The sequence below is a fragment of the Antechinus flavipes genome, chromosome 4, assembly GCF_016432865.1.
Source record: "Antechinus flavipes isolate AdamAnt ecotype Samford, QLD, Australia chromosome 4, AdamAnt_v2, whole genome shotgun sequence".
NCBI lineage: Eukaryota > Metazoa > Chordata > Mammalia > Dasyuromorphia > Dasyuridae > Antechinus > Antechinus flavipes.
Genome location: NC_067401.1, coordinates 59,167,777 through 59,311,955, shown reverse-complemented (window position 1 = coordinate 59,311,955; position 144,179 = coordinate 59,167,777). Strand labels below are relative to the sequence as shown.

General features: G+C 32.7%; 1 pseudogene; it reads left to right on the top strand.

Moving 5' to 3' along the window:
• Positions 1–99,716: 99,716 nt before the first annotated feature.
• Positions 99,717–103,178, top strand: LOC127561253 (heterogeneous nuclear ribonucleoprotein H-like; annotated as a pseudogene).
• Positions 103,179–144,179: the final 41,001 nt, after the last annotated feature.

Here is a 144,179-nt window from a genome sequence, read left to right as displayed (position 1 = left end):
CAGTCCCTATATTTTTGCCTGCTTGCATTTTGGATTTCCTTCACAGGCTAATTGTACTATATTTCAGAGTCCGATTCTTTCTGTACAGCAAGATAATGGTTTGGTCATGTGTACTTATTGTGTGTCTAATTTATACTTTAATATATTTAGCATCTACTGGTCATCCTGCCATCTGGGGGGGGGGTGAGGGGAAGGAGGGGAAAAATTGGAACAAAAGGTTTGGCAATTGTCAATTTTATAAAATTACCCATACATCTAACTTGTAAATAAATAGCTATTAAAATTTTTTAAAAAAATTAAAAATCTTTCATTATTTTAATAAGAAATAATTTCTCTGTTGAATATTTCTATGACCTTAGACAAGTAATTTTGCCCCATCTGCACCCCAGTTTTTATCATATATAAATTGATATTTACTGAATTAGATAGTCTACCTAGTCTTTTACAGGTCTAAATCTTCTGAGGATTCAATGATCAAGTGAAGGAAATGGAAGCATTTTAAACTCCCTTTTAGTATTCTTTTTGCTATTGTGAAGAATCAATGGATGATTAAGTTTGCATAGCTCTAAAATTTAGGAGAGGTATTAAATTTCATAACACTTACAATCAGAAAAGAATGTGAGCTATATTTTTATTACTGAAAAGTCACTTTTTAATATTGAGGTTAATTCAATTTGCTGTTCCAAGTCATTAAGTATAATATCAATAATATGCTTAGAACCATATCTCTTGGATACTGAAATCTTTATTTTGAAAACAATCTTCTTTTGGAAAAGTACAAATATAAACATGTGTGTATATACTGTATATACTCTTGTTGAACTTCTGCTCCTAAGGACTCCATAATAATAATAATAATAATAATTCTCAAAGTTTCTTTTCCCAAAGCAAGAAAATGCCAAATGTTATTAAAATATGTTCCATTGTAATGATCATTACTCTGAAGAAGGGAGAGAAATGTATTGCATATTCTTCTTTTCATAGGGGATGCAGTACAAAAGTGGAATGAATTGTGGGCTTAATATTGTAAAACCTGGCTCTAAGATCCCTGAATAATCCTGAATAGCATTGTGGTCTCAGATAAATCAATTCTTCTAGTTCTGTCTCATTTTCATCATGTTTTAAATGAGGAATGTGGACAAGATGATCTCTAAAGTTTCTTCCTGCTGTTATTATATTGATAGATAGATATGTACAAGAGAGAGAAAGAGAGAGACAGAGACAGAGAAAGTAAACAGGAGACAGAAGAAGACAAAGACAGAGACAGACAGAAATTATATCTTGTCTATCAATATTAATTTTTATCTGTATGGGCATGTAATTTTTCCCTAAAGAATTCTTCAAGCTTGCCAAAATTACATACTAAAAGAAATATTAAGTGGATTTAGGCTGGATTGAATCAATGGCACTTAATAATAAGGCAAGTATCTAGAACTTTCAGTGAATATCTGGCCAACTATTTTTATACTATTCAATTCAGTCATAACAATAAAGTAACATTGGTTTTTGAAACCTGTACCTCCATTAACTGTAACGGTCTAAGGATAAGGTTCAATCAAGTAATAAAAAACAATTAAGTGAACTATCATTATTTCTGTTGAAGCCACCGTCATCCTTTCATCATCTAGGTGTGCAACTTCAGAGTCATTCTCAACTCTCCTCATTTCCTTACTGAACATATCTGATAAATCATGTGTTGAAAGTTCAACATTCAATATATTTCTCACATATACTTTTCTATCCACTAACATATTAATCATCCTTTTTCTAATTGCTTATCCCTTCTTATTTTGATTATTGAGTCTGACTGTTTTAAATTTCTTCCCCGACCAATCCATCCTCTATTCAGCCACTAAAGTGATTTCTTTTTCCTATAGCACAGGTAGAACCATGCTATATTCACCTTTTAAATAACATCCAGTAGTTTTCTATTACCCCCAAAAGCAAATACAAAGTCTTTTTTTTTCTGCCTTTGCATACCTTACTTTCAAACATGTCTTTCAATCTAGTGATGCTGACTTCCTCATCATTTCACAAACAAGACACTCCATATCTTAGTTCTGAATGTCATTTCTGGTTTCCCCTCATATCTGGAATATTCTCCTACCTCCATTCAAACTATTGAAATCCCTGTTTTCTTTTAGATCCTAACTAAATTGCCAATTTCTATTAGAAACTTTCCCCAAAACTTCTTAATTCATTGTAAGTTCTGGGCTAGCTGCCTGAAGACCTCAGGATCAGCCAGAGTTGGTCTTTAGGGGGAGAAATGAAGGAGATGGACAAAACTTCCATAAGATCTCCACTAACCTTCTTTCTCCTGGTCCTCCTACAAAGTGAGTCTGGCTTGTCTCACACCACCCTCTAATCCCTGCTATGATTATCTGTATACACCAAAACATTGAGCCAGCACAGAAGAGCCATTTTTCCAAACATATGCTAATAGTTGTTGTCCAATAGATAATTAGCCTCTAGTCCTTGCTTGTCTGATTGAAGCACACCTTTTAAGAGTTTCAGCCCTTTACAATTAATGACTTTCCTCTATTCATTATTTCCTATGTATCCTGCATATATCTTTCTTAGTTCTGTATTTGTTTCCTTCCTTGTTGACTTTCTTATTAGATTGTAAGCTCTTTAAGGACAATATAGTCTTCTGACTCTTTTTTTGATCCCTGGGGCTTAAAACATATTTATAAATAACATAGAAACATGACTACCTATTTATGGAATCTAAAAAACTGCCCTTAAAGTTAGAGGCAAAGAAACAAATTTGATGGAAGAATAAAATCTCCATAATTAAAAATAGAATATATAGAAAAGATGTAAGCTGCCTATGAGTCTCTCGGGGTTTATAAGACTTCCACCCATTTTGAGAAATTGTGGAGGAGGAGGAAGAAGACTAGCTTCTGTGGTTATTTTACATTAAAGAGTCACTTCATAGTTTTAATTTTGCCATTAACAAAAGATGAATTAATTGTGATCAAATATCCAACTGAGAATATCAATTTTGCAGAAACTAAAACACACACACAATTTTGTTGATGCTGAAGAAATACATTATTCCTACGTGCTGAGAAATCCAAATGTTCATAAAAGTGAATAATACAGTGTTAATCAATTTGACTGAGTAAATTACCTTTGTATCTCAAAAATAAGAGAATAAGCACAAAATTCATTTTCTATTCTTTCAGCACTGAAATAAGTTTTAAAATTTCTGTGAGCTGGCAAATTTTTGGAATGAATTTACCTTGTGATTTAACTGTAATTGTTTCTTCATTCTTCAATATTCAATTATCTAGCACTTTTGCAACAAACAAACACAAAAATAAGCCTATATTTTGATCTATTGGTTGGAGGCTCCTCTACATATAGAAAGCTCCCCTTGATTGAAACTATGCATCTATACTCCATAAAGTAGATTTATTTTTCATGAGATCTAAGTTCTCCTGAAAGAGTGAGGAGTTACATATAGAAGTGTGTTTAATTCCTACTCTCTGTGTGTCCATTGTTTAGAAAGTTGTCCAAATTCTGAAAGAATTAGCTACATTTCTACACCAGAGAAGCTTATAGATCCAGGAATCTTTTCACAATTTGACCTCAACTAATGTAAAATTTAAGAAGTAACACTCCATAAACCAAATACAGAAATTGTAACTGCAAACCTGAATGCTGTATTTAATTAGTACATAGTGCTAAAATTATACATTGATTTTGGAGTAATTTCTAGCTCAAAACCAAATACACCAAACACCAAATATTTATATGACTGAGATATTTTATATGTAATACAAAAGTTCTTACAAATATATATATCAAAATCTCAGAAAGAAGAAAATGAATTCTTTTTAGACTTCTACTGAACCTTTCATAAAATGCTTGAGCCTAAACACTCAGTCCCTCAGTTCATCCAGAGACTATAGTGCAGAAGTTGCCAAAGAAGACTTTGAAATCAAAGTAGGTAAAGTTATAGAGCAACTCAACTTTTAAAGTTATGATTTTTTTTCCTAAAAAATTATGCATGTTAGCAAAAAAACTCAACCCTTTTTGTATAGCAAATGCTTATTAATTCCTACTGTTAAAGAGTATTTTCTTAATTCTTTCTGGAGAATCCAGAATGAGGAAGGTGTATTACATATTTTCAGAACTGGGAAAATTATTTTTTATTTTTTAAATTTGGATCTAAATTCATATTCATCATCCTCTTCCTTTTAAATGTTCAGCTTCTTCCAGAAGATCTGAAAACTGAAGGAGTATAGAATGAGTTTGTATTCCTCTGTGAATTTCTGTGCTGTCTAGGCATAACCTTCACATTTGAAAAGAGAGATATATTCTGTGAATTAGAGAAATCTTGACTCACTTTTTCAAACAGAAAGTCATTTCTCTGAGTCAAACTTCCATAGAAAACTCTTTTGACATTTTCCTTTCGTTTCTATCTAATTATATGCATGTAGTAATTTGTTGTTTATTCAATTGCTTCAGTTGTATCTGATTGTTTGTGACACCATTTGAAGATATTTTGCAAAGATGTTATAGTGGTTTGCCATTTCTTCTAAAGTTCATTTTGCATATGAGAAAATTAAGGCAAACGGGGTTAAATAACTTGTACAGGGTCACATTGAAAGTGTCTGAAGTCAATTTGATCTCAGGAAGAGGAGGCCTCCTGACTTCAGGCCCAGCAATCTATTCACTACAGCATCTAGCTGCTCCTATATAATACAGCATATAGTAGTAAAGGGCAATTATATGATAGTTGTGAAATGATCCAATCATTCTAGAGAACAATCTGGAATTATACCTAAAGGGCTATCAAACTTGTGCATATTCTTTGACCCAGCATTGACATTACTGAGTCTATATCCCAAGGAAATCTTAAAGGAAGGAAAAGGCCCCACATGTACAAAAATGTTTGTAGCAGTTCTTTTGTGGTAGCAAAGAATTGGAAAAAGACAGTATTCCCATCAATTGGGGAATGGCTGAACAAGTTGTGATATATAAAGGTAATGGATTATTATTGTTCTATAAAAATGATAAACAAGCTGATTTTAGAAAGGACTGAGAAATTTAGATTAACTGATGTTGAGCAAAACAAGTAGAACCAGGAATAAATTGTACACAATAACAACAAGAATGTGCAATGATCAACTATAAAATATTTCGTTCTTCTCAGTGGTTCAGTGATTCAAAGCAATCTCAATAGACTGGACTGAAAATGCCATCTGCATCCAGGAAAAGAACTAAGTAAATTGAATATACAAGCTATGTTCACTTCTTTTTGTTTGTTTGTTTTTTAATCTCTCCCATTGTTTTTCCCTTTTGCTCTGATTTTTTTCCTGCCAATATGATTCATAAAGCAATGTGTTAAAACAAACAAATAAAAAATGCAATTTCATGGAATGGTGGATGGAGTGCTGCCTGAAATCATGGAAATCCCTCTTCCTTAGTTAAAATGTAGCCTCAGACACTTAACTATCTCTGTGATCCTGAGCAAGTCACTAAACCTTGTTTGCTTCAGTTTCCTTATCTGTGAAATGAGTTGAAAGGAAAATGGAAAAATACTCCAATGTCTTCACAAAGAAAATACCCCCAAAGATCACAGAGACTCATAAATGACTGAATAATGGCTAAATAATAACCACAAAATCCTGGTAAACCTTTACCCTACAGCAATACAGCAGACACTAACAAAAAGGCTACTAATACCTCAAGTACTTGAAAACTTTAATGTACCTGAGTTTTCTTATCTGTGAAATGATCACACACATAAAATTTAATTACCTATATGAAGAAAATTCTCTAAAGAAGACCTCAGGATTAATTGTTAATGTTCACAAGGTTGTTTAATTAAATGGCATAATGTAAATTTTGATTGAAATAATGATATACATGTGTAGATAGATGGACAGAGAGAAAGATAGATGGTAGATATTCATTTTGTTGTTTTTTTTTCAGTTACTTTCATCATCTCTGACTCTTCAATGTATGTACATTACATATTGCTGTTGTCATTATAGGAAATTTCATCTTTTCAATACATCTCAGAAAATCTTGAGATTCTGTGAATTATTTTCTTCAAAATAAGTTCTTTGTAAATCTTAAGTAATAGTTGCCATTAACAACTTTATACACAGCTAGAATATTTGAGAAGATAAATGCAATTGATTATCTACTTATGATAAATCATTTCTTAATAGAGGGAATTTTAAAACTTGAGAAAAGAACAATAGCTTGATTCTAGTTGTACTACCAGGATCAGACAGGATCTGAGACCAACTTATGTTAGAATCCTAGTGTTAACCCAATGGAATTGATACAATGCTTATTGGTTCACACATTAGAGCAAATCCTTACAAAGTGTTAAGTCACTAATATTGATAGAAACTATGCTTAAGTTAACACCTTTGAGAGTTCACACATTAGTTCACACGTTTGGAAGATTTCAGGGTTCAGTATGAGATATCCAAAATCACACCTCCCATAATGCCACTCTCAGAGGAGGAGTCAACCTTTGAATTTACACCTCTAAAAGAGCATAAAAACAGCTGAGCTCAGTCAGGAGAGTTCAGTTGAAAAGATTGAGAGGGGAGCGTCAGATGGACATTGAGAAGCCATGAGTCAGAGTTGAGCTAGAGGCAGAAGTTGGAAGAGCTAAAAGACAAGCTGCACGAACTTTTGGACCCACGGAGGAAGATAGGCCTCTAAGAAAGCTACCCAGGCCCAAGGAAAGAGACAAGACTTGGAAGGAGAAAATAAATGTTTGGATTTTAACAGCTGGCTGCATTTGAAGTGATTATTATTTTGAAGTGAAACTAAGGCTGCCTCCAGAAACCTCCCTAAGAGACATGCTCACAGAGAACCATCATATATTATACAAAAAAAGAGAACACTACAAACTTGAAAGGCTTAGGTCATTTAAAGGAAGGGAGGGATTTGTTTCAATAGAAAGGGGAAGAACTTTTTTTCAGAAGGAAGGTGTCAGGAGTAAGGGAAGGGATGAATGCAGGGGGGGGAAAAGGAGCAAAATTGATTTGGAATTGAAGTAAATTGCAGGTGACTCAATTAGATCACAGCATGTTAGTAAAGGTCAAGCTAATATATAGAGAGTTTTAAGAAATATATATGGGAGATTTTAATAAGGCTGCTTTGTTGGAAGCAGCATCTAAGAAAACATTATTAGTTATGTTTAAACATTATAAAGTCCATTCTAGAAATTACGATGGAATTTAAAAAGTTATTTAAATATTAGAATCCTTTTCTCCTGAATTCTAACTGCATATTACTATATTTTAAACTTAAAACATAAATCTTCAATTGGCAAGGCATTTTTCAATTGTTGAAAGATACCTTTAGTTATTTCATAGCAGAGACTTCTCTAGATGTATAATTAAAAGAGTCTGTTTACTTTGGACTTAATTCTATGAGAAACCATGAAAGGGGTACAAAGAATATATTTTAACTTATTATTATTTTAGCATGTTATTAATATTATAGGACAAATAATAATATAATTTTGGGGGGGAGGAGAAGGGCTTTGCAAGTCAAAACCAAGTGAAGGACTAGATTGTAAAGTGCATACTTGCTATGAAAGGCAGAAAAATAAAATCAAAACATAAAATGAAGAAATAAACAAAATCTTTAGATTTATTATTGATTGATTATTCTGTCACTGGAAAGAAATATGCACATGTGTAAAGATATTGAAAAATTGATACAAAATGTTTTTAACTATAGAACACTAGGAAACATAGGCATCAGGAAAGGCTTTATATAAAATGCGGTGTTTAAACTTAGTTTTGAAAAAATATTTGGAATTCTAAAAAGCAAAGGTAAAAGTGGGATAAATTCTAGGCGTGGCAAAAAAAAAAAGCCAAGGCAAAGGCATAAAGATATGTGATATAATGTAATGTCTGAGGAGTAGGTATAGTTTCACTGGACTCTAGAGCATGAGGAGAGGTATAATATGCATGGAGGCTAAATTGGGGTCTGATTCTGAATGTCTTTTTATATAAAGGCTTAAAGGAAGAGTCTATATTTGTTTCTCTTAGCAGCAATAAAAGCCTGGAATTTACCGAGTTATTTAGTAATATGGTCTTATGGTCTGATCAACTTTAAAACTCTCTTACCCTCTTACTTTCTTCTTTTTCCTCCTTCTCACTCTCCCTCCACCACTCTCTTTCAGCTATGTGAAGGATGTATTAGAACATGGAAGAATGGGAAATAAAACTCTTGCATTAGGCCAAGTTAGAAGCAGTGAGGTCACACACACACACACACACACACACACACACACACACACATATGTAGGATGTTCCAAAAGTCTTGGTTTTAACCCTTTGAATACTAAATGTTAAACACATATTAAATAAACACACTCATGCAGACAGATTTGTGTGATATGTATATGAATTTATTCATATTGTTAAAAAAATGTATATAATATTTTAGAAATATTAGTCTATTTGTATAAAATGCAATATTTCATTTTATGTTGGGATTATATGTTGTGCTGTGTAGCAAATACTTTGTATTATGGAATATCATTTCATGTGATGTCATAGTAGTCCTGTACTATACCATGTTTATTATATTATGACATGTTATATTAATCATACAATAATAATAATATGTTATACTATATTAGACTGATATGTAATATATTTATAAGTGTGTTAAATACATACACACATGTTTATATATACACATATTGCATGGGATATATCGTGCATGTGGAAATGTATCAACACATATAAATGTGTATTTATATTCATGTGAGTCGTGTATAAACACATGCCTCTATCTATCTATCGATCTATCTATCTATCTATCTCTCTATCTGTCTGTCTATATCCTCTAGTACATTCTGCTGAATATATGAGGTCTTGATGTAAGAGAATGTGTTAGCTCCATTTTGGCCATTCCTGAATCAGAAGATATTCTGTTTCTTTAGAGGACCATGATATAGTTGTCACTTTCATATATTCAGTTCTGTTAACCCTTTATTTCTTTTTTTTTCATGAAGACTTCCCAATGTAAAAAAAACACTATCCATTCTGATTTTGAAGTTTAGATACCTCAAATTAGAGGGGAAAAATAGAGAAATAGATAGCAGATTCAAAGAGGGAAAGTGATCTATGAAGTAAGAAAAAACTCCCTAAGAATCTGTATTACCATAGTGTCTAATGCACCTTCTTCAAAGAAAGTGAACTCCCTTCACTCCAGATAAGTATTCTTCCAAAGCTGGCTAACTACTTAGTTTCTCTGTTGCAGAGGTGATTCTGGTTCCAGTATAATTAGACTCCTGATCTATGGCCAGTTCTGAACTTCTTTGATTCACTGGTGTAATATTCTTTACTTTTCTATTCTAAACCTTCCAATTGAATTTACTACAGAACAAACAAAATCTGACAAGCTGGACTCTTCCATAAAGGACACAATGTGACATTCATTGCCCTTTCCAGAGTATGCAAAAAGCCACTTTATGACCTCCTGGTCTCTCTGCCATTATCTAGTAAAGGACAAAACAGAGTAACTAACAATGATAAGTGGCAATAGTGGCTTCATATGTCAATCCCAAATAAATGAGAGAAATCTAAATGACTATATCTGAGTGAATCCAAGTGAACAACTTAAAACTAGGTGGAGCTCTATTTTTCATTTTCAATTCTCCAGTTTGCTTTCTTAACCTATACACTCAATATGTGAAATTTATTTGTTTATATCCATTGGTCTATTGGCCTAGGGAAGATGAAAACCCCCTATGTTCTCAGAGTTAAAATCAAGTTTATATTTGTATGGATGGTATTTCATATATTCATCTCTCCCATTGAAACATATCAGACAGTTCATCCTAATAGATTACTAAAAACAAAAATATTATGTCCATCATCAATGGAAAAAGACTAAACACGCTTAAGAACTTCTTCTTACCCTCCCACTCAGCAATAAATGGGGAGGGGGTCATCATGATCTTTATGGAAGCTAAAGTCAGTCTTCTCTCTGTGTTTCTGTCATCAAAAAGCAACAGATTCTGTGTTTTTCTGATTCTTTGATTTTGTAGAATTAATTACATAAGACATAATAAAGAAAATATGGGGAGGGGAAAGGAAGCATCCTCTCATGTAAAGAAAGATGCACTAGGATTCAGAAAGGGAATTCTATTTCAAATATCAGCATCCAATGTGAAATTAGTAAAAGTTTCTCAATTGGAATTGACACATTCCAAAGAAGAACCAAACCAAAAGTATTTCATGAGCCTTATTCATCTCAGCTGTTATATAGGGACCTCAAACCATAGAAATCCAGTTGTATGAAAACCGGCAACTCAAGAAAAATCTTCACAAGTAATAGAGAATCAGGTGCCAATATTTGAAGTTGTTTTGAAGTTCAAATAAATTATGTTTATTATATACACACACAAACACAAAACCATTCCACTTTTTTTTAGAATTCAAGAAATACAATCTAGTACTACCATGCCTTTTCAGGCTAATCTCCTTTTTATTTTTCCTTATTTCTTCTATTTTATTTTTCTTCTGTTAATTGGACCAATATTACCTAAAATTGAAATAATACCTTTTGATTTGCAAAGTGCTTTTTATAGATTATTAATTTGATTCTTAAATGATGCCATGAAGTAGTCACTAACATTATTCTCTGTTTACAGATAAAAAAAAATTGAGTTTGAAAAAAGATAAGTGACTTAGGCAAAGTGCTATTAAGTATTTGAGGTAGGATTGAAATTCAATTTTTCTTGATTCTAAACTTAGCAACATCTATGTTATTACTCTATAAACTGTCACTTATCTCATCCCAGAAAATTTTTATTTTTCTTTCCACCTTCTTTCCATCTCTCAAACCAACTTCTACAGTGTTTCACTATTCTCTTATCTCTTGAATTCTCACCCATCTCTGAAAGCTTATCCCTACTCATACTTCATATCTCATATCATCTGTCACTTTCTCCTGGAAGTATCAGATTTTACTCATTAATCACACTTGCCCCTTTCATATCACTTTAATCCTTGCTAATATGTCTATCATGCAATACAATTTGCAGTTTAGTTACCTGTGTTAATAGTTTAGTGCACTATTTGACAGTTTCAACCTACTATTATACATAAGAACAAAATTATACTCACTGCCATCCCTACAATGACCAAAATTTAAGAAACATGCCATCCCAAATCATTTTTCACCCATAAAACCAAGTTTGGGAATAATCAGTTATTATAGGTAAACTATATAGTTATATATAGATTCTAAACTTTATAGATTCAATCCTCCTATAGTGGGAATATCTTTGCCATTCTTAACATTTCTGATAACATTCAATTAAAGATATGGGTGACTATTTTCACCTAGAATGATATTGCAAGAGGTCAGCTCCCTGCATGGTAAAGAATCATAAGCTCCCACTGATGAGTTTACTTTTTTCTCAGGTTAACCAGAAGAACCAATTTCAAAGCAAAGGATTTTAATAATTTGATATATAAAGAAATTGCAATACAATTCCTGTTCCATCATCCCTCTAACCTAAGATGTACTATAACATAAATTTTTGTACCATTATTCAGCATAGTGAGTATGGAAATGCTTTACAAATGATGGACCCATACACAGTGAATATTTATATACTTATTTGATATCATGAATGGAAAATTCAAATGAAATACATCAGCTGAAGAAAGAGAAAGCTTGAACAATTTTATTGCTAGTCACAAGAGGAAGGGAATAAGGATAGTCTTGGTGTGTGTCCTCAGTGTCCATAGTGAGCACCACATGGTGTATAGGGAAGTGAAAATCCATACACCAGTTTAAATCCCCAAGCTCATTAGGAGTCAGACTTAGATATGATTTGAGCCAAAAACTCTGTATAATACAGCAGGAGAGTACAATGTTACATGTAAGATCAGTGAAGGGAGTTCTAAATTTCCTAATAAGTGAGGAAATAGGAGAAGGAAAGTAGAGTATCCTAACTATTCCTATATAATTAAAGTATTGCTGGGAAAAGAAATAGAAGGAAATAACATTTTGTCTCTGGAATTATTAGCCTTGGTTTATTTGCTTCATGAGGGTGTGAGGTTGTATTAGGCAAACCAATTTTCACTGGCGGACAGTTAATACATTGTTTCTACCTTTAAAATATAATCTGTTAAGAGCATAGAGATTATTTTGTGTGTTTGGTTTCCCTTTCTTTGAATCGTCACTGCTTAAAGAGATACTTAGAACATAATTACTTGTTAATAAGTATCTATTGCTCAACTGACTGGGTAAGAATAACTAATGTTTTCAGCATTGTGGCAAGTTATCAATCCACTATTCTTCTTAAGTTTGTTTCTCACTGGAGTTGGTGTCCAAATGATGTACAGTATTTCTCTGTGCTCTGTCTCTGCTTATGATGATAATTATTCTCATACTGAGTGCTCTGAGCTCAGTATATCTTAGCCCATTGCATTGTTTCTATCAGTATTTTTATTGGATTCATCATCCTGCCAATCCTGGTTGATTTTAGATTTCTGAACTATTGTTTAGCCGCCTGAACAGGCATAGTCCCTGAAGACTGACCCTCCCTGCTATTTTTATTATGCTTTGATATGCTTAAGATCAGTCATTGCATTTCTTTTATATGGTGTCTAGAACCATATAATATGGTTATGAGAAGTTTCAAAGTTCTTTAGTCATATATAACATAATCAATTAAGAAAACTCAGGCAGAATGCACTCAAAATAAAAAAAAAAAAAAGATTTTTTTTACCCTCCCTTCTGTCATGTCAGAGGCCAAACTTCTTGATACATGTGACTAACATGGTTAAAAACTCTATAGAATGTCCCAGGTATTATTTGCTTTATATGCAAATGATTTTTTGGTAGAATAAAAAACAGAGGCAAGATAAATATTCTCCTCCCACCTAGCCTACATTCATGCCTGCATTGTGAATATTTATCACCAGAATAACTTGATTGCTTTGATTGGTGGTATATTTAGTCTGCTGAACAAATTCAGGTTTTCTACATTAAGAAAAAAAGCACAAGTATGTGTAGTCCATCAGGGTACAATCTGTCAAAATGCACTAAATTTATCATTTCAAGAAAATCTGAATATGTAAAAATGGGCATACTACAATGAAAAGAACCATGGATTTATAATCAGGAAAACTTTATTTGGTCAATTACCTCATGCTGTTATGTAGCTTAGTACTGGTCAGAAAATTGTACTTGAAGTAAAGAAGATGAGAATTCTAGTCCTGGCTCATTAATTTCTAGTTGTATGATCTAGACTAACTCTGAGCAAATCATAAAACCTCTTTCATTCTGTTTTTTTTTATTTATAAAATGAGTATTTATTATAAAATAATACCTATTTTATAAGGATAAAATGAGATAGCATATGTAAAGTACTTAGAAAACCTTAAAACACTATATAAATATTAATTATCATATCCTATCTTTATAACTTTAAGAAAAACTTTATACTTCTGGACATCAGTTTCTTCATTGACAAAGTGAAGCAATTTGATATATTATGATCTCTTATTCAAGTTGGATTTTCATTGATTTCAGATCAGGTTTATGGTGGAATGAGCTTTCAGAAAGCAGCGTTAACATTTCTCTAAATTGTACCCTTCAAGATGAGAATGTCTAAGACCTTTCCAGTTCTGAATCATGTGCTTGCATTGTGTCTGTTGTGTGTATATATATTTCAATCATTTTTGTAACCATATTTCAATACTTCATGACCTCATATGGGGTTTTCTAAACAAAGATAGCTGGTTTAGTTTGCCATTTTCTTCTCCAGCTCATTTTACAGATGGGGAAATGGATGTAGATGGGATTAAGTGACTTGCTCAGGGTTACACAGCCAGCAAGTATCTGAGGCCAGATATACACTCAGGAAGAAATCTTTCTGTCCAGGCCCAGAAATCTATTTCTCTATTCACTGCACTCTCTCACACACATGCGCATGTACATATACATTTGTATTTGTGTGTATTTTCTGTAAATGACAGAAACATAAGAGTTATAGTATTCATGTTTTTATATAGTTAACATATACACATGCATGTATATATGCATTTATTAATAGATGTTAATATTGATACAAATACAGCATTTGATGGACAAATAGAACAACATATTACAAAGAGAAATAGTGTCATTGTGTCTTCCTCCTTGGTGTTCATCACCACTGTAAGAAAACTTTTTGCATTCTGTTAAATGGCCAAAGCAGAGATGAGTTTATTGACTTCATGTCAAAAATGTAAAATAAAAAAAATCACTTTTGAATGTCAAATTGTCTTTCATTTCACCACCTTGAGATTCCTGTCTCTATTCTTTTTCTATATTTCATGTCTGCTTGTTCTTTCAACCCCCTTGGAGTACAGCCAGGCTCTGCAGCGTATAGTGTGAATATGCCTGCTATATTCCTGTTTGATCTCCTTCCCTTGATGTGTCAGTTTCTTTGTGGCCTACCTACTTGTCAAACCATTTTTACTCTTCAAAACTTTGTATGAATTTTTAAATAGGCCATACAGCTCTCAGGACATTTGATGAGTTTTTTTTTTTTTTATATAAGTTAATCATACACAAACATGGCTGTTTATGTATTCAACATCAAAAGGATAAACATATATTTATAGATATCTTCCATTAATCTCCTCAACTGGAACCCAATTACATACAAATGCTATTAAATAGAGATGTAAAAGTACTTGTTATTTCTTCCTTTTGGATCAGCCAACAACTTGATGAAAGATCAAAATAGAAATTTTAACTGTAAAAAAAAAAAATCTGTCATCTATATATACATTATCCAAATATATAATTCAGTGATACATGAGATACATGAAATTAAAAAGTCAATATATTTTCTTTTAATGATATTAATTGCTAGAAATAATATAGTATTGACATTTTGCTAAGAGCTTTAATGTGATATGTCATTTGATAACATTCTATTCTTTATGAGGTAATATTATTTTTGAAAAGGCTTTAAGGTATCCAGTAATAGTTTTGATGGTCAAAGGCCATGGATAGATCCTTTTACTTGGTCTTGCCAGGCCCTCACTTTGGAGCTTTGCCTCTGATACTCATTAGCTATATGATGCTAAAAAATAATGTCATTTAGTCACTTAGACACTTAGGAGTAGTCGCCTTACTCCATTCATTTCTAAAATGTTGATAATTTCATGTTGAGGATTTCTGTGAGAATTGTAGAAATCTAAATAAGGATAAAATATGCATTTATGATTCCATTAGTATAGGATATTTCATACAAGAAAACTCCTACCTGTGCCATTTTCTCCATGGTTGCCTGGAGTAGCAAGAGCCTGACTTGTTTGGTGTCACAGAGACATGACTCAAACTAAAATTGTCCTATCTCCTAGGCCAATTTTCCAATATACTATGCCATGTTCCCTTTAATGTACATAAACTTTTTGAATTTCAGTTCATCATATAAATTTTAACTATTAATATTACTAGCTACCTTAACAAAAATATTGTTCCATGATTAAATTAATAAATTTATTTTATTACAAATCAGATTTAATTATTACCTTTGTGTCTCCTAATGTTACTAACAACATAATAAAATATACTTTACAAGAAAAAGAAAAACAAAAACACTATGGGTCTCTTGTAAGGAAAAATATTTGTCCTTCAGCTTTGTGCTGCATACAACCCGAGGCACACAGTGATTGTCAAGAAATACAATGCTCGTTGTGTCTTAGAATTTAAATCATTCATCTCAAATGTCTTAGTAAGTTATAATGAGAATATACTAATCTCTTGGAAAGAACCCATTTAAAATAGTGCATTCAGCAGATTATAAATAATGTTGCACTTGAGAAACTACATAGAGTAACAAGGCCATCATGGAGAAAAAATATCATCTACAAGGTGAACCAAAAAAAAAATTTATCTTACCCAGACATAGGAAAGGTCAGATAAAAGAGAATTTAAGTGAAGTGTACATTTTATAAGCCATGGGTAAGGTCAACTAAAGTTAATATTTTGAGTTCTATAGTCGTGATAGAAGAAAGGGCAGAAATGAACAGGGTGAAAAACTGATTTTTCTTTGTTTTTATTTATTTTTGTATCAAGTGTAAGAAAATAATTTTTCATGTTTATATGATTTTTATCAGTGACAATTTCTCATTCAAGGTCATTGTAACAGAAAGGAATGATAGAATGATAGATTACTTAAAATTATTCATATGCATATATATGTATGGACATAGTCTATATTTATATAGCAATAAGTTATATAGGTAGATAGATAGATAGATGATTGATAGATAGATAGAAGTATGAAGTAGTCCTCTTATACTTGCTCAAAAAAGCTTACTGTTAAGTTTTCAAGGTAAACATTTATAACTTTTAAAATGGCAAATGCTACAAATCAGGGTTTACTTTATTCATTTATCTTTGAGTGTCTAAACTTTAGAAAGCAGTTGAGAGGCAAAGACAAAATAGCAGAGAAAAAGTACAGAGTAGCCTGAACTTTCCCAAATTCTCCTCCAACTATCTTTAAAATAATGCTTCTGAACAAATTTCAAAGTGGTAGAACTTACAGAAGGATGGCGCAAAACAATTTTCCAGCCCCAAACAACCTAAAGTTGGCAGGAAAGGCCTATGGCACTTATGGAAAAGAGGAGCCCAGTTCAATGCAATCTGTCTTCTGAATGGTAGTAGAGGGAATTAGGGACAAATGCATCAGTGGCACTATCTTTCCAAGTGTCTTAGCCTACAGAAGGAAAGAGGGCAGAGCAACTGATCAGAAGGAAAATATAGACAAATTTTTGCTGGGAGTGGGCCAGCTATTGTGCTTCCCATATGTGGATCCTGGTCACAGTTTCAGGAGGAGGAGCATCACCACAGCAGTTTGCAGCTACAGAAGAGCAGGGTCCTGACCACAGTTTCAGAGAGAAAAAGGATATTTGTGACTGCTCAAAAAACAGAGCACTGGCCAGGAAAGTGGTAAAAACACTTCTTCTTCAATCATACCACTTTGAAAGAAGAAAAAACATGTAGACCTTCAGAACTAGTTTTGAAAACAGTTACACAAAATCCTGAAGTATGGAATAGTGGCCTCTTCAAACTGGACAAACAGCTGAACTTTTATGTTAAGTTAAAAGCCAATAAAGAGATTGAAGATTAGAAAACAGTAAAAAGGGAATCTTACCACGGAAAGTTAGTATCAAGACAGGGAAGATTAAAAACACAAATTTAAAAGAAAACAACAAAGACAAAACTTCTACATGCAAAATCACAAAGATATATGTGAATTAATCTCAGGCCTGAAAGAATTCCTGGAGCTTAATTAAAAAAAAAACAGTAGAGATAGGAGAAAATGTTGAGAAAGAACTAGAACTGATTTTAAAAATTCATAAAAAACTTATAATCTGATAAAGGAGGTTTAACAAATTACTGATAAAAATAACACTTTAAAAGTAGATGATCAAAAGATATGAACAGATGGTATTCAGATGAAAAAAAATAAAGTTAATTAAATGTTTTAAATCAGTGTTGCCTAGATAAATGCAAATTAAAGTAACCATGAGGTGGCACTTCACATCTCTCAGATTGACTAAAATGAAAGAAAATGAAAATTCTCTTGTGTCACTTTCATTTCTCTTCTCAAATTTTCCTCTACTTCTCTTACTTGATTTTCAAAATCCCTTTTGAGCTCTTCCATAGCTTGAGACAAATTCATATTTTTTAAAGGCTTTGAAAGTAGAAGATTTGATTTCATTATCTTTTGTTATGTGTTTTGATCTTCCTTGTCACCATAGTCATTTTCCATGGTCATAATCTTTTGTTTTCTTTAGTTTTTTCATCATTTTGTCAGACTATTACTTGACTTTTAACTCTTTGCTAAAGTAGAGCTCTGCTTCCAGAATACTGTCCCAAACTTCAGGGATTTTATGGACCTGTTTTCTGAGTTCCTTCTACCAACCTATAATTTTTTAGTTCTTTTAAGGTGTTATGATATAAGGAGAGATATGTTTAGTCCTCTTCTGATTCTTGCTCTGGTTTGTGAGCAACCAAAAACACTCTTTTCTCAGTCTTTATCCCACTGTAACTATATGCTCTGATGTACTAGTGCTTCTTCTCACCTGAGACTACCATTCAGTTATGTGACGTGGTTCTGAGTATAGACAAACCAACACAGCTCTACCTGAGTGCTTGCAAAAAAGACTCCTTTTGACTTTTTGTCAAATTTCTTTACCATTAAGGGGTTAAGAGTTTCAGAAGCTGCCTTTTTCTGCTATTTCTGTGGCTTCCATGGTCTGCCCCTTGTTTGCCTGAGCTGGGACTCTACTGATTTGGCTTATTTTAGATTGCACTTTACTCTCACCTAGATGCTACAAAACTTTCCTGCTGACTTTCTATATTGTCTTTGGCATCTGTTGGCTGAGAGTAGTGGAAACTCACCGTTTCCACTGTTTTGCAGCACCTGGTTTACAAAAGCTGAAGTTAGGATGGTGCAGCCTATTCTGTACTGTGCTCCACTCTCACTCTGATGCAACAGACATTTCCTGTCAATCTTTAAAGCTGCCTTGGGATGAAAAATTGCTTCACTTGGTCTTCTTGTGGGTTCTACTATTCTAAAAAAATTTTAGAGTAATTTTTAATAGTATTTTGAAGGGTATAGGGGAGAGTTCAGGCAAGTCCCTGATCTTACTTCACTCTCTAGGCCTTGTTTTCTAGAAAAGAAAAATAATAAATGTTGGAGAAAATATGGGAAAATTGGAACATTATTGCATTATTGGTGAAGTTGTGCGCTAATCCAATGATTTTGTGGAACATTTTGGAATTATGCCCAAAGGGCAATGAAACTGTGTACATGGTACCTTGGTACTCGTTATTTGGTTAATTGGAAAAAATAACAAATGCGAAATGTATTTGTCTCATAAGGAGTACATCTCCAGTCTTCAGTTTAATCATCCCTCCCCACCCTGTTTTCCAAAGAGGCAAATGGGGCTTTCAGATATGGAGAAACAAACCAGCCCAGCCAGACTCCTCCTATATTGATTTTACTTTTTGAGAAGAACTGCAGAATTCCTTCATATTCTCCTTTAACCCCAAAACATCCAAACTTCCATGGGGATATGAGATGGCACTTAGATGTGGAGGCAGAAACTATGGGCTAGATCCCTCTACTGCCCATGCATAAGAGCTCAGTGCTGCCAGAATTCCTTGGTTGTGTTCTTCTGCCTGGGCTTCCACTGCTGCTGCTGCTCCCACTTCTTTTGCTTCTCCTTAGCTGAGCTTGCTGGACACTATGTGCACCTTTCAGTACTATTCTGTATCCAGGAGACTATACATTGCAGCCACATTGTCCTGAACTGTCCTATGATCTGCTAATTGACAAGCTCAGCATTCTGAGCTCCAACCTGACAGTCCTGGGCACTGCACTTTTCCCTGAGGAAGAGTTGTCCATGGCTGAGGGAAGTAACAATGGCTGTCAGAGCATGACATTATAAGTTATTGGATTACCTGAAAACCATGATCAAATAAAAAAGTGTAGACATCATATTACAAAAAATTATCAAGGAAAACTATTCTAGGACCAGAAAATAAAATTAAAATTAATATATTCCACCAATCATCTCTTGAAAGAATTCCCAAAATGAAAACTCCCAGGAATATTATAGCTGAATTTCAGCATTCCCAGATCAAGGGAAAATAGTACAAGTAGTCAGAAGAGAAACAAATCAAATATCATGAAGCCACTGTGAAGATAACAAAAGATTTAGCAACTTTTACATTAATGGACCAGGAAGCCTGGGATGTGTTATTCTGAAAGGGAAAAAAAAGTAGGATTGCAGTCAAGAATCAATTATCCAGAAAAATTCAGTATATTCCTTCATGGGGAAATGTTTATTAAATAAAGTAAAGGCCTTTTAAATATTCCTGAAGAAAAAATAAAGCTGAATAGAAAATTTTATTTTCAGGGGGCAATTACATGGTGCAGAGGATAAAGCACTGGCCCTGAAGTCAGGAGGACCTCAGTTTAAATGTGGCCTTAGACACTTAATACTTCTTAGCTGAGCAAGTCACCTAACCCCAATTGCCTAAGTAAAACAAACAGATAAAAATTCAAATACAAGACTCAAGAGGAATGAGAAATCATGAGATTTAGTTAGGTTAAATTGTTTACATTTTTGCATAAGAATATAATTCTTGTAATTCCTAAGAATTTTTTTTTTAAGAACAGTTATAAGGAGTATACATAGAAAGGGGAGTGCATATGAACTGAAAGTGATAGGACAATATAAAAATAATTAAAAAGCGAGGAAAAGGAATGCACTGGTTGATGGGGAAAGGGAGAGGTAGAATGGTATAAATATATCTCATAAAAAAGGCACAAAATAACTTTTACCCTGGTGGAGAAGATGGAGGAAGCACTTGACTTTTAAGAATTGGATCAAGAGAGACTAGCATATCCACTCAGTTGGGTTATTAATTATAATATATATATATATATATATACATATATATATAATATTAATTAATTATAATGCACCTATGAAAAAATTTGTTATCTGCATCCAGAAAAAGAACTGATAAACAAATATATAGAATAATTTTGCATATATATGTGTGTGTACATGTCTGCAATTACCTTCTTTATTGTAGTGTTTTGGAAATGCTTGTTTTATTCCATCAATTAAAAAATAAAAAGGTAGAAGAAGAAAAGAAATATGTCTTACTCTACAAGAAAGTAGGAGAAAAAGATAAAAAGAGGGGGGAAATTCTAAGGGAGGGTGAATTGTCAAAGATGGTAGTCAGAAAGAAAACACTTTTGACTATGAATAGGGTAAAAGGAGAAAATAAAATACACAGAAAAATAGAATAGATAGAAATAAATTGTTGCTAATCATATTTGTGAAAAAGCTATCATATGTCTCTGATAAAGACTCCATTCCTCAAATATATAAAGTATTAAGTCAAGATTATAAAATTATAAGTCATTTTCCAATTAATAAGTGGTTGAGTGACATGACCAGCTTTCAAATGAAGTGATCAAATATATCTATCATCATATGAAAAGTTCTCTAAATCACTATTGATTAGGTAAATGTAAAATAAAATAACTCTGCCACCTTATACCTATCAGATTTGCTATTATGATAGAAAAGGAAACTGACAAATATTGAAAATGATGTGTGAAAATTGAGACACTCACAAACTTTTTTAGGTTTGTGAACTGATTCAACCATTCTGTAAAGGAATATGAACTAGTGTCTAAGGGCTATAAAGCTGTGCGTTCCCTTTGATCAAGCAATACTAATGCTAGTTCTGGATCCCAAAGAGATTAAAAGGAGGTGGGGATGGAATGAAAAGGACCTATATAGAGAGAAGTATTTACAGCTGCTCTTTTTGTGATGGCAAAGAGTTATAAATTGAGGGAATATCATTCAGTTGGGAAATGGCTAAAGAAGTTGTGGTGTATTGATGGCGATGGAATAATATTATTCTATAAGAAATGTTAAACAGATTATGCTCCAAAATACCCAAAAAGACTTACATGAACTGATGCAAAATAAAATGAGAACCAAGAGAAAAGTGTGCATCAGTAATATTGTACAATGATCAATTATAAATGACAGCTATTCTCAGAAACTCAATGGCCCAAGGAAATTAAAGGACTTCTGATGACAAATACTATCCACCTGCAGTGACAGTATCAAATGCAGACAGAAACATACTTTTTTTAGACTTTAAATTTTTGGTGTGGATTGTTTTCTTTCACAATATGACTAATATAGAAATGTTAACTGAATATGGATAACCTATATCAAATTGATTGCTTTCTCAAGGTGAGAAGAGAATTTGGAACTCACATTTTTAAAAGATTAAAATTAAAATTATTTTTACATGTTAAGGGGGAAAATAAATCATTAAATATCCTTAAAGTGATGGAGAAAATATTTTTAAAAATTTAAATTCTAAAGTATGTCACATTTGTATATCTACACATGTTGGTATACAAACATACATGTATGTATGTGTATACACATATACATATATACATATATACATATATGAATGTATACCCATGTACATTCATATTTTTCCAGGGCTGTTAAATATTTACTAGCACCCTCTGTAAATAAATATATTGAAAAAGGATTTTGATATAGATTTCTTATTTCCTATTGCAAAGATTTATTTTAATATATAGATATGAAATTAATTTAAAAAATATTTTATTCTTCCCCAATTACATTCAAAAAACTCATTTTTTACATTTGTTGAATTGTTTTCAGTTATGAATTATAAATTGCATCCCTCCTTTTCTTCTTTTCCTCCACTCTTCCCTGAGAAAGCAAGCAATTCAAGAGACATACACAGAGAGAGAAAGAGGCAGACGGACAGACATAAAACTCTTCTTGCAAATATAGTCTGAGAAAATTCTCTGAGTCACTGAGAAGCAAAATAGCTGGTTTGTAATGGAACAAAGACTTGAATTCAATTCTTCCTATATATAAGGTCAATCTGCTATGTTATTCATTCTTTCTCCTGACATTTTCTTCCTTAATCTCATCTGTGTCTCTCTCTGCCTTTGTCTTTTCTTCTCTATTTCTATTCTTTTTTCACTTGACATTTTTTGTCCATAAAGAATGAATGAATGAGTGAATGAACAAATGTATTAATTATTGAATTTTAAGTGTTTTTGATTTGCTAGTCTCTATGCAAAGCATTATGAATATAAACATGAAAGCAAGAAAATCCTGATCTTATATTATATGGAAAACATGCTCTGACTGTCCTAGAGAAAGATTATAAAACGCATAAACTAAATTTGTTGTGTTTGAACTCCAAACAATTGCCCTGTCTTGATTTCTCTTCAAAAATGGTATTAGACAGTGTTCCTTCTACTTTAGTATGCTAAGACATGTTTTGCAAGAAATTCCATTTCAGTGACATAGCTTCCTTAACACATGAAATACAAAGATATAATATCAATGTACATAATATTTTTTTTGCTTTAACTCTAATTTTTTTATCTATTCCAATGTATCCTAATATAGACAGCACTCAACATTCCATAGAGATCTGAATGAATTTACTTTGTCAAATAATCATCATTACCATTAACAGGTTATAATGTGGATAAAATATTGGGTGGTCAGGGAAATTTAAGTTCAAACATGGCATCCGTAATTAGCTGCTGACCTTGGAATTTTAAATAGATGACTCATCAACTTAGTCACACTCATTCTTCTACCTACTTTCCTGCATCTTCATTTGCCCACTGACATCTCCATTTGTCTTATAAGAAGTTAACACTCACTTTTATTAAAATGGAACTACTCAATTTTCCTCTCTGAACCTTTTTTACTATTAAAACCCTATAATTCTATTGAAGATAAGATTTTCATTTCAGCACCTAATCTTGAATTCATATTTCACTCATTCATTGATCTCATACATTACATTGAATCAATTGCCACAAATACTCTGAATAAATGATGATTAGAGACATACAAATGTATATAAACTTTGAGAATTAACTTTATGCCTATAATCTTGGCAAAGGTGGCAAAAAAGCAAAGTGACAGTTGTTGGTGTGCCTATAAGAAAACAGGTACTATTGATAAAGCAGAAGGTTGGTCCAGTTATCCTATAAAGTGATTTAGGACTATATCCAGAAGTCACCAAAATGTACTATACTTTGACCCAATTATACCAGTTATATATCTCAACAAAATCCAAGAAAAGAAAATAACTGAATATATAAATATTTATCAAATCTCTTTTTTGGTTGTGAAAAAAATGGAAATTTATCAGTTGTTCCCCTATTAAGGAATGGCTAAACAAATTTTTGTATACAAACATAAGTGAATATTATTATGCCATAAGATACAATGAAATGAACAATGTCAGAAAAAAATGGGAAAACTTTTATGAGTTGATGCAGAGTAAAATGTAAAGGACAGAAGAACAAACTCTACAGGGATAATATGATAGCAATGATACTTTGAAAGAGGTTAAAAATCTGATCAAGAGTTTAAAACTAATAATCAATTATGAGTCCAATTAACACAGGTGAAACATGCTGTTCACTTTCTAGCTAAGGGGTGATAAGATTACAATGGAGAAAAGGATTTACATTTTGACCTGTAACTAATGTGGAAATCTACTTGAGCTTGACTATTTAAATATGTAATTAGGAGTGAACTTTTCAATGGTTATTTTTGGGGAGGGTTTTTTTTTCTTTCCACTCAGTTGTGGAGTATGGTAGATAGAGGGACAGATTAACTGAAGGAAAAAAAAATACTACCTGAAAAGTATGAATAATAAACTTCTATAAAAAGAGCAATTTAACTCAGAAGAGTTTTCATGTACAAGGCTATTATATCATTTCTAATTATTTCATTTTGTAGAAGAGGAAAAACATTTTTTGAGTATTCACATGGGCATGAAAGATTATTAAACAGCTTGCTGTGCTAGTATAGACCTTGAAAACACTCAAAATAAAATAATACCAATAACAAAAACTGTTTTTTTTTTTTTTAGGGCAGATGAAAATACAAATACACACTTATGTGTGATGTGTGTGTATATTCATATAAAGTTATCATTCTCTTCTTGTGCTTTCCCCTCTCCAGACTAAACATTTAATTTTTTTAAAATTGATTCAGATAGATAGACAGACAGACAGACAGATATAATAGAACAATACCAGTTTAGTAATAATGAAAGAAAAAAGGGAGGAATTTGTATAGTCATAAAGGAGGCAAAAACTTGCTAAATATTTTGCAGTGGTCTTTTTGTAGAATATTAATTATTTAATTGAAATTACTTATGAAATAATTTTACCAGATTTTTAAAAAATTTGATCATATATAAAAATTATACAAACATATGTGTGTGTCTGTGTATGTGTGTATACATATATGTTATTTCTATTTTATTGTTATGGCTTACTCATTAAAATGAATATTTCTTAAATAGTTTAGGTTCATTTTTGTGGAGAGTATTGTGTGGTTCTATTCATATTTTTGCATGTGTTGTGATAGGAAGAATGCTTAATTTTGTATTTGTATTATATTTATCTTGGAGAAGAAGATCCTGCTGATACCACCATTGTACCTACATACTCAAGAATTAAAAGCCCATTTAAGAAAATATTTTCTGTTCCTTTGGATTTCCCTGATTCCTCCCTAGGAATATATAAGATATATATTATATATACATATGTATGTATGTATATATGTATGTTACGATATAAGAATATATATAAGAAAATAAGATAATTTACTGGTTGAATATTCATATTTTTGTGGTAACTTGAAATTCTCATAAAATACAGAGAAAACAAATGAGTTAACTAGAATAAAAGAAAAATAGAAAGTTAGATGAAGTTAATCTTTACATAAATGTTCTAATTTTTCCTAGTTTGAGGATCAGAATTATTGTGATTGAAATGATAATGGCTTATCTAAAACAAACTCCTTAAACCTGTCCATACAGTTTTAATTAGTTAAATATTTTAACAAGATATAAAACATCACTTTCACAGAAGCTAGGAGATCCTAAAAGACAACCTCACCCAAAGAGATAAGAACCATAGAGGAAAGGAGATCCTGAATTCCCTCTGTTGAAAAGGAGAGGAGAGGATGGTGTGGGAAACTTGAAGAGGGAAGGAAGGAAGCATAAAAGTTTATTTCAAGGGAAAAATTACTATTCCCTTGCATTGGCTCTAACAGTAAGTAGGGAAGTCCTGTCAGTTCATTGATGTCTAAAAAATAACTCAGATGATCAGAACCAATAATTTATATGAATACTTATTATTCTTAGAGGAGTCTGTGTAATTTGATAAATTAATCAACTTCATTTTCTTCCTTCTCTCTATTATTGTCTCAGGTAACAGCAATCTCTTACCTTATTGGAGTATCATCCTCTTAAAATCTTATTTATTTGCTGTTTATATTTTTATCATAGATTTTTGTCTTCAGATAAAGATAATTTGAGTTTTATTGCATTTTGAGCAGGTCATTGTTTTAGAAGAGTAAGTAAGAAGGAAAAATGAAGTTGGTAAATAATTTTTTCAAGTATACTACAGAGAAGAAGAGCTAATCTCTGCTCTTTATTTAGGGGAAGCAAAAAATATTACTTCCCTAAACCAAAGGCTTTGAATAATGGTGTAGGTACAAATAACTCACCAAAATACCAAGAAAGAAGGAAATTAGTATGAACTGAGGAAGCTACTTATCCTTGACTTTAAATAGAAAAATGTGAGCTTATATTAAATCACAAAATGGGACTTCATTTTTAAAAAAGTATTTACAAAATAAATAAAAAAATATCTATAATTAGCCTTAGAAAGAAAAATATTAATTGAGGAAAATCTTTGAAACAAGTTTTATTTTTCCTCTGATAAATCTCTGAAGACCTGATTAAATATATTGTAATTATTTATTATTAAAATATTTATTGGAACTAATTAAATATATTAGAAAAAGTCCTTATCCATCCATTAAATAGTCAAAGTTTTTAACTCAGACCCAGGTTTGAATACGAGATTTTCTATGTGTGATTTGGGTGATCAAGTCTTTTTGAGAAAAGGAAGGAGTGTGGAGATCGAGAACTCTGAAGAGGCAAAATTGAATCAAGGACAGCATGATGCTTTTGGTTGAGTACCTACTCAGTGTGAGACAATGGTTCTCTATGGTGATGTAATGGTTGCATGTGTTCAGTGTGTTGTAGTGATGTAATCATACTGAGGTTTTTAAGGGAGTCTCAGACACAGAAGATTTTCTCAGCCACAGTGCTGAACCACAGATACAGAGAAGACTCAAGACTCTAGATTCCAGATTCTGGACTCCATCTTTGACTAGCCTCGTGGTGGCTGTCCTGCCTTCATCACTTCTCCATCTAAAGATCAAGGCCCATCCAGAGAAAGCTAGCCTGGACATAATAAAAGAGAGAGAGACAGAAAGAGAGAGAGAGAGAGAGAGAGAGAGAGAGAGAGAGAGAGAGAGAGAGAGGAGAAAGAAGGAGACAGACAGAGACAGAGAAAGAACCAGAGAGAAAAAGACAGACAGAGACTGGCATAGAGACAGAAACAGAACCATGAATAGATTATAGCTTTGATCTGTTGACTATAGATATCTGATAAAAGAATATTATAATTGCTGTTGTGATTGTAGTTCCACATTTTACTAAAGTATTATTGTCCCAAATAAAGAAGAAAAAGGTGAAAAATGTAGTAGATTCATGCTTAAAAATATAGAAGTGATGAAAAGGAAGTTCAGAAGCAAAGAGATCATCAACAGAACTTTGAAAATGTATTTAATTTATTATATACTAAAATTAAGATATATTAATATGAATTTAGTGTTTCTTGTGTTTATAAAATGACTTAAATTGCATGTCAAACTACTAGTGTTACTCATCTATTGACAGGAAAAAATGATGATAAATTTTGGAAGAGGTGTGGCCAAACTGGGACACTAATGCATGATTGGAGCAGTTGTGAAATGAACAATTCAAGAGTTTAAAGGAGTAATTTGGAACTATGCCCAAAGGGCTATAAAACTGTGCATACTCATTGACGCAACAGTGCCACTACTGGGTCTCTATCCCAAGAAAATCATAAAGGAGGGAAAAGGATACACATGTACAAAAACATTTTTAATGGCTCTTTTTGTGGTAGCAAAGAATTGGAAAATTAGTAAAAATTAGGAATGGCTGAATAAGTTATGGTATATGAAGATACTAAAATTTTGTCATTCTACTAAAAAAAAATTGATGAACAAGTTTATTTTAGAAAGTCCTGGAAGGATTTACATGAACTGATGTTGAGTGAAACATTCAGGAACAGAAGTACATTGTACACAGTAAAAGCAAAATTGTGTGATGATCAACTATAAAAGACTTGGGTCCTCTTAGTGGTTTAGTGTTCCAAGGCAGTCACAATAAACTTTGGATAGAAAATGCCATCTGTTATCTGGAAAAATAAATATGGAGATTGAATATGGGTTAACACATGCTATGATTACTTCTTTTTTCTTTTTTTTTCCTTTATTCTCTCTTATTTTTCCTTTTTGTTCTGATTTTCCTCTCAACATGATTCATAAAGAAATGTATATTTAAAAACGTAATATACATGTATAACCAGAAAAAAATAAAACAATAATTTTTTTCATCTATTTAATTCAGATTGAAATGAGGGAGTTGGATTAGATGGAATTTGATGTTCTTTCTTATTTTAGAATTTTTGATCCTAAAAACAGCTGTAGTTTTTACTCAACTGAGTTCTTCTTGTTTTCACTACACTTCAACTCAGTGTAACCTGACATCTTATTTTTAGTGTCCATCACAGAGCAACAAAAAATTGTCCAATCTTTCCCAATGATAACTTATCTTTGTACCTCCCATTTTCTCCAGCAACTTTTCTTATTTATCATCTTTTCTTTTCCTAATATTTAATCTCTCATCATGTACTCAATCCTTTTCTGCTATATCTAATTACATTCATCCCAAAACAAAACAGCATAAAACAAAAATCATTACTTGAGCTTTAAGATATGACCCAATTTTTCTTTTTCTCTTTGAAAATCCCACTCCTAAGGAAAAATGCATGTGTTGGCATCCTTACAAACTGCTAACTAATTAGAGTTGATCTAATCTTACAAGAAGATGTTTTGGGCAGAACCTGAAACAAGGTACTAAGTAGAACTAATTAGTACAATGCTTGTGTTTGCACCTTTACTCATAGGAGTTCACAAATATGCCAGTTTCACAAAGTAAACTTTGTAACTTTGAGTTCACACCTCCCTTGAAGCTCTTTGGGCCAGAGAGCATTATGGGAGAAAACCCATAATCCCTCTCTCTCGTATCCCACAATTCATCCCTCTTGTATAAAAGAAACAACAGAGGCTGTTGGTCAGATTTCAGTGGAATTACGCCAGAAGCCCTCTCTCCGAGGCAAGGCAAGAGAGATTATATTCCACTTGGCTGGTCGCAGAAGAGAGTTCAGCTGCATTGGAGAGGAGCACTCTGGTGCAGACACAGAGCACATTGGGAAATTTCACCGGAATGACATGAAGAGTGGTGCTGGCTCTGGAGGCTGAAGAAAGCAGAGGTAGAAGCAAAGGACAAAGCAGCAAGAGCTCTTGGAACCAAGCAGAGAGATAGGCCTCTAAGCTAACCGGACTATATTGGAGATAATAAAAGATCTGAACTTTTATCACCTGGCTGTGTTTTGAGAAGAAAAAGCTCACCACATTTTGGCGCCCGAACAGGGACCGACAAAATCCTGATTCCAGGGAAGGCACCCAGAGAGAACTTTTATGATATTTTAAAGAAGAACAAGAACCTAACATTTGAACTCACAACATGCATGTATAAATATTTATATAAAATTTATATTGTATGTATAAATGTCATGAACATATAATATATACATATCAGTACACATTTCTTGTACTTTTTCAATTCCTACTCATGTCAATTCCATCTCATCTAGCATCTATGTCCAACATTTGATATATACCAATTTTTTCCAAGATGACTATTGATTTCTTTATTGCTAAATACAAAGATATTTTATAAGTTTTCATGTTGTTGACTTCTTTATAACATTTAGCATGGTTAGCCTGTGGTCTGTTTGGGAATGCTTTCCTCCTTGGGTTTGTATAATATTCTCTTATTTGTTGAGCTTTCTCAGAATTTTGTAAGATCATAATTATCCTGTTTGTGTATACTCACAGAATTCACAAATCACTGAATTTGTGAGCTAAAATATGCCTCAATAGATATCTAGAACAACATATATAGGAAAAGTCATTCTCCAGTATTTGCTTAATATCCTATAATAGAGGTCTGGGGATAAGGCAACATATACCTATACCAGCATCCCATTTCACTTTTTGGAAGCTATAATTTGGAAATTTTCCTGATCTATAAAATTTGTCTCAGACTATTGCCTCCTTGCCTTGCCTTATTATAATTTGCATCCATTTTCCCCTACATTTGCCCTCTGGAGTCACATAGAGAAAGGAATCTAATCCATGCTTCATATGTCATTCTTCAAATAACTGAAAACATCTCTAATAACTTCCATGAATCTTCTCTTCTGCCATCTACATATGAACATTTCCTTCAGTCAATAACAGGATTCTGTCCTAGGCCATCTACAATGCTCTAAATTCCTTTTGTGTTTGTCTGTAGTTCTCATAAACAATAATCATTTTTGTACAAATCACCATGATATCTACATATCCAGCCTCTCTTTCTCCAGCATCTCTAACGCCTGTTGCCTATCACTTCTTGAATATTCTATAGATGTTTCAAGCTCAAGATTTCAAGAAAGAACTGTTCTTTCTCCTAAAACCTACATTTCTTGTTAACTTCTTTTTTCTCTTATATTTGCCCCATTTCTTTTTCCAGTCATCTTGTTCATGTCCTAGAAGTCATATTCAACTTTATTTTCACTAACCATCATAACCAACAATTTGCAAAATCTCAGTTTAGCTTCCTTTACATTATATTCCTCTATCCAAGCTCTGATTACCTTTACCATGATTTATTGCAAAAGCATATTACTAGATTCACTATAACTAGTCTTTTCTTTGTAATCCATACTTCGTACAGCTGCCTAATTTCATTTCTAAAGTATAGCAGAGATCACTTTTCCCTCAAAAAATTTCAGATTTTAGCTTTGATTGGATTTTCCCTAAAACATAGAAGTTTCAGTTTGATATTTCAGTCTCTTCAAAAATCTTGCCCCAGTCTCTTTTCAGGCTGATTCCACACTCTTTTGAACTGTCTACTTACATGTAGCCTGACTTACTTTCTTTTGCCCATACATAATTTTGCAGTCTGTATCCTAGGCATAGAATGTTCTTCCTCTTCATTCCTGTCTCTGATACTTCAGTTCCTTCAGGTAAAAAGCTCAAGCTTTACTTCCTTCAAGATTCTTCTACCAAACTCTAACACACTCCCAATGATTAACACTAACAATTGCCCATTACTGTGAAGTTGCTCTGCATATTTCTTGCATTTATTCTTCTGTGAACATATTGTTTTTAAAGTACAAAGTTTCCTCATTTTAATGACTGTCACAGTTTTGCATATTATTATCTAGCAAAGCACCATAGAAGTTATTTTATAAATGCTTGATTATTTATTTGACTTGAATCAAGTAAAAAAACAAAACGAAATAAGGGGAGGGGTGATTTTGTGTGTGTGTGTGTGTGTGTGTGTGTGTGTGTGTGTGTATGTGTGTGTGTTTGGGGTTGTTTATAAAAAAGTGTTAAGAATTACAGACTAGAAATACAATTATCTTCAATGTCATTCTGTTTCTGCAAAAATAGGATAAATCATGAAAAGCCATGATAATTTTTTTCTTAAGGGGGAAAAGAAAACCTAAAATCTCAGTAGCACATTGTCCAGGAATATCTATTAAAGAGGAGGCCTAAATATATGTAGCACTGTAAAGGAAAAATAAAGAGAATGCCATGGGACAACCAAGGGAAACATTGCTGAACTCTATGGAGCCTGAAGGGAAGAATCAAGTAGATTAAATGTCATTCCTGGGAAATTATGTCTGTTCTCTTCTCCATTTCAGTGTCAAGGTTAAGTGACATGGTATTGTAACTAGAATTATGATTGTCCTTGTCTCTCAATAGATCACCTTCTGACTTCTATTTCCCTCATCTAATTGGAAGGTTGGGAATACATTTTGAAAGAATAGATTAAAATTCACAAAGACCTTGAAAAATCAGAGAAAAAAATCATTAACAAGAATAATGGATCTTGAAGGGACAAGAGTAAAGTTGTCAACTTTGAAATGAATAATCAACTGATTTAGAATGTGTATTATGAAGCTATGTTTCTACAACTTAGCAAAGAAAAAGGTAAAGAATTTGCAGAAAGTTTATTATCACAAGGGTGCATTTTTGAAGGTTATATGATTTGGGAGGAAGGTAAACATCATCTGAAATGCCCCATTCAGTTTTCAGATAACAAATTGAGAACCAAAAATACGTATCAGAGTCTAAGTTCAAACTCAGGTACTCTGGCATAAAAAAAAAAAAAAATAGCATTCCCTGAGCTATAGAAATGGTTTATATTTTCTTGGTGTCTTAGGATCTCCAAATGTTTTTAGAATCATCATCTCATTTGATAATTACAAAACTAAAAATCTGTTTTTAGAGTTGTGACTATTCCTATTTTACAAATGAGAAAGACACAATTTAATGAATTTAAGAAAAAGTGAAGATAAAAGTACTGAAATTAATAAACTTTAAGAAATGCCACCAAAGGGAGTAATTTAATAACAATCTTTAAGGTCAGTCAAAAGGGGTATATATGTTAGGATACACATAAGGTCTTAGTTTCAGAAGTTCTGATCTTCAAAGAGCTATGCCAATCAAGTGTCTGCATAAAGTTCAATAATAATATTCAAGATTTCATGGTGGATTTAAGGAAAGGACTAAGTAAAAAAAGGAAATGGAGCAGGTCTCATGGAGATCAGTAGTAGGATAAGAATCATGAGTATCTCCTGCATATTTACCCTGAAATAAATGTATTTTTTTTATTATTGAGTCATTTCAGTCATGTATGACTCTTCATGACTCCATTTGGAGTTTTCTTGGCAAAGATACTGGAATGATTTTTTGGTTGCTTTCTCCAGCTCATTTTACAGATGAGGAAACAGGTATGCAGGGATAAGTAACTTGCCCAAGGTCACACAGCTAGCAATTGTCTGGGGGCAGATTTGAATTCAGGAAGTTGATTCATCCCAATTCTCTTCCCAGTGCTGTATTGATAGTGCCCTATCGTTGTCTGGAAGACATAGGGAAACTCAATGAACAAGTGGATAATTGAGATATGATGCATAATATTCAACAAAAAAGAATTATATAAAATGCTGGATTGACAATGCTCATTTTCAGACAGAACAGAAAACAGACAATACAAATCAAAATAAGCAAGTGGATGAAAAAATACATACGCTGGATTGTAAAAACTATAAATGTTTTTTTTGTTGTTGTTGTTGTTTTCTTTCCAATGTTACTGTGAGTAGGATACAGAAGTGTGTGTAGCAGCATGCCTCAGAAAAGATTGGGTAGCTATTCTTCCTGGGAGTCATTAACATTTGGATGGATAACTTTGCTCTGAATGGGAAATGATAATAAGCAATCATAACATAACACACTGTTGTAAAAACTACTTTCATCTTTCCTACTTTGTGATTCTAGTATTCTCCAATATTTCTTGTACAGATAGAATGGCTAACAAGCCAGCCAGATGCCTAGATGTATCTTAAACTTTTGCTGCTATCATATTTACAAGGCACACTTGGAAGTAGTCATGGAAGATTGCTCTTCACTTACAATTGTACAATTCTCTAGCTCAAGTGATGGGATGATGATTACTCTAGGTTAATTTTCCCCAAGTCAAATATTTTTACTCTAACTTTAAACAATGACCCCAGGTCATAATATGAACATGATAGCAAGGAAATGTATGTTTTTTTCCTTCCTTCTTTCCTTCCTTCCTTTCTTCCTTCCTTCCTTCCTCCTTCCCTCCCTCCCTGCCTCATTCTCCCTTCTCTTCTCTCTCTCTCTCTCTTCCTCTCTCTCTCTCTCTCTCTCTTCCTCTCTCTCTCTCTCTCTCTCTCTCTCTCTCTCTCTCTCTCTCTCTCTCCCCCAAGTTAAGGTACATTGTGTTAGAGAACAATGAAAAGAAAATGTAAATACATAACCAAAAGCAAAACTAAATAAACAATAAAAACAAAAATCATCCCCAAACCCTAATTAGATGATTTACAAGTAGAAATTAAAGTTTTTAAAGTCTGATCAGGTAAAGTTGAAAAATCTGAAAAAAAAATCAATCTTAAATGCAATACTATTAAAACAAATGTTTATTTAACATGTATTGGTCAACCTGCCATCTGGGGAAGGGAGTGGGGGGAAGGAGGAGAAAAAATGGAACAAAAGATTTGGCAATTGTCATTGTTGTAAAATTACCCATGCATATAACTTGTAAATAAAAAGCTATAATAAAAAATGAATGTTAATATTAAAACAGAAATAGTGAATTGGATAACAAAAATTATATTGATATCACAAACAATTTGAAGAGATGAGTATTCATTGAATGGAATTCTGAAATATATACATATATATATATATATAGTTTATGACATGAATCCAACTAGTTGACTAAATTTATTACAATAGTAAATTTGTCTCTAGAAACAAAAACATTGAATTCTCCAATAATAATATTTACATAATACCTACTCCATGTCAAGCATTATGCTATATACTCAACAAATATTGCTTTTTTTTCATGTTATCTTCACAGTATCCTGGGAGATAGTTGCTATTATTGACTCCAATTTATAGTTAAAGAAGGTGAAGCAAATGGAGGTTAAATGGCTTGCTCAGGTGACACAGCTAGTAACTATACATGATTGAATTAGAACTCAGGTCACACCAGATACTCTGTCCACTAAACACTTTGAATAATATATTCAAAGAACATTTCAAAGAAGGCATAACTTTTTCATGCACTTTGCACATATGTATGTACTGTGCTAACATAAAACCCATATAAGAAAAGGTGGAATCAGGACAGAAGTAATTTGAGAAAACTGTTAAAAATTTGTGAAAAAGACATTAGCATATTACCTCAGAATCTAGTTGATGCATTCTATGGCTAACTTGACCATCATATTACTGATTATAGGCAATAAAATGATATTATTTGAAATAGAATACAGGAAACAAAACTATATCCTAGATTCTTTTTTTTTTTTACCTCTAATCAACACTTAAAAGCAAAAATCCAGGTGTTAAAGCTTCACAAAGAACAAAATTAATAATTCAATACCTGTTAAAAACTAATCAGTTGAGTAAAAAACCAGGAAAGAATTATGATGTGGAAAATTTATGTTCATAATTATCTATACAGTCAAAAGATGTTCAAAATTACAAAAGGAGAAATTTATTAAACATGAAAAAGAAAGCTTATGCATTATTATAAACTGAAGAACATAATGGTTTTGTCAATGGACCTATTAGACTCTAGCTTATTTACACAAATGAAAAGCATGGTGATAGCTTAACAATTTTACAATAGGAAAGTATTAGTATCAAACCTAACTTCTTCCCCTATGTATGGCTGAATTTATCTTTCTTAAAAGAAGATAACACATATCTAATATCAAAAAATTAGAACACCAGTGGCCTTTCCAATTATAGGAAAATATTATATGTGCTTTATAGTAAATATTTATGGCAAGTGTATATTTAAAAATTAGAGACACAAATAACTTATGGATTAAAAAACAAAAGGTTTACCCAAAAACTGATTGGAAAGAAAATATTTTCATTGATTAGTTAATGGACAAGTGCCATCACAGTTGTATCACCTTTATTGCACAAGCCTTTGACACAATTCTATTCTTACACTTTATTATATTTCAAATTCAAAAATAGATATGATTATTTTGAGAATTCTATAATGTCTGTTATTCACATGGAAAACCACTTTGATTAGGGATGGTGGTATAACATATGTATTGGTATATATTAGAAAAAAGTAAGTGTAGCAACTATTGATATTAGATAAACTTAAACTTGATATTAGATGAACCTAAAACTAAAATATATTTACTTAAAAGAGAAAAATTAGGAAAACCATGCTATTTAGCAGCCATATTAATCAATAATGTTTCACACTATTAAAATAATGGGATAGTTTAAGTTGGAATAGGAAATGTGAGTTGGTAGATTAGGAAAAATATGGGAAACCTGGAACTTATAAAGGAAGATGTTACCCACCCACAGAGAAACAGAGGACAAAGACACTTAGTACAACGCACATATATACATATACATATATACATACACATATATGTATGTGTATGTATATATGTATATGTATATATATGCATGGTTACATCTGCACTTAATTGCATCAAGTAAACAAAAATATCTATAATAATGAACAAGGTTTTAAATCATTATTGATTAGAAAATATAAAGTAAACTAACTCTGAGTTACCACTCCATACCTATCAGATTGACTAATATGACAAAAAAGGACAATGACATATTGGAAGAGATGTGGGAAAATCAAAACACTAATGAATTGTTGAAGTTGTTTACTGATTCAACAATTCTATACAATAAATTGGAATTATACCCAGAGGGACATAAAACCATACCTTTTCACAAAATCACAATATCATTACTAGATAGTATTCTAAAAGGATTCTTTTCATATATTATACACAGATATATAGCAGCACTTTATATGGCATGAAAGAATTGGAAACTGACTGCAAATCAATTATGGAAGGAATGACCACCGACATTATATATGTTTGTGATATAATGCTATTGAGCTATTAGAGATAATGAGAAAATATTCTTAGAAAAGCTTGGAAAATATACATGAACTAATAATGCAAAGTTAAATGAGTAGAACCAGGAGAACATTGTGTACGGTAATATCAATACTATATAATGATAAACTGTGAATGACTTAGCTATTCTCAGAAATAAAGAGATCCAAGATAACTCTGAAGAACTTAGATGAAAAATGTTATCCATCTCCAGAAAAATAAATTTGTGAGCATAAATAAAGATGAAAGCATACTTTTTCCCTTTTTATTTATTTTTTTATTTTTTAATCTGTTTTCTTTTACTACATGACTAACAAGGTTATATGTTTTGCATGATTATACAAAGATTTTATATATTTGTGTGTGTGTGTGTGTGATCTCAAGGAATATTGTAGGGGAGAGAAAGAGAGAATCTGAAACTAATTTTTAAAATGAATATTAACATTTTTTTCATATGATTAGGAAAAATAGAAAAATTAAATTAAAACCTTTTTTCTATTAAAAATGAAACTAAATACCCTTTAGTTGATAGAAATTTGGCTTAGATGACATATACCACAAAAATGCAAGATGGCTAGATGATTTCAATGTTGAACATATCATAAATACCTTAAAAGGGAAACAGATGAAGAATCTTTCACACTTATTATTAGGGATTGAATACTTACTCAAAAAGGAAAGAAGATGATTAATTTTAATTTCAAAAGACAAAGTACATAATTTTCAATGTATGGTTTTCAAAAATTTGAACAAACAAAAATTAACACCTTTGGGAAAGATGGAATGCTGTCCATGTTGGAAAGTATTTAGATCAAATATCTTAGATGAGTGTCTATTATACAAAATATTTAGGAAATAAATACAATCAAATACCTTCCACAATAGATTAGGTTAGAAGGATCTGAACAAGTAGTTATGAAAGGAAATAAAAAGTAACTTTTCAAAATATTGTTTCAAAATCACTAATAAAAATGTATATTAACTCTGAACTTTTGCCTCATATCTAGCAAATTGCCAAAGATGACAACAGATGGATAAAACCAATCTTGAAGAAGTTGTAGCAGGATAGACATACTGCTACAACTGATGTTATCAGTTAGCCTGGTCATTCTAGAAATCAATTTGAAATTATTCAAAGAAAACAATTTAAATGTAAATACTACTTGACAGCTACAATTTACTGTAGGTATATGAGACAAATGCTAAAAAGAGAAAAGTCTCATATATGACAAGTATTTTATAGTATCATGTTTTTGTAGTATTAATGAACTGAGAAAAATAATTATATGCCTATGTCCATCATGCTGTTTCCTATTACATTTGTCCTGAAAATGCTTTGACTGAATCAGAAAAGGCTGAATTGACATTCCAAAATACTTATGCAATTGTATAAAAAGAAAAAAAAAATAAGTATTTATCTCAGCAACAAATACGGTATTGTGTTGAATGTAAAATAATAATAGTAATAAGGTAATTTCATTTATATCTGAACTATTTCAAGAGAAAAAAAGATTGTTAATAACAAACATAATAATAATTCATATTTTTGTTATATATTAAACTTTATAAAGTAGTTTGCTTATAAATTATTTGTTTAGTGCATTCTGTTATTACTATCATAATTTTTTCAAGAAAAAATATTCAACCTGAGAGAATAGCTAGTAAGCACCATATCTAACCCAGAATTCTGTCTAAAATTTCAATATTCATAGTACCATGAAGAGTCATATCCTATTAAAAAACAAGAGAACAAAAGTGTATATATATGTACATATATATATGTATATGATTAATTTGTTATTTTTGAAGTCATACCTGTATTATAAAACTGATAGAGGGAAATAGAAGTGCTAAGTAGAGGTCATGATAGATTTTTTTTTTATTCCAAAGGAAGTAAGAGCAAATGTTTTGAAGTCACTTGGCCTGGGATGGCTTTCTAACCTAAAGATGAGAGTTTTCTGAGCAAGGCGATTCTCATTATATTTTATCTTCAACCTGCAGCAATTGCCTGCAGGATGTTTTGTGGATACATGACTTAGACGAGACAGGGAAGCTAAAAGATTGCAAGCACAGACTAGTATTTCCTTGATTGGACACCATCAGTCATTGTTCATTTTTCATCACATGTAGGTTGCTGGCAAGGTCCTTTAAACAGTCACTGCAGGAATGCTGTCAGGTACCAACAAATGGAGAGTGTTTTTTTAGAGAGATGCCAGTCACTAGAAAAAATGCTGAAGAGCATACTGGTCAAAGAGATCTTTTCTAGGGCTGCCATAGCCCATATAGAAAGATCAGGATGTGGTAACTAGGGCAACACAGAAAACTATTCAGTGGGAAATGTGAAGCAGATAATAACCATATGAAGAATCTTCAGTAAATCTATATACCTAAAGTAATATCAGTCATTATTGCCAAAATCCTTCTGTGAAAACTGAACTCATGATTACATTAAACTTCTTATACAAAAAGTTAATTTTTTTAAGATCTGAAAGTATCAAAAGTAGGAATTGTATATATATACTTATATAATATCCTTATAATACTACATAATATGTGATTATGGTACTTATACTATTTTGGAGATATGGATAGAAACATCTCTTATACATTCATGTATTTACCCAGGACTTGGCCCTGAAATTTTTATCATTCTATTTATTCATATGATATATACTACTGAGTTGAAACTGGTCTCTAAAATTCATAGGAATTTCTGAAACACAGATAAGATTTATGAAGAGAGCACACTCTAGGAAACTCTAGATAAAATCAAAATGGGTTCATGATTTAGACATAAAAAGTGATACAAGCAAATTAGAAGAACAAAGGATAGTTTACCTCTTAGATAAATAAAAAATAGAATGGGCTTAATTTGAACTAGAATATTCATGCTTAAATATAATCTTGAAAAGTCAAAGGGGTATTTAGCTGAAAAGAAAGAAAAAAGGAGAAATTGTATATCTGTCAACCAAGATTTCATAGAGAAAAGCTATAATGCAGCCAAAAGTCTAGGAGCTGAGACATTTAGAGGTAATAAATGTCAAGAGATTATCCAGTAATAAAATTCATGACTTTGTATATCTACACGCAGATGCACAAAATATGAATAAAATATTGATCAAATAGTGAATAAGATGTAAACTATACCTCAGAAATAACCAAATAAAGAGAATATTCTTTGGAGTGGAAAAGACGATATAAAATTGGTAAAAGAGTTAATATGCCTAATTAATTAGCAGACATTTAATATTTTCTTTCAGTTACTACACTAAGGTCTTGGCTATTGATTCTATTTTTTTCACATAATTCTCCTGCATAACTCTCATTTCTTTCTTCAATTTTTCTTCTACTTCTTTTGCTTGATTTTCTAAATCCTTCCAAGAGCACTTTCTGGTCTTGTAACAATTTATATTCCCTTTTAAAGGCTTCACATATAGGCCTTTTTCAATACCATTGGATTTTCCCTAATACATAATAAGATAGTTATTAATATTCATTTTTGTAAAGCTTTGTGTTCCAAATTTTTCTTCCTTACTTCATTACTTATCCCTCCTCAAGACAGCAAGCAATCTGAAAAAAGGTTAAATATGTGCAATTCTTTTAAATTTTTTTTCATATTGTCAATGCAAGAAAAAAAATCAGATAAAAAGGGGGAAATCCTACCCAAATTAATCTACTTATTCATTGCCATACCAATCAAATTCCCATGAAATTACTTCCCAAGAGCTAAAAAAAAAATAATAAAATTTATCTGGAAAAAAAAAGGTCAAGAATTTCAAGGGAATTAAACAAAATGCAAATGAAAGTGGCTTAGCTGTACTATATCTAAAAATATTTGGTACTGGCTAAGAAATAGAGTAGTTGATCAGTGGAATAGGTTAGGTTAATAGGACAAAACAGTCAGTGACTATAGTAATTTATTCTTTGACAAACCCAACTACTCTAGTTTTGGGGATAAGAATTCACCATTTGACAAAAACTGCTGGGAAAATTGAAAATTAGAATGGCAGAAACTGGGTATTGATCTACACCTAACACTCTTTACCAAGATAAGATCAAAATGGGTTCATGATTTAGACATAAAAAGTGATACAAGCAAATTAGAAGAAGAAAGCATAGTTTACTTCTTAGAGCTGTGGGGAAGGAAGGAATTTCTGGCCAAAGAAGAACTAGAGTATATCAATGAATATAAAATGGATAATTTTAGTTATATTAACTTAAAAAGTTTTTGTACAAACAAAATCAATGCAGACAAAATTAGAAAGGAAGCAATAAACTGGAAGAAAAAATTTACATTCAAGGGTTCTAATAGAGGCCTCATTGCTAAAATATATGGAGAATTGACTCAAATTTATAAGAATTCAAGCCATTCTCCAATTGATAAATGATCAAAGGATATAAATAGGCAATTTTCAGATGAAAAAATTAAAACCATTTCTAATCATATGAAAAAAGTGCTCTAAATCATTAATGATCAGAGAATTGCAAATTAAGACAAAGAGAGGACAGTGGGAAATGAATGTCATATGTCACCATGACATAGTATTTTCACTCTTTTTGTTGCTGTTTGTTTGCATTTTCTGTTCTTTATCATCTTTTTTTCCCTTTTGGATCTGATTTTTCTTGGGCAGCATGCTATTTGTGGAAAAAATGTATAGAGGAATTGCACTTATTTAATATATATTGGATCAGTTACTGACTGAGGGAGGGGGAAGAGAGGAGAAAAATTAGACCACAGGGTTCTGTAAGAGTTAATGTTGAAAATTAACAATGCATATATTTTGAAAATAAAAGCTATATTCAAAAAATAAAAACTGTTTTAGGACTTTTGGGGATAGAGCCAAGAAACAGCTCAAGCTTACAGAGTTTCTCTTGAAAAGCACATGAAACCATAACTAGAAACAAAATCTAATGGAATGAAATCACTATTTGGCAATAATTTCTGGAAAAACTGGATAATAACGTATCAGAACCTCAGCATAGACCAACATTTCACATCCCATAGCAAAATAAGGTCCAATTAAGTACATGTTTGGGGCATAAAGGGTGATACCATAAGCAAATTAGGAAAGTATGGGATAATTTACCTATCAGATTTTTGGAGAAGAGAAGAATTTATGACCAAAGGAGAACTAGAGAACATTAGAAAATGTGAAATGGACACTTTTGATTACATTAAATTAAAAAGGTTTTGCACAAACAAAACCAAGAAAAACAAGATTAAAAGTGAAATATAAAACTGGGGAAATTTTAACAGCCAGTTTTTCTGATAAACATTTCTTTCTAAAATATATAAAGAACTATGTCAAAAATACAAGTCATTCCCCAATTAGTAAATGGTCAAAGAATATGAATGGGCAGTTTTCATAGGATGAAATTAAAACCACCTATAACCATATAGAAAATACTTTAAATAACTATTGATTAGAAAAGGAAAATTCAAAGCAACTCTGATGTATTACCTCACACCTCTGAGATTGGCTAAGATGACAAGGAAAAGATAATGATTATTGTTGGAGGAGATGTTGGGAAACTGGGACACTAATTCATTGTTGATGGAGTTATGAAATGATCCAACCATTCTGGAGACTAATTTGGAACTGTTCCCAGAGGGTTATGAGACTATACATGCTCTTTGACCAAGAGTTATCACTAGTATATCTGCATGCCAAAGAGGAAAAGGGACCTACATGTGCAAAATGTTGTAGTAGCTTTTGTTTTTTGTAGCAAAAGATTGAAAAATGAGCAGATGCACATTAATTGTATAATGGCTGATTAAGTTGTGGTACAAGAAAGTAAAAGAATATTATTGTTCTTTAAAAAATAATGAACAAACTGATTTTAGAAGGGCTTGGAAATGTTTATATAAACTGATGCTAAGTGAAACAAGCAGAACCAAAAATACATTCTACACTTTAACAGAAAGAATGTGCGATTATCAACTATGAAAAACTTGGTTCTTCTCAGTAGTTCAGTGAGTCAAAGCAATCCCAACGGAATTTGGATAGAAAATGTCATCTGCTTCCAGAAAAAGAACTATGGAGATCGAATGTAAATCAATACATGCTATGTTCACTGCTTCTTTCTTTTCCTCCCATAGACTTTTTTTTCCCTTTTGTTTTGGAGCTCACAATTTGCCTTCTGAAGTTGCATTGGCAATCCCACAGCTAGTCTTCTAATCCACCAGGTTTCTGAACCAGGACAGAGTAGTCAACACTGCTGTATTTTGGCAAGGGCCTCCTACTTTCCCACAAATACAAGGAAAATAAATGTGACAGTATTATAGTGTATATGCTTATAAAAAAAGAAAAAAAACAATAAAGTATAAGGTCAATGAGGGGGAAATGTTTCAGTCTATATTCAGAGTGCATCAATTCTTTATCTAGATGTGGATAGCATTTTCTTCCATATCTCCTTTGTACTTGTCTTAGATGAGTGTGTTGCTGAGAAATTCAAAACTGTTCATTGTTGATTGTCATACAATGCTGCTAATGCTATGAACAATTGTTTTCTTGATTCTATTCATTTCACTTTACATCAGAACATACAAATCTTTAAAAATAATTTTCACTTGAAATTTTCCTGTTTATCATTTTAATCACATAATAGTATTCTATTATATTCATATAGCTCAATCTAGTTAACATTCTACAATTGATAGGCATCTCCTCAATTTCCAATTCTTTGCCTCCACAAAAAAAAAAAAAAAAAAAAAAGCTGTCTGGAGTATGTTTGCACATGTAATTCCTTTTTCCCCTTTTTATGGTCTTTTTGAGATACTGATATAGTAATGGTGTTGCTGAATCAAAAGGTATGCACAATTTGGTTTCCTCTTTGCTAATAGTTTGTCAGAAAATTTTGGATTATTTCACAGCTCCACCAACAATGCATTAATGTGCCTATTTTCTCACATTTCTTCGAACATCTGTCCCCTTCCTTTTATTATGTTAGCCAATGTTGTAAGATAATATTTGGGTATTGAGTATTATCTTACATCTTTGAATAGTTTTAATTGTTCTTTTCCAATTTCTTAGTAATTTAGAGCATCTTTTTTCATATAAATAGTGATAACTTTGATTCCTTTCTCTGAAAATTGATGTTCATATACTTAGCACAATTATTAATTGGGGAATGGCTCTTATTTTACTAAGTTTGGCTCAGTTCTCTACACATTTGAGAAATTAAAATATTATCAGAAAAACTTGACATAAAAATATGTAATCCGTTTCCTACTTTTCTTCTAATTTTGACTGCAACTAGTATCCAAAAATCCAAAATAAGCTTATCCAAAATATTTTTAAATTATTTATAATAGAAATTATTTATTTTACTTTTAATGAACCTCTCTTTCTCTTGTTTTATCATAAACTCTTCCTTAAGTTATAGATCTGGAAGATTATTTCTTCCATTTTCCTTTATTTTGCCTAATGTATCTTAATGTATCCTTTTTTGTATAAATCATGTACTGATTTTAGTTTATGTTGATAGACAGTGTGAGATGTTTGTCTATGTCCAGTTTTTGTCAGACTACTTTTCAGGTTTTCCACCATTTTTCTCAAATAATGAGCTCTTGCCTCAATACCTGGAATCTGGGTTTATCAAACAGTTAACAAACAGTAGGTAACTCTACATATTTGTTTCTTTAATTTGTCATCTGAATCTATTCACCTGATCAACTATTCTATTCCTTATATAGTACCAAATTGTTTTTATGATTACCAATTTGTAATATAGTTTGATATCTTGAATTGGAAATCCTTCTTCCTTCATTCCCTTAATATTCTTAACCTATGATTCCTCCAAATGATTGCGATTGTCTCTTTTAATTGGGAGTATTTTTGCTTTTGTTTTATTTGTGTTTGTGAGTGATATTCTTGCCTTTTTTGGAAACTTTAACAGTGTTATAATTTCTGTCCCATCTCATTATTTTAGTTCTGCCAGTGTCTTGCTGTTTCAACATTTCCCACTCATGACCCTTTTTCACCCAAGAAATTGTTACATGACTCTAAGTACATAAGTATGGGAAAATAGTTGTAGAAATCAAACATTTTCTGATAATAAATCATAACTTTGTAATCCTCAGATTTAGTTATGCCATTCCATAGAGTGTCAGGATTCATAGTTTTAGAAGTTTTGCTATAAAGAAACTTTTTTGTATTCAATGTAAAATATATTCTGTTATCATCTTAAATTTTATGGGTTTCTCTCATTCCCATTGATAGTTGTGACTGTAATTTGTGTATTTCACTTAACCTTATTTTATTCTATCTATCCTCTTTTTTACCCTGTCCCATTCTCAAAAATCTGTTTTTCTCTTGATCACTGTTTCTTACTCTTTTTACTCCCCTCCTTGCTATCCTTTCTCTTTTACTTCCTTCTTGAATCAGATGAATCTTTATACTCAACTCTGTGTGTCACTATATACTTCTTCCCTTGAGTCAATTATATTAAAAGATTCAAGCATTGCTCTCTTCCCCCCCCCCATTTTTCCATCTATTGTAAAAACTCCTTTGCATGCCTCTTTTGTGGAATGATTTTGCCCCTTTCCTTCCCCCTTATCCTTAGTACACCTTTCTTTTTTAACCACTTTATTCTTATTTCAATATCATCCATATCCAAAGCTTCTAAGTTGGCTGGTTGGTCATTATCTTTAATTCTTCAAGAGGACTAAAATTAGAGTACCCAAGTTTGATGGTGCAATGTATCCAACTGTGGCTGGCTAGATCAATATGATCTTGGAAGTCTCACAAATCAGACATAAATACGCCATGTGAACATTTGGAATGCAAATGGGTTTAAAATTGTGAATCTTACTTTTTTTTTGAGCTGCTGAAATTTTGCTTCATTTATAGAGTAAGAGCACTTTTTTTTTTGACTCAGCCATGTTATATTGGGCTGTCATTGGTAATACTAGAGGAAAGAAAGAATTGGTACATGATATTTTTGTTGTGGTTCACAGACAATAGCACACTCAATGTTGTTGTTGAAGTTGAGATGCAAAAAAGTTTGGCTGAACAACTAATACCAAGAAAATATGGGTTCTCCACCACTTGGCACCACATCATGTAAACATGCAACCATTGGATTGTAGATAATTAAGAAATTGTGAATGCTATCCATGGCAATATATTTTCCAGGGATGGATAAATATTTGATCAGGATTAAAGTTTGTGAGAGAAGAGGTATTAGCCTGCCTACCAAGATGAATTTGTATAGAGCCATTTTGGAGTACAAACTCATTGTTATTTGCCTATGTAATTTGGCAGAATGTACATACAATGCCAGAAAAATGAAAATTTTCCATTTGAATTGTTTTAGGAAGATTCTGAAGATCACCTGAAAAGATAAGATACTGAACATTGAGATTTTTTTTTTGAGCTACACTACCAAGCATCTAAACTCTATGCAGAAAGTATATCTGAAGGATTGACTACATTGTTTAAATGTCAACCCTATGTTTGCTTAAAAGACTACTTCTCAAAGAACTCACTCAAGGATTTCACAGAGAACTCACATAGATGGATGGTCACAAGAAAATACTCTCAAGGTCTCTCTGAAGAATTCTGTCAAAGTAGACTCTTTTTTTATAAAGCTTTTTTATTTTCAAAATATATGCACAGAAAATTTGACATTGACCCTTACATAGCCTTGTGTTTCAGATTTTCTTCTCCTTCCCCCACCTCTTCCCTAGACGACAAGCAATTAAATATATGTTAAACATGTTAAAATATATGTTAAATTCAATATATATATATACATATATATATATAAACATATTTATACACTTCTCTTGCTGTATAAGAGAAATCAGGTAAAAAATAAGAAAATAAATGAGTAATAAAACAAAATGCAAGCAAACAACAACCAAAAGAATGAGAATGTTATGTTGTGATCCACATTCAGTTCCTACAGCCCTCTCTCTGGGTGTCAATGGCTCTCTTCATAACAAGATCATTGGAACTGGCATCAATCATAGCATTGTTGAAAAGAGTCCCTTTCCTTCCTTTAAGATCTCTTTGGAATATAGGCCCAATAGAAATATTTCTGGATCAAAGAGTATGCACAGTTTGATAACTTTTTGAACATATTTCCAAATTGCTCTCCAGAATGGCTGGACCTGTTCACAACTCATTGTGTCTCAGTTTTCCCACATCCCCTCCAACATTCATCCTTATCTTTTCCCGTCATATTAGCCAATCTGAGAGGTATGTAGTGACATTTCAGACATTTCAGAGTTATCTTAATTTGCATTTCACTGATCAATAGTGATTTAGAGCACCTTTATATATGATTAGAAATAGTTTTAATTTCTTCATCTAAAAAATGTCTGTTCATATCCTTTGACCATTTATCAATTGGAGAATGGCTTAGATTCTTATAAATTTGAGTCAATTCTCTCTATATATATTAGAAATGAGGACTTCATCAGAACCCTTAAATGTAAAAATGAATTCCCAATTTATCACTTCCCTTTTGGTTTTGTTTGCATTAGTTTTGCTTGTACAAAAACTTTTTAACAATATCATCAAAATTATCTATCTGGTGTTCAATTATGTTCCACTTCTTCTCTGGACAAAAATTTCTTCCTTCTCCACAAGTCTGAGAGGTAAACTATCCTATATTCCTTTAATTTGCTTATACTATCACTCTTTATGTCTAAATCAGGAACCCATTTAGATCTTATCTTGGTTTGTGGTGTTAGGTGTAGGTCAAGCCCTAATTTCTTCCATACTAGTTTCCAATTTTCCCAGCAGTTTTTGTCAAATAGTGAGTTCTTTTCCTAAAAGCTAGGGTATTTGGGTTTGTCTAACACCATATTGCTATAGTTATTTCCTATTTTTCCTTTGATCCTAATGTATTCCATTTATTGACTACTCTATTTCTTAGCCAGTACCAAATAATTTTGATGACTGAAAGTAAAATGCTTCTATCTTAATGTTCTTAGGAGTTACATGTCTCATCTTCTCATGTAGAGGTATAAAGTTTCACCTTACTAAGTCCCTGATGATTTCTTACTCATATTTACTCTTCTGTGCTTCTCCTGAATCTTGTGTTTGAATGTCAGATTTTCTCTTTGGCTTTTTTCTTTTTATCAGGAGTGCTTGAAAATCCTCTTTCATTAAATTTCCATTTCCCCCCTGAAGGACTGTACTCAATTTTGCTGAGTAGAATATTTTTGGTTGTTATTTTAGCTCTGGTGCTTTCTGGATTATCATATTCCAAGCCCTCTACTTCTTCAAAGTGGGACTTTTAAATTCTGTGTGGCCTTAACTGCAGTTCTATGGTATTTGAATGATTACTTTTTAGTTGCTTACACTATTTTCTAAGTGACATGTGAGATCTAGTTTTAGGATTTGGGGATTTTTAATATGGGCATTTCTTTTAGCCGATCTAAAATGGATTCTTTCAATTTCTATGTTGACTTCTGATTTCAAGACATATGGACAATTTTTCTTTATAATTTCTTGAAAATGCTGAGTTGTTTTTTTAACTTATTACAGTCTTATAGTAGTCCAATAATCCTTAAATTACCTCTTCTTGATGTGTTTTTGAGATCACTTTTCTTTTCTATGAGATATTTCATATTTTCTTCTTTGTTGATTTTATTATTATTTTAATTTTTAAAATAATTTCTTGATATGTCATGGAGCTTTTATCTTTCACCTGACCAATTCTAAAAGAATTTATTTTTTAAAGAGTTATTTTCTTAATGGATTTTTCTACCTCTTTTGTCTTGAGATCAATTATGATTTTTTTTAAGAAATTTGTTTTCTCCAGTACTTTTGGACCTCCTTTGCCAAGCTGTTAGTTATCTTGAAATGATTTTCTTGCAAAGGTATCTTTATCCCCAATTTTTCCTTTTGAATTGATATTTGTTTTTAATTTCTTTTTGGTTCTTTTTTAAACTCTTCATGGACTTTATGTTAGAATTGGAGTTCCCAATTTTGTTCACTTTTATGAGTAATGACTGGTCTGAACTAGTCTTCTACATTATTTTACTATTTTCATAGTAATTTATGAGAGACTGTAGGTTTTTTTATCTTTCCAAAACTGCATGATTCAAAGAAATGTCTCTTTTCTTGCTTTCTGGTCTATACTGTTGTTCTAACCTATCTGGGGACCCTAGTTCCCTCAGGACTGTAATCACTCCTCTTTGGTCTGGAACTATGACCTACAACAAACAATACACAAGGTACCTAACAAATTGCCCCCAACCCTGTCCTCAGTGGTAGTACAGAAATCCTCTTGATTATCTTTCTGATCAGGAGTTTAGTACCCTTACAATTCTCAGGCACTGAACACTTCTGGTGCTGTAGTTGCAGTTTCCATTTTCTCCAAGGCCCATAGCCACTGCTTTCTTCCACCTTCTTGGGCTCCATATTGTCCCTATCCCAATAGCTACAGAACTCTTTTTTATTGTTATTATTTGTTTTCCTAAGCTTCATTAGTTTGGAAGAAATAGAAATCACTAATTTTTATTAACTATTCCTCTCAGAAGTGTTGGGACCAGAATCAGAAAAACCCAAATTAAAATCTCACTTGAGATCTTTACTTATTGTAAGATCTTAGGCAAATTACTAAAATTCTTTTTGCTGCAGTTTCCTCAACTGTAAAATAGTATAGTGTTAATATCTACCTCTCAGTATTATTCAGTGAATCAAATGAATTATTGTTTACAAAACACTTAGTACAATGCCTAGCACTTAGAAGGTATTATGTGAATATGACTTTTTAGCATTTATTTTTTATAACAAAACCAGAATCTGAGTGAATATTGTTCATATGAAACTTGTAAAAATATATTTAAAATAATTTTTATTATCTAAAAAGATGTTTAATCACATTCCTACTATCCATATTTATCAATGCTTACCTTTCTCTTTTTTGTCACAACGTCTGCTGCCAATCTGTCTCCATATATATCCTTAATGGGGGGAATCCTCAAAAAGCAATTTTTTAAAAAAAAATAAAGCAAAAACTTGGATTTGAACATTTTGGTTGCTAGCTGTCTGAATGCCTTCTTTACAGTCTTTTTCATAAATGCATTTTCATTTTGTCATTTAAAACTCCTGCCTTCGTTTATCTTTGTATGTGATCACAACCAATGCAAAAGAAAACTGCAAAGTCAAAATCCTTTTAGTTTTCAATTTTCACCTTTCCTCTCACTTCTTTTACTCTCTCTTCATTTCTTTTTTTCTAGTTTCATGTATTTAGAGTCTATTTGAACTCATTATGTTTCCCCTTTTGCAAACAATCTAAAAAGATAATAATTTCACTAAGAATATTGCTATATTGTTTATTATAGGATGATTTTTAATGGAGGAAGACAACAAATATATAATTAGAATTTTAGCCATCATCAAGTGAGCAAATAAAGTGTTTTGAATATACTTAATTCAATGGTACATCCAAACGTACTATCTTGAATGGTACTTTTCCATAGCCCTGACATTTTTACACATGAATTTAAAAAATTCCAATTCTTCTCTGCCTATTAGTAAGTCTGGCCGTAGGCATGAAATATATTGCATATGTTGGCCAGTAAAATGAATAAAATATACAGGCTCAAAGCATAATTCCTCATACATATTTAGTCTGAAAATTATTTTAACTCTTGAACATGAATCATATGAAGATGTGAAAAATAATGAGTACATTCACAATTTGCCCATTAGCTAAAATTTAAGACATCAGGTCATCTCTTCACAAGTGGATGTGAATTCCATGCTGTTAGACTTAGAAATGAAACACATATATGGGGAAATGTATCTTTGCATCATATTTCTGTTAAAAAAAGGTCTGATATCCATGATATGTAGTTAATTGTTATAAATATGTAAGATAAAGAGCTATTTCCCAATACATAAATATTTAAATTATTTGAGGCAGATTTGCAGAAGTATCAAAAGCCATAGAAAATACAAATCATTAGATAACTAATAATAAGACAAATATACATTAATATATCTATGAGGATTTACCTCAAACCCATCAGACTGGCAAAAAATGGTAAAAGAAGAAAATAGAATGATGCAATTTTGGTGAAATCGGTGAATTGATCCAAAAATTACTCTCTTTGTATATATGTATATACATTCACACATCTACTTCTAGACATGTAGTCCAAGAAATAAAAAGTAAAGATAATATATATGTACCCAATACATATTATTCATCTGTCACATATTTTAATTTGCAGACTTTTTCCCCTAAAAGACTGAGTTTCTTCAAGGCAAGAAATGTCTTATGACTCTTTTTGTACCTTTTTAGAACAGTGGAAGATAATACTAGGCATCTAATAAATCTTTGATTATTGATTCTCTCTTTCTGCTGTCTCTCTCTTCTGTCATATATATTATGTGCACATATAATATATACATATATATGTATGTATCATATACTGTATTGTGATATTCTATATATAGTGCATATATGTGTACAATATATAGGTACAAAAGTTCAAGTGTTAAAAACACCTTCTATATCAATATTTCACGGTTTTAACTTATAATAAGAACATTTAATAGTCAAAAATAATAGTGGGTGACATAACAAAGAACTAGAAACAAACAAAGGATGTGCCCTTCAATTGGGGAATAATAGAAAAACCCTGTGAAATATAAATATAATATAAATTAAAGCTATATATAAATAGTAATCATAAAAAAATTCTAGAAGCATGAAAATTTTTGTACATGCAATGATAATTTTAAAAAAATAGATTTCAGAACAATTGAGAAAAACAACAACAATGGCCCTATTTATAGTCATTTAGTTGTTTTCTATTCATATCTGATTCTTTGTGAGTCCATTTGGAGTTGTCTTGATGGAAATACAAGAGTGCTTTTGCCAATTTCATTTTCTAGCTCATTTTGCAGATGAGAAAATTGAGTCAAACAGGATTAAGTGGCTTACTTGGCTCACATAACTACTAGTCATCTGAGCTCAGATTTGAAGCAATGAAGATGAGTCTTCCTGACTTCAAACCCTGTTCTCTATTCACTGTGCTACCTAGCTTATCAAGGCCCTAGAGACAAGGCAATTAAAAATTCTAAATAATTTCATAGTTGGAGGACTACAGAAATAATTTATTGTATATATACTCAATCACAATCATAGGATTTTTGTTTTGTTTTGCTTGTGTAATTTGAGAAGAAATCATTTGAAGGTATGAATAAAATAATTTTGATACTAAAATTAATAAAAATACTTTTGTTCATATATCAAAAATGATAACAAAAGCCATACATGGAAGACAAAAAAATATAAAGCTTGTATTTAATATGTAATTAGGTGGCAAGGTAACATATATGTGTGTGTGTGTGTGTGTGTGTGTGTGTGTGTGTAACATAGTTTCACATTTGGGTTAACTTTTTAGAAAACAATTAACAATGTCATTGTTAGTGATTGTTAATCTACATGAAGCAAAGTTGTTTGTCACCCTTCCTATTCACCTCTCATACAATATATATTTTTCTTTCATGTATAAAATCTTATTTTTAGGTGACATATGCATCTAAAATGGGGGGGGGCTTCCTAAAAACTCTAATTAATATTCTTTTTTCTTTTATTTTCCCTCTTTTCTGCTACCACTCACTTCAGAGCCCTTGTTCTCACTGTGATCTGGCATGGCAAATCATGTTAGTCTCCTTAAAAAATGAATTCCTTTGACTGCTATGAATAAAAACAAATTTGTCAGCTCCAATATCATTGCAATTGTGGTAACAAATATGAGATTACCAAGATGCTGGAATATTTTCTATTTTGAACAAACATTTGTCAATAGTTTGTCCTTTTTTTTTTTTAATACTGCAACCTAAACAGTGAAATCAAAACATGATGACTTATTAAACTACAACCAGGCAAGTTTTGTTTAAATAATATGTTTCTGAGTCTCTGTCTTATCTTACAATGACAGCATTTATTAAATTCCATACATCTGTTCATTACTTATACCATCCGCCTTAGAAATCAATATGTTAGATATTTTTCCAATTTGAAATTCTATGAAAATAAAAATTATGTCAATTACTTAAGTTTCCCTTTATAATCTCTGTTATGGAAAAGTTCAATATTGCTGTCAAGATCATTCAGGTATGTGTCTTAAATACACAGAGTTTTATTCCAAGTAAGAGAATTCTTATGTGAAGGGAGAAAGATGCTGCCCATGGTAGATTAGAATGGGGAAAAATCAATAGAATTAATAAAACTATTATTAGTTGACTCTCTAGTCAAGTCATATACATATGTATGTTTAATTGTATATAAGTAGCCTTGCTTTTGCAAAGGCCAAGTCAATCAACTTGAAGCTGCAATAGTTCCAGTCAAACTGGAAAATCTTTTTTTTTTAATTATAAAAGAATAAGAAAAAATAAAAACAGAAAAGTAATGCAAAACAAAATAAAATAAGACAAAATAGAACATTCCCATGTGCCCTCCCATCAGGGAGAATTCAAAATATATAAGAACAAATTACCAGTTCAAGAAAGTGTGTGTATGTGTGTGTACATGCATGTGTGTGTGTGCATGTGTGTGTGTGTATACTTATGTTTATATATATTAGAGGAAATTATATTCATGAGTGTCCATCTTTTCTTTATTTCCTTGTAAATTGTTCTTTTGTTCTCTACTGAGTACCTTTTTTACATTATTCATTCCCCATTTCATCCCCCAACCCAACTCAAGCAGGCTATAGTTAAGATATATCTATGTATATCTATGTATATATGTTTATGTATATATGTTTATGTATATATGTATACACAGACACACACACACACTCCACCCCCTCACCTACACATACCTTTTTTATCCCTGCTAACTCTTACCTTTAATTCTGCTCCTTAACTTGACTTGGTCTTATTTAACTTCCTCCCACCCACAGATCTTTGTCTTCTTCCCTCCCTTTGCTTCGCCATCTACCCATCCATTCCCCCTCTTATTTCTTTATAAGTTTTGGAGAACTATATCCTTCATGGTATATATGTAGTGTTGCCTATTTAACTTATTCCTGATGTTAGTAGATTTTCAGAACTCAGAGCCCTCTATCCCTTTCTACTGCCTCTGTATCTATTTGTATAACATAATTATTTTTATCTTAACTTTTTCCTCTTTCTTTTGAGCTACCTTATTGTTGATGTCAACACTAAACATATGATATACATTCACCATGTTAAAAAAAAACATAATTTTTCTATGTTGACTTTCTTGAAATTGAAATTCTTTAATACTGACTCTTATAACTTACATTTTCTATTAAGTTCCGGTTTGGTTGGTAGAAAGTCTTAAAAACCTGCAATTTCATTGAATGTTCATTTTTTTTCTCATACAATATTATGACAATTTTTCTGAATATGATATTTTTGGTCACAGGCCTAGTTCTTTTGATTGTCAGTAAATATGATTCCAGGACTCTTTTATTGTAGCTGGTGATAAGTCCTACACAATTCTAACTGTAGCTCCAACATATTTGAATTGTATTTTTTCTTGTTTATTGCAAAATATTTGTTCTGGGTGTTTCAAAATTTGGCAATATTTTATGTGTTATAATCTCTTTGAGATGTTGATTAGTAATTTTTTTTTCTGTTTCTACTTTCCACTCATGTTCTAGCTCTCTAGGACAATTTTCTTGGATTATTTTTTATATTACTATGTCAAGGTTCTTTTTTCCATCACAACTTTCAGACTGTCCAATTATTCTTTTTTTTTTTTTTTCATCTTAGGCAATTGGGATTAAGTGACTTGCCCAGGTTCACACAGATAGGAAGTGTTAAGTGTTTGAGACCAGAATTGAACTCAGGTTCTCCTGACTTCGGGGTGCTGTATTTACTGTACCACCTAGCTACCCCAGTACAATTATTCTCATAGTTTTTCTTCTTGATCTATTCTCCAAATATGTTGTTTTCCTTTTTTCTTTTTCTTTTCCTGCTGAGGCAACTGGGGTTAAGTGACTTGCCCAGGATCACACAGCTAGGAAGTATCAAGTGTCTAAGGCCAGATTTGAACTCAGGTCCTCCTGACATCAGTGCTGGCACTCTACCCACTGAGCTATCTAGCTGCTCCTATTGTTTTTCTTATAAAATGTTTCACATATTGTTCTATTTTTTCATTCATTATAATCTGTTGTGTTATTTCTTGATCTTTCCTAGTTTGACTGTCTTTCCTTTGTCCAATTCTAATTTGCAAAGAGTTAATTTTCATCTTCGAGACTCTGTACTTTCTTTTCTAATTAGTCACCTTTTTTTTTTCATAATCTTGATGTTTTGCTTGGATGGTTTTAATTTTTTTCTTTAATTTTTCCTCAATGTCTCTCATTTGACTTTTGAATTCTTTTTTTAGGTCTTATATAAATTCCCTTTGCACAAGTTGCCATTTCATGGTACTCTTTGGATAAAAGTTTTTTGTTTGTTTGTTTGCTTTTTAAACAAAGGAGATTGTCCTACTCTGTCCTACTGTGAAGATGAATTCTATTCCCATAGTAAGTTTCTATGGTGGGGTTCTTTTTTCTTTAATGTTTCATATATTTTTCAATATGAGGTTTTAGGGTAAACAACTGTAATCCTGGGGTGAGGGGCAGTGCCTCTAACTTCCCTTCATCTCTCTTTTCTGACTTGGAACCCCAAAACAAAAGCTCCATCATCCAGCAAGTGCCCCCAGCAGAGCCCCTTACCTCTGCACTCACAGATGCACTGATTACTTCTCACCCAAGGCTGCAGCTCTGAAAAACAGATAGGTTTAGTGTTCCTAATCATTCAACTAATCTTCCCAGACTCAGAGCCTGACTGCACAACAATCCAAGAAGTGAAAGTTTCTGTGGTTCCTGCTGAGGCTCCAGCTAGCAGGGTTCCTTACTTGATGTTTCAATGGTGCTAGCCTGAGGGGTTTGTTCTTCACAGGGGTTAATCTCCAGCTATGGATCTTCAGATCTTCTATAGTTGTATCTGGAGAACTTTGATTCTGCCCCAAATCGTTTAGATTTTTCAGTCTATGTTCACCCTGAGGTGCATTTTTTTTTCTATTTTTGGGGGAAATTGAGAGAGTTTGAACTTTACCAACCTATTCTGCCATCTTCCCAGAATCTTCCCTCCAATCTGGCAATTCTAAAAAGATGTTTGAGCTTGGTGTTAGTGATGTCTGTTGACCAAAGTTTAGACTACCAAAGTTTGAATATATGTAGCATCTCGCTGATAGCCATTAGTTTTGTTTTGATTTCAAAAAAAAAAAACTGAACAAAGATTTTTAAGTAAGGGAATGAGAAATCATATTCTACATTACAAAAGGAAGTATCCATATCAGTTAAAATATGAATTTTTAAAAAATGGAACAGCATTGCTGAATCATAGTATCTCTTATTATGAAGATATTAAAATAAGAAAGAATGAATCCATAATGTGCAACAGTGACTATAAAATTATATATTTTCAATGTAGGTTAAAATATCTGTGCATAAATAATTCTATGCTGAAAGAGAAAAAAACCACCTGTAAAGAGGCCAATTTAAGATTGATATAAAGATTTTTTTATTGAAGTTTTTATTTTCAAAACATATGCAAGAATAATTTTTCAGTATTGACCCTTGAAAAACCTTGTGTTTCAATTTCCCTCTTCCCTTTACTCCTTCCCTTAGATAGAAAGCAATAAAATATATGTTAACCATGGTAAAATACATATGTTAAATCCAATATAGGCATACATATTTATACAAGTATCTTGCTGCACAAGAAATATCAGATCAAAAAGGGAAGAGAAATAAGAAAGAAAATATAATTCAAGCAAACCACAACAAAAAGAGTGAATATGCTGTTTTGTGATTCACCCTCAGATCCCACAGTCCTCTCTCTGAGTATAGATGGCTCTCACCATCATGAGGTCATTGGAACTGGTCTGAATCATCTTATTGTTGAAAAGAGCCATGTACATCAGAATTGATCATTGCATAATCTTGTTGTTGCCATGTACAATGATCTCCTTGTTTTATTCATTTCACTTAGCATCAGTTCATGTAAGTCTCTCAGGCCTCTTTGAAATCATCTTGATAATTGTTTCTTATAGAACAATAATATTCCATAACATTCATATATACCACAATTTCTTCATCCATTCTCCAACTGATGCACATCCATTCAGTTTCCAGTTTCTTGCCACTACAAAAAGGGCTGCCATCAATATTTTTGTACATGTGGGTCCCTTTCCCTCCTTTAAAATCTCTTTGGGATATAAGCCCAGTAGAAACACTGCTGGATCAAAGGGTATGCACAATTTGATAACTCTTTGGGCATATTTCCAAATTGCTGTCCAGAATGGTTGGATCAGTTTATAACTCCACCAACAATATATTAAGGTTCCAGTTTTCTTACATCCCCTCCCATATTTGTTATTATCTTTTCCTATAATCTTACCTAATTTGAGAGGTGTGTAGTGTTTCCTCAGAGTTATCTTTATTTGAATTTCTCTGATCAATAGTAATTTAGAGCACCTTTTCATATGACCAGATATGGTTTCATTTTCTTCATCTGAAAATTGCTTGTTCATATCCTTTGACCATTTATCAGTTGGAGAATAGCTTGAATTCTTATAAATTTGAATCAATTTTCTATCTATTTTAGAAATCGGGTGTATAATGATATTTTTAAAGGTTTCTAACAATTAGAACTATGTCAAATTAATTTGGGAATGACATGGTCCCTCTGTAGAAATCTTTATGCAGAAGTTAGAATTAGAAATTCTAGTTCTCCTCTAGAAGGATGTTCATATATCATGTGAAAGTTGGATTAGAATACCATTACTCAAATTCTATAATTTTATCACATGACTCAGAAAATAACTATAAAATTAAAATAGACAAGAAAAGATTTTATTATTGATCAGTTTTGAAGTCCTATATTTCTATGATTAGAATATAATACTTTGAATGAATGTTTTTTTTTTATCTTCCTTCATGAAAACCTCTTTCTTTGAAATCTGTCATAGACAAATTGAATAAACATCTGAAAGAATCATCAACTACCATGCTTATTTCTTTTTGAGTTGGTAAATAAAGCTTTTTATCCCCATTTTACATTTGAATTAGCTAAAGCCCATCAAAATGATAAAAAATTTTAAAGATTAAATAGGTAACAAGTTGTAAAATCAGAACTTGAAATCGGATCTGCTGAGTCAAGTACCTTTTTGTTCACAGTGCATTTTAAGGTAGGAATTTTTTAATAAGTAGAAAGAACACTTGCTAAGAAAAAACAAGTGTAGCCCTCACATTTCCTCCTGGAATGAATTATTTGGCAAAATGGGACCAGAAATATCCAACTTTGTATTCCTTTCAAAACACTATCCTTCTAAGCTTTATTTATTATTATTATTATTAATTAATTTTGGTACAAGATACATACTGTCCTTAATTCTAAAACTCTAGCTATTTTAACATTTTGTATTTTTCTCTTGACAAAGAAATAGATGGAATGGACTGACATATTCTAGCAGAAGATATAAGGTGATGAAAAACATTGCTGATTATCTGAATAAATGATCCACAAGGTAAAGTTCATCCAAAAATATTCTTCTCAATTTTGTATCAGGTAATTACTCAATGAGTGCCTGTTCTTGAAATCATACAGACGTTTGGTGAACCTACATCTGGTGAATTAAAGGTAAAATGATGAGAACACATTGAGTGCTTATTCTTCATTTGGACAATCAGTAAAAAGATACTGCTCTCAACCACTTAGGAGTACCCCCTTCTCCAGAAACTGAAGGCATAACTTAGTGATTTTCTGGGAAACCACATTGCCAATGAGAGTATGGAATCCCAAAAATTTGTATAGGCTATACATCAATACTTTAAAAGATTTTTTTTTAATTTCTCATCATTCTTACTATTGCTGATTCCCTATCCATCTAAGCAGATCAAAACTCCTCTATACTAAATAACTAAGGCATCATCACAAATATTCATCATGATCCATTCAATTCTATGATAGTAACCTCTTTCTAATCTTTTTCAGGTAAATTGTTGAGTGACAGATATACAATCTGTGAACAGATGCAGATTCAAAGTTTTCCCATGTAGTAAGACTTTTGATATGTTGTCAGGAATAATTCCCCTCTATATACTATTAAAAAAGGCATATAAGCTTCTTGAGGACATGATTGTTCTATGATGGACATCATTTCTCCATGTATAGCACCCACTACTCTAGTATATAGTGGAAAATTTTTAATTGCTTATTCTGTTGTGCAGAATAATATTTTAGTGGAGGAAGCAAATGATAAAGCAACTTAATCTATGTTGGTGTGAATAACATTTCGCCTCAATCTCAACCTGTAACTTCAGCCAACTATGTGGAATTGCTATCACTCTTAAACTTGTGTTTTATTTTACTTCCTATCAAAACATTTTCTCCTAAATAAGTAAATAAATGCTTCTTCTATTTATTTCTTATCTGTCCAGGATATTGCTGTTCTTTTCACTGCTTCCTTTAAGTTTTAAAAAAAAAAATTACAAAATATATTTTCTTCCAATTGTTAGTATTTACTTCAGGGAAGGTGAAGAAACAAAAATTTCATTCTAAGAATTAGATCATTCAATGTTGTTTTTAAGAATAATAATGTTTTATTGTTATTAGATGACCTGAAGGAATTGCTTTCCATTACTAATCTCCAAAGCTGCAGACAAAAGCTATTCAATAAACTCACTACTTACTGTAATCTTATAATGAAGAAAATTGCTGTCCAATAAAATGAGCAATCTTTCTCACAAGATCTTTTCTTTGTTTTGATGAACTTTTTAAAAAAAATACATATTTACATATTTATATTTATATCGTCTCTAAAATTATATATTTTTAATTTAGCCTCTAGATGTGTGCACGTTTGTATAATTGATTACCTCTAAGATGCCACCTAACTATAAGATTCATGCCTTCTACTAATTAATAACACTTTTTTATGTTCTTAGGATCACAAGTTTATAAGAGACTTTGGAGGAAATCTAGTATCAGTTACTAATTATTGAAGAAGAGTAAATTAAGGCCCAGAGTAGTAAAGTAACTTGTTACTCAGGTATGAGAAGTTGAGCAGAATTTTGAAATCATGCACCTTATTTTAATTCCATTACACTATTATTTAGCAGTAGAACCAGGGCTAGGTGGAATTCACTTAAGATTTCTGGCCTATTCTGAAAATATTATGCCATATCTCTTGAGTCCAGAATGTCAGTCTAAATAAGGAAAACTCTATCCAAGCCTTTGGAATTCAATTGTTTCCTCTTAAAATGCTGTAAAGTACAAAGATTCCCATATAAAACAGATTGTATAAAATAATGCATTTCCTGAAATTGATTATCCTGTGATTTAGGTTAGGAAATGTAAATATATGACAGGCAGAAATATACTTATATAAGCTATTTCAATTCTTGATTTTCTTGTCAATTGTCAAAAAAAATCCAAACAAATAAACAAACAAAAAAAATGGGTTTTGCTGTCATATGGTGAGATACCCAAACATATGAATTTCAGTCTTTTAATTTTGTGGTTTTTAGAGAAGTCATGTCACAGACAAAAATATTATTTGGGTTGAATGTTAGAAAATATTAAATAAAGTGACACATCCAATTCCCTACATCTGTTAGTAAAACAGTTGTGACTAGAGGAAGGAACTTTAAACTAAGACAGATCTTAGCTGCTTTCAGTACTAAAAGTTTATAAAATTCTTAATCTAATAAAATCTAAGGAAACCAAAAAAAAAGCATTTTCAATATTTTAGGGCTTAATTGACATCAATCAAGATGAATTCAATTATACAAATTTCATTCATCCAATTTCATGTAATGTATATTATTTCTGTATCTTATCAAAACACATTCTTCAAACAGTTCATGACAACCCATACTTTATATCACATAGACTCTGGCACATTTTGAATTCTCTACTATCCCATTAGCAGTTTTAATAGCTAAGACTGTCAACATAGCTTTTTTTTTCTCTCTGAGAATATTTCATTCTTCACTTTGGGTACTAGATGTAAATGCAGAAGGATAGAAGTTTAGGAATAAAGGCAACATAGTTTTGTAATTCAATTACTTAATATTGAAATGTAAATTTGGATAGTTTTGATTCTATGGATAAATTCACAATTTATCTAAATTTCTTCTCAGAATTTTCTTTTATTCATTGTTTACTTGTATTTAGTCATCTCTTATTCTTCAAGATACCATGTGGGGATTTTTGGAAAAGTCACTGGAGTGGTTTCATATTTTCTTCCCCAGATCATTTTATAGATGAGAAAACTGAAGGAAACAGATTTAAGTGACTTCCCCAAGATTACACACAACTATCTTATGAGATACTAACTAAAATATTGTTATCCCCACTTTAAAAATAAGGAAACTGAGATTCACAGAGGATGGGACTTGTCTGTGGTCACGATGATTATAAATAGCAGAGACAGTTATTTGAACCCATACCTTCCTAAGATCATATTTAGAATGAAATATACTATATTAGTTATCTTCAATAATTTTTAGTTGCACATTCTTATCAGTTAAAAAATAGCATGAACTCCAATATGGTGGAAACAGAAGAAATATATCACTAGTATATCATGATATTAATTGTTCAATTTCCATCTACAGATTATATAAAGTTGTTGTGATTGTTGTTGAAATTTGGCCAGTAAACTTCATCTTGAGTTCATCTAGTTATTTTTGTAAGCTAATCTAAATAACATGTAATATAAATTTGTAGTGAACCCAGCAATGCATTTTTTATTTTTTTCACCTTCATTCAAAAATATGTTGTTGGAATCCTTACTAACTACTAACTAATTAGAGTTGATCTAATCTTACAAGAAGATGTTTTGGCCAGAACCTGAAACAAGGACTAAGTAGAACTAATCAAGACAAGGCTTGTGTTCCCACCTTTACTCATTGGAGTCCACAAGTATGCTAGCTTCACAAAGTAGACTTTCTACTTTCAGGGAGTTCACACCTCCCTTAAAACTCATTGGGCCAGAGAGCACTATGGGAGAAAACCCATAATCCCATTCTCTCAGAAGAGGCAGATAAAAGGCCAGCGATGAGGGATCTATGGCAGAATACATTTTTTCCTCTTGGCTGGCTGATCGTGCTGGACTCGAGAGGAACGACTCTGGTGCAGAGAACACTTTGACAGATTTCAGTGGAGCTACGCCAGAAGCCCTCTCTCCGCGGCAAGTTGGTGGCTGGGCTCCCCAGAAGGAGATAAGAGAGACCTTCCATCTCTGTCTTGGTTGGAGGCAGAAGAAAGCAGAGGCAGAGGCTGAAGGACAGAACCTTTGGATTTGGAGACACCCGAAGGGCTCCAAGCCTCTAAACCGGCTGTGCTTTGAGAAGAACAAACTCCAACATTTGAACTCTAACAATATGTAAATAGGAATGAAGGAGATATAGGGCAAGAATAATCCAAATTGCAGGCGGGTAAGGTATGACCAATGTTGCAAAAATTGGGCAAGGAATTTGAGAAGAGAGGATAAAACAGTGAAATAGTTAAGAGGTAGAAACAGGGAAGAGAAGACTGCAGCTAGAACTGATTGGTGAAAGTACTAGTGGTCGCAGGATGATTTCAGAAAGGCCTGGAGAGACTTACATGAACTGATGCTGAGTGAAATGAGCAGGACCAGAAGATCATTATATACTTCAACAACAATATCAATTCTGATGGACCTGTCCCTCTTCAACAATGAGATGAATCAAATCAATTCCAATAGAGCAGTAATGAACTGAACCAGCTACACCCAGTGAAAGAACTCTGGGAGATGACTATGAACCACTACATAGAATTCCCAGTCCCTCTATTTTTGTCCACTTGCATTTTTGATTTCCTTCACAGGCTAATTGTACACTATTTCAAAGTCCAATTCCTTCTGTACAACAAAATAACTGTTTGGGCATATATACATATATTGTATTTAATTTATGCTTTAACTTATTTAACATGTATTGGTCAACCTGTCATCTGGGGGCATGGGTGGGGGGAAGGAGGGAGAAAGTTGGAACAAAAGGTTTTGCAATTGTCAATGCTGAAAAATTACCCATGCATGTATCTTGTAAATAAAAAGCTATAATATAAAAAAGAAAGTACTGGTGGTCGTGGTGAGATTAAGTAAAGTGTTTGAGACATAGGAAATAGAGAAAGAAGGGATGCTTTGTAATCCCAGTTCATATACTTGAGGTAAATTTTGGTTTGAATTCATAGTGTTTCTTCACTTCAGAAGAGCATTTATTAAACAGTTAATTTGTGACTCCACACAAATTAGAAAAATCAAAATTATATAAGAATATATTTGATGTTGAACACTCAGCTCAGTACTAAGAAATGTTCCTTTCTCTGCATATCTCCTGTTTTACAAACAAAAAGACATCTGGAAAATATGACTAGGGTTACCCACAAGAGCATATTAGAAATAATGAAATATTCAACAAACATAGCTTAACAAAAAAATAAGAAAAACACAAATAAACATAAGGCTGAGGTGTAGCCAGACTTACCCTATTGTTGTCAGGTTTGTATTTTACACTATATCCTGCGTTGGGGTGAGCTCACACTTTTGAAACATATACAGTCACACCAACTTCCTACTTTGGTAGTCATTCACATTCACATGGTAGTCATCTATCATGGTCATACAAAGGTAAGTGCAAATGCAGCCAGAACCAGCTGCTAATCTGGTCTCAAGTGGCTGATGTGTGAGATAACTACCACTTCTCCCTTTTTCACTCCTTGTTCTCCTCCAGATTTGCCCATAATCTAGATATTCATGAAAACCTCCACAATCTTTCACCACTCTTTGAGTGCTATTCTCACACTGATTTCATTTTTTTTCCAAGATGGAAAAAAAAAAAAAAAACATTACAAGTCTCAAAGGGTTTTATGAGCAACTAGCCCTTTGTTAGGAGTAAGAGATTATGTTCAGAAAAATAAAAATTAGTATTTGTGAACATGGAAATGGAGCACTCATGTGTGATGACAATATTAAATGTATGGCTATTTATGCTAATAGTTAAGGTAAAATGGAGCAAAAGGTAATGAGAATTGAGTAGACTGAGGAACTAGTAGATTATAATATTTGAGGGAACATCAACATATATAATTTAAGTCTCGTAATATGAAGGCAAGAGCTGTTAAGGAAAGAAAGCTATTTATGATGAGCAGGCACTGAATTCACTAAAGAAGTAAAAAAAAAATAGTGCAGTGGATAAAGTACCAGCCCTGAAGTCAGGAGGACCCAAGTTCAAATGTGACCTCAGAGATTTAACACTTTCTAGCTGTGTGACCCTGGCCAAGTCACTTAAGCCCAATTGCCTCAGCCAAAAAAAAAAAAAGTCCTGGGCATGGGGGAAATAGATAAGACTAACAAGGTCTAAATTAGGAGACAAATTTTGATAATGTGAACATCACAAAAATAATTTTCTGAGTTATGTTCTCTTGAGTGTCATAGGAGTATCTGGAAGTGGAAATGGGAAGGGAAAAGTATTCCAACTCTCCCAATAAGTCCAATAAGTTGGGGAGTAAAAACAGTACTAGAAGGGATAACTAGTGAAGTGGGGTAATGTAAATAAAATATTTTATTGAGTGCAATAAAATAGGAATAAGAAAGCAAAAGTTTTTTTTTCTTTTTTTCTCTTTTCTTTTTTTCTTTTTCATTATTATAACTTTTATTGATAGAACATATGCATGGGTAGTTATTTACAGCATTATCCCTTGCACTCATTCCTATTCTGACTTTTCCCTTCCCTCTCTCCACCCCCTCCCCTAGATGGCAGGCAGTCGTATACATGTTAAATATGTTATAGTATAATGTAGATACAATATATGTGTGAAAAACCATACAGTTCTCTTCTTGCACAAGACAAATTGGATTCAGAAGGCTAAAAAAAAAAAAACTTGGGAAGAAAAATTAAAAATGCAAACAATTTACACTCATTTCCCAGTGTTCCTTCTCTGGGTGTAGCTGATTTTGTCTATCACTGATCAATCAGAACTGAATTAGAACTTCTCTTTGTTGAAGATATCCATTTCCATCAGAATATATCCTCATACAGTATTGGTGTTGAAGTATATACTGATCTCCTGGTTCTGCTCATTTCACTCATGACCAGTTCATGTAAGTCTTTCCAAACCTCTCTGTATTCATCCTGCTGGTCATTTCTTTCAAAACAATAATATTCCATAACATTCATATACCACAATTTACCCAGCCATTCTCCAATTGACGGGCATCCATTCATTTTCCAGTTTCTAGACACTACAAAACTGCCACAGCCTGCCACAAACATTTTGACACATGCAGGTATGATCCCAGTAGTAACACTGCTGGATCAAAGGGTATGCAAAATTTGAAAACATTTTGGGCATAATTCCAGATTGCTCTCCAGAATGATTAGATTCATTTACAAATGTACTAACAATGCATCAGTGTCCCAGTTTTCCCGCATCCTGAATGTTGGAGGCAACATTCATGATTATCTTTCCCTGTCATTCTAGCCAATCTGACAGATGTGTAGTGGTATCTCAGAGTTGTCTTAATTGCCATTTCTCTGATCAATAATGATTTGGAACACTTTCAAATGAGTAGAAATAATTGCAATTCTATTTCTAGCCATATGAAATGATGCTCAAGTCATTATTAATCAGAGAAATGCCAATTAAGACAACTCTGAGATACCACTACACATCTGTCAGATTGACTAGAATGACAGGGAAAGATAATGCGGAATGTTAGAGGGGATGTGGGAAAACAGGGACACTAATACATTGTTGATAGAATTGTGAATACATCCAGCAATTTTGGGGAGCAATTTGGAACTATGCTCAAAAAGTTATCAAACTGTGCATACCCTTTGTTCCAGCAGTGTTACTACTGGGCTTATATCCCAAAGAGATCTTAAAGAAGGGAAAGGCACCTGTATGTGCAAGAATGTTTGTGGCAGCCCTCTTGTAGTGGACAGACACTGGAAACTGAGTAGATGCCCATCAATTGGAGAATGGCTCAATAAATTGTGGTATATGAATATTATGGAATATTATTCTTGGGTAAGAAATGACCAACAGGATGATTTCAGAAAGGCCTGGAGAGATTACATGAACTAATGCTGAGTGAAATAAACAGGACCAGGAGATCGTTATGTACTTCAACAACAATAATTCTGTTCTGGTGGACCTGGCCATCTTCAGCAACGAGATGAACCAAAATCAGTTCCAATGGAGCAGTAATGAACCAAACCAGCTACTCCCAGTGAAATAACTCAGGGAGATGACTAAGAACCATTACACAGAATTCCCAATTCCTATATTTTTATCTGCCTGCATTTTTTATTTTCATCACAGGCTAATTGTATACTATTTCAGAGTCTGATTCTTTTTGTACAGCAAAATAACGGTTTGGACATGTATACTTATTTTGTATTTAATTTATACTTTAACATATTTAACATGTATTGGTCATCCTGCCATCTAGGGAGGGGGGATAGGGGGAAAGAGGGGAAAAATTGGAACAAAAGGTTTGGCAATTGTCAATGCTAATTTCCCATGCATATAACTTGTAAATAAAAAGCTATTATGAAAAAAGAAATAGTTTCAATTTCATCATCTGAAAATTGTCTGTTCATATCCTTTGACCATTTGTCAATTGGAGAATGGCTTGATTTTTTATAAATTAGAGTTCATTTTATATGTATTTTGGAAATAAGGTCTTTATCAGAACCTTTAACTGTAAAAAATGTTTTCCCAGTTTGTTGCTTCTTTTCTAATCTTGTTTGCATTAGTTTTGTTTGTACAAAGGCTTTTTAATTTGATATAATCAAAATTTTCTATTTTGTGATCAATAATGATCTCTAGTTCTTCTTTGGTCACAAATTCCTTCCTCCTCTACAAGTCTGAGAGGTAAACTATCCTATGTTCCTCTAAGTTATTTATAATTCGTTCTTTATGTATAATCATAGACCCATTTTGATCTTATCTTGGTGTACAATGTTAAGTGTGGGTCCATGCTTAGTTTCTGCCATACTAATTTCCAGTTTGCCCAGTAGTTTTTTTTCAAATAGTGAACTCTTATCCCAAAAGTTGGGGTCTTTGGATTTGTCAAACACTAGATTGCTATAGTTATTGACTATTATGTCCTGTGAACCTAACCTATTCCATTGATCAACTAATCTATTTCTTAGCCAATACCAAATGGTTTTGGTGACTGCTGCTTTTTAATATAGTTTTGGATCAGGTACAGCTAGACCACCTTCATTTGATTTTTTCATTAATTCTTTGAAATACTTTTTTTTTCAGTTTTTTTTAATTATAGCTTTTTATTTACAAGATATATGCATAGGTAATTTTTCAGTATTGACAATAGCAAAATCTTTTATTCCAACTTTCCCCCACTTCCCCCCTGCCCGCAGATGGCAGGTTGACCAATACATGTTAAATATGTTAAAGTATAAGTTAAATACAATATATGTATAAATGTCCCTACAGTTATTTTGCTGTACAAAAAGAATCAAACTTTGAAATAGTGTACAATTAACCTGTGAAGGAAATCAAAAATGCAGATGGACAAAAATAGAGGGATTAGGAATTCTATGTAGTGGTTCATAGTCATCTTCCAGAGTTCTTTCACTGGCTGTAGCTGTTGAATTTATAACAGTAATAAACTGATTTGGTTTCTCTCATTGTTGAAGCCCATCAGAACTGTTCATCATATAGTATTGTTGTTGAAGTATATAATGACCTCCTGGTCCTGCTCATTTCACTCAGCATCAGTTCATGTAAGCCTTTCCAGGCCTTTCTGAAATCATCCTGCTGGTCATTTCTAACAAAACAATAATATTCCATAATATTCATATACCACAATTTACCCAACCATTCTGCAATTGCTAGGCCACTCTGTTTCCAGTTTCTGGCCCTTATAAAGAGGACTGCCACAAACCCACAAACATTCTTGCACATACTGGTCCCTTTTCCCTTCTTTAAAATCTCTTTGGGATATAAGCCCAGTAGTAACACTGCTGGATCAAAGGGTATGCACAGTTTGATAACTATTTTGAGCATAATTCCAAATCACTCTCCCAAATGGCTGGATGTATTCACAATTGCACCAACATTGTATCAGTGTCCTAGTTTTCCCAAATCCCCTACAACATACCGCATTATCTTTCCCTGTCATTCTAACCAATTTGACAGGTATGTAGTGGTATCTCAGAGCTATCTTAATTTGTATTTCTCTGATGAATAATGATTTGCAACACCTTTTCATATGGCTAGAAAAAAGTTTCAATTTCTTCATCTGAGAATTGTCTGTTCATATCCTTTGACCATTTATTAATTGGAGAATAGCTTGATTTCTTATAAATTAGAGTCAATTGTCTATATATTTTGGAAATGAGGTCTTTATCAGAATCTTTGACTGTAAAAATGTTTTCCCAGTTTATTGCTTCCTTCTAATCTTGTCTGCATTAATTTTGTTTGTACAAAAACTTTTCAATTTGATATAATCAAAAGTTTCTATTTTGTGATCAATAATGATCTCTAGTTCTTCTTTGGTCATAAATCCCTTCCTTTTCCACAGGCCTGAGAGGTAAACTATCCTATGTTCTTCAAATTTATTTATATCTCATTCTTTATGCCTAGATCATGAACCCATTTTAATCTTATCTTTGTGAAAGGTGTTACGTATGAATCAATCCCTAGTTTCTGCTATACTAATTTCAATTTTCCCAGCAGTTTTTATTAAACAGTGAGTTCTTATCCCAAAAGCTGGGGTCTTTGGGTTTTTCAAAAAACTAGTTTATTAAAGTTATTGACTGTTTTGTCATTTGTCATTTGAACCCAGCCTATTCCAGTGATCAACTAGTCTATTTCTTAGTCAATATCAAATGACCAATATCAAATGGTTTTGGTAAATGCTGGTTTATAATATAATTTTAGATCTGGTACAGCTAGGCCACCTTCATTTGATTTTTTTTTTCATTAGTTCCCTTGAAATTCTTGACCTTTTGTTTTTCCATATAAACTTTGTTGTTATTTTTTCTAGGTCTTTAAAACAGTTTTTTTAGGAGTCTGATTGGTAAAGCACTAAAAAAAAAAAAAAAAAAAAAAAACGATTAGTTTAGGTTTATTGTAATTTGTATTATATTTTCTCACCCTATCCAAAAGCATTTAACATTTTTCCAATTATTAGATCTGACTTTATATGTGTGGAAAGTGTTTTGTAGTTTTGCTCATATAGTTCCTGATTTTCCCTTGGCAGATAGATTTCTAAATACATATATGTATATATATATATATATGTATTACTATCAGCAATTACTTTAAATAGAACTTCTCTTTGTAATTCTAATTTGGATTTTGTTAGTGATATATAAGAACACTCATGACTTATATAGGTTTATTTTGTATTGTGCCACTTTGCTAAAGTTGTGGATTATTTCTAATAGATTTTTAGTAGAATCTCTGGGGTTCTCTAAGTACACCATCATATCATCAGCAAAGAGTGATGACTTGTTTCCTCATAATCTGCTCTAATTCCTTTAATTTCTTACTCAACTCTTATGGCCAAAGCTAGCATTTTTAATACAATATTGAATAATAATGGTGATTGTGGGAAACCTTGTTTCACCCCAATCTTACTGGGAATGGTTCCAGTTTATCCCCATTATATATGATGCTTACTGATGGTTTTAAATAGATGCAACTCATTATTTTAAGGAAAATTCCATTTATTCCTATACTCTCAAGTGTTTTTAATAGGCATGTGTATTGGATTTTATTAAATTTTTTTCTACATCTATTGACATGATCATATGGTTTTCGTTATTATGGTTATTAATACGGTCAATTATACTAATAGTTTTCCTCATATTGAACCAGGCCTGTATTCCTGGTATAAATCCTACTTGATCATGGTGTATTATCCTGGGGATGATTTTCTGAAGTCTTTTTTGCTAAAATCTTATTTAAGATTTTAGTATCAATATTCATTAGGGAGATCAGTCTATAATTTTCTTTCTATGTTTTCAACTTACCTGGTTTAGGTATCAGTACCATATCTGTGTCATAAAAGGAATTGATAGGACTTCTTCATTCCCTATTTTTTCAAATAGTTTATATAGCATTGCGGCTAATTGTTCTTTAAATGTTTGGAAGGATTCACATGTAAATCCATCTGGTCCTGGGGATTTTTTCTTAGGGAGTTGATTAATAGCTTCTTCTATTTGTTTTTCTGAAGTGAGACTATTTAAGTAATTTATTTCTTCCTCTGTTAATCTGGGAAGCCTAGATTTTTGGAGGTAGTCATCCATTTCACTTAGGTTATCAAATTTATTGACATAAAGTTGGACAAAGTAATTCATTATTGCTCGAATTTCCTCTTCATTGGTGGAAAGTTCTCCTTTTTCATTTTTAAGATGAACAATTTGATTTTCCTCTTTCCTTTTTCTAATCAGATTTCCCAAAGGTTTATTATCTATTGTTTTTTCATAAAACTAACTCTTAGTTTTATTAATTCAATAGATTTTTTTTACTGTCACTATTATTAATTTCTCCTATTAATTTTACAATTTCAAGTTTAGTATTTTATTGGGGGTTTTTTATTTGTTTTTTTTTTTTCCCCTAGCTTTTCAAATTGCAAGTCCAATTCATTGATCTTCTCTTTTTCTATTTTATTAAAGTAAGCCTCTAAAGATATAAAATTTCCTCTTATTACTGCTTTGGCTGCATCCCACAAATTTTGGTATGATGCCTCACCATTGTCATTATCCTGAATGAAATTATTAATTGTGTTTATAATTTGCTGTTTCACTCAATCATTCTTTAAGATGAGGTTATTTAGTTTCCAATTACTTTTTGGTCTATTTACCCCTAACTTTTTGCTGAATGTAGTTTTTATTGCATTGTGATCTGAAAAGAAAGCATTTACTATTTCTGCCTTCCTGCATTTAATTTTGACGTTTTTATGTCCTAATATATGGTCAATTTTTGTATAAGTTCCATGAACTCCTGAAAAGAAAGTATATTCCTTTCTGTCTCCATTCAGTTTTCTCCAAAGATCTATCATACCTAATTTTTCTAATATTCTATTTACCTCTATAATTTCTTTCTTATTAGTTCTGTCGTTTGATTTATCTAATTCTGAGAGTACAAGGTTGATATCTCCCAATATTATAGCTTTATTATCTGTTTCTTCTTGCAACTCTCTTAATTTCTCCTTTAGGAAGTTAGATGCTATACCACTTGATGCATATATTTTTAGTACTGATATTGCTTCATTGTCTATGCTACCCTTTAGCAGGATAAAATTTCCTTTCTTACCTCTTTTAATTATATCAATTTTTGCTTTTGCTTGATCTGAGATAAGAATAGCTATCGCTGCTTTTTTTGACTTCACCTGAAGCATAATAGATTCTGCTCCAGCCTTTTACTTTTACTGTGTATGTATCTCCCTGCTGTAAATGGGTTTCCTGTAAATAGCATATTGTAGGATTCTGACTTTTGACTCAGTCTGCTATCTGCCTCCACTTTTTGGGAGAGTTCTTCCCATTCACATTTACAGTGAAAATTACTAATTCTGTCTTTCCTGCCATCTTATTATCCCCATATTATGCTTTTCTTTTTCTTGCCCCCCCATCCCCTTTCTCAGTATTAAAGTTGTGGGCACCACTTGCATCATGTAGCTCTCCCTCATTAGGATCCCTCCCTCCTGCTTTGAGTCCCTTCCCCTATCTTGTACCATTTCCTTACTACTCTTTTTCTTTTCCCTTTTCCTCTCCCACTTTTTAACGAGATTAGAGAAGTTTCTCTGTAAAGCAAATATGTCAATTATTTTCTTTTTGAGCCAACTCTGATGAGAGTAAGATTCACACAATGTTCCTCCCCCTCTCTAAATTCCCTCAGATATAATAGGTTTTTTTTTTTTTTTGCCTGTTTGTGGGATGTAATTTTCCTCTTTTTGTCTCCCCTTTTCCCTTTTTCTGACATTATGCCCTTTCCATTTCTACTTCTCCTTTTTTATGTTAAATCAGTAAAACCAAATTATACATGGGCTCTTTATGTATATCCACAACAGATACACAGTTCCCAAGATTTCTTTTTATCTTTTTCTGCTTCTCTTGAGTCTTATGGTTGGAGATCAATTTTTTTGTTTAGTTCTGTTTTGTTTCCCTTAGAAACAAATGGAATTCATCTGTTTCATTAAATGTCCATCTTCTTCCATGGAAGAAAATGTTCAGCCTTGCAGAGTAGTTTATTCTTGGCTGCATTCCAAGTTCTTTTGCCTTTCAAAATATCAGATTCCAGGCCCTTTGATCTTTTAATGCGGAAGCAGTTAGATCTTGAGTGATTCTTATTGTGGCACCTTGGTATTTGAATTTTTTTTTCTGGTTGCTTGTACTATTCTTTCCTTAGTCTGGCAGTTCTGAAATTTAGACACAATATTCCTTGGAGTTTTTATTTTAGGCTCTTTTTCAGAAGGTGTTCGATGAATTCTTTTTTTTTTTTTTTTAATAGCTTTTTATTTAGAAGTTATATGCATGGGTAATTTTACCTCACTGACAATTGCTAAACTTTTTGTTCCAATTTTCCCTCACCCCCTCCCCTAGATGGCAGGATGACCAGTAGATGTTAAATATATTAAAGTATAAATTAAATACAAAATAAGTATACATGACCAAACCATTATTTTGCTGTACAAAAAGAATTGGATTCTGAAATATTGCACAATTAGCCTGTGTAGGAAATCCAAAATGTTGGCAGGCAAAAATATAGGGATTGGGAATTCAGTGTAATGGTTCTTAGTTGTCTCCCAGAGTTCTTTCACTGGGTGTAGCTGGTTCAGTTCATTACTGCTCCACTGGAACTGATTTGGTTCATCTCATTTTTGAAGATGGCCAGGTCCATCAGAATTGATCTCAATGAATTCTTTCAATACCTATTTTACCTTTTGATTCTATTACATCTGGGCAGTTCTCTTTAATGATTTTTTTTTTTTGTAAAATAGTATCTAGGCTCTTTTTTAAATCCTACTTTTTGAAAAGTCCAATAATTTTCAGATTTTTTTTTTCTATTTTCCAGGTCTGTTGTTTTTCCAAGTAGATACTTAACTTTTTTTTTCTAATTTTCCTCTTTTTTTTTGGTTTTGCTCCACTGATCCTTGATGTCTCAATGAATCATTCATTTCTATTTGTTCAGTTCTGATTTTTAATGAGTTATTTTCTTCGTTAACTTTTTTTTAATTTCTTTTTCTAGTTGTCCAATTGAGTTTTTATAAGAGTTGTTTTGTTCTATGGAATTTTTTTTCAATTCCACCAATTTTATTTTTTATAGACCTATTTTCTTTTTTCCATTCACTAATTCTGTTTTTCAAGGATTTGATATCTTTATTCACTCTATCTTTAAATGAGTGGGATGATTTATCTAGATCCTCTTGCCAAGCTTCCCTTTCCTTTGCACATTTTTCTTCTAACTCTCTTGTGAGAGCCTTTTTAATTTCTTCTATGAGAGTCTTGTGTGTTGAGGACTCGATCATATCCTCCTTTGCAGATTCATCTGAAGACAATCTGTTTTTAGTCTCCTCGGGGTTTAAAGTCTGCTCTCTATGCATATAGAAGCTCTCTGTTGTTAGAGCGCACTTAAATTTTTTGCTCATTTTGTCAAAGAAGAATTAAAGGAATCAAACTAACAAAAAAAGCAAATGCAGTCTGCTTTTTTTTAGGGGGGAAGGCGGGGGCGGGGAGCGCTGGATAATATTACCAAGCTTCCTTTATAGACTTCAGGGGGCAGCAGTGAGGCACTAGCGGGACAGCAATAGCTGTGCTGTATCTGTGCTCTGAGACTATGAGAGTGTGCTGAGACACTCCGGGTGGGTGTATCTAGATCCCGAGAGACCCTAGCTTTTCACAGTTGTAGTCTTTACTCCCTATTTTTTTAAATAACTTTTTATTGATAGAACCCATGCCAGGGTAATTTTTTACAGCATTATCCCTTGCATTCACTTCTATTCTGATTTTTCCCCTCCCTCCCTCCACCCCCTCCCCCAGATGGCAAGCAGTCCTTTACATGTTGAATAGGTTACAGTATATCCTAGATACAATATATGTGTGCAGAACCAAACAGTTTTCTTGTTGCACAGGGAGAATTGAATTCAGAAGGTATAAATAACCCAGGAAGAAAAACAAAAATGCAAGCAGTTTATATTCATTTCCCAGTGTTCTTTCTTTTTTACCCCCTATGTTTATAGATTCTATGTTGATCTACAGGCTTGCTGCCAGGGCAAAGTAGCCACACTGTGGTAAAGTTCTCCCTGCAGAAATGGCTGAGATCATACCCCACCCCCTCAAGTCTGCTCAGTGTGAGCTGCCTGCTGTGCTCTCACTGCCTCCCATGCTCTCGCCATCTGCCTGCCTTCAGTCTGTGCCTAATCTAATCATCCCTGCTCCTGAGCAAAAACAGACCTTTTCTGATGAATTTCAAGGATATCTTCTGTTGGTAATGTATTCACAGGTTTTTTTAGTCAAGCACTAATTCCCAGGCCTTGTCATGAAATAAAGTATTCTGAGAACAAAAAGGAGCTTAGATAGATATTTGTGTCTTCATCACCATCTTGGCTGGAAGTCCCAAAAGCAAAAAGTTTTTTTTTAAAAATAAGCTGAGATCAATAAGCATAGTGGTGTAGAAGTAAGCAGTACTTATGTCTCATTGCAACTGCTCAAGAGAATAAGAAAAGCATCAGAGTAGCTATTGGAAAAACTAAAGAAAGAAAACAGTTCTGAGGACAGTGATCAGGACAGAAACTGTGAAAAGAGGGGAAGGGAGATAGGTCAGCAGTTCTGTCTTTATAACTCTGAGTGTAATCTCTGATGTAATTTCTATCCCCATTTTTAATGCCTTCCACTCAGGTCTCAAATTCAAATGATTGTGAACCAGAGATGAGTTAGCATGCTCTAATCTTACATATGTATGTGGGACTCAGTCTAGTACAAGAGATTAGAGTAGGAAATGCCAAACCAAGAGCCAGTCAATATCTCAATAGTGATGAATCTAAACTCTTATATCAAACTGATTAGTCATGAGGATGATTATTTCCAATTAGACCTCCAATAAAGAACAAAGCTTCAGTTGTATTGCCCATACTCAAATCAGAAAAAGCATGGGATGTTCAATCTAGTAGGGTAGTGACCCTTTTACGAATCATTCTACTACTATATAATTAACAAAAAATTTGGAAGAGATTTTTTAAATGATGTAGTCTGCCTGATTTAAAAGATAAATAAATTAATGTCATTAGAAATTATCAATTTTCCAACAAAAGACAGTTAAGGACAGAGACAGAATGGGAGTTCTATTCAAAGTGCATGTTCTCCTCACTAAACTAGGAGGGTTTTTCAAAAGTGCCCAACCTTCACCACATTCCTTATTTGTAAGAAAATACATAGGGAATAATTCATCTAAAATAAAAGAATAGAGAATTCTGTATAATTTGCAACCCAAGGAAGTACCTAAAGTTCCTTGTGCATCCCAGAGTTTACTATATGGTAAATACAATTATTTCCCCCATACTCTATCCTGTAGATAGTTATTAACATGAAATGTATAGACAGTTTGATTTATTGAATTCAGGTTATAATTGACTCTCTCCATCCTAATCAATTAAATATAATCCTTTATTCTTCTTATTTATTGGACAAGCCATGATACCAGTCTAAAACTTTCTGATAAATCAAAGTTAAGGGTACAGGGTAACTAGAAGGGCCAGTGTCATCAAAGTTTATGTTTTCCTTTAAAGGAAATAATACTTAAATATTTAAAAAGTTATGACTTTTTTGCCTTTTTTTTATTTGTGTCATGTAGGAGAAAAGCTTACAGACTTTGTGGGATACAACTCTTTGTCCTATTTTCAATGTGGAAAGGAAGGTCGATCACTTTATATTCATAACCTCTAGAGGGCATGGAGGTAATTATCAGTAGAAAGAAGAATGAGAGCTCTGAGGCTCCATAGCTCTGTATTGGAAAAATTGACCTTTTAAATTGCTACCACTGGGATATTTAGTCTAATTCTCTAATGCTAGATTCAAAGAGCATAAAGATGTACCTTCTGGCACCAACATAGAAGAAATACATATCTATGTGGGGTTCTTATAAGGACCTATGTGAAGTCCAATTTCCCTACCCCTTTGCAAATTCTAGGAAGATTTCTACAAAACAAGTCTATAATATGTTCACTTCTAATCATTGGCTCAAAGTAAATGCTAAATATTTATAATTGGATTTTTTTTTGGAAAACAAGAAAATTACATAAAAGTTAGAAATATCTTGATATCTGATGTAATAGAATCTTAAAAAATAAGATTTTTGAATCTAGAGGTGTTGCTTAACTTCTCCTTTGAAATATTTAGAAATTAAGCAACACCTCTAGATATACACAGGTAGCAAGTAGTGGAAGTTGGAGTCAATTGCAGTCATTCTAATTCCATGCCAAGAATCTTTCTACATTATGCTGTTATCAATTAATTGCTGCTTGGCATTAAATTGAGTTTTTTTTTAACTTTTTAGATTATTCACATCTAGAGAAACTTCAATTTATCTGCTTCCAAATTCCTTTATAGATGAAATGATAATAATATAGTTTGGTAACTAGAAGAAACCTTAGATATTATTTGTTGAACACCCCACATTTTATGGTTGAGGAAACAGAAGTACATAGAATATAAGTGATTTAAGCAAGAGGATAGATAGATAGATAGATAGATAGATAGATAGATAGATAAAAAGATAGAAAATAATGTAAATGCAAAATTGGAACCCAGGTCCCTTAGTACTATAAATCCAATATCCTTTCTACTGAGCTAAACAGTAACTAAAATCTTCTTCAGGGAACCAGAAGGGAAAAAAAAAATAGTGCTTCAGTCTTTCTCTTCTTCTCCACATTTTATGGTTGAGGAAACAGTAATAAATAGAGTAAAAATGACTTGTCCAAGGTCATATATATATAGAGAGAAAAGAATGCAGGATTGGAACCCAGGTCCCTTGGTACTACAAATATAACATTCTTTCCACTGAGCTAAGATATTCTTCAGAAAACCAGAAAGAAAAAAAAAATGAAGGGCTTCAGTTTTTCTTTCTTTCCCTCTCTTGCCCTTGTCTTCATCCTCTGCCTCCTCTTATCTTCCCTTTATTTGAGATTATTTTTCTTGACACAATGCTTAGACATTTCAGTGCTCTCCAGATTGACTTTGCTCTAATGCCAACATTATATGGAGACCTTAAAAGCAAACAAAAAGTGACCGAATACTTAAAGATCAAACCAGAAGATATAATTCAAATAGAGAACAAGTAATATATCAACTTTAAGCAATAAATTAATGAACAAACTAATATATGAATAAATATATATTTAGGCATATATGTATTTATACATGCATATATACACATAAACAAACATACACATACATACATGTGTATATATACAATATATACATGCACACATATTTAGACTGATGGATGTTTCTACATTATGGATTAGAGGTATTTTATTTGCCAGAGCTGCAAAAGTTTAAGGGGAAATGTATAAAGTCATCCCATTTGATTATTAAATTATTATTATAGAGTTATAACTGATTATTGAAGAAAATGAGTCTGTGGACCAAAGAGAGAATGTTGATTGCACAGGCTTTGTCACCTTAATATATTTCTTGAAAGAAGTTAGACTGGAAGAATTTATTAAAGAAAAAGTTCAATTTTAAAGTATCTTATTTCAATTTATAAAATTCATATCACATTATATATGCATTCTTTTCCCCCTACTCAATAAGCAATCCCTTTTAACAAAGACTTTAAAGGAAAGAATAAAGAAAATTCCACAAAACTAACTATTGTACCAAAAGCATAGGAATTTTACCACCTTCCAGCATCCCTCAATCCAAAAAAGAAGATAAAATATTATATTTTCTCAATTATTTCTTTGGAATTAGTTTGCATATCAACTTTAAAAGTGATCATTTTATTTATTTATTTACAAGTTTTTAGCCATGCTAAATCATCCATATACCTTCCAATATTTCTCTTAATTTCTCAGCAATCATTTCTTGTATTACAGTAACATATCTTCTATTCATGATACTCAAATTTACATAGCTATTCCTCAGTAGAAAGTATTTGCTTTATAACTCTTTGCTACCTTCCCAAAATATTGAGGATTATGGAACCTTTCTCATATCTTGGAGTATCTTGAATTATATGCTCAGTGGCAACCTATCTGAATATTTTAATCACTATGTTCAACTTATTCAAACTGATTTCCAGAATAGGCCCACTTCTATATATCTTTCTGCATTTCCTCCAATATTGATTATTTTCTTACTTACTTTTTCTTTTATTTTCAATTAAGGCTTTTTATTTAAAAAACAAATGTATGGGATAATTTTTCAATACTGAACCTTGCAAAACCTTGTTTCAAAATTTTCCCTCCCCCCTCACCTAGATGGGAAGTAAGCCAATATATGTTAAACATGTTAAAATATATGTTAAATTCAATATAATATACAAATTTATGCAATTATTTTGCTGCACAAAAAAGAAATGAGAACAAAAAGAAAAAAAAAGAGAAATAAAACAAAATGCAAGCAAACAACAACAGAATAAGTGAAAATGCTATGTTCTGATCTACATTCAGTTCCCATAGTCCTCTCTCTGGATGTAGATGGCTGTCCTCATCACAAGATCATTGGAACTGGCCTCAGCCATCTCTTTCTTAGAAAGAGACATGTCCATCAGAATTGATCACCATATAATCTTGTTGCCATATATAATTATCTCCTGGTTCTATTCATTTCCATTAGCATCAGTTCATGTAAATCATTTCAGGCTTTTCTAAACAATAATATTCCATAATATTCATATACAATCACTTATTCAGCTATTCTCCAACTGATGGACATCCACTCAGCTTCTAGTTTCTTGACACTACAACAAAGGCTGCCACAAATATTTTTGCACATGCATGTCCCTTTCCCTCCGTTAAGATCTCTTTGGGATATAAGCCCAGTAGAAACACTGCTGGATAAAAGGGTATAAACAGTTTGATAACTTTTTGGCATAGTTCCAAATTGCTCTCCAAAATGGTTGGATTTTTGCACAGTTTCACCAACAATGTGTTAGTATCCCAGTTTTCCCACATTCCCTCCAACATTCATCAGTATCTTTTCCTGTGATCTTAGCCAATCTGAGAGATATGTAGTGGTATCTCTTAATTTGCATTTCTCTGATCAATAGTGATTTTGAGCCCTTTTTCATATGACTAAAAATAGTTTTAATTTCTTCATCTGAAAATTGGTCATATCCTTTGACCATTTATCAATTGGAAAATAATTTATTTTTTATAAATTTAAGTCAATTCTCTCTATATTTTAAATATGAAGCCTTTATCAGAATGCTTAAATATACAAATGTTTTCCCAATTTATTGCTTCCCTTCTAATCTTGTCTGCATTAGTTTTGTTTGTATAAAAAGTTTTTAACTTAATATAATCAAAATGATCTATTTGGTATTCAATTAGGAATTCTAGTTCTTCTTTGGTGACAAATTTCTTTCTTCTTCATAGATATGAAAAGTAAACTATCCTCTGTTCTTTGAATTTGCTTATAATATCACTCTTTATATGTAAAGCATGAATCTATTTTGACTTTATCTTGGTATATAATGTTAGATGTGGGTCTTAGTGAATTTTCTTTACCAGTTTATGGATATGAGTTGTGAAAGTTCTGAAATGTTTTTATTTGCATTTTTTAATTGTTAATGGCAATAAACTTTCATAGCAGCTGCCATCACCATCACCACCACCACCACATCATCATAGCTAACTGTTCTATAGTGTTTATTTTGTCTCTGGACTTTATAATTTTTCATTCATTTATCCTCACAATAATCATGGAAGGCAATTCACATTATTATCAGTATTTTATAAATAAGAAAACTAAAGTAAACAACTTAACTAACTTGATCAGAATCAAACTACTAATAAGTGTCTGAGGTCACATATTAATTTAGATATGCTTCAATCCAACCTTCATGTTCTATCCACTGCAGCATCTTTAATTTCTGAATAGTTTGAAAATTTTGTCCTGAGAACTGTTTGTTCGTGGAAGATGTGTGAATCTTACAATTGAACAATATCACATTTTCTCTTGAAGTTCTTATTCTATAGTTGTGGAAGACAAGAACAGAAATCCATATACCAAATAACCCATATAATGGAATTACCCATTTATCAAGGCATAGCAGAATGAGAATGTTATCCGACCGAATATTTTAGGAAAGATATTTATTGTATGTGCAATGTAGTAAAACATAATGTGATGTATGAAACTGACACAATGCTGTACTTGTCAGAAATGGTTCATGGAACATACAGTTAGATTTGATACTGTATCTGAAATAAGCAGAAAATTATGCCTTACAGTAGAGGAAAAATAAGTTTAAGCACTTTTGAATTTGCCATAAAGAATTTTGATCTTTCTAATACCTTAAGAGGCTAACTTGGCTTGACCAGCAGACTATATAAGTGTGCTTTTCTTTCAAGTATGACATGGGAATGATTTTCTATGCAATGATTAAAATTTATGCATAGAAAGAAGAATGAGATGAGAGCTATGAAAGTTCTTGCCCGTTCCTTTATATAATAGAAACAATTGTTTGCTACAAGTAACTTAAAATGACCAATCTCAATTCTCCATTCTCATCCATGCTTTTTAATATTATGTAATTAATTGCATATTTTCTCAGAAGCTGTAATCCATATAATTTTAATGACCTTTAAAAGCAGTGTATATGTGACACATTTGAAATGCTGGTATTTCTTTATGACAGATAAGATTTGCTGATTTAAAATGCAATTATAATACTAATTAAATTTAATGTCATTGTATTCCAGCAGCAAAATCTATTTTTCTTATAATACTGACATTTATACTGATGACTTGACTCTGGAATTAATTACAGTTAAGCTGTTAATAGAACATCAACTCTAGATTGCCTGTCTAGATAACTTTACTTATCAGGTCTTTTAAGAATGTAATTTGAACAAGTTATAGATTGAAGAGCATCAATGGATAAAATTGCTGAATGGATAATCCAGTTTCATCAATAAAATGGAATCCAAACCAGAGCTGGTTTGAGTCTTTCAGCTTTCTTCACACCCATTTCAGATTCACTGTTTGATAATCAATGCAAGGTATCTAGCACATAACTAACATGCTAGCAAAAACAAATGAGAAATATGTCTGCCTATATCAGAGGCCTATATCAGGTAATATAGCATATTGGTATTGTGGCAAAAACTTAAACTCCATATATCAACATTGTCATAATGCTAATTTGTTCAAAGAATAGACAGTCAATATGCCTACTGCAACAATTATGTCCCCATGGTATTAATTACCCAAGCTTATAATAATCTTTTTATATTATTTGATATTTGTTAGACATATATGGCTGGTGATAATATTAGATAATAAATTCATTTAATTATTTTGTTAGAGTATTAAGATTAGGCCAAGATGAAATCATGCTCTTATAGACAGATGATGATGAGATGATGATAATGATGGTGCTGATGATGTTGATGATAACATGCTAAGTGTTTTAGAGATAATATATTTCCAGGTCTAATATGCTTCCTTTGTTAAAAAAAATCAAATGTTTTTGCTTCTTAGCAAGGACATTAGTCATCCTTTCAAAATTAGTTTTTTAGTAGATGACAAACTACACAGTCTTGTTTATTAAATCTGAAATACAATTGTTAGGATAAATATTTGAGAACTATACATGGAAAACTGAGTTTTCTAGTCTTTTTTAATTGATTCATCTTGAAGGCCATAGCAACATCATTTATTCATAAAAAAGCATTTGACAGAGACAAATGTGTTTATAAAATAAATTGAGAATAGCTGACTTCCTAACCTAGGACATGCAAATTAATTACTTATTATTATTCACTTTTTCTCTCTTGAAGGCAGAAAGTAGACATTTCAATGTTGCAAATTTTTCTTAAGTAAGCCAAAAGTATGAGTCAAGGTAATATCATTCATTTCCAAATGGTCTTCTGCTTAAAACAAAAGAAATCTTCATCAACATCTGATTAGAAAATTACTTGACATTCTCATATAAAAATTTACTTCATAAAAAAACTGATGATGCATATTACAAAAGAACATTTTAAATAACATCCATAATAGTGGATTTCAATAAAATGTAGTTTATTCATTTTAACATTATACATAATAATACAGAAAAAAGAAAAAATATATTATACCTGAAGACATGTATGCATTAGATTTAAAATTTCTGAAGTTGTGACTTCTAACAATATTTACTAGGTAATAAAATGGGCATTAATTTCCAATGTTATTCTCAAATGTGTTATATTTTTATTATTTTAACAATAATAATAATTTAATTGATAAAACTCAGACTGCTCCAATAACTACATTTAAAATTGACATCAAAATTAAGAATACCACTCTATCTTTAGCAATATTCCAGGAATATCAGAAAGACAAGCTATTTTCTTACAGAAAAAATTTTAATTTCATATTGGTTAAAATAATGAAACAAGAGGATAATTCAAATAATCCTGAACTTAGTATGGATAGAAAATTATTATGGAATTTTAACAAGAGAGCCTCCTTTTGCACATGCTTTAAGCATAATGATATGTATGAATATATCATGTGTGTATTCAAACATATATATGCATATATACACATACATATTAATGCATAACATCTGAATGTAATCAATATTATTAATGTGACATCACAATGATATTGTTTATAAATCCTTTCTGTGAAATTTATTTTTTTTATTTTTTTTCAGACTCAAATATATTCTTTCTCTATGTCTGAAACTTGTACTCATATGGAGTAGGGGAATAACATAGTCCTAAAAACAATATTTTCAGAGTGAGTTGAGGTTATTATTAAATGCTAGGGAGAATGAAAAAGCAAAACTGATATTATTGATATTTTTTGTCTGTTTTTTTTTTTCCCCCTGGAGATTGGGAGTGGGAGTGGGTAGGACAGGAAGAAGAGTTGAGGGCCTATATTTAAGGAAAGTAAAGAATCAATAAACTGGTAGTGCTGCTTCTCAAAAGAGACAACTCAAGGACAATACACAACTGGGAAAGACAACTCAGCTTGTATTTTGCTTTTTTTTTTCTTTTGCACAGAACAGAATGAACAAATGATTCCTAAATATTTTTTTTAAATACAAGAACTAAGGAGATTAATAATAATGGTGATTATCCTAAGAATCAATTTAATTATAGCTGATATTTATATAGCTTCTTAATGTTTACAAAACACTTTTCAGGAATTATCATTTTTTATTAAAAATACAATAAGATAAATGCTAATCCCCATTTTTTAGGTTAGGGAACTTATGTGTGAGAATTTTTTTTTTTACCCTTTCATGGTCAAATAGCTCCTAATTAGTCAAGGAATTGGCCAAGGAGCTGGTCAAATCTTCTTGACACCAAATCCATCACTGTATTCACAATGCCACAGGTATCTAAATGAATTCATTAATTCAAATCAATAAGCCTAGACAAACTACATTCCAATGTTTTGAAAGACTTGGCAAAAATGATTGTTAGACTACAGTTAGTTCTCACTGAAAGATTGTAAAGAGCAATCAAATGCCCCAAAATATATAATATTATTTTCTTGCTATTATCTCTTCCAAGCATCAAATTTAAAAAGAAATCAACTATGTGCCAAATATAATCATTATAGCTAAAACCTTATGATAGTAAGAGAGAACCTGTTTTTTTCTTTCCTGGGGCAAGGAGAAAAGGAAAGACTGTAGTAATCCTATGAGTTGATTCCCAGAGAACTGTAAATATGCTTGGAGTTCTAAATCAACATCTATATACTCAACAAATTTGATATAATTGGGGCAGTATGCACAAATAAAATCTGGTTGTTGTGTTACACAGTATGATTCCAGGAATTCACACATAGTACTTGATATTACTGAATGTCCCTCACACTGAAAGAATTATCAGATATTAATTCTTCTGAGAGATGTAAAGGAAAGGAGTGGCAAATGATTAACCACAATGAGAACAGTTTAAGAAGATAAAAGTATTGGACCTGATTGAAATGAAATCCCAAACCAGCTGTCTTCCCCAAAAGGATACTCAGACCAATGTTGCAGCACTAGTCAATACTCATATTTCCTCATACAAGAAGATTGGTACTAGCAAAGAATCCAGCTTTAGGGAAATGTAAAGAAAACAACATGGAAGAAAAAAAGGAATGATGGGGAATACAACAAAAAATCTAAAACATACAAAAAAAGATAAAACAAGAAGGCTTGGAGAGAAACCAATACATTAACCAAAAAAGAGGAAATATGAAAGAATAAAGGACAAAACTTCAAGGAGAAAAAGAACATTAATAAATATTAATCTATGAAAGAACATAAATCAAATTTACTTGGTAAAAGATGATATGGACTTCACTGAAATTACTTATCAATAGCAAAAATCAAAATGATACAAGACAGACAAAAATTTTTAAGAAAGAAATTTGAAATAAATGGAGAGCATAAGTCAATCAATTCTGATGGACCTGGCCATCTTCAGCAATGAGATGAACCAAATCAATTCTAATGGAGCAGTAATGAACTGCACTAGCTATACCCAGCAAAAGAACTCTGGGAAATGACTAAGAACCATTACATTGAATTCCCAATCCCTATATTTTTGCCTGCCTGCATTTTTGATTTCCTTCACAGGCTAACTGTACAATATTTTGGAGTCCGATTCTTTTTGTATAGCAAAATAATAGTTTGGACATATATACCTATTTTGTATTTAATTTATACTCTAATGTATTTAACATGTATTGGTCATCCTGCCATCTAGGGGAGGAGATGGAAGGAAGGAGGGGGAAAATTGGAGCAAAAGGTTTGGCAATTGTCAATGCTGTAAAATTACCCATGCATTTAACTTGTAAATAAAAAGCTATTAAAATTTTAAAAAAAGAAATAAATGGAGATCATAAGTCAAATTTTCCAGTGCAGATAATTTTAAATGAATAAGAAGCAGAAATAATTTTAAAGAACCAGAAACATGATAGATAACATAAAATTCAGGAAACAAAAATTTTTAAAAATTAAATTATGAGAAAAGGGAATCATAAGTCAACAATACTGTTAAAGAGTATATGAATTTTATTAAAAGTTTAAGCAAATGAATATGAATAGAGCATACAGAAATAAATTAATAAACATAAAAGTATATCATAAGAACATAAGTTTTAATACTGAATGCCATAATTCAGAATATACTTCAAGAAAATAGTGTAGAATATTTGAATTTGCTGAACAAAATATTAATCAATTGAATACATGTCATCACCAGAAAAGAAACAAGCAAATGATAATACTTCAACTTCTAAGGAATGCTGTATTTAAATTGAAAAAAAAAATCATCAAGAAAGAATAGTTATCATAAGTATCATAGAAAAAGATCTTAATGTAATAAAGGCAAGTGAATAAAATATTTTTTTCAATATTAATAAGAGAGAATATAATAGTGTATATCCCAAAACAGCAGCAGCAACACACACTCCATGACAAAAAGAAAAGAAGAATTACACACACACACACACACACACACACATACACACACACACAAAGATTATAAAAAGAAAGTCAACCAACTAGAAAAGGAGAAGAGAATCTTAAGGATGAAAATGACTCACTGGAAATTAGAATTGGACAAGAATAAGGCAAGAAAGTTAGAAGAGAATAAGAAATAACAAAAGAAAATATAAAGAATTGAAAAATAGAAGATAATACAAGACATTTCATAAGAAAAAATAATATTTGGAGAACAGATCAAGAAGAGAACACATAATATTTGGACTACCTGAGCTGTGACCAAAAAAAAATGATGCAATAATAAAAGAAATAATTAAAGAAAGTTATCTGAATTATTGGGGCAAGAGGGGAAAATAGAAAAAAAAATACATCTATCATCACCTGGTAGAGATCCTATAAGAAAAACCTATAGGGCTTCATTGCTAAATTTCAAAAATCTCACATCAAAAAAAAAAAAATTACAAGCAATGAAAAATAAACAATTTAAATATGCTGAATCTATAATTAGAATCACACAAGACTTATCACTGGCTATGATAAAAGAGGGGAAGATTTCAAACAGTATTTAACACAGATCAAAAGACCTAGGGTTGCAGCTGAAAATACTATATTCAGCAAAATTAAGCATTATTCTGACTGAAAGAAAATGAATGATCAACAAATTGTCAGAATTTTCAGGATTTCATGGCAAAAGAAATCAAAAGTTAACAGAAAATTTGACATGTAAGAGACAAACATATGAGAGAAACATCAAGGTACTCAATAAGAACAAGTTGTTTATGTTTTATGTGTGGAATTGTAAACCATATGTCTAACATTGTCATTAATGATTGGGTAGATCAAAAGAAAGATTGGGGTAGAACTGACTATGATGTGATTCTAAGAAGCAAAACTGTGGTAAAAATTAAAAGCAGTAATTATGTTCTACAACAGAGGCACGAAATCAAGAAGTAACAAAAGAATTAGATGAAGGAAGGGGACAACTAATTCTGGAATCTTACACTGGGAATAGATTAAAGAGAGAAATTTTATATATATAATTTCCCATTCATATATATATGTATATATATATATACCCATTAAAGAAATAAGAAAGAAGGGAATGGATAAAATGAAGTATGAAATATAAAGTATATGGAGATTTATATTAATGGGATAAGTTGTGTAAGTCAATGGGAATGAGATAAAGATGGAGGGAAAGATGAAGGAGAGAATACTGAAGGGATTATTGGTGGGAAGATGTTAAGTAACAGCAAAGCATGCTAGGGATAGAAGTAAAGTACCAAAGATAGCAGAGATAGGAAAAAAAATACACCACACAATAATAATGATTGAGAATAGAAAAAAGTAGGTGTAGTTATCAGTGAACTCAAAGTCAAAATTTAAAAATAATCATAGAAATCTACATTATGTCAGTGATATTAACATTGTTTGAGACTATTCAAAACAACTACATAGTATATGCTTGAAATATCACTATGGCATAAGTAATGATGAATTGGTAAATATAGAAAAATATGGAAAGACAGATATAATAAGGATAATGTTACCCACCTTCAAAGAAATAAAAGGACAAATAAGCATAGTATAACTTTACATAGATGCATAAGAACATATATATGTATGATTTTCCATGCATATGTATGCTTATATGTATATCTGTGTGCATATGTATAATATATATTAAATTATATAAATATATCTGTACTTAACTGTATCCTTCTTGGGGGAAGTGAGGGGAAAAAAAGAATTAAGTAAAAAGTGCACCACAGAGAATAAGAGAAAACTTACAAAATATCAAAGATGGATAGTTATGAATACAATGTGTTCTATTAGTTTATATTCTTTCTTGAGACATAAATTTAATGTTACATATTTTGAATCCATGTGTTCTGTTGTGCACATGACAATGATTTTTCCTTTTTTTTTTTTTTTTTTACTTTTTTCTTTTGCATTTAAATTTTGAATGAATACATTTTAAAGATCCTAAAGGAATTAAGATTTAAAGAAAAATAAAAGAAAAAAATTGAGAGAATTAAATTGATACATTATGTATACAATTTCTAGAGCCCTGATGGGCAAACCTATCTTTATTATGACAAAGGAAAGGCTGTTTGAAAAATTTCTGATCAATGCAATTGCCAACCCATATTTCAGAATAATAGTGGGATATGCTTTCTCCTGGTAGAGATGTGATTGACTCAACGCATAGATTCTATCTAACCACCTAGCTATCTTTATCTATGACATACTTTAATATATATATATATATATATATATATACACACACATATATATATGCATATATACATTTATGTGTTTATATGTGTACATGTACATACATATATTTTATATGAACTTAATAATATCCTTGACTTTAGTGATTCTAGCCACATACTAATAATGAGTTAAATTATATACCATCATTCCTCAAGACTTTTTTTCTTTACAATCTTGAATTCTGAAATATCTTCTCTTTCTATATTTTTCTTAGAATTTCACCTCCACCACTCTGGCATTCCTTTAAAACTTGTTCTATCATCTTAACTTTATAGGATTTTATATTCAAATCCAAAAAGTACTTAAAAAGCAATATAATATAATCACTTAATTTTGATATAAAGGTATCAACACTTAGACATTTGATTTTTTGTCCAAGAAAGAACTCACACACAATAAGTGGCAGATTTAAATTATGGGCTTGGATGTCCTCAAAAATATGATCATCAGGAACAGAAAGAACTAGTGAATATGAATAATAACCTATTTATTATTGACTATCTGTGAATTGGCACCTTTGTGAAATTTGCAGATGATTGACAAGTTGAATATTGCATAAAAGAATCAGGATTGAAAAATACGTCAACATTCATTAATAATAATTTTGAATCTAATAGAAATAAGTGCAAAGTACAAAACCTGGCTTTCAGAAAAAATCCACTACACAAATGCAAGATGGGAAAGACATGGCAAAACAAGGATCCTATGAAAAATACATAGGAGTTTCAGTTGACTGAAAAACTGATATAAATTAAAAGAATGAAATGATAGTTACAGAAATAATACAATTTCAGATTGCATGATATCTAAGACAAGAAGATGATATTTTAAATATTCTTTGCATTGCTTGAAGCATATTCAGAATATCATGTTGCTCTGTTCACCACTTTTTGAAAAAAGGACCTTTTACAGTGCCATACTGATGAACTTCTCTATGTTGAAGTCAAATTTTCAAAATTGCTGCTGGGTATTCTACTCTATGGGAATAGTAAATGAAGAGTATCTACTACTAGATTTGTATTGTGATTGATATAAGAATGATCATGATAATGATTAGTAATAAATGTAATAGTATACACACATATATATTCATATACATACATGAATTTGTATGCATATATGAATGTATACATGCCTCTAGACATGTGTAAAATATAAATGTACATTTTTATAGAAATATATAATGTAATGGAAGGAAGCTTATAGTAAATGAGAAAATGAATTAATCATATGAATTTTTTTTCTTGCTTTAAATTTTTATAATTCCTCAAATTGCATTTGGTATCACTAGTTCCCATTTGTACTGAGATTTTGTTATAGAGAATGACAAATATACCTACTGGGGGAAAAAGAGGTCTAGAAGTCAGGAAGACCCAGGCTGATACATACTAACTATGTAAATCTTAATAAATAAGAACAAATGACACAATTGTCTAAGAAATCCATTTAATATAAAGGCCCTTTGCTTACCTTTAACTATTTCTTTACATATAAATTATAGAAGTATATTTACTTTTCAGAACTTGTATTTTGAATTAAATATTTCTAATAATGCAAGAACAGAGCTCTGAGAGACTATGCATATAACAGCAGGTATTCACCAAATCCTCAATGCTATTTCATTTAATGATCATAAGTTGTGATAGACTCAATTCCCAACTTCTCTCCTAGCCCATAGTTTGGAATATCCAATTACCTCTTAAATACTTTAAACTAGATATTCCACAGACATTTTAAACTAATCTAGTCCAAAACTAATCTCATTATCTTTCCTCTCAAACCTTCTTCACTTCCAAAGTTCCCTATTACTGTTAAAGGCACTGCTATCCTCCTAGTTACATAGGAAAACATTAGGTATCATCCTTGACCCTCCCCGCCACCATTATTCACTCTCCTCACTCCATAGCAAATCTATTTAGTTTTAACTTCACAACATCTCTCACAATATACTCCAATCTGGTACTCTCCATCTCACTCCCAGAATATTGAAATATCATTCTGCTTTGTAATCCTGCCTCAAACTTCTCCTCAATCCAGCCCATCCTTCATTCAGCTGTCAAAGTGGTCTTCCTCAAGTACATGTCTGACCACATCTCTTTACTTCCCTTCAGTTAACTCACGAAACTTGGTATTACCTCAAGTATCAAATATTAAACTCTTTGTTAGGCATTTGAAGCCTTCATAACCTTGCCTCCTATTTTTCCAATTTTTTTGCTCCACAAAATCTTCAATTCAGTAACAATGACATCCTCATGTAGGTGATTCTCTCTCCCCACTCAACAAATTTTAATTGGCTTTCTTTCATACCTTGAATTCTTTCAGTCTTCATCTCTGCTTCCCACATTCTCTGGCATCCTTCATGTTTACAATAAAATCCTACCTGAAAACTTTCCAACTTTCTTTTAATTCTAACATTGTTTACCACAACTTATATAACTTCCATATAAGTTATATGAAATAACTTATTCCATATAAATCTTGTTTGTTTGCATGTTAGACATTAGTCTGACATTGTTAGAGGGTAGGGATTCCCTTTACCATTTTTTTTTTGTATCCCCAGTATTTACCACAATGACTATAATGTCACAGGCACTTAATGAATGGTTTTTGATTGACTGATTGATCAACTGTCCAAAAATTCATATTGTATAATATGCAATTATACCCACCAACTTATATAACTTCCCACCAAGTAACAAAAAAGAATAAAGTTTTATATAAATTAACTCATGTATGTATACAAACAGCGCCAGAACAAACCACTAATTTTCTTAGGGAGTTCTAAAATGGGACTGTTTGAATAACTTATTTGCTCTTCTGTTAACCTGGACAATCCATATTTTTTTATAAATAATTCCATTTTGCTTAGATTATCAAATTTATTGACATATAGTTGAACAAAATAACTCCTAATTATTGCTCTAATTTCCTCTTCATTGGTGGAAAGTTTCCCTTTTCATTTTTGAGACATTTTGAGATTTGAAATTCTTCTTACCTTTTTCTAATCAAAATAATTAAAGGCTTGTCTATTTTTTCTTCATAAAACCAACTCAATTTTATTTATTAATTCAATAGTTTTCTTATTATCAATTTTATTAATCTCACCTTTTATTTTCAGAATTTCAAATATGATTGTTAAGTGAGGGTTTTTAATTTGTTCCATTGATGGCCTTTTTTAGTTGTAAACTCAATTAATTGAGATATTCTCTTTCTCTATTTTATACAAGTAAGCATCTAGAGATATAAAATTTTCCCCTAATAACCACTTTGGCTGCATCCCACAGATTTTGTTATGTTATTTCATTATCATCTTTCTCTTGGATGAAGTTATTGATTGTGTCTATGATTTGTTGTTTTACCCATTCATTCTTTAGGATTAGATTATTTAATTTCCAATTTATTTTTTATCTGTTTTCCCCTGGCCTTTTATTGCATGTAATTTTTTTTACATCATGAGCTCAAAAAATGTATTTACTATTTCTGTCTTTCTGCATTTGATTTTGAGGTTATTATGTCCTACTACATGGTCAATTTTTCTTTAGGTTCCATGAACCACTGAGACCTTTCTGTTGCCATTCAGTTTTCTCCAGAGATTTACCATACTTGAATTCTGAGAGAGAAAATTCCTCAACTTGTATATTTTTGCTGTCTATTTTTTTTTTCTTGCAGCTCTCTTAACTTATATAAGAATTCGGATGCTACACTACTCAGTGCATATATGTTTAGTATTGATAGTGCTTCATTATCTATGATATTCTTTAGCAAGATATATTTCCTTCTTTATCTCTTTTAATTAGATCTAGCTTTGCTTTTACTTGATCTGAGATCAGGATCACTAATCCTGCCTTTGTTTTTGTTTGTTTGTTTGTTTTGTTTTTTTACTTTACCTGAAGCATTATAAATTCTGTTCCAGTCCTTTACCTTTATCTTCACTCTATATGTTTCACTCTGCTTTAAATGTGTTTCTTGTAAAAAACTTACTGTAGGATTCTGGCTTTGAAGTCTACTATCTGCTTTCATTTTATGGGAGAGTTTATCCCATTAACATACACAGTTAAAATAACTAATTAGGTATTCCCTACCCTGTTATTTATCCTAAGTTGTTAAGGACCATGTGTAGATGAAAGGGCAGACACTACATTATGCTTTTCTCTTTCTTTTCCCACTTTTCTCCTCCCCAGTATTTTGCTTTTCATCACCATTTCCCTCAAACAGCCTTTCCCCATTAGAGCCCCTTACCCCTTTCTTACAACTTTCCCCTACTACTTCTGTTTTCTCTTCTATTAGATTTCCCTTTCCTTTTCCCCTTTCCCCTCCCATTTCCTTACAAGGTGAGACAAGTCAAATATATCTGATATTCTCTCTTTGAGCCAACTCTGATTAGAGTAAGATTTGCACAATACACACCCCCCTCCCTTATTTCTCTCAATTATAATTTGCTCTTCATGAGATGTAATTTCCCTTATTTTGCCTCCTTTTTCTTCTTTTCCCAGTACAATCCCTTTTTCATATCTCGTTTCTTTTTTCATATTATTATAATAAAATCAAAGTGTACCTGTACTTTCTAACTATACACATAATATCAGTATAGTTCTAAAGAGTTCTTTTCTTTTTACTTTTTTATGCTTTCCTTAAGTTCTGTGTTTAGGGATCACTTTTTTGTTGTTCAGTTCTGGTCTTTTCATCAGAAAAATTTCATCACAGTGTTCACCTGTGTCACTGAATGTCCATTTTCTTCCCTGAAAGATAATGCTCATTGTATCTGGATAGCTTATTCCTGGCTGTAATACAAGTTCCTTTGCCTTTCAGAATATCAGATTCTAGTCCCTTTGATACTTTAAAGTGGAAGCTGCTAGATCTTGGGTAATCCTGATTGTGGCTCCTTGGTATTTGAATTTTTTTTTTCCTGGCTGCTTGCAATATCTTTTCCTTCATGTGATAATTCTGAAATTTAGCCATGATATTCCTTGGATTTTTAATTTTGAGGTCTCTTTCAGGAGGGAATCAGTAATTCTTTCAATAGCTCTTTTACCTTCTAATTCTAGAACATCAGGCCAGTTTTCCTTTTTGACTTCCTGTAAGATAATGTCTTGGGTGAATTTTTCATCATATCTTTCAGGAAGTCCAATAATCCTTAGATTGTCTCATCTAGATCTATTTTCCAGGTCAGTTGTTTTTCCTAGAAGGTATTTCATATTTTCTTCTATTTATTCATTATTTTTTTGTTTTGTTTGATTGATTCTTGAAGTTTTATTGAGTCACTCACTTTCATTTGTTCAATTCTAATCTTTTTTTTTAATTTAATTTTATTTAATAATAACTTTGTATTGACAGAATCCATGCCAGGATAATTTTTACACAGCATTATCCCTTGCAAACACTTATGTTTCGTTTTTTCTCCTCCCTCCCTCTTTCCCCCCCCCCAAGATGGCAAGCAGTCCTATATATGTTAAATATGTTGCAGTATATCCTAGATACAATACACATTTGCAGAACCGAACAGTTCTCCTGCTGCACAGGGAGAATTGGATTCAGAAGGTAAAAATAACTCAGGAAGAAAATCAAAAATCAAATAGTTCACATTCATTTTCCAGTATTCCTTCTTTGGGTGTAGCTGTTTCTGTCCATCATTTATCCAATGAAACTCAGTTAAGTCTCTTTGTCAGAGAAATCCACTTCCATCAGAATACATCCTCATACAATATCGTTGTCGAAGTGTATAATGATCTCCTGGTTCTGCTCATCTCATTTAGCATCAGTCCATGTAGGTCTCTACAAGCCTCTCTGTATTCATCCTGCTGGTCATTCCTTACAGAGCAATAATATTACATAACTTTCATATACCACAATTTACCCAGCCATTCTCCATTCATTTTCCAGTTTCTAGCCACTACAAACAGGGCTGCTACAAACATTTTGGCACATACAGGTCCCTTTCCCTTTTTTAGTATCTCTTTGGGGTATAAGCCCAATAGAAACACTGCCGGATCAAAGGGTATGCACAGTTTGATAACTTTTTGGGCATAATTCCAGATTGCTCTCCAGAATGGCTGGATTCGTTCACAACTCCACCAACAATGCATCAGTGTCCCCGTTTTCCCGCATCTCCTCCAACATTCATCATTATTTTTTCCTGTCATCTTAGCCAATCTGACAGGTGTGTAGTGATATCTCAGAGTTGTCTTAATTTGCATTTCTCTGATCAATAGTGATTTGGAACACTCTTTCATGTGAGTGGTAATAGTTTCAATTTCTTCATCTGAAAATTGTCTGTTCATATCCTTTGACCATTTATCAATTGGAGAATGGCTTGATTTTTTATAAAATTGAGTCAGTTCTCTATATATTTTGGAAATGAGGCCTTTATCAGAACCTTTAATTGTAAAGATGTTTTCCCAGTTTGTTGCTTCCCTACTAATCTTGTTTGCATTCGTTCTGTTTGTACAAAGGCTTTTTAATTTGATATAATCAAAATTTTCTATTTTGTGATCGGTAATGGTCTCTAGTTCATCTTTGGTCACAAATTTCTTTCTCCTCCACAAGTCTGAGAGATAAACTATCCTATGTTCCTCTAATTTATTTATAATCTCGTTCTTTATGCCTAGGTCATGGACCCATTTTGATCTTATCTTGGTATGTGGTATTAAGTGTGGGTCCTTGCCTAATTTCTGCCATACTAATTTCCAGTTATCCCAGCAGTTTTTATCAAATAATGAAATCTTATCCCAAAATTTAGAATCTTTGGGTTTGTCAAACACTAGATTGCTATAGTTGACTATTCTGTCTTGTGAACCTAACCTTTTCCACTGATCAACTAATCTATTTCTAAGCCAATACCAAATGGTTTTGGTGACTGCTGCTTTATAATATAATTTTAGATCAGGTACACCTTCATTTGATTTTTTTTTCATTAATTCCCTTGAGATTCTCGACTTTTTATTGTTCCATATGAATTTTGTTGTTATTTTTTCTAAATCATTAAAATATTTTCTTGGAAGTCTGATTGGTATAGCACTAAATAAATAGATTAGTTTAGGGAGTATTGTCATCTTTATTATATTCGCTCGGCCTATCCAAGAGCACTTAATATTTTTCCAATTATTTAAGTCTGACTTTATTTGTGTGAAAACTTTTTTGTAATTTTGCTCATATAATTCCTGACTTTCCTTTGGTAGGTAGATTCCCAAATATTTTATGATATCAACAGTTATTTTGAATGGAATTTCTCTTTGTATCTCTTGCTCTTGGATTTTGTTGGTGGTGTATAAGAATGCTGAGGATTTATGGGGATTTATTTTGTATCCTGCTACTTTGCTAAAATTATGAATTATTTCTAATAGCTTTTTAGTAGAATCTCTGGGGTTTTCTAGGTATACCATCATATCATCTGCAAAGAGTGATAGTTTGGTTTCCTCATTGCCTACTCTAATTCCTTTAATCTCTTTCTCAACTCTTATTGCAGAGGCTAGTGTTTCTAATACAATATTGAATAATAATGGTGATAGTGGGCAACCTTGTTTCACTCCAGATCTTACTGGGAAGGGTTCCAGTTTTTCCCCATTGCATATGATGCTTACTGAAGGTTTAAAATATATGCCCCTAACTATTTTAAGGAAAAGTTTTTTTATTCCTATGCTCTCAAGTGTTTTTATTAGGAATGGCTGTTGGATTTTATCAAATGCTTTTTCTGCATCTATTGAGATGATCATATGGTTTTTGTTTGGTTGGTTGTTGATATAGTCAATTATGTTAATAGTTTTCCTAATATTTAACCAGCCCTGCATTCCTGGTATAAATCCTACTTGGTCATAGTGTATTATCCTGGGGATGATTTTCTGTAATCTTTTTGCTAATATTTCATTTAAGATTTTAGCATCAATATTCATTAGGGAGATTGGTCTATAATTTTCTTTCTCTGTTTTCAGCCTACCTGGTTTAGGTATCAGTACCATATCTGTGTCATAAAAGGAGTTTGGTAGGACTCCTTCAATCCCTACTTCTTCAAATAGTTTATTTAGCATTGGAGTTAATTGATCTTTAAATGTTTGATAGAATTCAGATGTAAATCCATCTGGTCCTGGGGTTTTTTTCTTAGGGAGTTGATTGATAGTTTGTTCTATTTCTTTTTCTGAGATAGGAGTGTTTAGGATATTTACTTCTTCCTCTGTTAGTTTAGGCAAGCTATATTTTTGGAGGTATTCTTCTATTTCATTTAAGTTGTCGAATTTATTGGCGTAAAGTTGGGCAAAGTAACTCCTAATTATTGCTCTAATTTCCTCTTCGTTAGTGGTGAGTTCTCCCTTTTCATTTTTAAGACTAACAATTTGATTTTCCTCTTTTCTTTTTTTAATCAGATTTACTAAGGGCTTGTCTATTTTGTTGGTTTTTTCATAGAACCAACTCTTAGTTTTATTAATTAATTCAATAGCTTTTTTTACTTTCAATTTTATCGATCTCTCCTTTTATTTTTTGAATTTCAAGTTTAGTGTTTGATTGGGTGTTTTTAATTTGTTCCTTTTCTAGCATTTTTAGTTGCAAGCCCAATTCATTGACCTTCTCTTTCTCTATTTTATACAAATAGGCCTCTAGAGATATGAGATTTCCCCTTATTACCGCTTTGGCTGCATCCCATACATTTTGGTATGATGTCTCATTATTATCGTTTTCTTGGATGAAGTTATTAATTATGTCTATAATTTGCTGTTTCACCCAATCATTCTTTAGTATGCGATTATTTAGTTTCCAATTATTTTTTGGTCTACTTTCCTGTGGCTTTTTATTGAATGTAATTTTCAATGCATCATGGTCTGAAAAGGATGCATTCACTATTTCTGCCTTACTGCATTTGAGTTTGAGGTTTTTATGTCCTAATATATTGTCAATTTTTTATAAGTTCCATGAACTGCTGAAAAGAAGGTGTACTCCTTTCTGTCCCCATTACATTTTCTCCAGAGATCTATCATATCTAATTTTTCTAGTATTCTATTTATCTCTTTGACTTCTTTCTTATTTATTTTGTGGTTTGATTTATCTAATTCTGAGAGTGCAAGGTTGAGATCTCCCACTATTATAGTTTTACTATCTATTTCTTCTTGCAGCTCTCTTAATTTCTCTTTTAAGAATTTAGATGCTACACTACTTGGTGCATATATGTTTAATATAGATACTTCTTCATTATTCATTCTACCCTTTAGCAAGATATAGTGCCCTTCCTTATCTCTTTTGATTAGATCAATTTTTGCTTTAGCTTGATCTGAGATCAGGATGGCTACCCCTGCTTTTTTGGCTTCACCTGAAGCATAGTAGCTTTTGCTCCAACCTTTTACCTTTAACCTGCATGTATCACCCCGCTTCAGGTGTGTTTCCTGTAAACAACATATTGTAGGATTCTGGCTTTTGATCCATTCTGCTAACCGCTTCCTCTTTATAGAGGAGTTTACCCCGTTCACATTTATGGTTAAAATGACCAATTCTGTATTACTTGCCATCTTGTTAACCCCGGTTTATGCTTTTCTCCCTTCTTTCCCCTTCCCCCCCCTTTCCAGTATTAAGCTTGTGAGCACCACTTGCTTCTCACAGCCTTCCCTTTTTAGTATCCCTCCCCCCGCCTTAGAGTTCCTCCCCCTATCTTACCCCTTTCCCTCCCAGTTTCTGTATTCCCTTCCGCTTAGCTTATTCCTTCCCTTTTCACTTTTCCCTTCTCACTTTTCAATGAGGTGGGAGAAGTTTCACCATAGATTGAATATGTCTTAAGATTTTTCACTTAAAGCCAATTCTGAAGGCAGTAAGATACCCACTATATTCATCCCTCTCCATTCTTTCTCTCAGATATACTAGGTTTTCTTTGCCTCTTCATGAAATGTAGTACCCCCACTTTCCCTTTTTTCTGGTACAATGTCCTTTCCACATCTAGTTTCTAGAACAAGGTATACATGTATTCTTTATACATCTTTATAGCCGAAATATAGTTCCCAAGATTAATCTTTACCTTTTTAGATTTCTCTTGAGTTCTGTGCTTGTAGATCAATTTTTTGTTAAGTTCTGGCTTTTTCATCAGAAATAGATGAAATTTGCTTATTTCGTTGAATGTCCATCTTCTTCCCTGGAAAAAGATGCTCAATCTCGCTGGGTAAGTTATTTTTGGTTGCATACCAAGTTCCTTAGCCTTTCGGAATATCATATTCCAGGCCCTTCGATCCTTTAATGTGGATGCTGCCAGATCCTGGGTGATCCTTTTTGTGGCTCCTTGATACTTGAATTGGGTTTTTCTAGCCGCTTGCAGTATTTTTTCCTTTGCCTGAGGGTTCTGGCATTTGGCCACTATATTCCTTGGTGTTTTGATTTTAGGATCCCTTTCAGTAGGGGATCGATGAATTCTTTCAATGTCTATTTTACCTTCTGTTTCTATGACTTCTGGGCAGTTTTCTTTGATAATTTCCTGGAAAATAGTGTCCAGGCTCTTTTTTTCATCATACTTTTCTGGAAGTCCGATGATTCTCAGGTTGTCTCTCCTGGATCTGTTTTCCAGGTCTGTAGTCTTCCCCAGAAGGTATTTCACATTCTTTTCCATTGTTTGATTTTTTTGGATTTGCTTGACTGATTCTTCTTGTCTCCTCGAGTCATTCAATTCCAATTGTTCGACCCTGATTTTCAGTGAGGTATTTTCTTCACTCACTTTTTTAAGATCTTTTTCTAATTATCCAATTGAGTTCTTTTGTTCTGTGGAATTTTTTTCCATTTCGACAATTTTGTTTTCCAGTTCACCAATCCTATTTTTCAAGGATTTGGTTTCTTTATCCACTCTCTCTTTAACTGACTTCTCCAGGCTCTTTTGCCAAGCCTCCCTCTCCTTTTGCAGAGCCTCGCTCTGCTTTTGCCAAGTCTCCCTCTCCTTTTGCAAAGCCTCCTTCTCCTTTTGCCAAGCCTCCTTCCCCTTTTGCAAAACCTCCCTCTCCTTTTCCCATTTTTCTTCTAGCTCCCTTGTGAGAGCCTTTTTAATTTCCTCCATGAGATTCATCTGTGCTGAGGAACATATGATCTCCTCCTTTGGGGATTCACCTGGGGACTGTTTGTTTTTAGTCTCCTCAGGATTTGGAGTCTGCTCTTTATCTGTATAAAAGCTGTCAAAGGTTAAATTCTTTTTCAGTTTCTTGCTCATTCTGTCTAATAATCAAAGACAAACTATCAAAGAAACAGAAGAAAAAAAACCCTTGACTGGAGGCTGCTTTCTTTGGGGGAGGGGCAGGGTATTCGTGAGGCACGGGTCCTACTGTGCTGGCGCCTGCGCTCTGAGATCCGAGCGCTCTCAGACACTGTGGGGGAGGGGTGGCCAGGTCCCGAGAGACTCCAGCTGTTTGGGGTTGTATTCTTCACTCCCGGTGTTTTTAGCTTCTCTGCTGGACTGCTGACTTGCTCCTGTAGCAAAGCTCTCCCCCAGAGACGGCTGCGATCACGCCCCACCCCCTCTCCGCTCTACTCGGCTCTGAGCTGCTATCTGTGCTCTTGCTGCAGCTGCTGCCCACAGACTGCTTCCGATTTAAATACCATCCCCGCCCTCGCGCAAAAACAGACCTTTCTTGACGAGTCTCAAGGATGGTTTCTCTTGGTAAGTAATTGTATGTTTTTTTTCAGTCGAGCATTAATTCAGAGGCATGAAATGAAATGGGTAGTGAGAGAAAAACACGAAGGTTACACAGCAGTGTATTTCCTCTCTGCCATCTTGGCCGGAAGTCCAATTCTAATCTTTAATGTATTATTTTCTTCAGTTACCTTTTTTTAGTTCCTTTCATAGTTGGCCGATTGAATTGTTCATTTTCTCCATTGCATTTTTTTTTCCATTTCACAAATCATGTTTTTGAATGAATGGGTATCTTTTTCATATCTATTTTTAGAAAGTTATATGCTTTTTTCCCATTTCATCAATTTTTAAAAGGATTTTTCTTCAGATAATTTATTTTTTCCTTTTCCATACCATCTTGCAAAGATTTCATTTCCTTTCTCCATTTTTCTTATAACTCTCTTTTAAGATCTTTTTTGAAATCATATAAGAAAACTTTGTGAAATGCAACTAGCTCATAACTCTTTTTGGGGCTTCATCTGGATTTGGTTTTCCTGTAGGAAACTCAGGATTTTTGAGGTCTATTCTTTCTCTTCATAAAAGCTGTCTATGGTAAACTTTCTTTTTGGTTGTTGTTTTATTTTTTCTTTTTTCATTTTTTAAGGGTTGAGGTTTGCTTTTAAGGCAAAGGAGCAACAGCTGCTTTAGTTTGTCCTGGGGCAGTTCTGCTGATTGACTTGTGGTGACAGCCAAGTCCTGTGTTCTTCTGGAGCTCAGCAGTTTACAATTTGCCTTTTGTAACAAATCTGGAAACCACCTGCTTGAAACCATGCCAGACCAGCCTAAGAAACTCACAGAAGATTCCCTGGTATGGGACACCCAACACTCTGGCTCCCTATTTCAGCTTCTTGCCTTGGGCTCCCTGTGCTGCTATTTGGGCTTGGCAGACTGTCCCCCTGCCCATTTGAAACAGACTTGTTCTGAAATTCTTCCAAGGTATCTTCTTCTGGAAATGTGTTTTACTCCAAATATGTATAGGTTCTGCCACTTCAAAACTCATTTCAAGGCTTAATATACTGTTGATTTGAGAAAAAGGTCAGATGAGATCACAGAAAGTCATATCTGCTCTCAACCATCTTGACTCCACTCCTTAAATAATATCCTTGAAATCTAAACCACTAATTCTTCAACAGATGACATTCTCACAAATTTTATATTAGTCTTGTGTGCTAACTTTAAATACTTTCAAAACCTTAATTTATCTAAAACATTATAATGTGTTATGTATTTCATTTATATAAAGCTATGTTCTAATTTTTGTGGGTATTTCTTCTGCCATTACAACTCACAACCTATCTATTTCTCCACATCTTGTACTGTTCTTTCTATAAGTCCTCAGAAAGTATGTAGCCCAAGAGCAAGAAGGTGTCCTTTCATAATTTGAATATTTTGAGATTACATCTGTGCATTTCACAGAAACAAAAACATACTAATGGTAAAAACACCACTGTAATTCCAATTACTTCAAATTATTTTCTGGTAACAATGAATTGAATTATATGCTATTCTTTTCACTGATACAGAATACAACTCCTCTTGTTAAATAATGCTTTTTAGATAATGTTTAGTAGCTGCCTCTTTGAGAAAAAAAGAGATATATAGATGAGATGCTTTTAAGTTTAACCTGCATTATTAACATTTTCTCCATCACTTTCTAAAATCTGGACAATAATGAAAACAATCACTCAATGTTAACATCTTTCAATTATGAAAATTTAAATATTCACACTGAAAATTAATGATCAGGTCTCATAACAGATTTAAGTTGGCTCCATCACACCCCCTGACGTTATCTCTTAGTAAATAATCTATTAGGATTCTTACAAGGTGCTAAGTGGAATCGAGGAGACAGTGGTTAAATCTAGTTTAGCATTGATTTAATCCTACAACAAATAATGATTTCCTAGTGATATAATGAATGGTGCATACTCAGTGTGGGATATATAAGGAGGAGTGTCAGGGCCAGAAAGGACAAGCTCACTAGAAGCTTTCTGAGACTGAGACAGATTCATTCCATAATCCAGCTTTGTTGTGGCTAGAGGCTCAAGCACAAACCTTTGGATTTGAAGACATTTGGAGGAAGCTAGAGGCAGAAGCTGGCAGAGGCAAAGGACTAGTGGCAGGAGCTCTCAGAAGCAAGGAGAGAGATAGGCCTCTAAGAAAGCTAACTCTGCCCCAGGAAAAGAGACAAGACTTTGAAGGACACAATAAAGGATTGGGACTTGTAATGACTGTTTGCACTTGTGATTACTGAACTGAAACTAAGGCTGCCTCCAGAAGCAACCCAAGAAACCTGTTCCCAGAGAACATTATATTTTAGAGAAGAATATTACAATAGTACTCTTTATTATCAGTGCTTAAAAAAATTCATTAGCAAAAATTTCATTACCAAATATGTAGTGATTATCTCACTGAATTTATTGAAGATGAACATTGTATAATAACCACGAAGTGATTAATCTGTAGGTATGACCTACTAATACAACCTTCAGGGATCTAAGGTAACTTCCATGCCAATAAAAGTCACTGATGAAAGACACTAATTACCACTAGATAGCCACCAGAGGGAACTAGATTGAGCAGTGGATAAATTGTCCATTTTGAATTTACAATGATCCAACTTTCTAAATTCAAATCTGGCCTCAGTGTGTTACTAGTTTATAAACCTGGCTAATCATCCAAAGTCATTTTCCTTAGTTCCTCATCTGTAAAATGGGCTGGAGAAAGAAATGCCAAATATCTTCAGCATTTTTGTCTGGAAAACCCCAAATGTGGTCACAAAGAATTGGACATGATACAAATAAGTGAATCACAATAAACACCATTCTGTCATAATCATATACTACATTATTTCCTTCATAGGCATACTAAAAGTCAATTATTGAGCTACTTCCACTGACCAAATAAGATGATACTGAGAAGAAAGGTAGAGATGACTTTGTGATGCTAAGTTGATAAAGCCTAAAGCTTCTTCTTAGAATGTAAAATTAACAATGGGGCATCAGAAATTATTTTTTATCTATATCTGAGAATTTAGACCAGGTGAAGAAGTATTTGTTAAATCTGGATCAATTGATGAAGTCAAATTGGCTCTAAAAAAAGGCAGAAAAATTATGTTGAAGGATTTAAGTCAAACAATATTGAAAGGGATTGAGTGCTGAACATACCTATCCAAATAGTCCTGACACTTCCAATGATGGTTTTGTGTTCCTTAAATATACACCATTTGACTGTGGCAAGGAAGAAACTGTTAGATTTTGTTCAGGGTTAGAAATCATGCCAAACAGAATAACATTGCTGAAGGATTTCCAGAACAGGAATAAGGGGAGATCATCATTCAATTTGCTTCACAGGAAATAGCTATAAAAGCTCTAAAGAAACACAAGGAAAAGATAGGGCACAAATACTTTGAAATCTTCAAGAACAGCTGGACAGAAGTTCATATTCATCATAATTTACTTCAAAAGGTAATGGGTATTCAGACAAGTCCTTGTAAAAGGCCTGGGGCTGGCAGATGTTATAACAGCATTAGTAAAGGAGCTGGCTTTAAAAGAATGAAACAGGAGGCCTGCATTGAAGGATAGGGGGGCTATTATGACTAGCATGAACATAATGATGGATATGGATTTGGGTCAGATAGACTTAGAAAAGATTTCAATTAGTGTTTTTTCAGGAATGTTTAATCATATGTATGGAAATAGTGGCTCCACTTTCAAGAATACAAGATATCATTGTGTATACATAAGAGGAATATCTTACAAAGGAAGTGAACATGATATTTACATTGCTTTTTTTTTTTTTTCACCATTCAACCTTATTCAAGTACACATTGAAATTAGACCTGATTTCAGTGATGGCAGAAACAGATATAGAATTTGCTACTCATGAAGATGCTGTGGCAATTTTTGAAACAGTTTATGTCAAAAGACAAAACAAATATGCACTATATATATATATATATATATATATATATATATATATATATATATATATATATATTTCTTCCTGAATTCTACAGTAAGAAAAAGTGATAGTGTCTATGGTAGTCAAATGATGAGAGGCATGGGCTTGTCAAACCAATCCAGTTACTGTGATCCAACTAGCTAATAGCGAGTTGTGGTTATGGAAGAGCCGATAGTATCAAAAGAGTATGAGCTGATATGACCCAATTTAATAGAAAAAGGCCAGTGATTTCCAATCAAATATTCCACAGGAAGCCAAAGAATGGTGAACATCTACTAGAGTAAAAGGAACTATATATCTATGGGAGTGAACAGCATGTGATGGACATCTGTCATGCCTAATATGAGTGGTGGATGAGGAATGTAATTCTGATAATTTATTCTTGGTCAACTTTTTTTTTAAAAGAAAAAGGGAAACAAAAATTAAGTGTAACAGTTTTTCAATTCAAATGTGTGGTTTATCCTTACTATAAGTGGAATCAGGATTGTTTTAAAAACTTCAGATTCAGTATTTTGGAACACAGAAAACCATTCACCTTGGATCTCATAATCAAGTTGAATAAAGACTATAAATTTACACAATTTCAGCTTTTCTCAAAGTAGTTATGTTGTAAGAGTAAACCAGTAAACCTATTTAAGTTAAAGCAATTTCAATTATATTAAATGTATAGTAAATTACATGAAAAACTTTGAAATAATTTTGGGAGATTTTTTTAATAAGATAAATTTACATGCTGTGTTTGCAATTCAATAGTAAAACATTTGGCATATTTGCTCTGTTTTTTTTTCACTTACTATCTTGTTAGGCACAGACACTTATTTTTTTAAGTGTTGAGAATAATTTTAATTTGTTATATAGATCCCTTAGGATTTGGTCTAGATATTTGTATTCGTTTCTGAGGTCTATATTTAAATGTTTCATTGTACTGTGACTTCCTTTTAGGTGTATTGTGCTAAAAGAAACTCGTTAAATAAATCTTCCTTACAATCATTTGGCACAACTTGTTCAGCCATTATATACTTGATAATATCCTCTCGATTTCAATTTTTTATGAGCAACTAAAGTGAAGAGTGGATAGAGTTCTAGTCCTAGAATGAGAAGGATCTGAGTGCAGATCTGTCCTCAAACATCTACAGGTCATGTAACCCTGCATCAGTCCACTTAATCTTTTTGCCTCAGTTTCTTCATTTGCTAAATGTTCTGGAGAAGGAACTGAAAAAAAACACTCCAATGTCTTTACTAAGAAAACCCCAAATGGAGTCACAAAGTGTCAGAGATGACTGAAAAACAATTAACAATAGCCAGCAAGTTTCGTTTCACCTTTGAAGTATTATGTTTCCAAGTGCTCAGTTCTCTTACTTTATTGTTTAATAAATGATGCATGAATTAAAGATAAAAAAAAAAAACTATGTAGTCTGTGCCAACTTCAATTTAAGTGCAAAGGAGACAAATTAAAATAGTTTTTTTAAATAAATATTTCTTGCCCTTTCAGATATATTTTAAATAGATAAGGGTATTTTAGTCTTGAAAGAATTGATGAATAAAGTCTAGGGAAATAACCATTCCAGAAAGATCAGTGTGCACTGGATAATAATTCCTGAAGTAAATAAGAAGTAAACAGAAAGGAAAGGTAGTAGGATAGAACAGTGTGATGACCAAAGTAGCAACCAGGATACCTTAGAATCAGTCAGAGTCAGGATAAGCAAAAGTCCTTAATCTTTATTCTTGGTCTTTAGAGGTAGAAATGAAGGGGATGGAAGCAGAATCTCTGCATCCTCCTACTTCCCCGTCCACCGAAAAAGTGACCTCGGCTTGTCTTACTCCATCTGTAGTCCCTTCTACAATCCTGTGTATATACACTAATCATCAAGTCAGCATAAGATAGTGGGAAGGGCCCTTTTCCAAGCATATGCCCATAGAATATTGTCCAATCGGTAGTTAGCCTTAAGTGCTCGGCTGTCCTGACCTCAGTGCATCAACTCAACAATTTCAGCCCTCTACATCTCTTGCTTTCTTTTGTTTTAGAACACAGGCGGTCACGCCATCTCTGACTTTTCAGGGAAGTGAGAGCCCCCAAAAGGAGGTGATCATGCCCTCCCTGACTTCTCAGAAAGGGAGGTGAAAGCACTAAAAAGGAGATGATCATGCTGAAATCTCAGAAAGGGAAATGAAAAGCACCAAAGGGAAGTGGGGATCGCTAGTGGGTTTCTGGGCTTAAGGGTCTTATAGAAACAGGTATGCACAAATCCATCAGCATGGTGGGTATTACACGAGCATACAACAATAATACACAGGCTATTAGTGATGACTCTCCCCACAGCTGGTGCAACAAACATGAATTGTACATGTAAGTAGTGCTATAACAGAAAATATAAATTAATATGGCATTGTAAAAGATTTCCAGAAGTCCTAGAAGGAGGATATATAAACAGCAGTCCCACATATACCTTCTTCAGCACCCAAGAGATAGTACAAAACCAATCTATTGTCCATTGCTTCACATGTCAGAGAATCCAATGATTCCTACAAGTTTTTGAAGACCTGCAACAGTCTTTTTATGTGTTAGGGAATCCAATGACTTCAGCAGATTTTGAAGTCCTGCAAGAGTCTTATCATTTCTCACAAAATCCAATGATTCCTGAGGGTTTTGAAGTACTACAACAGTCTTATCATGTCTCAGAGAATCCAATGATTCCTGAGTGTTTTGAAGTCCTACAATTTTTGATGTCCATGAGTCAAACACCATAACTGCCATGCTCTTTCAGTGGTGAGCATAGTCATCAACGGAACCACCTGATGTTCATTGGGTCTCCTCCTTCATTTCAAGGGTCTGCTCCATCTCTCTCCGATGGACAAGACAAATATGGCTTGTTGGCACCCATCTGATTCCTTCTCCATCTGTGGAGATATGTAAACCCTCTCCCCCAAGCAGTTAGCCTATCTGGTCCCTTCCATTCACCACTTTCTGGGTCTTTCCACATCACCTGGCAATTATCTAAAGATAGTGGAGCTGCTTGCACTGGACACTGCCCTTCCAGTGGATTATAAAACCTGTCTGCTGGAGCCAGTGTATCTTTGTCAAAAATCAAGAAGTTAACAGTATAAAGAGCTAGGTTTATCTGTGGCTCCCCCTTTCTTTTTGTTTTTGGAGGAGCATCTTAATGTCTCTGTTTCTCCTCTCTACTATTGCCTGTCCTTGAGGATTAAAGGGTATGCCAGTGGCATGTAAAATTTTATACTGTGAACAAAAGTGTGCAAAATATTTAGAATTATATGCAGGTCCGTTGTCTGTTTTTATGGCTTGTGGCACACCCATAATTGCAAACCACTTGGGCTATCTCTTTTGCTGCTGATATTGCAAAAGTGAATCCTGAAAAAGGGTCTACCACAACATGGATAAAAGACAGATAACCAAAAGATTTATAATGGGTCACATCCATTTGCCAAATGTCATTGGGTCTGAAACCATGAGGTTCTTCCCTGGAGGCAGTGTAGGAGCATGGAAAGGAAGGCAAGCTGTACACACTTTTACTATGCTCCTTGCTTCCTCTCTTCTTATTCCAAATTGCAAACATAAAGCCCCAGCAGCCTGATGATATTTAAAAGGAGATTCTTAGGCTTCTTGAAATAAAGGAGTATTGGCCAGCATAGTTAGAAGGCTATCTGCCTTTGAATTACCATCAAAAATAGTACCTGGAAGTCCACTATGAGAGTGGATATGCAAGATATAAATCTTACCTGAATGCTTTCTCACTTGCTCTTTAAGTTTCTTAAAGAGCTGATATATATTAGAGGCTACAAATTTTATTTGGGCTGTAGCAATTCTTTGTACCACACCTACTGAATAGGCTGAATCAGATTTTTATATTTGTATCTCCTGGATAATAAGTAAGAGCTAGAAGGATTGTATACAATTCATTCTGCTGAGTGAAGTACTCTCTTTATAGTTAAGTCACAAGAGTATAACAGTGCAAATATTATGTTTGGATGTATCTGTAAAGATAGTTGGTTCTTTAAGAGGAACTTTAGAAACCTTCTCTTCAAGAATCCTTCACCAGTTATGTAATAGTCTTGAATGGAGACCCTTGTGTAAAATTTGGAGCCATGGCTAATAAAATTTGCCACTTCAGGATGGTTTCATAGCATACATTAATTTGTGCATTAGTATAAGAGGTATATATCTTGTCAGGTCTTATCCCAGATAATTGTACTGCTCGCATAATGGTCTTTAATAAAATTCTAGCCACAAGCACTGGGTGAGGAGTAAGGCTTTGTTCTAGTTATGCTGGAAGGTTCACCCACTCTGTCACACTGTCTCCTTGATGAAGGACTGCTGTGGGTGTTTCTTTTGTTGCAAAAACTGATATTTCCAAGGGTTTTCGAGTGACTCTTTCAACCACATTGCATAAAGCCAGTTCAACTTCTATCAAAGCCTCTTGAGCTTCTTTTGTAAGCTGGCATGGTGAGTTTAAAGCAGTGTCACCCCTTAAAATGTCATAATGGTTGTAATTGATAGGTAGTCAAGCCTAATACTGGACGAATCCATTGGATATCTCCTATCAATTTCTGAAAGTCATTTAAGGTGTTTAGCTTCTCTGTTCTTAAGGAAAGTTTTTGTGCTGTAAGCACCTTGGGATATACGTCATATGCTAACTATTGAAAAGGAGCATGTCTTTGAATTTTTTTCTGGAGCTATGTGCAATTTGTAGTACCTTAGTGTTTCCATGGTCTTTTGTAGACATGCTTCTAACATTTGTTCCTCAGGTGCACATCCCAATATATCATCCATGCAATGTAATAACATTACTTTTGGAAATGCTTTTCTTACTGGAGTAAGAGCAGCAGCAACATACATTTGACACATAGTAGGGCTGTTTTTCATTCCCTGTGACAGAACTTTTACTGTCCAATCATATCTTTTATAAGGCTCACCTAAGTTAACGCTGGGCATTGAAAGGGCAAATCTTTTCATATCTTCTTTATCTAGAGAGATAGAATAGAAACAATCCTTAATGTCTATAACCCAAAGAGGCCATTTTCTAGGAAATTGAGGAGATGGAAGCCTAGGCCAAAGAATTCCCATAGTTTCCATCTGTTCATTTACCTTTCTTAAATCAGTCAACATCCTCCATTTTCCAAATTTCTTTCTTACAACAAGTACTGGGGAATTCCAAGGACTTAGAGAAGGTTGTAAGGGTCCTTGATCAAGTTGCTCCTGTACTATATCTAATAAGGCCTGAATTTTATTGCTACCTAAGGGCCACTGTTCTATTCACACTGGTGTATCAGTTTTCCATTGGATAGTGTTGGAATCCTTACTAACTGCTAACTAATTAGAGTTGATCTAATCTTACAAGATTTTGGCCAGAACCTGAAACAAGATACTAAGTAGAACTAATTAATACAAGACTTGTGTTCATACCTTTACTCATTGGAGTTCAATGAGTTCACACCTCCCTTGAAGCTCTTTGGGCCAGAGAGCACTATGGGAGAAAACCCATAATCCCTCTCTCTCGTATCCCACAATTCCTCCCTCTTGTATAAAAGGAACAGACACAGAGCACTTTGAGAGATTTCACCGGAATGACATGAAGAGCGGTGCTGGCTCTGGAGGCTGAAGAAAGCAGAGGCAGAAGCAAAGGACAAAGCGGCAAGAGATCTTGGAACCAAGCAGAGAGATAGGCCTCTAAGCTAACCGGGCTATATTGGAGATAGTAAAAGATCTGAACTTTTATAACCTGGCTGCATTTGGGAAGAAGATCACAACAGGATAGGAACAAGTGAAAGTGTTGGCAGGCCTTCAACAGCAGCCATGCCTAAAAAATCAAAGTACTCATTTTTAATCCTATTTGTTGTAAAATGTCTCTTCCCCACAGATTGATAGGGATTTTTTCAACTATAAAAGGAGTAAAAACTTTTTTTTCACCTTCAAAAATCCATCTCAAAGGAGTAGGACTAACTTCAGCTGCTATTGATCCCCCTATGCCAGACATGTAGATGTTTTCCTTAATCTTTGGCCAGTGAGTAGGTCAGTTGGCATCTCTAGTGACTGTATGATGTGCACTTGTGTCTACCAATCCTTCGAATGGTATGCCATTTATAGAGATAGTGAGCATAGGTCGGTCAGCTGTCACAGTGGCTGTCCAGTATATTCCTGGATTTTGTTGCTTGGAGTCAGAAGTTGGGTGACTATCACCAGATTGCTTATTAGGAGTCTGTAGTAGTAAACCTGATGCTACTACTTCTCCTGGGTGATAAGTCACACATTGTCTACCTGTATTAGTGACTGGAATATTATCTACACATTCCCCAGTTTCCCACACCAATGTATGGATGGACATTGTTTTATAAGCACTCTCAGGAGGTGAAATGGTCAAGCCTACTGTGCCTGGAGGCAAGAGATCCATAGGCTGGAGAGGAACAGATTTCACCTCTCCAGGGGGGGTATCTCAGTTGTCCCAGCTGCATACAACTCTGTTCTCCGCAATTGTTATCCCTTTCTTCCATCAGGTTGCTTCCTGATTGATTGTGTAATCCCTTTCTCCCATCATATGACTTTCTGGCTGATTGGTCATGTCTGGGTACTGGACTGCTAGGCACTCTCTGGGTGTAGCATCAGCTGCCATCATGCCCCAAGTATTTTTTGTCTTGGGCCCTGGGGCTGGGCCCCTCATCCCATTTCCCTGAAACAGTCTATATTTGATGCCCAATGGAAGCCTCTATTGCATTTTGGACATGGGGTTTTGGGTCTTGTTCTCCCACCCTCTTTTCTCACTCTGTCTCTATACCAACATTGAGCTTTCAGATGCCCTACTTTACCACATTGAAAGCATTGATGAGTCTCTCTGGAAGTCCCTTGCCAAAAGGGATCCTGTCTTCCCATGTTGAGATCTTGGGAAGTCTGCATCATAGCCTGGCTTTAAAAGGCATTTGTGCCCACTGTGGCACAGCGTCTTATGATCTCCTCTAAAGGAGCATTCTTGGGTAGTCCTAGTATAATTCTTCGACAAACCTCATTAGCATTTTCTTTAACAAGTTGCCTTATCATAATATCTGTTACTGCATTTTCACCATTAGTTCGTATGATAGATGTCTGCAGACGTCCCACAAATCAGCAAAGGGTTCATTTGGCCCCTGTGTTATTTTTGTGAAGGCTTCACCCTTATTATTATTTTTTTTAATTTGAAAATAGTATATTTCAATCTTCATTCAGACCCATTAGTTTAAAAGTGGATTTGGATAGTACATTCCATGTTGAGTCTTTGGGAATTGTTTTGGATCATTATGTTGCTGAAAAGAGTTAAGTCTATAATTGATCATCTCACAATGATATTCCTTTTGCATATAGTGTATTCTTAGTTCAGCTCACTTCTCTCAGTATCAGTGCTTTCCTTATTCTTCTGAAATCTACCTGCCCATTATTTTTAGAGCACAATAATATTCTATTACACTTATGTATCACATCCTCTTTAGACATTCCACAGTTGATGGACATCTCCTCAATTTCCAATGCTTTGCCCCACTAAAAAGAACTGCTATAAATATTTTAATAAATGTATGCCCTTTTTCATTTTTTAGCATCATTTCAGATACTAACCTAGTATTTGTATTACTGAATCAAAGGGTATACACAGTTTCATCTCTTTTGTCATAGTTCTAAATTGCTTTCTGGAATGGTTGGATTTGTTTACAACTCCACCAATAATGCATTGGTGTTCCAATTTTTCCATATCCCCTCCAAGATGAATCATTATCTTTTCCTGTTATCTTATCCAAAAATCAACTTTAAAGTTGTTTAAATGCAGTTCTCTTTCTTTTTTTTTTTCCTTTTTTTAAATAACTTTTTATTGATAGAACTCATGCCAGGGTAATTTTTTACAACATTATCCCTTGCATTCACTTCTGTTCCGATTTTTCCCCTCCCTCCCTCCACCCCCTCCCCCAGATGGCAAACAATCCTTTACATGTTGAATAGGTTACAGTATATCCTGGATACAATATACGTGTGCAGAACCGAACAGTTTTCTTGTTGTACAGGGAGAATTGAATTCAGAAGGTATAAATAATCCAGGAAGAAAAACAAAAATGCAAGCAGTTTATATTCATCTCCCAGTGTTCTTTCTTTGGGTGTAGATGCTTCTGCCCACCTTTGATCAATTGAAACTGAATTAGCTCTCTTTATCAAAGAGATCCACTTCCATCAGAATACATCCTCAAACAGTATCATTGTTGAGGTATATAATGATCTCCTGGTTCTGCTCATTTCACTTAGCATCAGTTCATGTAAGTCTCACCAGTCCTCTCTGTATTCATTCTGCTGGTCATTCCTTACAGAACAATAATATTCCATAACGTTCATATATCACAATTTACTCAACCATTCTCCAATTGATGGGCATCCAATCATTTTCCAGCTTCTAGGCTTCACCCTTATTATTTTTATTGGGGAGAGAAGTCCATGCTTTGATAGCAGCAGCAGCAATTTGCCCATAAGCTGCTAAGCGGTAATTAATCTGTACTGAAATTTCTGCATAAGAACCTACACCTGTTAGTTGGTCACAGGTGATTGGAGGGTTAACTCCAGTATGACTATTTTGTTGGGCTTGTATCCTACAGAGTTTACTATATCCAGAAAGCCACAACAAGTTTTGTACAGGTTCTAAGCATGTCCTTGCTATAGATTTTAAGTAACTAGGGATTAAGAATTCATAAGTCATATTCTGTAATAACATCTTAACATAAGCTGATATAGCCCCATAAAGAGTGCAAGCCTTTTTCAGGTCTTTGAGGATTTCTATATCAAAAGAATCATATCTTCTACTTTCTTGATCTGAAGAGTTAAACTGTTGAATTACAGGGTACATTTCCAGTTGCAAATCACCTAAATTCTGCTCTTCTTTGGTGGCTTTAAGTACTGCCTTTTGCAATCTAGTCATAGAAAGGGGTGTTTTTTTGGGGGAAGGTGCTGGAGATGTCACTGCCCCTCCCACTACTCTTCCCCCCTCCATCCCAGATGGTGAAGTTGATGGGGGTGTGTCAAGAACCAGTTCCAATTTAGGTGGAGTTGAAGCTGCTTTGTGAGAGTGAATATCACCAGACCCTTCACCACACCCTTCATCCTCACTTAACTCCCCATGCCCTCTAATGATATCACTTTTAATCCTTCCTTTAGCCTCCTCATTTTCCTCATACTTCCTCATCTGACCATTCTGAAAACTTTTCTTTTTTCTATAACTTGCAGGATTTTTTAAAGCCAATTGTATTATGATGTATATACACACAGATATATGGGGTTTCTTTGGAAATTGATTCAGAACCATTATCATTATAATATTCACATAATTGATCTCCTACAAGTTTCCAATTATTTAGGCTTATCTCTTCTTCTCCTAAGATCCAAGGGGATGTACACTCTAATGTATCCAGGAATCCATCAATCTGCTTCCAAGTCATAAATAAGCCCTCTTTCTTTATCAGTATGAGTATGCTTCATGCAGATCTCCTTTGGGGTGGGGTTGGAAGTGGGGCTGGATCTGAGGCTGGGGGAGAATATTTTCCCAATATCTGCCCCATTGCAGCTAAAAAAGCTTACTAGTTTAGCCTCTAACAAATTAAGTTCCCTGTTTCTCTATTAAAATACTCACCCTATTTCCTGGTTACTGGAGACTTCTTCAGTGAAGTTGGGGTCCTTGGGCCCCATGCTCAGGCGCCAAATGTGATGACTGCATTAGCACCCTGGATACCTTAGAATCAGCCAGACTCAGGATAAGCAAAAGTCCATAGTCTTTATTCTTGGTCTTTACAGGTAGAAGTGAAGGGGATGGAAACAGAATCTCTGTGACTGCCTTCTTCCTCCTCCACTGCAAAAGTGACCCCGGCTTGTCTTACTCCACCCCCTAGTCCCTCCTACAGTTCTCTGTAAACACCAATCATCGAGCCAGCACAGTATAGTGGGAAGGGCCATTTTCCAAGCATATGCCCATAGAATATTGTCCAATTGGTAGTTAACCTCAAGTACTCGGCTGTCCTGACCTCAGTGCATCCACTCAAGAGTTTTAGCCCTCTACAGAACAGTAGGCCAAGATGTATATGTTGTGTTATGGTGGGAACCAGGATACCTTGAATGGTTGGACTAACCCAGGGGTCCTCAAACTATGACCCATGGGCCAGATGTGGCAGGTGAGGACAATTATCCCCCTCACCCATGGCTATGAAGTTTCTTTTTTAAAGGCACACAAAACAAAGTTTTTGTTTTTACTGTAGTCTGACCCTGTCTGAGGGTCTGTGAACTGGTCACCTATTTAAAAAGTTTGAGGATCCCTGCACTAACCAATAACATATTCAGAGGGTTATATAAGCTATCTATGCCTGATGATGATAAAAATAGCTATTCTTATATACTGTCTACAATATAGACAGTTCTTTGCAAATATAGTATTCGGTCCACCCAACAACTCTGGAAGACAGATATTATTATTATCTTTATTTTGCAGCTGAAGAAACTGAGTTAGAGGTAAAAATTACCTGTCCAGGGTCACAGAGTTAAAAAGTAGATTTTAGCTCAGGCCTTTTTGACTTCAGTTCTACCATTTTATCTATTGTGCCATGTAGTTTCCTCTACAGATGACATATTTGAAAAGTGATAAAAGATAAAAACATGACTGGAAAATTAAATTAGTAAATCATGTAATGAGAGGGAGAATTAGAAGACAGATTGAATGTTGTACATATTAGCAGATCTATACCAATATAAGTAAATCCCCCTATAAAAGTTTTATGCAAAGAATAGCATAATATGAGGACATAGGTATAGATATCATAGTCAGTAATGCATGGTGTGATCCACTGAAATATTGAATTGTATGATTTAATCAAATTTTGGTAAAATTATCAATTGATCTATGATCAAAGATTATAGAGAAAGAAAGGAGGTTTGAGGTCATATTGTCTAAATTGCATCATTTCTAAAGATGCAAAATTAAAGACATTAGTAGTTCAATGTTTTTTTCAGGGTGCCAGAGGTTGTAAATGCTAGATATGTCTTTTGAACTCAGAACTTCTGTCTCACAATCCAGTACTTTTATCATGTACTCTTCTGCATATAAATGATGAAGTTACAACTTCAAAGGTTAAAAGGTTAAAACAAGAATTTTTTTAAAAAAGGCTAAATGAACATATCAAAACTCTGGCAACTTCCCAACTTCCCTTAATGGTACTGCTGTCTTAAATATTACATGCATGCACACACACACACACACACACACACACACACAGAGAGAGAGAGAGAGAGAGAGAGAGAGAGAGAGAGAGAGAGATATTACATTACAAATATATTTAATGACTACTGGGCTTCATTTAGTTCGTGCCCAAAGTGGAAAGAATATAATATAGAAACATCATTGGTTCTGAAATTAAATATTACTTGATCAAAGTCACAGATCTAAAAATTTCTAGATATGCAACCCTCAGAAAATCATTTCCTGCATTTCATTTTCTTCTCGTGTCATATGGAGACAATACTAGTGGCAAAAATCCAAAAGGCTATTGTAAAACAATAAAGCACCAAATAAACATTTGCCTTAATTACTTAATATATTACAGTGGAGGTTTTAAAACACCTACAAAAGAGCAAACTATTATTTTAAAAATCTGATTTTAAAAACAAATCTCCATTGAAGTAATTTTATAGGAAAGACATACATACCTTATATGGTCTTATTTTCTTATTAGCATCTCATTTAATTGAACTTTTCATTTTTTCCTATAGTTACTCAGTTTTGTGTGATTTGTTGTATTTTAAACATTGACTTCCGTGTAAGCAGTCATGTAAAATATTGATATCATCTCGGCTTTGTAATAAAACTGCCAAATTCTCTATTCATCACATGGATATTTATGGGTTTGTTTAATTTATTTTCCTCTATTTGTTTCTATTCCTTAAGGCCAGCTGGATGATTGCATTGACCAGCAATCAGACTGCTAGAAGGGTACTACTAAGGGTTGCTAGGAAACTATACCTGCATATCCACAATACATTTCTTTTGGCCATTCACTAAATAATTCTTTTTAATAGAAGCTTTAATTTGATTATTATTTTAAAAACTCATAGACTAAATCACTAAATTGTCATTATTAAAGAAGACAATGAGAATAATGGAACTACAGCTAATGACAACATTGGTTTTTTATTAGTTATAAATAGTTGAACATGGCTTTGTCATATTGTAAATTTGTATCTAATATGATGACATTTTCTACAAAGGACACTTTGAGAAATTCTACCCCTTGGTTTATTTTTTCAACTTTAATTTAATCTACAATTATCTTGTGAATGTTATATTTTCATCATGTATTCTTAGATACAAATTCTACATGCCAATTTTAGCATGTATTTTATATTTGGGCAATCATAATTTTACCCAAATTATAGAAAAAATTAATAAACTATATTAGATACAAACTTACCCAGAAAAGAAATTTATCAGTGCTTAAAACCTTGGCACTGCCAATTCAACACCAGAAATAGGTGTGTTATCAATGAAAATAATATTAAAGAATAAGTAATTATCATTTACTTTGCTGCTGCATACTAAAAATCCTTAAAAAAAAAAACAAAAGTCCTTTCAACCTGATTGATAGCTGAAACTTTCCATGCATGTTGTCTCCCTGTACATTTTGGAGCTCTTTGAGAGCAGAGAGTATCTTAGCTTTCTACTTGCGTCCCTAGAATTTAGTAGTGTTTTGCCCAAGAGTGTTAATTAAATACTTTTTAAAATTAATCCACATAAATATTTTTCTTATGTTTAAATGATTTATTTATAAAGAACATAATAGAAATATATTGTTGGAAATGCTGGATCATGAAGAATCTATATATGTATACTGGAGGTAGAGTTGTTAGACTTAGGTTTGAATTTCAACTCTCACTTACTTAGGCATGTCACTTTATCTCTCTTGTCCCTAGTTTTCTGGCAAAATAATGTAACTGTACTAAAAGTTCTATAAGGTCTATTTTAGCTTTGAATTTATGGCTTAATTATCAAATTGATGCAGAGCACAGAATTCTCTTAGGAGGTGTCCAGGTAAAAACCTGAGATGCCAATTTTTTTCCCAAAACTTTTTGTTATTTCTTTGTCATAATACTTAGTCAATTTTGTTTTTCTTTTTTAAGTTTCTGTCTTTAAGCAATTAGACTGTCTTATCAATGGCCTTCCCTTGGCAGATACTTTGTATAAGGACAAATTAGAGAAAATCAATAAGGGGAGATAGCCATGAGACATCCATTTTAGAACCCTAGAGAGTCAGCAAGCATTTATCACTTACTATGTTGTTCCAGAAATTATTCTTAGACCTGGAGTTACAATGAAAGACAAAAGCATGATTTCTATTATTAGGAATTCAAGTTAGAAAAAGGCTGAAAAAAATCAAATATTGACATACATATAAATTATATAAATAATTAAGTGAAAAAACAATAAATTCTCACCAAGGAAAATAACAATAAATGAATGGTAAAGCGGGTTCTTACCAAAAGTGGGATATGAGGGAAATGTCATATTGGAAAAGGCTTTAAATAGCCAAATGGAAGTTTTTATAATAAATACTGGAAGTAATCACAAGCTAGAGGCAAAGCTAAACTTTTGAACAATCAATTTGTCAGCTAATGGGAGGAAAGATTGGAGTTTAGGGAAACTTGATAGATGTTATTCATGAAATTATTGCAATAGGCAAGGTAGGAAGGGAGGAGACACTAGGTCAAATAGTATGTGTGGAGGAAGGGAGATATATACAAAAAATGTTATAAGGGTAAAAATGAAAGAACCTCAGAATTTATTGGATATAAGTCCATTTGGGGAGAAAAGAGAATGTTAATGAAGAGTTGAGAATGACAGGTAGGACGTAACTATTATTTTCTTGGAGGTTCTTAATGTCCTTTGTAGCAAGAGAGAAGTGTGGAAGATGTGAGGATTCAATGTAAAATAATAATGACTTCTGTTTTTTGGATATGTCCATCTCAGAACAAAAATTAGCTAAAAGTTGTATACTGTGAGAATTTCCTTATACTGATCTCCATGAAAAATGAAATAAAATAAACAATCCAAGTGTTTAATACTATCACATTTACCATCTGAGGACTATAAAAACATTTCCTTATAAATGAAATTTTGTGTTTACTCAGCATTAATATGTTGGTAATGTCCCAGTATACTTTTAGAGACTATCAGAACTCAGCATACACAGCACTGATAGGGATAAAGAGCCAGGATTGCTTATAAATTAGATAGGACCTCTGTCTCAAGATCACAAAAATTATGCTGCTGACAATAGAATTGCTGGTTTGAGGTTTGCTGGGCAACCATTCTATTTTTGGGGCAGCTGAGTGACACCTCATCCTACATATCTTCAAAATTAATTGTTCTCACTGAGTAACAATAGATATTACCTGCAACTAATAATATGAATCTAAGCATTAGTGAAGAATGGTACTTGATGTGAATATTCCAAATTATATTTCAGTATCTTTACTTACCACTCTTAGTTCAAACTATTGTTTGTTTGCTTCAAAATTCTTCTTCACATTTTCCTCATGAAAAAGGCTACTTTATATTCTTAACAATCTCAGTTAAATTCAACTAAATTAGTACATTCCCACAAAAAATATAGGGTGAAAGAAAAGTTTTTTTTTCTTTTACTAAGTTGTCAAGAGACATCTTCCTCTAATTTTTAAATGATTTGCCAAATTAAAAATGAAACTATAAAATGTTCTTGGAATAATAAAAAAAATCCTAACATGTTGACCTAATATTTATTAAAATCATATAAATTACATAAAATGTTGGAAAAGCATAAGAACATCTAATAAGAAAATGTGACATTTTCAAGAAATTGCACAATGCTATTTATGATCCCAAGCTTACTCTTTAAATTAACAACATAATTTTATTTGAAACTAGGATACCTTTTAATGATTCTGGATGACTCTTATGGAATACCATAATCTCTAAATTAAAGTTATAGGTCATGGAAGGGAAAGGAAACAGAGCAGTGAATGACTATGAGTGGAATAAAAGATATTACCAAAGAGAAATTGTACCAGAGGAACATCAAAAAGGGATATATCACAGATATGAACAAATGGGAAAATCAGATAAGCCAGTAATGTAGCAAAAAATTGAGGGATGATGGATGAGGAGTTTATATGCTTCAGTAATATTGAGGAAAAATCAAAATAACTTTTCCAAAATGTTGGGTAGACTCTTAAGAAGGATTCCTAGGATGGAATGGATACATCCTTTCCCCAGTCAGCAATAGAATAAATATGATTGATGGGCCAGTGATTTGCTAATGCTCCTCCCCCCAGTTTAAAATTTATTGAATTAATAACTGATGTTTAAAATCCTCCTTTATCCTTCTAAATAAAGCCTTTATTTTTCCTATTGAGTAGTGAATTGTAATATTAATTAGCATAATGATGATGCTCATTAACTGAGTTTTAAGAAATTAGAGCAATTAATTAAAAAGTATTTCTATTTTTGAAATGATTAATCATTATCAATTAGCATTTAGTGTCAGCTAAGTAATGAATTTTCAAATATCATTACGTGAAATTTGGTACCAAATTTCACTTATGTCTTATTATAGTGATATACATTATGAAAATACATTGGTCTTCAATTAAAGACAAAATAATGATATCAGAAGCTTACCTTCAGAATGTATATCCATCTAGTCCTAATCCCTAAATACAATAAAATATTTTTAAAAATTGAATCACTAATTCAGTAATTAAGTAATAGTAAAATATAGTCTTAAATCTATGAACTCTATTCCTTTCGATGAATATTTTCTCCTGCTCCCCCAAAAAAACAGGCACTGTCAAGCATAAAATTTGAATTGCATTCAGATTTAGATATTCCTCCATATTTCTCAAGTATATCATCATGAATGCTGTTTCATTATCTCTTACTTTTTGCTGATTGAGAGTTAAAGCACTGCAGAAACAAATAGGACATTTATCTGGGATTGGGAAGAATACTTCAACTGCACTGTGGGGCACTAGTCTATTTTCACATTACAGACATTTACAGATTGCATTTGTCTTAAGCATTCTGGTAATCTGCTGAATTATAGTAAAACAATTAAGTACAATTTACTTGTTTTTTTTTCTTTTTCTTTCTTCGTTTTCTTTCCTTTTTTTCTAAATTACAATAAATCTATTTTTCTCCCTACTGAAAAATATCTTATCAAGACCAAGTTCAAACTTATCTTGCTTCATTATTCTGTCCCCCATTTTCTCAGTTAAACATAATGTTATTCCTAATTTTAAAAAAGTCTTTCTTTCCTATTAATAGTAGGCCAAATGTTTGAAAAGGGGGGAGGGATTACAAACATTCACAAAGTTTACTGAAAAGAACGCCTTTACAAAATAGAATTTGCCAAATGCAAGAAAAGAAAAGGGGGAAGCACAAAAACTTACTAAAGAAAATATTCCTTACAAATTAGTATTGAGCAAGTGGAAATTAATGATGTCATGAGACATCAAGAAACAGTGAAACAAAATCAGTAGAATAAAAAAATAAAGAAAATGTGAAATATTTCATCAGAAAAAATGACTTAGGGCATAGATCAAGGAGAAATGATTTTAAAATTATTGGATTATCATTTTTTTTTTAAAAAAGCACCTAGTCCTCATTTTTCAAGAACTTTAACAGGGAAAGCTGTTCTGATATTCGTACAACCAAGAGTAAAATAGAAATTGAAAGAATCATCAATTGCTCCCATAATGAAAACTCTGAGGAATGTTATAGCCAAATTCCAGAACTTCCTGATCAAAGAGTAAATGTTATGATCAGTCAAAGAGAAACAATTCAAATATCATGGGGCCACCATTAGAATTAACTAATTAGAGTTTAGAAGCTTATAGGCTTTAGTAGTTTGAAGGACCTGAGGGAAGAGAATATGTTCCTTTGGAAGGCAAAGGAGCTAAGATTACAGACCAAGAATCACCTATTCAGCAAAACTGAGTAAAACACATCAGGAAAAATGAATTTTCAATGAAATAGATAATTTTTGATGCAAAGGATTACTCTTTAAAAAATTGCATTAAAAAAAAAACCTGCTCTCAGTAGAGAAGCTACCTTTTGCAACCTCTCTGCTAATTACATTTATAACTGTTCCCTGACATGTTGCTTAGTACTGTTCTCCTGTTCCTCTCTTACTTAAGATATGAAAAATTCAGGGAGAGAGAGAAGGACAAGGAAAAGATGACAGATAATTGGCAATGAAAATGAAAGCTGCTTCTGTTGAGGGTGGGGGTTAAGGAATCCTCTTAAATCCTAGTCCATATGATGCCATAGTTGCTGGTTGAAAAGTAAAATTTGTTATAAAATAAATATTTGGTTTTGTTTCTCCAAGGTATTAAACAGTTATTTCATCTGAGTTTTTCTTTCCCTGATCTGAATTCTTGTTTTGGGCATTGTAAATACACAGCCTTGATGCATTTATCTATTCTAATGAAAGGCCCTAGCCAGCTTGTCCATAAGTATGATATTTTGATCTATGATATGTCTTAGATGTTATTCATAATATAGATGTAGCCACCATTATCATTAAGATATTTTAGCATTCAGTTATTCTAGATATCAAATGAAGGTACACAATATTATTGTCTCTCAAGGACCATGACAATGGAGTGAGATTTAGGTTACCTGTGCCAATTTATCATAATGAATATTTATTACTGCTATTACATATTTAAATGCTTATTCAGATACAACACGAAATTAATTATTCACCTTTGGGAAAATTTGCAGATTCTAAGGCTTTTAGAACTCCCTTTGACCTAAAGACAAGAGCTTTTTCCAAAATGTTAAATTCCCCTTTGTGAAATTATTTTTCATTTAATTTTCCTAAGAAGCTAAAATTATAAAGTGTTGCAACACACAAAAAACAGATTTTTTGATATAATCTCTTTTTGTATCTACTTATATGCACTTATGTTATAAATAACATACTCTCTTCTAATGGTTCATTTTCTATTGTTATAAACTAGCTTTATTTTCACTGAGTATTAACCTGATGGAATTCCCTCTCATTCTGCTACAGGTATTATTGGAATTAAATATTTATTTATAACTCCATATGTATATATTTAATATTTATAATATATAATATTATATATATATATAATAATAATAATAATAAATATTTAATTCTTCTTAATTTGAGCTAGTTTCCTAGACTAGCCATTGTTGGTGATATGAATAAAATAATAGTAATTAATTAATTGGCAAATGAATACATAATGATAGAAATAGATAATGAGAAAAAAACTCTTCTAAACATTTGAAAATTAAATAATTCCATCTGCTGGGGTTGGGAGCAAATAAAAATTCTATTCTACTTGTATCTTTGTTAGTGTTTATACTGAGGAGATAACAATGGACACAGTAGTACATCTGCAGAAAATAACACATTAAGGGGTAAAGAGAATTTGGTAGCCTATGATTCAAAAATAAAAATGCCAAATGGTGATATTGGTAAGTGATAAAATTAATACTGAAATATTTTTTAAAATCCACAGAGAAATCATGTAAAAACATAAAAATGAAAGACAGAGAGACAATAAGGAGAAACCTGTTTTGGAAATTATGGACATCATCGTCAAATGTATTTTAGTAAATAGAAACTAGATCAGGTGGATTTGGGGGAATGGATTAACTCAAATAATTTTAGCTAGTCAAGATTTAAAATGTCAAAAGGAAAGATGTTTCTCCTCCTAAGAACTGTGGAAGCTCCTGAGAACAGCAAACTGTGGAAGTAAAAAAGGAAGAAGTTGATCTTACCAAGATAGGAATTCAGAGAATTATCATCACTAATTCATAGCATAACACTGAAATTGAAATGTAATTAAATGTTGGCATAAGTCAAGGTAACATCATTAAAGGAAGGTGGATAATTTCCCTACTAAGAATGAATGTGTATATAGAAAAAATGAAAAATGTCTAGCTTTTGTAGCAAAATCTGTGCCTAATTCCATTTAATTTTCAAGGATAATAGTGACAAAAATAAAATAAAATAAGATATACAAGGAGCAAAATGACTTTAGGAACTTTTTATAGAATGCTATCTTTTCTATATGAGTTGGATTAATCAATTAAAAACAATTTATTAGGTGGTTGTAGGTAACAGACAAGTGCTATGAAAGCAAAGAAAATATGAATAAATCAATTCTCAATATCAAAAGACATATTCCAATGGAGGAGACAACATGTGTATAGTATAGTGCATAAAAACATAGACCTAGATTCAGAACAACCTTGATTCATATCAGTTTTCTAAACATACTAGCTTGTATGACCCTATGACGGTCAGTTAACCTCTCTTTGTCACTTAAGCTTTTCATCTGTAAAGTACCACTCAGATTTCATGTATGAAATGCTTCACAAACCTAAGAATTATCTAAAGCATACAGAGATATAGATAGGTAGATAAATAGATGGATAGATTATATATATTGATTTTTCTATATATGTCTCTCTGTGTGTATATATATATATATATACACACAAATATGCATGCATGTTTATATACAAATTTGCTAGCTATTATTTATTTAAAATAGAGCACATATATAATTTACATATTCTGTGTACGTGTGTATGCTAACTATTATAACAAGCACATACAGAATAGATAGAATGCAATCTTAAAAGTTAAGGTATTACCAGCTAGTACATAAGGAAAAGTAGGAGTAGAAAGGCTTTCTATAGAATTTAGCTTTTGAACTTGAAGGAAGCCAATGATGTCAAAAAGAGAAATTAAGAAGGAATCGATAACATCACAAGTATAGGGAACAACAACAAAAAACAAAAAACAAAAACAAAAAACAAAAACAAACCAAAAAAAACATGAAAACTGGAGTTGATGCATCGTCTGTGAAGAACAACAATTTGGTCAACATGACTAGAACTTAGAACATGTGAAAAAGGAAAAAAAAAAATATATATATATATATATCAAAGGTATAAAAAGAACAAAAGTGGAGGAAAGCAAAAGTTGTGAAAAGCTTCAAATATAAAAAAATAAGTTTATAATGAGTCTAAAATAGGACATAGGTTAACTGAGTAGGAACAATATTGAAGTCAGCATCACAATGCAAAATAACTAGAAATCAACTAAGAATCAGAAGTATACTTAAATGAGGTTTACCATTTATGACTATGCAATCTCAGGCCTGTCACTCACCTCTCTGAGTGTCCATGTTCTCATTCGTGAAATTTAGATGAAAAATGTTTGCATTTTCTCTTAGGATGCAATAATTTATATAAAATTCCTTACAATCTGGAGTCACTTTATAAATGTAATATATCATCATCACAAAATGTAAGAGAAAGAGAAACTGTATAGCACTTGTCTCAGTGCCCCTTGGTTAATAATTTTCTCTCCTAGAATGTCCTTATTTTCCTTCTTTGACTATCAATTTCCAATCTCTCCATCAAGGACTAGTTCAATTATTATCTCTTCCATAAAGTCTTTCTCACCAGAAATAATCTCTCCATTCACTGAACTCTCATAATAATTTGTAGCTTTCTTACTGGAGTTATCACATTCTATGTTGTCATTTAGTAATTTGTAAACATATTTTATCTCCTCTTCTAGACTATAAATTCCTGTGGGCAGAGACAGTTTCTTATTCATCTCTCTATCCTCCATATCACCTTACTGAGGGATTTGTGCTTAGGATCAGAGCATTCATTACTGGTTAAATTTAATTGGATTTTACAGTGGATGAGACATTAGCAATCACCTAGTCCAGCCTCTTAATTTTACCACTTAGCAATTTGAAGTTGAAAAAGGTTATAAGAGTAACTCAAAGTCACACAAGGAACTATTGATTGTAGGATCAAATTTAAACTCTTTTGTTTGTGGTTAAGCTCTTCACAACTTGACCCTTCCTGTTTTTCTATTCTTGTTGCACTTGATTGCTTCTGCTCATTCATGGGTTTAAACTCCAACACTAACTTCATCAACTTAAATAAATAACCTAAACTTTCCAAGCCTCAGTTTCCTCCTCAGTTGCTATTGTTTTTAAGTCTTTTGATTATATCCAACTCTTTATGAGTCAATACACCACAGTATCCATGAGACTATTTGGCAAAAATAAAGGAATAGTTTGCCATTTCCTCCTCAAGTTAATTAAGTCAAACACAGGTTAAGTGATTTAGTGTCAGAGAAATTGAACTGTTATTCCTGACTACATCCTTAGTACTTTAGCCACTTACTCACCTACCCATCTTCTAGGCAAACAGAGCTTATGTGACTTACACAAGGTCACAAAGCCAATAAATGTCTGAAGCCAAATTTGAACTCGGGTCTTACTGACTCCAGAGCTTGTATTTTATCTGTTAATGAATGTAGTTCCCTCTCTTTTCTCTTCAATATCCTACATCAAATCTATGTAATAACAAGATCAACTTTATAGGAGGACCAACAAATAAAGTACAACATATTTTTATTGAATTTACAACATCATAAAATTCAGCTATTGCTTTAGTTGTTATTATAACAGTGTAAATATGATTTCAATAATAACATAAAGCAATATCAAACTGCAGAATAGCAACCACTAAACTAGAGATAATAATTATACAGAAATGTTTACAAGTGGACTATGGTTTTGTCATTATACTTGTGATCATTACATATTAAGTTGGAATAATTAAATAACTAAAAGAAGAGGCATAAAAACATTTGATCAAGGTAGAAAAATAAAGGAATATGAGGGCTATTATCTGTATGTTTTACACTCAACTAGAGAAAACGACCCTTGCTTTTATAATTTCACATTCTATTTTTAACATTTTTCTAAGCCATCTTTCACTCACCTTGCCTTTTGTGACTGAACAAGCATCAAGTAATAAACAATGCTTCAACATTTGTCATCTAGAAAATCCATGTTGGAATAGAACCTCATAACACCAAAGGCCAGAACCAGAGGAATATCACATTTTATTTAACATCTGTTACACAGCTGTTTTGTCATTCTTACTGTCCTTTTCCTCAAAACTGAACTGAGACATCCCTTATTTAAGATCATGACACCCTAAAAAAAAAAAAAGATCATGACACCCTGCTAGAGGACAGGCTTTTCTTTTGTACTCTATGAAATGACATAGGAATAATGAAATTATAATGAATTAAGAAAGGAATTTAAAGAATGACTATATCCTCCATCTATAATACTGAAGAACATTTACATGATAAAATAAGGCAGGAAGATTGTAGGTAAGTTAATAAATATTACTGAATAGGCCAAAACCTTTGATAATTACAATGGAGCCAAAAGTCTTTTTCCCCCTATGAAGTTTTGCTGAAGAATACATATGGGAGTGTATGTACAAACACATATGTTGATATAAAATATGTACATATGTGAAATTCCTCATTAAAAAAGAAGAGATTTTAAAGCAAATTTTCATATATATGCATATATTCATACATATATTTAATGATTTGACTTTTGGAAATATTCCATGGTTTCAATCATACAGAATAAGATGCTAAATATTTCAGTGCTTCTAGTTCTCCAATCCATTCCTGCTTTCTTTTAGTTGTTTTCTTTTCTCCTAGGTGATAAAGCCATTGAACTTAGGGCCTTTCTTTTTTATTAGTTGTATATCTAACATTTAGCTTAATGCCTGATACTTGATTTATAGTTAATTAATTTTTATTGGATTAGATTCTAAAGGATTTTACTTTTAGATTTTGGAGGAGAAATTTACCTAAAGAATTAAAGATGGGGGCAGCAAGCTGGTACAGTGGATAGAGGACCAGCCCTGAAGTCAGGAGGACCTGAGTTCAAATCTGATTTCAGACACTTAACAGTTCCTAGCTGTGTAATACTGGGCAAGTTACTTAATCCCAATTGCCTCAGCAAAGAAAAAAAGAAAAAAGAATTCAAGGTGGAAAAGGAAATATTCATTAAATTTAAAACATTTAAGAGAATAAATCTAATCACCTGATAAGCAGTACAATGACCAGAGCAACAGGGGTTGGAGTTTGGAAGATTTGAGTTTCAATATTGTGTCAACAACTTATGTATATAAACTTGTTCAAGTGACGTAGTGTGTAAGATCCCTCATCCATAAGAAGAGAAGTATCAAACTGAATGGTCTCTAAACCTTTTCTAGGAAAAGTTGATTCTGTTGAAATGATGAAAAAAATGTGTAAGAATAAAGAGGGATGTTGTAGTAGGAAAAGGAAAGAAGTAGAAGAATGGGGGGGGAATTATCTCACATAAAAAAGCAAACATGGAAGAGTTTTTATAGTGGAAGTAAAAATAGGGGGAGGTAAGCCAACACTTAAATTTCACTCACACCAAAATTGGTTCAAAGAGAAAAACACACACACACACACACACACACACACATACACACACACACACACACACACACACACCACATGCACACACATACATGTATCTATGTGTATGTATCTATATGTATATTTATGTATTTCTATCTGTCTGTCTCTATCTATCTGTCCATCTATATCACAATATACACAAACTCAGTTGATGAAAGAAATCAAATCTTACCCAACAGAGAACTAGGGGAAAAAGAAGAAAAGGTAAAAAAGGGCATGGAAGAAAGGTATGGTAAATTGATCAGAAGCAAAAAAAAAAAAATCCTTAAAAGTGAGAGGGGGGGAAAGCAGGCAATAAGCATAAAAGGCATAAATTGAATAAAAGGAATCGCACAATTAATAATCTTAACTGTGAATGTGAATCGAGAGAATGTAATGGGCTGAAGCTCAAGTTGATGCACTGAGGTCCCAAGCACATGAGGCCAAATAGTATTTGGACCATACTCTATTAATATATGCTTGGAGAAAGAATGGCCCTGCCCACTCTTTGTGCAAGTTCTGATGTATTGTATAGGAAATGACCTAGGGATGATTTTGATGGGTGGAGAGAGAGGGGCAGGGAGAGAGCCAGAGAGACTGCTGGCCAGGTTCGTGTTGCGACTTCTCACATTCTGATTGCCATCCCCCTTCACCTCCACAAAGAATAAAGATTGAAGATTTTCACTTAGCCTGAATTCCTGACTCCGAGTGATTTTAAAATATGTGGTCATCACAAGAGAATTCACCCATAAAATGGAAGCTGATAGTAGAATCCATTAGAAACTAGAATCTAATATGTTGTTTATAGTTAGCATATTTGAAATGGAGTGACACACAGAAAACTAAATTAAGGGGATGAAGCAGAAGGCATCATGATTCAAGAGGAATTATAAAGACAGGGGTACCAATCATTATTTCAGGTGAAGCAAAAGCAAAAATAAACAAATTAAAATGGATAAGTGAAGAAACTACATCTTGGTAAAAGGTACCATAGATAATAAAGAATTATCAGTACTAATCTTAAATGTCTCAAATGGTATAGCATGTCATTTTTTTTAATTTAATAGTATTATATTTTCTAATTACATATAAAAATATATAGACATTCATCTTTGTAATATTTTCAGGTCCAAATTTTTCTCTCTCCCTCCCTACCCTCATCCCTCCCCAAGAAAGCAAGCAATCTGATATAATTGTGTTAAAAATAATGCCAAATTAGGTGTGTTGTGAAAAAAAAAAAAAGAAAGAAGGGGGAGTGATTAGAAATTTTAAAAAAATAAATAAAAATAGTGTGTATCATTTTGCATTCATATTCCTTGATTCTTTCCCTCGATATGGTCACCATTTTTCATGAATCCCTTGGAATTGTGTTGGATGTTTGTAGTATTGACAAGGGCTAAGTCTTTCATAGTTTATCATTTCACAAAGTTGTTGTTGTGTACAATGTTCTGGTTCTGCTCATATCATTAAACATCAGTTATATAAATCTTTCTAGTTATTTTATGAAATCTTACAGAAAAATAGTATTCCATTACATTTATATACCACAGTTTGTTCAGATATTTCTTAATTGATGAGTACATCCCCAAATTGCAATTCTTTGACACCAAGAATAAAGATATTATAAATATTTTTGTTCATATTGGCTTTTTCCCCTTCTTATGATATATTTTCAACAAAGATATAGTAGTGGTGGTACTTGGTGAAAAGGTATGCACAGTTTTATATCTCCTTGGACATAGTTCCAAATTGTACTCCAGAATAGTCAGTTTGCAATTCCGCTGACAACACATTAGTGTTCTGATTTTCTCATATCCTGTTCAACATTTATCATTTTATTTTTCTGCCATATTAACTAATCTGATTGGTATAAGGTGGTACCCCAGAATTGTTTTCATTTGCATTTCTCTAATCAAAAGTGATTTAGAGCAGTTTTATAAGACTATAGACAGCTTTAATTTCTAAAAACTATCCACTTATATCCTTGAAATTTATCATTTATCCATTTATCACTTGGGAAATAGCTTGTGTTCTTATAAATTTGACTCAGTTATTTGTAAATATGTTTATATATCTATATCTATCTGTATCTAAGTTATTTGCATCTATCTATCTATCTATAAATTGTTTCTTAGCTTTCAGCTTTCCTTCTACTTTTAGTTGCATTGTTGTTGTTTGTGTGGGAATATGCAAAACCTTTTTAATTTAATGTAATAAAAATCCATTTTGTATTTCCTAATATACCCTGTCTATTGTTTAGTTATAAACCCTTCTCTTTCTCATAGATCTGATAGATAGACTATTCCTTGCTCTCCTAATTTACTTATGATATCTTGCTTTATGACCCATTTTGACCTAATCTTGATATAGAGTGTGAGATGCTGGTCTGTGCTTAGTTTCTGTCATATTATTTTACAGTTTTTGAAGTTTTTGTCAAATAATAAATTCTTATTCCAAAAGCTGGAGCCTTTAGAGTTATGAAATAGTAGATTACTATCGTCATTGAAAACTTAGTCTTGTGTATATTATTAAATGGATCCATTACTTTATTTCTTAGCCACAACCAACTAGTTTTAATAATTGCTGCTTTATATTGTAGCTCTAAATCTGACACAGGCCATCTTCCTAAAATTTTTTTTCATTAATTCACTTGATATTCTTGACTTTTGTTCTTCCAAAAAATAAATATTATTTTCTCTAGCACTATGATTGCTTTTTTTATTTGTATTTTGATTGCAAAGGTACTGAATAAAAAATTAATTTAGGTAGAATTATCATTTTTCTTATATTAGCTCAGCCAACCTATAAATAATTTATATTTTTCCACTTGTTTAGATCTGACTTTATTTGTGTGAAAAGTATTTTATAATTCTATTCATATAGTTTCTGAAGTTGTCTTGGCAGGTAGGCTCCCAAATATTTTATATTGCCTATTATTGTTTTAAAAGGATTTTTAAACTCTTGCACACAGGCTTTGTTGCTAATGTATAGAAATGCTGATTTTTTTGTGTGAGTTTATTTTATATCCTGTAATTTTGCTAAATTTAATTGTTTCAAGTGGGTTTTTTTTTTTCATTTTCTAAGATTTTTTAAGTATACCATTATCTCACCTGCAAAGAGTAATAGTTTTGTTACCTAACTGACTATTCTAATTCCTTCAATTTCTTTTTCTTCTGTTATTGATAACATTAATATTTTTAGTACAATATTGTTTAAAAGGGATAAAAATGGACATCCTTATTTATTCCTGATCTTACTGGGAATGCTTTTAGTTTAACTCTAGTACATATAATGCTTTCTGATAGTTTTAAACAGATACTGATCTTCATTTTAAGAAAAAAACTATTCCCATCCCTGTTTTTTTTTTAAATAGGAATGAGTGCTGTAGTGCATCAAAAGGCTTTTCTATTGAGATAGCTTGTGATTTCTGTTAGTATTGTTATTGATACTGTCAAGTATGCTGATAGCTTTCCTAATATTGAGCCAGCCATGTATTCCCGATATAAAGTCTACCTGGTCACAGTGTATTATAGTGGTGACAAATTAATGCAATCTCTTTGCTAAAATTTTATTTAAATTTTTTGTATTAATATTCATTAGATAAATTGGTTTATAATTTCCTTTCTCTATTTTGGCTCTTCTTAGTTTGGTCAACAATCCTGTGTTTGTGTCAAAAAAAAAAAAAAAGAAAACTTCATGGGAATCCTTCTTCACCTAATTTTCTGAAAAGTTTATATAATTCTGGAATGAATATTCTTTAAATGCTTGGTAGAATTCACTTATAAATCCATCTTACCCTGGAGATTATGTTTTTAGGGAGTTCACTGATAGCTCATTCTTTCTCTTTTTCTAAGATGGGGCTATTCAAATATTTTATTTTCTCTACTAATAACCCAAGTAATTCATATTTTTCATAAATAGCTACAGATTTCACATAGATTGTCAGATTTACTGGAATACACTTGGGAAAACAAGACCTAATTATTGTTTTAATTCCTTTGTGTTGAATTCATTTTTTTTTCAATTTTGATAGTTAACTTGTCTATATTCTTCCTTCCTAAATAAATTAACCACTTTATCTTTTTTCTAAAACAAGTGCTTAGTTATATTAGTTCAATAGTTTTCTTTTTCTATTAATTTTTCTTGATTTTCAGCATTTTTAATTTAGAATTTAATTGGGGATTTTAATTTGTTCATTAGTTTCTTTAATTTCATGCTTCATACATTGATCTCTACTTTCTCTTTTTTATTTGTGTAAGCATTTAGAGATATAAAATTTCCTCGATGAACTTCTTTGGCTGCATTCCATAACTTTTCATATGTTGTCTCCTTATTGTCATTCACTTGGACAAAATTATTATTTCTATGATTTGCTGTTGAACCATAAATTCTTTAGGATCACATTATTTAGTTTCAAATTAGCTCTTTGTCTATCTTTCCATGGGCATTTATTATACATATTTTTATTGCATCATAATCTGAAAGGAATGTATTTGATATTTTGGCTTTCTTGCAGTTAATTGGGAGGTTTTTAATGTCCTGATACATGAACAATTTTTGTAGGTTCAATGAACCACCAAGAAAAATTTCTTTTCTATCCCCATTCAATATTTATAGATTTTATATCTCATTTTTCTAAAATTCTATTTCCATCTTAATTGTGTTCTTGTTTATTTTGTGATTAAAAATATTTATTTCTGAAATAGAGAATTTGAGTTTCCCCACTCAGATAGTTTTGTAATCATTTTCCCCCTGTAACTCACTTAATATTTTCTCTAAAAATTTGGATGCTATACCATTTTGTACATGTGTTACTGATGTGTATATAGTACTGATACCCATTCATATTCACAGTTATTATAACCAGCTCTGTGTTTCCCTCCATCCATTTTTCTCTCCTATATTTGCTTTTCTCTCTTTCCAACTTGTCCCTCCTTACTAGTGTGTTGTTTTTAACCCACCCCACTCACTACCTGCTCTAGCATCTATCATCCTTCCCCCCTTCTCTTATCCTTTTTTCTTAGTGTTTTTACCTTCCCTTTTATCCAGCTCATCCCTTTTCTTTCCTCTTTCTCCTCCTACTTCTTTTTAGGGTAAAATAAATTTCTATACTCAATTACATGATTAAGTTATTCCCTCTTTGAGCCACAACTGATGAGATAAAGCTTCATATAATGTTCATTGCCCTCTCTTCTTTAACTCAATTGTAATATGTCTTTTGTGCCTCTTCATGTGATCTAGTTGTCCCTTTATACCCCCCCTCCTTTCCTCTTCTCCCAAAACTTTCCTTTCTCTACCCCTTAACGTTTTTTTTTTCTTTGATATCATCCTGTCAGAGTTCTTTCACAATCGAACCTTCCTTAATGTGATGGCCCCTTTAACTTTCCCAATAACAAATACCGTTCTCAAGTGTTACAGATAACATTTTTGCATCTACGGATGTAGACAGTTTAACTTTTAAATAACATATATTTTCCCTTGCTTACCTTTCTATGCTTCTCTTAAGTATTCTGTTTGAAGATTAAATTTTCTACTTAGTTTTTTTTTTTTTTTTCCCCAATACAAATGATTGAAAATCTCTGGCTTATCTGAAGATCCATCTGCTCCCTTTAGTCTCACTGGATTTTTAATTCTTAGTTGTTACCCCAGGTTCTTTGCTTTCTAGAGAATATGGTGTGTCAAGCCTTCTGATCATTTACTTTAGATGCTGCCAGATCCTGAGTAATCCTAACTGTTTTTCCTTGATACCTGAATTCTGTTGTCTGGCAGTTTGCAGTATTTTTTCCTTAAGATTATTGTTCTGGAGTTTTGCAACAATGTTCTTGAGGGTTTTCTTTGTGGGATCTCTTTTCAAAGGTGATTGATAGATTCTTTAAATGATTATTTCCTACTCAATTTCTACAACATCAAGGAAGTTTTTCTTGATGATCTCTTGAAGAATGCTATTCATTCTTTTTTGTTTGTTTGTTTGTTTGTTTGTTTTTCTGTCATGGCCTTGAGGCAGAGTAATAATTTTTAACTGACCTCTCCAGAATGCATTTTCCACATCAGCTATTTGTCCAATGAGTATTTTAAATTTTCTTCCATTTTTTCATTTTTTTTAGTTTTTTTTTCACTGATTCTTGATATCTTATACAGTCACTAGCTTACATTTGCCCTATTCTACTTTTTAATATGTGTTTTTCTTAAATTAGCTTTTGCATCTTTTTTTTTTCCATTTGAGTAATTCTACTTTTTAAGGTATTGTTTTCTTCAGTGGATTTTTTTTTTTTTTTTTGCATTTGGCCAATTGTATTTTTTAAGGAATTGCCTTCCTTTTTTATGTGATTGACACTTTCTTGCATAATTATCATTTCATCCCTTATTTTTCTTCTACCTCTCTTACTTGCTTTATAAAGACTTTTATGAGCACTTCCTTGAAACTTTTTTGGGTTTTAGATCAATTCATATCACTCTTTGCAACTTCCTCTGTGAACATTTTGTCCTTATCTGAGTTGGTGTTTTGGTCTTCTCTATCACCATAGTAGTTTTCTATGGTCAATGTTCTTTACTGTTTCTTGCTCCTTTGCTTTTCTTTGGAATTTCTTTTTTCTTTTTCTTTTTCTTTCATTTTTTTTTTTTACTTTTATGGTTTATTTCTGCTCCTGGAGTAATAGGAGCATTGTCTCAAAATTCCTCTGTAGCTCTGAACCTTTGCTTTGAGCACAGAGACCTCTTATGATTGATGTTCTACTCCCAACAGGGGTAGCTTTACCTGTTCTTTCCAGGAAATTACCTAGTGTCCCAGAATCCTAGCTTCTGAGCTGATACTGAGGGCTGCTTCTCTAGTTTGCTCCTTTACTGAGCCAGGTCCAAAAGTCTTAGTTGTTGATCTGCTGTGATTAAGACTTTTTCACAGCTTTCCCAAACTCTGTCTGCACTGGGATGCATACCCCATTTATACCATTGAGACTAATGTTTCTTGTTTGAGCTGGAGAGTGGTTTCATTCTGTTTGATTCTATTCAAAGGCTTTGGTTTCATGTGGTTTTTGAGAGAAACTGGTAGAGCTTGAGCAGCTTCCTGGCTTTACTCTGCCATTTTGGCTCTACCCCAGTAGACCCTATTTCATCATTTAAGGTACTTTTTAACAAGATGTATTATCCTTCCTTATCTTTTTTAATTAGGTTTATCTTTTGATTTTATTTTGTCTGAGATCAGAATTGATACCCCTGTTTTTATTTTTTTGTTTTTGCTTCAGCTGAAGCATAACATATTCTGCTCCAGCCTTTTACTTTTACTCTGTGTATCTCTCTGCTTCAAATGAATTTCTTGTAAACAGCATATTGTAGGATTACAGTTTTTGATCTACTATGCTAACATAATGAGAACAATGAGACAACACTCTACATTTGTAGAATGTAATCAAATTTGAATTTAGGGGAAAAATTGTATCATTAAATGGATACATTAATGAAAGGAAGAAAGGGCAAATCAATGAACTGAATAAAATATACCAGAAAAGGAATCAAATTTTAAATCTTCAGTTATACATCAAAATGAAAATCCTTAAAATAAAAAAAGAGAGAATGAAATTTAAAAATGAAATAATAAACATACCTAGGAGCTATTGAAATAAGCAACATGAACAACAAAAATAAATATCAGATGATTGAATTATTAATTAAAAACAAGGCTTTGATAAAATACAACACTCGTTACTATTAAAATCATATAGGCAAAATAGCAAGTGGAGCTTTTCATTTATTTTGTTTATTTAATATTTCCCCCATTTACATGGAAAACAATTTTAAACAGATTCTCCTGATTCTCTCTCTTCATCCTTTCTCAATTCCCTATATAACAAGGAACCTATGAAGTTATCCATTCCAAGGTGTAATGATCCAAGGAGAAGTCGGTTTACTATTCTTGGGACCTATGAGCTGGTCTGTGAGTGACCAAACTCACCCTTTTGTTCCCGGAGCTGTGCAAGATACTTTTATTTACTGTGGCTTTAAGATTTATTGTATTAGTGTTCCTCTTTGCTCTAGGACTGTGAGCCAGGACTGCAGCCCAGATATGGGTATGGGTAAAACAACAGAGATGTGCCTTGGTGTTAGCAAAGAGATGTCTGTTATCTCTTTCTAATGAGCTGTTCAATGTTGTATTCTTTTCTCAAAGATAATCATTCTCTGGGAGCAGGTTTCTTGGGAGGTTTCTGGAGGCAGCCTTAGTTTCAATTCAGATCAATAATCATCTCAAATGCAGCCGGGAGTTAAAATCCAAATCTTTATTATCTCCTTCAAAATAGCCTGGTTAGTTTTCCTTGGTTCCGAGAGCTCTTGTTGCTAGTCCTTTGCCTCTGCCAGCTTCAGTCTCTCTTCTTCCGAATCCCCAGTTCTGCCTGACTGCAGATTAGCTTCTCAATCTCCTAAACTGACTCTTCTGGCTTTCAATTTCTTCAACTGACTCCTCCACTGACTCCTGATCTCAATCTCTTCAACTGACTATAGGAGCATCTTATATATGATCTCTTAAAGGTGTGAACCCAAAGGTTGACTCCTCCTCTGAGAGAGTGGGATTATGGGTTTCTGACCCGTGAATCTCCCAAACTTGTTAACTCTAATGTGTGAGTTAATGTGTGAACTTCTCAAAGATGTAAACATAAGCATTGTTTCTATCAATTCCAGTGACTTAACACCTTGTTTCAAGTTCTGGCTCATAACAGTTCAACACCCTTATCATCAGTGGGCTCAGAACCCTGGAAGCAGTAATTGCTGCTGCTGCTTCTTTTTTTTTTTAATTTATATTTAATAATTACTTTTTATTGACACTCGTTTCTGTTCCAATTTTTTTTTCCCTCTCTCCCTCCACCCCCTCCCCTAGATGGCAAGCAGTCCTTTATATGTTGGCTATGTTGCAGTATATCCTAGATACAATATATGTTTGCAGAACCGAACAGTTCTCTTGTTGCATAGGGAGAATTGGATTCAGAAGGTATAAATAACCCAGGAAGAAAAACAAAAATGCAAATAGTTCACATTCGTTTCCCAGTGTTCTTTCTTTGGGTGTAGCTGCTTTTGTCCCTCATTTATCAATTGAAACTCAGGTCTCTTTGTCAAAGAAATCCACTTCCATCAAAATATGTCCTCATACAATATCGTTGTCAAAGTGTATAATGATCTCCTGGTTCTGCTCATTTCACTTAGCATCAGTTCATGTAAGTCTCGCCAGTCCTGTCTGTATTCATCCTGCTGGTCATTTCTTACAGAACAATAATATTCCATAACATTCATATACCACAATTTACCCAGCCATTCTCCAATTGATGGGCATCCATTCATTTTCCAGTTTCTAGCCACTACAAACAGGGCTGCTACAAACATTTTGGCACATACAGGTCCCTTTCCCTTCTTTAGTATTTCTTTGGGATATAAGCCCAGTAGAAACACTGCTGGATCAAAGGGTATGCACAATTTGATAATTTTGGGGGCATAATTCCAGATTGCTCTCCAGAATGGTTGGATTCGTTCACAACTCCACCAACAATGCATTAGTGTCCCAGTTTTCCCACATCCTCTCCAACATTCATCATTATTTTTTCCTGTCATCTTAGCCAATCTGACAGGTGTGTAGTGGTATCTCAGAGTTGTCTTAATTTGCATTTCTCTGATCAATAATGATTTGGAACACTCTTTCATATGAGTGGTAATAGTTTCAATTTCATCCTCTGAAAATTGTCTGTTCATGTCCTTTGACCATTTATCAATTGGAGAATGGCTTGATTTCTTATAAATTTGAGTCAGTTCTCTATATATTTTGGAAATGAGGCCTTTATCAGAACCTTTAACTGTGAAGATGTTTTCCCAGTTTGTTGCTTCCCTTCTAATCTTGTTTGCATTAGTTTTATTTGTACAAAGGCTTTTTAATTTGATGTAATCAAAATTTTCTATTTTGTGATCAGTAATGGTCTCTAGTTCATCTTTGGTCACAAATTTCTTTCTCCTCCACAAGTCTGAGAGATAAACTATTTTATGTTCCTCTAATTTATTTATAATCTTGTTCTTTATGCCTAGGTCATGGACCCATTTTGATCTTATCTTGGTATATGGTGTTAAGTGTGGGTCCATGCCTAATTTCTGCCATACTAATTTCCAATTATCCCAGCAGTTTTTATCAAATAATGAATTCTTATCCCAGAAGTTAGGGTCTTTGGGTTTGTCAAACACTAGATTGCTATAGTTGACTATTCTGTCTTGTGAACCTAACCTTTTCCACTGATCCACTAATCTATTTCTTAGCCAATACCAAATGGTTTTGGTGACTTCTGCTTTATAATATAATTTTAGATCAGGTACAGCTAGGCTACCTTCATTTGATTTTTTTTTCATTAATTCCCTTGAGATTCTCGACTTTTTATTGTTCCATATGAATTTTGTTGTTATTTTTTTCTAGATCATTAAAATATTTTCTTGGAAGTCTGATTGGTATAGCACTAAATAAATAGATTAGTTTAGGGAGTATTGTCATCTTTATTATGTTCGCTCGGCCGATCCAAGAGCACTTAATATTTTTCCAATTATTTAAGTCTGACTTTATTTGTGTGGAGACTTTTTTATAATTTTGCTTATATAATTCCTGACTTTCCTTTGGTAGATAGATTCCCAAATATTTTATGGTATCAACAGTTATTCTGAATGGAATTTCTCTTTGTATCTCTTGCTGTTGGGTTTTGTTGGTGATGTATAAAAATGCTGAGGATTTATGGGGATTTATTTTGTAGCCAGCTACTTTGCTAAAATTATGAATTATTTCCAATAGCTTTTTAGTAGAATATCTGGGGTTCTCTAGGTATACCATCATATCATCTGCAAAGAGTGATAGTTTGGTTTCCTCATTGCCTACTCTAATTCCTTTAATATCTTTCTCGACTCTTATTGCCGAGGCTAGTGTTTCTAATACGATATTGAATAATAATGGTGATAGTGGGCAACCTTGCTTCACTCCAGATCTTACTAGGAAAGGTTCCAGTTTTTCCCCATTGCATATGATGCTTACTGATGGTTTTAAATATATGCTCCTGACTATTTTAAGGAAAAGGCCATTTATTCCTATGCTCTCAAGTTTTTTTATTAGGAATGGATGTTGGATTTTATCAAATGCTTTTTCTGCATCTATTGAGATGATCATATGGTTTTTGTTTGTTTGGTTATTGATATAGTCAATTATGCTAATAGTTTTCCTAATATTGAACCAGCCCTGCATTCCTGGTATAAATCCTACTTGGTCATAGTGTATTATCCTGGTGACGATTTTCTGTAATCTTTTTGCTAATATTTTATTTACGATTTTAGCATCAATATTCATTAGGGAGATTGGTCTATAATTTTCTTTCTCTGTTTTCAGCCTACCTGGTTTAGGTATCAGTACCATGTCTGTGTCATAAAAGGAGTTTGGTAGGACTCCTTCAATCCCTATTTTTTCAAATAGTTTATATAACATTGGAGTTAATTGTTCTTTAAATGTTTGGTAGAATTCACATGTAAATCCATCTGGTCCTGGGGATATTTTCTTAGGGAGTTGATTGATAGTTTGTTCTATTTCTTTTTCTGAGATGGGACTGTTTAGGATATTTACTTCTTCCTCTGTTAGTTTGGGCAAGCTATATTTTTGGAGGTATTTTTCTATTTCATTTAAGTTGTCGAATTTATTGGCATAAAGTTGGGCAAAGTAACTCCTAATTATTGCTCTAATTTCCTCTTTGTTAATGGTGAGTTCTCCCTTTTCATTAGACTAACAATTTGATTTTCCTCTTTCCTTTTTTTAATCAGATTTACTAAGGGTTTGTCTATTTTGTTGGTTTTTTCATAGAACCAACTCTTAGTTTTATTAATCAATTCAATAGTTTTTTTACTTTCAATTTTATTGATCTCACCTTTTACTTTTAGAATTTCAAGTTTAGTGTTTGACTGGGGGTTTTTAATTTGTTCCTTTTCTAGCATTTTTAATTGCAAACCCAATTCATTGACCTTCTCTTTCTCTATTTTATACAAATAGGCCTCTAGAGATATGAAATTTCCCCTTATTACCGCTTTGGCTGCATCCCATACATTTTGGTATGATGTCTCATTATTATCGTTTTCTTGGGTGAAGTTATTAATTATGTCTATGATTTGCTGTTTCACTCAATCATTCTTTAGTATGAGATTATTTAGTTTCCAATTATTTTTTGGTCTACTTAACCCTGGTTTTTTGTTGAATGTAATTTTCATTGCATCGTGGTCTGAAAAGGATGCATTTACTATTTCTGCCTTACTGCATTTGAGTTTGAGGTTTTTATGTCCTAATATATGGTCAATTTTTGTATAGGTTCCATGAACTGCTGAAAAGAAAGTGTATTCCTTTCTGTCTCCATTACATTTTCTCCAGAGATCTATCATATCTAACTTTTCTAGTATTCTATTTACCTCTTTGACTTCTTTCTTATTTATTTTGTGGTTTGATTTATCTAATTCTGAGAGTGCAAGGTTAAGATCTCCCACTATTATAGTTTTACTGTCTATTTCTTCTTGCAGCTCTCTTAGTTTCTCTTTTAAGAATTTAGATGCTACCCCACTTGGTGCATATATGTTTAATATAGATAGTGCTTCATTATCCATGCTACCCTTTAGCAAGATATAGTGCCCTTCCTTATCTCTTTTAATTAGATCAATTTTTGCTTTAGCTTGATCTGAGATCAGGATGGCTACCCCTGCTTTTTCGACTTCACCTGAAGCATAGTAGATTTTGCTCCAACCTTTTACCTTTAACCTGCATGTATCTCCCCGCTTCAGGTGTGTTTCCTGTAAACAACATATTGTAGGATTCTGGCTTTTAATCCATTCTGCTAACCGCTTCCTCTTTATGGGGGAGTTTACCCCGTTCACATTTATGGTTAGAATGACCAATTCTGTATTACTTGCCATCTTGTTAACCCCGGTTTATGCTTTTCTCCCTTCTTTCCCCTTTCCCCCCCTTTCCAGTATTAAGCTTGTGAGCACCCCTTGCTTCTCACAGCCTTCCCTTTTTAGTATCCCTCCCCCCGCCTTAGAGTTCCTCCCCCTATCTTACCCCTTTCCCTCCCAGTTTCTGTATTCCCTTCCGCTTAGCTTATTCCTTCCCTTTTCACTTTTCCCTTCTCACTTTTCAATGAGGTGGGAGAAGTTTCACCATAGATTGAATATGTCTTAAGATTTTTCACTTAAAGCCAATTCTGAAGGCAGTAAGATACCCACTATATTCATCCCCCTCCATTCTTTCTCTCAGATATAATAGGTTTCCTATGCCTCTTCATGAGATGTACTACCCCCACTTTACCCTTTTTCTGATACAATGTCCTTTCCACATCAATTTCTAGAACAAGGTATACATGTATTTTTTATACATCTATATAGTCAAAATATAGTTCCCAAGATTAATCTTTACCTTTTTAGATTTCTCTTGAGTTCTATATTTGTAGATCAAACTTTTTGTTAAGTTCTGGTTTTTTCATCAGAAATAGATGAAATTCGCTTACTTCGTTGAATGTCCATCTTCTTCCCTGGAAAAAGATGCTCATTCTCGCTGGGTAAGTTATTTTTGGTTGCATACCAAGTTCCTTAGCCTTTCGGAATATCATATTCCAGGCCCTTCGATCTTTTAATGTGGATGCTGCTAGATCCTGGGTAATCCTATTGTGGCTCCTTGATACTTGAATTGGGTTTTTCTAGCCACTTGCAATATTTTTTCCTTCATCTGAGGGTTCTGGCATTTGGCCACTATATTTCTTGGTGTTTTGATTTTAGGATCCCTTTCAGTGGGTGATCAATGAATCCTTTCAATGTTTATTTTTTTCTCTGTTCCTATGACTTCTGGGCAATTTTCTTTGATAATTTCCTGGAAAATAGTGTCCAGGCTCTTTTTTTCATCATGTTTTTCTGGAAGTCCAATGATTCTCAGATTGTCTCTCCTGGATCTGTTTTCCAGGTCTGTTGTCTTCCCCAGAAGGTATTTCACATTCTTTTCCATTGTTTGATTTTTTTGGATTTGCTTGACTGATTCTTCTTGTCTCCTCGAGTCATTCAATTCCACTTGTTCAATTCTGATTTTCAGTGAAGTATTTTCTTCACTCACTTTTTTAAAATCTTTTTCTAATTGTCCCATTGAGTTCTTTTGTTCTGTGGAATTTTTTTCCATTTCGCCAATTTTGTTTTCCAGTTCACCAATCCTATTTTTCAAGGATTTTACTTCTTTATCCACTCTCTCTTTAACTGACTTCTCCAGGCTCTTTTGCCAAGCCTCCCTCTCCTTTTCCCAAGCTTCCCTCTCCTTTTGCCAAGCCTCCCTCTCCTTTTCCCAAGCTTTCCTCTCCTTTTGCCAAGCCTCACTCTGCTTTCCCCATTTTTCTTCTAGCTCCCTTGTGAGAGCCTTTTTAATCACTTCTATGAGGTTCATCTGTGTTGAGGAACAGATGATCTCCTCCTTTGGGGATTCACCTGGAGACTGTCTGTTTTTAGTCTCCTCAGGATTTAGAGTCTGCTCTCTATCTGTATAGAAGCTGTCAAGGGTTAAAGTCCTCTTCAGTTTCTTGCTCATTCTGTCTAATAATCAAAGACAAACTACAAAGAAAAACAGAAAAAACTGGGGTCTTTCTTTGGGGGAGGAGCTGGGTATGTTATCGAGCTTCCTCTACAGACTGCGGGGGGCAGCAGTGAGGCACTAGCAGGACTGTGTGCGCCTGCGTTCTGAGATCCCAGAGCGTGCTGAGTCACTGTGGGGGGGAAGGGGGGAGGGTGGGCAGGTCCCAAGAGACTCCAGCTGTTTGGGGTTGTATCCTTCACCCCCGGTGTTTTTAGCTTCTCTGCTGGGCTGCTGACTTGCTGCTGGAGCAAAGTATCCAAACCTGTAGCGAAGCTCTCCCTGCAGAGACGGCTACGATCACTCCTCACCCCCTCTCAGCTCTGCTCCCGTGCTCTCACTGCCGCTGCCCTCAGCCTGCGCCCGATCTAAAACCGTCCCAGCCCTCCAGTAAAGACAGACCTTTCTTGGCGAATCTCAAGGATGGCTTCTCTTGGTAACTATTTGTGGGGTTTTTTTCAGTCAAGTATTAATTCAGAAGCTTGTAATGAAGTGGATAGTGAGAGAAAGCGTGGAGCTTATGCAGCTGTGTGCCTCCTCTCCGCCATCTTAACCGGAAGTTCGCTGCTGCTGCTTCTGCTGATACTGTTGATTCACTGGCTCCTGGGATTCAATCCCGGTTTACTGGGGCCAAGGCCCTGGCACCATCGTGCAACAAACCTTTTATGCTGACCTTCTAAGTCATCTTTGGTGTCTTTGGGCTGAGAGGTCTGGAAACAACCAGTGCTGCCACTGATTCAGAGATCCCAAGGTCTACTCTTGGTTTACTGGGGCCTATACTCTTATGAGAGCAGCTTGTCCCAGACTGCACTGCACTCACACCCTGGCACAACAGACCTTTTGTGCTAAACATTCTAAGTTGTTTTTGGCTGGAAAATTGTTTAACTGCATTTTTTTGTGTTTTCTGATGTTCTAAAATTCATTTAGACTCATTATTTAAAAGTATTTGAAGGGTTTGGGGGCAGGGCTCAGGAAAGTCTCAGTTTTTACTTAATCATCTTGAATGCACTCTCCTAGAGCTTTTCTTAAAATGATAAGTACTGTTATAAAATAACATTTTATTTTTCTCCAATTAAAATTTAAAAGAATTTTTAAAATCTATCCCTCTCTTCTTCTCTTTCCCCCAATTTGAGATGGAAAGCAATCTAAAATAGCTGTTGCATATGCAGTCATGTAAAATATTTCCATATTTGTCATTTTATATAAGAAGACCCAAATAATGATGCCCATTTTCATCACTATTATTCAATATTGTAATAGAAATCTGGCTAAGAAAAAAGGAATTGAAAAAAATATGAATAGACCATAAGAAAACAAAACTCTTACTTTTGCAGATGATATGATGTCTGCTTAGAAAACCTGGAAGAATAACTAAAAAACAATAGTTTAAAAAACTTTGGCAAAGTTTCAGGATATAAAATAAGGTCACATAAATCACCAACATTTTTGCATATTACAAAAATAACAACTCCAATAACAAGATACAGCAAAAATAAATCCATTTCAAGTAATTTCAAAAATATAAAATACTTTATAATCTCCCTGCCAAGAAAAATGCAGGGAATATATAAACACAATTACAAAATATTTTTCACACAATAAAGTCAAACCTAAACAACTAATAAAATACTTGTTGCTCACAGAGACTGAGACAATATAATAAAATGACAGTTCTACATAAGTTAATTTCTTCATTCAGTCTCCCACCAATCAAATTAACAATGAATTGTTTTATAAAGTTAGGAAAACAAGAATAAAGTTTATCTGAAAGATTAAAAGATTAAAAATGTCAAAAGAATGAAGGAAAAAAATGTGAAGGAAGGCACTCTACCTTTTCAGATTTCAAATTATATTACAAAATTATATTCATCAAAACAATCTGATCCTGGCAAAGAAATAGATTAAAGAATAAGTAGAATTTATTAAATATATAAAACATTATTAAATGAACATAAAATAGTGTTTGATTAGCTGAAAAATTCAGGCTTTTTGGACAGGACGACAACATTTAACAAAATTTTTTGGGAAAACTGGAGAGTGGTTTGGCAGAAAATAGGAATAGAGCAATATTTCATACAGTATACCAAGATAAATTCAAAATGGATAAATGATTTAGACCATAAAAGAAATGATACTATAAGTGCATTAAGAGAGCATAGAAAAATGTACTTATCTGCTCCATGGATAAAGTAAGAGTTTGTGATTAAACAAGAAATAAAGAGAATGACAGAACATAAAATAGATAATTCTCATTACATGAAATTGAAAAAAAGGTTTTGCACAAATAAATCTAGTGCAGCCCAAATTAGAAGGAAAACAGAAAGAGGGTGAGGAGGGCAGAATTTTTTTTTTAGCAATTTTCTTTGATAAAGGTCTAATTTCTCAGTTATATAAGAAACTGAACAAATTTATAAAAATAAGAGTCATTTTCTAGTAGACAGGTAATCAATATGGAGAGACAATTTTCAACAGAAATGAAAGCATTAATAGTAACATGAAAAATGTTCTAAATGACTACTGATTAGAGAAATGCACATTTAAATTACTGTGAAGTAGCACGTCTTGCTTATCAGATTGGCATTTTTAGCAAAACATGGGAAGATATTTATGAACTCATTCAAAGTGAAATGAACAGAACCTGAAAAATATTGTACAGAGTAACAGTAAGAGTACTAGGATGATTGAATGTGAAATACCAAGTTACTCTGATCAATACTATAATTTAAGACAATTGCAAAGTTTCCATGATTTAAATATCTATCTATCTAAAGAGATAATTTATGAAATATGAATTCAAATTGAAATATACTTTAAAAAACTTTCCTAATTTTTCTTGGGTATTTTTATTGTTTTCTTTTGCAATATGTATAATTAATATCAAACATTGGCTTTTTAAGGAGGAATGTTGGGACAAAGGGTGGGAATTTGGAGTCTAATATTTAAAGAAAATGAATGTTTTTAACAGATAAATGGGATTATTCAATTAAATAAATATTTTAAAAGAATGACACAGGATGTGACAATTTGAATTACTGGATATAGATATATAGAGATACATTCAGACAGTTTACCAGAAGTAAAGAGGAAAAATATTTGAAAGACAGTTTGAAATCCTAAGATTTTTAATTATGGAAGGATGAAATTCTCTTCTAAATTGAATGAAGTCAGAATTCTTCCAAGGCTTCCTTTGTGGTAGAGCTCTTATAGATTGAAAGTTTGAATGACTGAACA